This window comes from Leopardus geoffroyi, chromosome B1 (genome assembly GCF_018350155.1).
Source record: "Leopardus geoffroyi isolate Oge1 chromosome B1, O.geoffroyi_Oge1_pat1.0, whole genome shotgun sequence".
Classification (NCBI taxonomy): Eukaryota; Metazoa; Chordata; class Mammalia; order Carnivora; family Felidae; genus Leopardus; species Leopardus geoffroyi.
In genome coordinates this window covers 71,750,189-71,894,367 of record NC_059327.1, presented here as the reverse complement: position 1 = coordinate 71,894,367, position 144,179 = coordinate 71,750,189, and the positions used below count along the sequence as shown (strand labels likewise).

General features: G+C 38.5%; 1 protein-coding gene and 1 pseudogene across 7 annotated transcripts; one reads left to right on the top strand and one right to left on the bottom strand.

Annotated features, from left to right (window-relative positions):
- Window positions 1-35,514: 35,514 nt before the first annotated feature.
- LOC123582908 lies at window positions 35,515-35,920 on the bottom strand (annotated as a pseudogene).
- A 13,713-nt stretch (window positions 35,921-49,633) lies between these two features.
- Window positions 49,634-111,314, top strand: GUCY1A1 (guanylate cyclase 1 soluble subunit alpha 1). Of its 7 annotated transcripts, none has more exons than XM_045464788.1 (11): window positions 49,634-49,749; window positions 50,125-50,198; window positions 78,951-79,103; window positions 80,546-80,914; window positions 84,528-84,589; window positions 88,030-88,088; window positions 89,391-90,100; window positions 91,506-91,991; window positions 95,833-95,976; window positions 99,998-100,152; window positions 110,418-111,314. In XM_045464788.1, the coding sequence occupies exons 4-11, from the start codon at window positions 80,660-80,662 to the stop codon at window positions 110,617-110,619; spliced, it is 2,073 nt and encodes a 690-aa protein (XP_045320744.1). In that variant the 5' UTR covers window positions 49,634-49,749; window positions 50,125-50,198; window positions 78,951-79,103; window positions 80,546-80,659; the 3' UTR covers window positions 110,620-111,314. The 7 variants fall into 7 exon arrangements, with proteins under 7 accessions (XP_045320744.1, XP_045320754.1, XP_045320734.1 ...); XM_045464798.1 differs by lacking the exon at window positions 49,634-49,749 and adding an exon at window positions 49,866-49,978; XM_045464778.1 differs by lacking the exon at window positions 49,634-49,749 and adding an exon at window positions 49,908-50,024.
- Window positions 111,315-144,179: the final 32,865 nt, after the last annotated feature.

The window sequence follows — 144,179 nt, the reverse complement described above, 5'->3', positions numbered from 1 at the left end:
ACATAATTGTAAGCCATAGTTTGTGGTTATTTAATTTTCTGTGTTATCCCTATATTCTAAAGATCCGTATTGTGGCTGGAAATGAGCAATCTCAATACTAGTCACTAAAAAAATCCATTTTTTTTTGTTGCTGTTGAGGAAGAGCAGGAGAACCATATTTAAATTTCTTTCTACACTTAACATCATGACTTGGATACATAGTCATTTAATGATGTTGTTAACATTGTATTCATGTCAAAGTCAGGAGAGTCCTCTCTGTCATTACTGAAAGATAGTAGGAAGGTACACAGCATAAAATTAAGATGTTTATAAGAAAATAGGGTGCATATAACATGTATTCATTTAGCAGACAGGAGTCATGTGTATTAGTCACTAATTTGTTTCTTCATTAATGGTATGACTGTGGTACCAAGTTAATTAATATTTCAGAAAACTGTAACATTTTATTTCTAGACCAGAGATGATATCTTTCTCATCTTATGACATATGGCTTTGTCGAAATTTCATCATGACGAACCACATTTTGAAAAAATGCAAGTTGCTATATTTCTTTGAGATAGTATCAAATCATAGCTCTTCAACAAGCTCTTCAACAGCACTTTTTTCTTTTCCTCCTCTTGACTCAGTTTGATCAAATAATAGCACAATTTCAAGAATATTCAATTCTCAGAAAAGTAAATGCTTTAAAAAAAAAAAGAATTTGTTCAGTCTTAAAAGTCTTCCAACTTGTTCCTATATGTGTAGTGTCTTGGGTCATGAAATAATAATTGCCATATACAAAAGAAAATTTACTATTATAAAAATTAGACTATTCCTAAGTGATCAAAATAAAATGCTCAGTTTTATTAACTTATTATATCCAGAGCACTATAAGACTTTTCAACAAGGTTTTTTAGCTTCATGTATTTTTTAAATTTTGCATGACTATATATATTATCGATATATTAAATATAATATATACTTTATCACTACAGATATGGATAAACTATAGATAGAGATGTAAATACATATAGATATAGATTTATCAGTTAAAGCTAATTTCATGCCAAAAGCCTCCCACTGAAAGGTGAGCTTTCCAAGCCATATGCATGGATTTTTAATGCTTGCTTATTTATTTATTTATTTTTAATTTATTATTATTTTTTTATTTTTTTAGAGAACACATGCGAGCAGGGGGAAAGGCAGAGAGAGAGGAGAGAAGGAATCCCAAGTAGGCTCCCTGCTGTCAGTGCAGAGCCCCGTGCAGATCTCTATCCCACGAACTCAGGAGATCATGACCTGAGCAGAAACCAACAGTTGGTAGCTTAACGGACTGAGCTATCCAGGTGCCCCCAGATGCAGGAATTTTTAACATTAGCCTGTTTGGTATGCTTCAACTTTCACAGTTTTGTAGAGATACAGAGATTACTACTTGTTCCCTCCTTGGCTTTTTGGATACTGAGTGGCTATTATAGAAACCAGTTACGTATAAGTCATTTAATCAAGGTATTTCCCATAAGTATCATTCATCCACCCGTTCATTCACTAATTCACCAGTGTTTATTGCATACTTACCATGTGCTGAGCTCAGTGCCAGGTGCTAAGAGCAGAATGGTGAATAGGCATACTAGTGGCTCCATGGAGTCTACTCTATGTATATATCCAACATGTTGATGTTTTCTGTCAAGAAATTAACCAAAAGAATCAATGGTTCTTTTTAGTGTTTGCTTTTTTTTTTTTTAATGTTTATTTTTACTATTTTTGAGAGAGAAAGAGAGACAGAGCATGAGCCAGGGAGGGGCAGAGAGCAAGAGGGAGACACAAAATCTGAAACAGGCTCCAGGCTCTGAGCTGTCAGCACCCAGCCAGATGTGGGGCTTGAACTCACCAACCATGAGCCAAAGTCAGACACTGAACCGACTGAGCCACCCAGGTGCCCCTAGTGTTTGCTTTTTTTTAAGATTCTACAATTTAATAACATTAAAAAATTCTTCTTTGGACTTTAAAATTTCTTTACTTCAGATTAACCCAAAATATATTTGAAACATAAAAGAAAGAAAATTTTTTATGAAATTACTAAATGTAATGTTTTATAAATTTGTTGACAACTGTGAAATTTGCTAATCATCCCCACACACACAATATGGCTCATCTATCTGCAGTAACAGTGGAGGGAAAAAAATAAAGCTATTCTATATTTAATCATACTTCCTCTAAAGCTCTGTATGACCAAAACATGATTTCTCATGGAAAAATAAATGTGACTGACTAATGTATGTTAAGAGAACTAATTAGTACATCAACAGTGAATTTTCATACACTAGATGGGTATATTTCCCCAATCCCATGTAAAAGGTTTCAGGTGTCAAAAATGTTTCATAATTTAGGATATATGGAACAATTGGGGGAAAATGCCTTCCTAGCCAATAATCATGAACCTACTTTCATTGGTGCTTGAGTTTATGTCAATAATAGTGATGATCAAGTAGGTTAATGGTAGCAATTTATTGACTGTTTTTTCTTAGTGTAATATAATTCATCTCAATTGTGATATTGGTATAAATAAAGATTATAATAGTGAAATCCCATCACATTAGCATTTAATATGCAGAAATAATTCTATTCACTTCCGTGGCTATAATGCCATGTCACCTCACCCTCACCAACACATCTAGTTACATGTTTGGTTGATCTACCCTAAGTGTGCTATGTTTGATTTTGTCACATTTATCCTCATGACATTTGTACCGCCCCTGCCATACATCCATATCCTATCCACAAATAGATTTGAAGATTCATAATAATTCCAAATTGCCTGAACTTTTTTGTACTTATGGCCTCTTTTAAATCACCAGTTCCTCATTCCCTGCGTAATGATTCCCTACATGGCAACATCTAACCTTCCACAGGCTATTAAACTTGACCCCTTTAAGATCACCGATGAATTCTTCAACATTAAATATAGCTCATTCTTAGTCCTTGCCATTCCCAGTCCTACTTGCAGAAATCAATACTTCTCTAGGCTCCCAGAAATAATATGATGACACCCAGTGTGTCAGAAATGGTGCTTTGCAACAAAAAACAAAAATTGGTGCTGGCCATCTGAAATAAGAAAGAATTTTGAGCAGAATCAGGGACTTCATGATCAATGGGAAGCTGAGGACCTGCTCAGGAAATCTGGCAAGAACAAAGAGGCCACAGGATTTGCTGGCTGCCCAGTTCCCGTGGCTAAAGCAGTCTGTTTTTCTCACACACCAAGAACCTTGCTTATTTTAGTCTCCAAGCTTCTTTGTGTAAGAGTCCAAGTTCACTTCTTCAAGGAAGAGTCAACAGTCCTAGAGAAAGCATCTGAGGGACAAGCCAAACACATCATCATGCTTCCTCCTACCTGTAGTCTTAACTGTTTCCACAGAATCTTTCCACTCTTGGTTTCTAGGAAACTATATCACTATTATTTAGAGAAGGATAACACCTCTGGCTGCATTTTCTCTGCTTCCTTTGCTTTCCTTTCCTCTGCTTTCTCTGCTTTCTTTGCTTTCCTTTACTCATTGTAGGCATAGCCTCCCCTCTCTTGCCTGTCTCTAAATTTCCTCTTCAGAGGCACACTCAACATTTAAAGAACACCTCTCCTGGTCAACATCTTTCATCAGCCTTGACTTCTCTTGACTTCTCTTCTACTCCCCACTTCTCCTCTCTCTCCTTCTCCTCCTCCTCCCCCTCTGCCTTCTTCGTCTTCTCCTTCTCCTTCTTCTTTCTTCTTCTTCTCCTTCTTCTTCTTCATCCCTACTGCCTGCTGGATATTTCCAGCAGGGTAAATCATTGTCACTTCAAATTCAATATATTTAAACCTAAACTTGTAATCTTCTTTCTCTTTTCTCCTAAAAAAAAACCTTAATAGCACATTATCCCAACCATATACATCGTGTCAGCCTTCTACCTTAAGTTATTCCTAATACTTAGAAAACCACTGCTCTAATTTCTTATGTTCTCTTCCAACTCGTTCATCTGAGATATCAGTTTATTTAGTTTACTATTGATTGGTCACCCCATGTGCAAAATGCCTGAGTTTTGCAACAGGTCCTCTGAAGGGCTTCTTTTGAAATGTCAACAGTAAGTCAAATGAGGTTCAGAAACTACTTGAGAAATAGGCACTGTTTTTAAGATTGGTTTAAATTCTAGTTAGTTAACATACAGTGTAATATTAGTTTCAGGTGTACAATGTAGTTATTCAACACTTCCATAACACCTGGTGGTCATCACAAGTGTCCTCTTTAATCCTCATCATCTATTTCACCCATCCCCCCATCCACCTCCCCTCTGGTAACCATCAGTTTGTTCACTATACTTAAGAGTCTATTTCTTGGTTTGTCTCTCTTTCTCTCTTTTTTCCCCTTTGCTCATTTGTTTTGTTTCTTAAATTCTACATATGAGTGAAATCTTATGATGTTTGTCTTTCTCTGACTGACTTACTTTGCTTAACGTTATACACTCTAGCTCCATTCATGTTGCAAATAGCAAGATTTCATTCTTTTTATGGATGAGTAATATTCCATTGTATATATATTTTCCTTATCCAGTCACCAGTTTACGAGCATTTGGACTCTTTCCATAATTTGGCTATTGTAAATAATGCTGCTATAAATGTAGGGGGCTATATGTATCCCTTTGAATTAGTATTTTGTATTTTTGGGGTAAATACCGGGGAGTAAATTTGCTGGATCATAAGGTAGTTCTATCTTTAGAACTCCTCCATACTGTTTTCCACAGTAGCTGCACCAATTTGCAGTCCCATAAACAATGCAAGAGGGTTCCTTATTCTCTACATCCTCACCAACGCTAGTTGTTTCTTGTGTTGTTGATTTTAGTTATTTGGACAGTTGTGAGGTGGTATCTCTTCTTCCTTTTTTTTTTTTTTCCTGATCATCAGTGATATTGGGCATCTTTTCATGTGTCTGTTGGCCATCTGTATGTCTTCTTTGTAGAAATGTCTGTTCATGTCTCCTGCTCATTTTTTAACTGGATTATTCATTTTTTGTGTGTTGAGTTGTCTAAGTTCTTTGTAGATTTTGGATACTAATCTTTTATTAGATATGTCATTTGCAAATATCTTCTCCCATTCCATAGGCTGCCTTTTAGCTTTGTTGATGGTTTCCTTTGCTGTGCAGAAGCTTTTTATTTTGATACAGTTCCAATAGTTCATTTTTCCTTTTGTTTCTTTTGCCTCAGGAGACATATCTAGAAGGAAGTTGCTATGACTTATGTTAAAAAGGTTACTGCCTATGTTCTTCTCTAGGATTTTTATGGTTTCAGTTCTCACATTTAGGTCTGTAATCCATTTTGAATTTATTTTTGTGGTTGGAGTAAGAAAATTGTTAAAAAAGGAAAGAAGAAGAAGGGAAGAAGGAAAAAGAAAGAAATAAAGAAAGAAAGAAAGAAAGAAAGAAAGAAAGAAAGAAAAAAGGGAGGGGGAAAGGAAAAAGAAAAAAGATGCTGTAAATAGGGGCGCCTGGGTGGCTCAGTTGGTTAAGCTTCTGACCTCAGCTCAGGTCATGATCTTGTGGTTTGTGAGTTCGAGCCCCGTGTCAGGCTCTGTGCTGACAGCTCAGAGCCTGGAGTCTGCTTCAGATTCTGTGTCTCCATCTCTCTCTGCCTCTAACCCACTCGCATTCTGTCTCTGTCTCTCTCAAAAATAAAATAAACATTAAAAAAATTAAAAAAGAAAAGACGCTGTAAATAAAAAAGTACTCAATAAAGCTTTAGGAGATCCAGGTTCTACTTCTGTACTTCCCACTAATTAGTGCTAGTAAACCATTAAACATCCCCTGGCTTTCAATGTCTTCATCTATGAGATGAGGCATAGGGTGTGTGGCATAAAGTCTCTTCTAGTTCTAACACTTTATGACTTTTCTTCAGATGTTCCTGTTTTCCAGATGGTGTCATTAAAGCTAAATTATCAGAGCCCTAGATTTAAGGAGAGTTCTCAACAAGCACCCCCCTTCCCAGGTGGTGCTCAACATTACTGAAGGGGAGTAAAAGAGCCTGTGATTCTCTAATTTCCCCTTCCTAAGTAATCAGGATCTGAAATTTTGAGCAAGAGTTGGGGTACAGTATTTGGGAGTCTGGGTAAATTATAGGATAGGCATCTCTCACCCATGAGGTACAATATGTAGCACAAAATAATAATTTAAGATATCATCTTAGGAAGAATCTGAATCCAAAGCCAATTATACTACCCGAGAAAATCAACAATCTAAAAGAATTAGGCAGAAGGGAGAAAAACACAAATGAAGTGGAGAAATGTTCTAGGAAATTTCTCTAAGAAGAATTTTGTCACAGAATCATCATGATCCAAGCTAAAATCTTTTACCTGGCTGGTGTGTGTGTGTGTGTGTGTGTGTGTGTGTGTGTGTGATGGTAAAAACTAAAACGCAATGGGCTAAAATGTAAATAAAATGTTAGAAAATGAAGGTGAAAATACATAAATTATTCTTTAAATGCTTTCAAGGCATCTAATAGTGAAGGGAAAAAAGTACGTATTAGCAAGAGGTAGATTGGGAAAAATATTTATTAAAAACCTATTGCATGGGGGCATATGGGTTGCTCAGTTATGTAAGCATCTGACTGACTCTTGGTTTCAGCTCAGGTCATAATCTCACTGTTTGTGGGATCAAGTCCTGCATCAGGCTCTGCGCTGTTAGCGCTGGGGATTCTCTCCCTCCCTCTCTCTTTCTCTCTGTCTCCCTCTCTGCCCCTCTCCTGTTCATTCTTTCTCTCTCTCAAAGTAAATAAATAAGTAAACTAAAAGAAAAAAAAAGAAAAGAAAAACCTATTGCATGTATGACACTATTCTAGAGACTCAGCAACATATATCATAAACACGGACCTAAAACTATACTGTGATGTTAATGTAACTCTAAAATTATCATATTTCTAGATCAAAATTAGACTGCCAAACATTGTTTATAAAAATATACATCATAAAGAAGAAAGCAGATTAAGGAAGATGGTGATTTACCAAATCTTCATGTAAAACTTCTATAGGTCTGCCTGAAATAGGCTGGCCTTGCTGTCTCACATTTGTGACCCAAGGATAAATTGTCCTTTGTGACTGCTGAAATCATTAGGGGGCATGACTACCACGATGAAATTGAACACATTCAGGGGACTCATCTGACAAAAATGTAATCTAGGCTGCAGTTTATGACTAAAACTTTTCACAGAGTTCTGTAGTTTGAAAATGTGTGATTAACACAAAGTGGGACTGGTGCGCGTTATAGGTCAGTGGTAACGCTTTTCCTTTTAGAATCCCATCTGTCACCACAGCAGAGAAAATCTCGATGTAGCGTTGTCGCTCACACAATCTCCCCCAACACTTACGGATGTGAGAACTGCTTTGACTACTTTTCCTTCATTTATTTGTTTGTCATTCATTCATACAACATGGCCATGGTACTCAAGGTACTAAGAGACGAAAAAGAAAGAATGCCATGTCCTCCCAGAGTTGACCATCTAGTAGGGGATACATACAACCAAATAATCACAATGCAATGTGATGAGCACTATTATTACGGAGTGCTGTAGAAACACAAGAGTTGGTACCAGTCAAGAATTGAGAAATGGATTATGAACAGAATAAAATTTCAGCTGAAACAAGAGATAGGAGTTAGATGGGCAAAGAAGGAGAATACTCTTCCAGGCAGATGTATTAGTAAAAGTAGGTAGGCAAAGTTATGCTGAGATAACAAGATCTCCAAGTATCATGGTTTACAACTACGGAGGCTGATTTTGCTTCCATTCTGTGTGTCCATCAGAGATAGGTTGCAGCTTTTCTCCACATCTTCTTTTTTCCAGGATGCAAGTTGATGAATCATCCTCCAGTTGAGACATTGGCTGTGTGTGGCAGAAGACATATATCCTGTTTAAGCACACAATGGCTCTTAAAGCTGTCATCCAGAAGTGACAAGTGCCACTTCTGTTTACATTTCACTGGACAAAGCAAATCATGTGGCCAAATCCACAGGACAAGGATGTATAATCATCCAATGGGCAGGGAGGGGAGCCACATTGAGAACTGGATGTAACAGCAGAACAATTAAATCATCTATCAGCGGTATAAACAAAGGGACAGACCCAACACAGAATTTGGTATAGCCTAAGACTTAAAATGATTTCAATTTGTTAGAGCTTAGATGATGAAGCAGAAAAGTGACCAGGCATAAAGCTGGATTAGTGAGCATGAGCTGGATTAAGTAAACTCTACAGGGCAATTAAGAAGTGAGAACCTTATCATAAATGCTTTGGGTAGCCTTTGATGACTGACTGGAACATGGAAACTAGATTGGAGACAGGCCAGATCGAAGTAAGAGGGCCCAGTTTGAAAGTGTGGGTCTTAAGCCGGTTGAAAAATCATGAGACCCAAATAAAACCAGAAGGAATAGAAAAAGCCACTAAGATTTATGGAATGTTTGGAAAACTGACTCAGCAGTGGTTGGAGAATGCTTGGATATGAGAGGTTAACAGGAAAGGAAGTAAAGAAGCAACTCAAGGTTTTTGTTTGTTTGTTTGTTTTTTGATTTGGTAGAATGATATTAATCCCAATGCAGAAAGCACAGAGAAAGATCAGGTTTTGGAACAAGATGGGAAATCTGTTTGGGACATTTTGAGTGCGGCTCCCTGGAAGGCATTCCGCTGAAAGTATCCAGTAGACAGGCACTCATTTAGATCTAAAGTTATGGAAGAAGGAAAATCCAAGCCAGAGAGATATAAATACGGGAGTCATCAGGATACAGTTTGTGTAAACTAAGCTATAGAGTGACTGATGTCATCCAGGGTGATGGTATGAAAGGAGAGAGTATTAAAATTTAATGCAGCACAACATATTTTTCTTGTGCAGAGATTTTCTCCGGCCTTTATTGAAAGTGTACTCCCCATACTTTTATTAGTCTGCTGGTAGAGGAAGGGCCATCGTTCTCTGAGAAGGGCCCTACGTGCTTCCTCAGGATCGCCCCCAGCACTCATCTTAGTGTGGTCAGGCCAATTCACTAGTGAGTCGTGAGGTTTGCGTCTCAGTTCCCAGTTTTGCTCATAGCAACCATGTATTCTTGGAAAAACCTTTAATCAGCCCTGTCTTAATTCTCTCATTTGTGACACGTGGGTGCTAACACCCCTATTCCACACTGAGTGAGGTTGTCAGAACGGGCAAAGCTGAATAATATAGACGAAAGCTCTTTGGAAGCTGAAAAGTATCTTTTCAATACAAACTGGTATTATAATGTTCACTCTAGGAGGGGAAATTCCTAAATCTATTTCGAGGTCTCATAAAATACGCAGAAAATAGAAAGTTCTTTGCCAAACCTCATAAAAGAAAAATTGACAACATTTCTGACATGACTCATTCTTCCTTTGAAAACCAAGTATCAGATAAGGGTCAGCTCCTTTTAAATAGAAACTGAAGGAAAACAAAAGTTTTAGGAAGTCTTTTCCATGTGAGACTGCTGTTTTTCACATTGCTCGTTTTGGATGTGTCTATTACTTCTATATGTGTTGCCCTCTGGCCCTAACCCTAACCTTAATCTTTGTCTTTTCCCCCCTCAGGCAGATACGCTTGAATGGTGGATAAAATAGTTCCATTTTCCAATTACGTTACCAAATCTTTAGCAATCTTTCCTGTGGAGCTCTGTATGAACCAAAAACTTTGAACACCATCGTACTTACAAAAAAAATTAATTCCAGAAGACTTGTTTAGAGGCCAGAAACCAGGAGTTGAGGTTTGCACCCCCAATGGCCCAGTGAGTGTGTTTCCTATAACTTACATTTTCCAACAGTAATTACAACCTCCTTTTCAACAATTTTTATTTATTTAGATTAGGGCCAACCTTCACTATCATTGTTTATATGTTTTGTTATTGTCAACTCGAATGTAAAAACTCTTTAGTACCCACTATCCAAGCAGTTTATAAGAAAGTTTGGACTCTTGGTTGTATGTCAAGTGTTATTTTTTAAAGTGTTACTTTAAGTATTCTGTCAAGAGTAGGATTTATGCTTTCAGTTTACTGTAATCTCTTTGTTTTATTTTCACAAACCCAAATTGCCCCAAACCTGAAAGCAATCTGAAAGTTATTGTACACCACGGAAAGTATTAAGTGTGATTTAGAGAGAAAAAGGAATAAAACCTTCACTATACATGCAATTAAATTTGAGTTTTGAGGAATAAAATGCTAACTATATATTAAGGGATATATAATTAGAAATTTTGGTCTTTACGGTTCATTTCTAATGTAATTTAGCTCTAGAAATAATATATATTAAGTATATGGGTGATGACCCACCACCTCCACCCCCAAAGTCACTAACTTGTCATTATATATCTTCTCAAAGTGTCCTCAGAATCTCTCTCAACACAACACAACAGGCAGCCACTACCAATCACTTAGAATTGGCAAAGAAGAGAAACTGATTTGTCATTCTGAGACCAACAGTCTAGATAGTGATAAACACCGAAACATAAATGTATTTCATCCTATTGTATAGTAGATACATCTTGTATGTAGATACAATCTTTGAGTGTAAAAACAAATCTTTCTTGTAGCTTAAATTATGCTATAAGCGTGAAACTTCTATACAACTACTCTTTACAGGTATTAACACGACTTATGGAGTATTGAATTATTACTTTTGGCCAGTATCCTCTCTGTCACCCTTCACCACCATCCAAAAAGGATGAAGTGCTTGCTAATTGTTAATCATTAAATGCTCATCTAACAATTATCACTGCGCTCACTTCAAGTAAACTGTTATTTTAGAAATGGGAGAACATGTTGACTTAAAATCTTATGCAATTTATCACTTCCATGACTACAGCTTATTTTTTCATATTTCAGCTTATCTTTTCATTACTGTTTGTAAAGCAATAACAAAATGGACATTTATTATACACTAATGTGGAAAGTTATCATTATTCTTCTGGAATACATCCTTTTGCTTCTTATTGAGAGGCATTTTCCTCTTTTTTACATTATTTTAGGCTCTTTCAAGTGAAACTCCAGTAATTGCATTGTAAAGTCACATCAGGTAGCTTTTAAGATCATGCGGACGTGTGTTGACAAAATAGCTACTCCAAACTATGTACATTGCCTTGAAAAAAGTGTTTTAATGACTGGGAAATGAGATTTGTTAAAGAAAATGAGTTGACTGAAGATAAGCAGCTGTTTCTGTTTTAAATATTCCACCTGTTGAACCACATTTTATATCTGTCCCTTTTTCAAGTCAAATTTTCAACAGATTCATCTTTTAGTATTTATTTAACAATACATGTCTGATATTTATAGTTTATGATATGTATATCATAAAATATACGTATAGTTTATATATATGTATATGTATATATGTATATGTATATATAAACTATATATATAGTTTATAATATGTATATATCAAGCTGTGTGATGAGAGTTATACTGGACCTCTTGGCTGAGGGTGCTTGGAAACTTTATTACAGTGCACAGTTCTTGGTTGACAGCATGAAACAGATTTCCAACTGCCATGGAAAAATGCAATAATATCTCATTGTCCATAGCATCATAATGTGAGATCTTACCTAAATGTGAGGCAGGAAACCATCAAAATCCTAGAGCAAAACACAGGCAGCAACTTCTTTGATCTTGGCCAGAGCAACGTCTTACTAGACACGTATCGGAAGGCAAGGGAAACAAAAGCAAACCTGAACTATGAAGACTTCATCAAGATAAAATCCTCTGCATAACAAAGGAAACAATCAACAAAACTAAAGGGCAGCCTACAGAATGGGAGAAGATATTTGCAAATGACATATCTGATAAAAGGTTAGTATCCAAAATCTGTTAAGAACTTGTCAAACTCAACACCCAGAAAACAAATAACACAGTTAAGAAACGGGCAGAAGAGGGGTGCCTGGGTGGTTCAGTCGGTTGAGCATCTGACTTTGGCTCAGGTCATGGTCTTGCAGTCCTGGAGTTTGAGGCCTGTGTCGGGCTCTGGGCTGACAGCTTGGAGCCCGGAGCCTGCTTCAGATTCTGAGTCTCCCTCTCTCTCTGCCCCTCCCCTGCTCATGCTCTGTCTCTCTCTGTCTCAAAAATAAAAATAAACATTAAAAAAGATTTTAGAAAAAAGAAATGGGCAGAAGACATGAATAGACATTTTTCTAAAGAAGACAGCCAGATGGCCAACAGACACATGAAGAGATGCTCAACATCGCTCATCATCAGGGAAATACAAATCAAAACCATGATGAGATACCACCTCACACCTGTCAAAATGGCTGAAATTAACAACATAAAAAATAACAGGTGTTGGTGAGGATGTGGAGAAAAAAAGAACACTCTCACACTGTTGATGGGAATGCAAACTGGTGCAGCCCCCTGGGGAACAGTATGGAGGATCGTTAAGAAATTAAAAACAGAACTACCCTATGATCCAGCAATTGTACTTTTAGGCATTTACCCAAAAGATGCAAAAATATAGATTTGAAGGGGTACATGCACCACAATGTTTATAGCAGCATTATCAACAATAGCAATGTTTATAGCAACATTATCAAACTATGGAGCGACGCTAAATGTCCATCAACTGACGAACGGATAAAGAAGATGTGGTATATATATGCAATGGAGTATACTCAGCCATCAAAAAGAATGAAATCTTGTGATTTGCAATGATGTGAATGGAGCTAGAATATATTATGCTAAGTGAAACAACTCAATCAGAGAAAGACCAATACCATATGATTTCACTCATATTTGGAATTTAAGAAACAAAACAGATAAACATATGGGAAGGGGGCAGAAATAGAAAAGAGAGGGAAACAAATGACAAAAGACTCTTAGTGATAGAGAACAAACTATGGGTTGATGGAGGTGGGTGGGAGATTGGTTAGATGGGTGATGGGTGCTAAGGAGGGCACTTATTGTGATGAGCACTGGGTGTGATATATAAGCAATGAATCACTGAATTCTACTCTTAAAGCCAAAATTGCACTGTATGTTAACTAACTAAAATTTAAATTAAAAAAAAAATTTAACTAGCATGAGATCTTAGAAATGTAGTTCCTTAAAAACAAATCTTAGTGTATTGGCTTTGTAACAATACTTAATATATTTCTTTTTAGACAGTCCACATTTAAAACTCACTTTGAATCAACTTAATAAGTCCTTGCTATGAAAACCTTTTATGGCTACTTATCAAAGGATCTTTAGGTAAAAAATAATTATAATTGTCATAAATTGTTATTTGTTTATTTTTTTATTATGAATATTGTATGATTGTGGGAGTATAATCATTAAAACACATTCAGATCATGGGGCACCTGGGTGACTCAGTTGGTTGAGTGATTCTTGGTTTCAGCTCAGGTCATCATCCAAGTGCAAGGCCCATGCTGTGCTCTCTGCTGACATCACGGAGACTGCGTGGGATTCTCTCCCCCTCTCGTTGCCCCTCCCCTCCTCTCTTCTCAAAAATAAAATAAAATAAATATATGTAAGTTATTTATACAAATCACTACTTAAACATCTTAAATATTGGACTCATTCACTCAATATTAAGTGATTTTTTATTAGCAGTATTTCTTAAAAATACACATGCCTAGTCTCACATATAGCCAACACTTCAACCACCTAACATACACCTTTTCTTCCGCCAGATTTAGAGACACACAGATAATAAGACACAGTCCCTGTTTTTAAGGAGTTTATAATTTGGTGGAGCTTGAAGTCAAATAATCAGTCTGTTAAAAAAAAACAAAAACAAAACAAACAAAAACAAAAAAACAAAAAAACAAAACAAAAAAATCCTTGAGCAAGATTTATTCACCTACTTACCTTGTCTGTCGACAAAATTAATTGAACAAATCACCGAAAAGAAATTTTTTTTAACAAATCATCGGCTGTAGTTTGTTTGTCTTTAATAAATTATAGGAAACTAATCTGGTAAATGCACTTGGAACTGTCTGGAATGCTTTACTGGTACATCAGTGATCTTTAACTTGGTAATGACATATCACATAATACTCTGGGAAGGTCCACAGAGACTCCACGTGCAGCTACGATTTACATGAGTACAGGTGACTGGTACTCCCGGAGCTGTGCAGTATGCAATGTGTACAATCTTCACCTGTCCTGAGAGCCTGCAAGTGGCTTGGTATTAATGTTTTGATTAACAGGTTTGATGATTAATATGATTTTCACTTTTATGTCATGATTGGCCCTACATTTGCTAAGAGAAAATTTACTCTGTTCCATTCGGAGTGACTGTGTTAAACGAGACAGAAGTCTAAATTACGGTTTGTTAAGATTGAATTGTGAACTGCGTTCAAAACCTGACCGATTTTTAGCAAAATCCTCAGTAGATTCAAGGTTATCCCTACAATAGTGTCACTCTCATTTGCATCTCAAAGTGCTTTCTGGAGTAGCTGGTGAGGAATGACACCATAAGTGAGCACCTCTAGGACTGTCTAATCAGTGCCCCCTTCTGCCTGTACCACAGTCCCTACTAGAGGTGGACCCATGGGAATGGGGGGCACGATGTGTTGGGAAGACAAAAAAAGAGGAGGCCTGCTCTGAAAATGAGTTAGATTCACAAATACAGTCTAGTCAAGATGAAGTTCCGATCTTTAAGAATAGGGAAGTGAAAACAAACAAACAAACGAACAAACAACCTTGAGACCCAGAGTCATGGGCAGCAGATTTGCATTGGCAGCTGTTTCTGGCCCGACTCAATGCCCCCTGTGGCCATGGTTATTGCAAATGAAGACTTTCTGCTGACCAGGCCACTCGTCTTAGGTAAAGCCTAAAGGGAATGAATTCAGCGTCAAATTTCTAATTCTCTAGTAACTACATAAGCTTTATTTTACTCATCCATTCAACAAATATATATTAATTTCTAATGTATAGAAATTCTTTCTCAAACAGCTCATAGTCAAGTAATGCAGACTGTTGTAAACAAAATAGTGCAATATAACATCCTAAATCCTAAATCCATGTACGTGCAAAACAAAAAAGGAGTAGGCTCGATCTTTCTTTAGGGTTTGGGCATAGAGTGGGAGACTTTGCACGCGACAGGAAGTTAGAGCAACAAGGGGAGTAGGACCCATAAGAATGTCAGTGCCATGCTCGGCTTCTCTAATCTCTGGAATAGAAGAAGAAATCTCCATGGAAGAGTGTACAAGGGGCTGAGGTCGGGGCTTCTTCACAACAGAGCCAAATTCCCCTGCATCCTGCAGGTGGTAATGTTTTCTGAGAAGAAATACAAATTTATAAGAGAATAGAGTACAACATGGGTCCAAAGTGGACATGGAGATCAGAGAATGTGATCTCTGACTCCCCCCTGGACCACTGCGCTTTGAAACACAGATCAAAGTCAGAAGGTGTTCTTATACATTGCAAGGCCACCATGTCTTTCTCTCTGCCATTTCCATACCAGCTACCTACACTCATCTCCCTTTCAGTTCTTCCACCATGCTTTGTTTCCTATCCTCAGGGCTCTTGCATATACTGTTCCTTCTGTCAAAAGAACACCCTTCCTTCCCCAACACTCCATGAAATTCCCAAGCACAGATCACATCTCAGCTTCAACTTCACTTCCTCTGGGAGGTCCCTGACCACCTATCCACCTCCCATCTGAGAAAATCAGATCGCCCCTTTGTAAGTTCTCATTCTTCCCTGTTCTTTGTTTTTTTCATAGCACTTAGGCTGTTTTTAATTATATATTTGGCTATTGTTTCCCACCTCACTAAATATGGACAAAATATTAAACTGTTTGGCTCCCCACTGTATTTTGTTAACATGTATTTAGTCTAGACTTTAGTTAATAAATAAAATATATGCTTAAATATATTTGAAAAAGTTATCTTTGATATACTCCTTTGTTATGACTACTTCAGTGGTACCCTTCATTTCTGAATCTCAACATAGACTATTCAAATCAGATGTTTTATTTATTTTCCATTGCACCTTCTAGTATATAATCTCTAATTTTCGAAAAGGAAAATTATCTTTGCTTTTTCAAAAGTAAGGCTTAAGGGAAAAATCTTTACTGTCCACTTTTTCATTTTTGCTGTTCTTTTGATACATCTAACTTGGCAGTTATAAAAATTTTCTTCTGAGAAAGAAAAGACCTCTGAGCCACAGGCCCTTCTAAAGTGAAGCATAGGAAATTTCTGTTATAAACAGAGGAAGTTGGATGTTTCCTTTTCCATAACTTCTAAGAAAGTTATTATTGCTAACATCTATTCCCACCTAGGAATAAAAATAACTTAATAACAAATCCAAGAAATCCCTTGCACAGAAATTTACTTGCTCCTTCTAAAGAAATAGATATTAAACAACATTCTTATCAACTTGATGGGAATATTTGCTGTTTGTACCTAATATAGGTAAGTATATTTAGTTCTTGGCAAGTCTATACCATTTTCTGTGAATGCAGGATGATTTTATATTTATCAAATATTTGAATATGGTAATGACAACTAGATAATGAGTCATTGTAGATGAAACAGAATACATTATAGGCAAACACTTGCACAGGGTTCTGTAACTGTAGGTTCTCAAGTTTCCCCATACCATGTATAGTCCAATTCAAACACTTTTGAGATGGCAAGAGAATACTAACAGTAAAATTAAAATTATATAAATATAACTTTCAAAATGTTTAATTTTTTATGATAAGACACTTTTAGTATATTGTGGATATTTTTAAAAATATGTCTGTTTTCAAAAGTATTTTCTTCTTAAAAGTACCATATCTGGGGGCACCTGGGTGGCTCAGTTGGTTAAGCATCTGACTCTTGATTTCAGCTCAGGTCACGATTTCATGGTTGTGAGATCAATTGAGCCCCACGTTGAGCTCTGCACTGAGCATGGAGCCTGCTTGAGATTCTCTCTCCCTCTCTCTCTCTCTCTCCTTTTGCCTCTCTCTCCCACTGGTGCTCTCTCTCTCTCTCTCTAAAATAAAAAAGTAACATATCTATATAAATTAAATCAAAGTGATATTTTTAATCTTTTTTATACTGACTACTTTGAATGTAAGCTGAACTTTTAGCTTCAGCTCTGACATGTAAAGAGCTAAGAAGCTGTCACTCCCTGTTTTCACAAAAAGAAAAATTCCAATAAACAGAATATCAGCTATTGTTTTAAACCCACCAGAGAACTGAGGTGGCACGGCAAATCACAATCCCCAAATCTAAAGAGATAGGAGAATTGGGGGATGACATAAACTGGTAGAAACATTCACATGATCATTTTGATTAATCACCAGATGTTGAGAATGGTGTGGGATGAGAGTGAGAAACTCCTGAAGGCCACAGTCTAATAAGGGTCCCCATACATGTGGATTTTACCTCCAGGCATCTCTTCATGTTCTCATAGTGAGGATCTGGGAAAATAGTAGAGGGAAAGACAGACATAATTGTGAAATATGCCCACTGCCTCCTCCATGACAAAAACCTATTCTCTGGGGAAAAAGTTTTGCCAGAACCTTATCTTTTCTGGAGGAAGGCATTCCTCCCACTCGAACCTCCCCGTATTATCTAAGGGAGGGACAAATGCAACCACTGGAAAAACACTATCAATGTCACATCCTAGAGTCACAGGCCCACTGACAGACTGAGATTCAATCGTAAGATTATAGAACACTTTCTCATTTTCCACATCTCACCACCACACCGACAGAGCTCTTGCATAGCAGTAGTGTATCACAGCTGACATTGCCACAATATACAAACTTGGGGAAGCCCAGAGTCAAGAGGAGACATGAAAACAAAACAAAACAAAAAAAAAAAAAAAAACAAAACTAAAGGAATTTGAAGCCTCGGGCACCTAGAGCTAAAGCAAACATCAAGCACCCCAATGTCTTTCATAACATAAATTTTCACACTAAAGTCCTATTTTCTTCAATTTCTATTACACAGTGTAATATGTACAGCTCTCTCCAAAAATTACAAGTCATGCCAAAAAATGAAAGAAAACAACAATGATAAGAACAAGCAAACAAAAACCCCCACAGTCTAAAGAAACAAAGCAAGTTGGGGCACCTGGGTGGCTCAGTCAGTTAAGCATCTGACTTCGGCTCATGTCATGGCCTTGTTGTTTGTGGGTTCAAGCCCCCTGTCGGACTCTGTGCTGACAGCTCAGAGCCTGGAGCCTGCTTCGGATTCTGTGTCTCCCTCTCTCCCTCCCGCTCATGCTCTCTCTCTCTCTCTCAAAAATATATAAACATAAAAAAAAAAAATACAAAGCAAGCATCAGAAGCAGACTCAGGTGTGACACCAATGTTGGAATCATTAGACCAACTAATTTCAAAACAAAATTAGTATGTTGAGGGTGCTAATGAAAAAAGTGGACAACTTGCAAGAACAGATGGGTAATATAAGCAGAGAGATGAGAACTCTTAAGAATGAAAAGAAAACGGTAGAAATAAAAAATAGGATAATAGAAATGAAGAATGACTTGGACTGATTTATTATAAATAGGACTCAGCCAAGGAAAAAATCAAGAAACTTGAAGACAGTTTAATGGAATCTTTACAAACTGAAATTCAAAAACCAAATAAACAAACAAACAAAAAAACAAACAAACAGAATAGAACGTTCAAGGACAATGGGAAAATTTCAAAAGGTATCACATAATCGGATTACTAGAAGAAGATAGAACAAAAGAAACATTTGAAATAATAATGGCTGAGAACTTTCCAAAATGAAGGACAGCAAACCATAGATGCAGAAATTTTAGGGAACACCAAGCAGGATAAACACCAAAACAAGCAAGCAAACAAACAAACAAACAAACAAACAAAAAAAAACCACCTAGGCATACAATATTCAAGCTGCAAAACTACAAAGGCAAAAAGAAAATCTTCAAAAAAAATTGGAGAGTGGTTGGGAGGGAGGAAATACTAACTGTAGAAGAATGAAGAGAAGAATCATACTGGACTTCTCATCAGGAACACGCAAGAAGAAAGTAGAGTCAGATATTTAAAGTATTAAGTGAGGGGCACCTGACTGACTCTCAGAGGAGCACGTGACTCTTGATTGCCACTGAGATTGTGAGTTTGAGTCTCACGTTGGGGGTGAAGATTACTTAAATAAATTAAAAAAATAAATAAAGTATTAGGTGAAAAAAAATCCACCCACCAACTATTACATATCCAGCAAAATTAACCTTTATAAATGAAAGAGAAATAAAGACTTTCTCAGACAAACAAAAACTGAGGAGATTCATTGCCCACAACCAAGTAAGAAATGTATAAAGTTCTTCAAAGAGAAAGACCATGATATAGGTCAGAAGCTTGGATCCACAAAAATAACATGTTGGAGAAACAGTAAAAGTATTTTTTTCTTTTTCCTATTTAAGTTTATGTAAAAAAATGATTGTTCCTTTAAAGTAACAATAGTAAAAGTGTGTTGAGTGATTATAGCATATGCATAAGTGACATGAATGACATCAATGTCATAGGGATGGGAATAGGAATAGAGAATATTCTAAGTTACCTACACTACATAAGAAGCAGTCTAGCATTAGTTGAAGGATAACTTGTATTAGTTAAATATATATATATGTATTTATATATATGTGTGTATATATGTATTTATATTTATATGTGTATATACATATACATATATACACGTATGTATACGTATACATATTTATATGTGCTATACATATACATATATACACATATGTATACATATACATATTTATGTATATATATATACATATATACATACGTATATATCTTAGACTGCTTCATATGTAGTGTAGGTAACTTAGAATATTCTGTATTCCTGTTCCCATCCCTATGACACTATGTCATTCATGTCATTTATCCATATGCTATAATATATATATATATTTAGTTGTTCATATAATATTATGAACAACTTTATGCCTATATATATATATATATATATATATATAGGGGGGTGCCTGGGTGGCTCAGTTGGTTGAGCATCCAACTTTGGCTCATGTCATGATTTCATAGAGTGTGAGTTCAAGCCCCACATCATGCTCTGTGCTGCTAGCTCAGAGCCTGGCGCCTGCTTCAGATTCTGTGTTTCTCTCTCTCTCTGCTCTTCTCCCACTCATGCTCTGTCAATCTCTCTTTCAAAATAAGTGATATTCTATTATATATATATTAGAGAGTTTAGGGAAAACCCTAATTTTTTTTAAAACAAATATAACTGATATGCTAAGAAACAAGATAAAACAGAATCATGAAAATGCTCTTTAAAACCAGGAACAGAAAAGCAGGAAGGAAAAAGAAACAATGAACAAATGTAATGAATAGAAAAAAGTTGCAGGTGTGGTGGATATTAACTATACCAATAAATACCTTAAACTGTATACATACACTAATTAAAAAAAGATAATTGTATGAGTGGATTGTCTACAAGGAACCCACTTTAAATATAAATGGAGAGGCTAAAAGGAAAGCAGTAGAGAAAAACGTACAATACTAACACTAATCTAAAGCAAACTATAGTAGCTGTGTGACTCTCAGACCAAGTGGACTTCAGCAAAAAGAAAATTATCAGTATACAGAGTGGCTTTTGACAATAATAAGGTCAATTCTCCAATAAAGCATTACAGTCCTAACGGTGAATGTGCAAAACAACAGAGCATGCAAATAGGCAAAGCTGAACTGAAAGGATAGGTAAACAAATAAATCCACTACTATTGTTGAAGACGTCAACATCTCTCATTTAATAATTAATAGATTAAGCACGCAGAAAATTAATAAGGATAAAAATGACCTGAATAGCTCCACTAATTAATTTGATCTCATTGATATGTGTAGAATAATCCACCCAACAATAACAGATTACACATTCTTGTTAAGCCCATATGGACCATTTGCCAAGATAAACCACATTCTTGGCCGCAGAACTCACATTAACAATTTTAAAAGAATACAAATAACATTAACAGATTTAAAAGAATACAAATCATAGGACATATTTTCTCAGATCACAATAAAATTAAACTAGAAATCATTAGCAGACAGAGAGCTGGAAATTCCCCAAATATTTGGAAATTAAACAATGTATTTCCGAATACGATGGGTCAAAGAAGTCTCAAGTGAAATTTTAAAATATTTGAGCTAAATAAAAGTGAAAAGCAGTGAAAGATACTGAGAGGGAAATTTACAGTACTCAATTCATGTATTAAAAAAGAAGAGATGTAAAAATAAAATCTAAGCTTCTACCTTAGAAAACTAGTGAAAGAAGGTCAATGTAAGCCTAGATAAGCTGAAGAAAAGAAACAGCAAAAATTAGTGCAGATGGCAATGCACTTGAAAGTAGGAAACAAAAACTTGAAAGTCAACCCAAATGTTGATCGTTTAAAAAGATAAATAAAATTGATAAATCTCTTAGGTAAATGACAAAAAAAATAGAGAATACACAAATTACTAATACCAGAAATGAGAGAAGGGTTATCATTACTGATCGTATGGACATTAAAGAATGAAAAAGGAATATTATTAACAGCTTTATGCCCATAAATCTGATAACTTGGATGAAATGGACCAATTTCTTGAAAGACAGAAATTGCCAAAACTCACACAAGGAAAGATGAATAGTCCTATACCTACTAAAAAAATTGAGTAAAAAATTAATAACCTTCCAGAAAAGAAATCGCCGGACACAGATGGTTTCACTGGTGAATTTTACCAAAACCTAAAGGAATAAATGATAACAATTTCCAACAATCTTTTTCAGAAATAGAAGCAGAAGAAATATCTCCTAACTCATTCTATGAAGTGAGTATTACCCTAATATTAAAGCCAGAGAGACATCACAAGAAAGAAAACTACAGACCAGTGTATAGTATAGAAAGAGAGCATGCTCGATGGGATTCTGGAAAAAAAAAAAAAAAGTACACTATCTCATAAAAACTAAGGGAATATTATTAGTTAATAATAATTTATCATTATTGGTTTATTAATTATACCAAATGTACCATATTAATGTAAGATGTTAATAATAAGGGAACCGAATGTAAGGTATATGGGAACTCTGTAATTACTTCTGAAGTTTTCTATAAATATAAAACTTATCTTTTAAATAAAGTGCCTTTAAGAAATTGTGCTCTACAAAAGACACTATGAAAAGAATGAAAAGTTGCATCATAAACTAGAAGAAAATCTTTGCAAACCATGTATCTGATAAAAAATTATGCCCAACTATACAAGAACTCTTAATTAAGACTCAACAGTACAAAAGCAAATAAGCTAACTTTAATTTTTTTTTTTTAACATTTATTTATTTTTGAGACAGAGAGACAGAGCATGAACAGGGGAGGGTCAGAGAGAGGGAGACACAGAATCTGAAACAGGCTCCAGGCTCTGAGCTGTCAGCACAGAGCCCGATGCGGGGCTCGAACTCACGGACAGCGAGATCATAACCCGAGCCAAGTCAGCCACTTAACCGACTGAGCCGCCCAGGTGCCCCGCAAATAAGCCAATTTTAAAACGGGTAAAATATCTGAATAGGCAAAGAAGATATGCAGATAGCAAATAATCACACGAGCAAAAATGCTCCCATTATTTGTCATGAGGGCACTGCAAGTTAACACAAAATGATACTCTAACACACATTATAATGCCTAAAACCCCAAAATCTGACAATACCAGTTACTGGTGAGAATGAAGAGCAACATGACCTTTTATTAGCTGCTGGTTGGAATTCACAATGGTACGGCTACTTTTTTTTTTTTAAGTTTATTTATTTTGAGAGAGAGAGAGAGAAGGAGAGCACAAGCAGCGATGGGACAGAGAGAGGGAGAGAGAATCCCCAGCAGGCTCTGTACTGTCCGTGCAGAGCCTGAGGTGAGATCAGGACCTGAGCCAGAATCAAGAATCAGACGCTTAACCAACTGAACCAACCTGATGCCCCCAAATTTTAGTTCTTCCTGCTTTAAAATTTTTATTCCATTCTCAAAATAGCTGTTGGAAATTGACATGACACATTTTCAGATGTCAAACAAAAGAGTGGTAGTGATGGACCTCTTTAAATGGCTGTCTAATGATTTAAATGGTCTATCAAAGGCACAGCAAAGAGGCGGTGAAAATACCTGGCATGGTACGATAATACATGTCATAATACATGTGACCAAAGCCAAGAGTGAACCCTAGCAAAACTGTGAACTTTGCAGATGATGGGTAATGTTGGTTGATCAGTTATAACAAATGTATCGCTGGGCGGGGGGGGGGGGGGGGATGTTGATAATGGGGAAGCTATGCATGTATAGGCACAAAGGGTATGTGGAAAATCTCGGTAGCTTCCTTTCAACTTTGCTGTGAGCCTAAAATTGTTCTAAAAAAAGATAAATCTTTAAAAAATTAATTTAAAAAATTATCACATTCAAACTCTAAAATAATAAAATTTTTATAAAAGATCACAATGGTTAGCTAAACAAGTATAGATTATATAATGTTACTAAACATAAATGGCCTCTTAAAATTTTCAGTCAAAATTAAATATATGAGATAAAGGCATTTATTACTCTGAAAACAAAATTACTTATTTTTATTTTTATTTAAAAAAATTTTTTGTAATGTTTATTTATTTTTGACAGAGAGAGAGAGAGACACACAGCATGAGCGGGGGAGGGGCAGAGAGGGGGAGACACAGGATCCAAAGCGGGCTCCAGGCTCTGAGCTGTCAGCACAGAGCCTGAGTGGGGCTCGAACCCATGAACTGTGAGATCATGACCTGAGCTGAAGTTGGACACAATTGACTGAGCTACCCAGGTGTCCCAAAATTACTTATTTTTAAAGACTTAATTTTAATGGAAGATATTTTTTGGATCTAGTTACATATATAGTCTCTGAAGATATGTCTTTGCATATCTTCAGATATGTGATGTCCCCTTTACATCCAAAATACCAGTTTTTATATATAAATATGACTACCAATTTTTAGGGGATTTGTCCTAAGTCCATCTAAAATTCTTCCAATAGCATAAAACTAGTCAACTTTAGATTGTTTAAACCAACTAAACAATCTACTTGTAACAAAGTTTATTCCTGGAAAGTAAGTTACATATATAGTCTCTGAAGATATGTCTTTGCATATCTTCAGAAAGTGATGTCCCCTTTACATCCAAAATACCAGTTTTTATATATAAATATGACTACCAATTTTTAGGGGATTTGTCCTAAGTCCATCTAAAATTCTTCCAATAGCATAAAACTAGTCAACTTTAGATTGTTTAAACCAACTAAACAATCTACTTGTAACAAAGTTTATTCCTGGAAAGTAAGTTTTTTATGGGATTCATTTTTTTTTTCCATTTAAAATAAAACAATATTTTTTAATCTCATGGGGAAAATTATATTTTAGTAGTACAGATTTCTTGTACTTGATTACACAATAGCGTGTCGGCGAGGAAATGTGTACTGCAATTTAGCCAGACAACAAAATGTTAACATTCTCTTTTTGAGAACTGGTCCGCATGGAAGCTGCTTTCTAAAAAATCCCTTATTTGGAGTTCTCAAATTCACAAAATCATCTTTACCAGCATTATTTGATTTTCTTCTTGAAGCAATCCCTTTGAAGTACATGTATCCTGTTCTCCACTTTATATATGGAGAAACAGAGGCTCAAATGGTGACTAGTTCAAGTGCGGAATTAAGATGTCTGCAGTTTATTGTCCTCTACACCACATTTACTGAGCTCCAATGGTGTACTCATGTTGTGCCTCAGCTCTCGGAATAAACAAGGCATGCTATTGGACCCTTTCACGATCTATGGTCTCTCCATCCTGTAATTAAGGATGTTCTTTACATTGGGCTGAGGCAAAGCCCAGAGACAGCCCATTGGGCAGGTAGAAATAATACCAGCTTCTTTGGTGATAATCAGGTCAGGCTGCCAGAGCATGCTTGCTCCTTCACTCACCGCCCAGTGAGCTGGTGTTTGCAGTGCTGACATCGTGACCTTCTCGCGTCCACGTGGTCATCCTATTCTTGTGCCTTAGTCCTATGCCTGGGTCACATAAGCGCATGAATATTACAGGACGGCCTTTCTCCACCAGTATTCCATGAAAAGACTTAAGCCCTATTCTCCAATGAATGTTATATAACTAGTATCAGTCTAGATGTATATGAGAAAAGATAATTCATTACATAATATTTATTTATTTTTGAGAGAGAGAGAAAGAGAGAGAGAGAGAGAATGAGTGGGGAGGGGCAGAGATAGAGGGAGACAAAGAATCCTAAGCAGGCTCCGGACTCTGAGCTGTCAGCACAGAGCCCAGTGCAGGGCTCGAACTTACGAACTGTTAGATCACGACCTGAGCCGAGTCGGACACTTAACCAACTGAGTCATTCAGGCGCCCCACAAGATTACAAATGTTTAAAAAACTGGACACAATTTTGAAATGGCAAGGTTCATATGAATGAAATAAATACATCCAGAGAGTTTTACAAATCTGCTTTATTTCCTTTTTAGTTATCATATGTCATTCATCTTATTTTATAAGAGTTCCAAAAACATAGTGCAGACTATGTTTTATTCCAAGAATATTGAAACTCCCATAGACCTTGAACTTGTTCCAGTTTTTATATCCTCTGATGGCATATGCAGAAATACACTGCAGCATTTCACACAGCATGGATTCTGAACAACTATTTCTTGCCTTGGGTTTATTTCAAAAATTTTTCTAATTAATTATATGTTTATAATGGCAACACTATTATACCTGATAATTGTGCTTCAGTTTCCCTATGAGGATCGTTGCTAATGCTAGAAGAAATAGTTCTTTCATAAATGTGTAAGTTGTTTAAAAAACATCTATGGCTTGGGGCACCTGGGTCTGTTAAGCGTCCAACTCTTGGTTTCAGCTCAGGTCATGAGCTCACGGTTTGAGAGTTCAAGCCCTGCATTGGGCTCCATGCTGGCCGTACAGAGCCTGCTTGGGATTCTCTCTCATTCCCTCTCTGCCCCTCCTCAGCTAACACTCTCCCTCTCTCTCTCTCTCTCTCTCTGTCTCTCTCTCAAAATGAATAAACTTAAAAAAAACAAACAAACAAACATGGCTTAAAGGCAATAGTAATCTTTGACTCAGCAGTTAAATTTTGGGGAATTTATCCTTAGTAATTACCTATTAATGTTTAGAAATATTTAGAGTAATTAATAGCAAAGAGAATATAATGTCATTTTAAGAAAGAAAATATGATTTGATTTCTGACTTGAAGTTTAATGGTAGGCATATGAATGAATAAAATAATAAGAATATATCTGCCAAAATATTACAAAATGGTGAATGTTACATGAAATTTTAATTTTAATTGTTAAGTTTCTCTATAGTGATCATTTCTTTCTTCCACTAAATTTGTGTTGCATTATTATTAAATAAATAAATGAATGCTATATGAAATTCAAGGTTATATTGAAATGATGACGTAGCTAATCTCCATTATCACAGTTACAGAATCTCAGAGATGGAATGGGGTAAAGTAACATGTCACCTTCCCTAAGTATCTTCCCAGCACAACCCAGCAGCCCTGATAGAGGGTGAATCAGCATCTCTCGGTAATCCTTCCAGGGAAAAACTGTATGGCTCTGTGCTCTTGGGCTATGATTTTGGATTATAATTCACTATATGAGAGATTTTTCACTTCACTAGGAACCACTTTGTCTAGAGAGGTTCTTGAAAACAAATTATCCCAATATAAATAATTAGTACTTAAGTTAGAACGTTTTTGTATGTAACAAAAGATATTAAAACTAGCAAAAGCAGTTCAAGTCACCTGCTTTTTGGCTTTCCTAACAAATTTAATCTTTTATTGGCATATAAAAGTTGCTGTGTATTTAAAAGAGATAATGTAACTACTTAAAAGTTGAACAAGAGAAGTTTCAAAAATTCACTTTAACAGAAGTGACCAATTTACCACAACTCTGATTATAGAATCAACTGTTTGATCATGACTGCTATTTAAAGTGCAGAGAAAAATGCTAGGAGCCTAAAAGAAGGCAATATGAAAGAGATAAATCATTAGTCTGGCTCTCTGGTAATACACTGAGAGAATATGCTTTTAAACAAGAACTATTAAGAAAACTATTAGAAACTATTGTAACCAGGAAAAAAGTTAAAAGAATACTTCAAAGATAATTGCAGAAATATACTTTAAGAAATAAGTGACTAAAAACCATTCTGGCAAAGCTATAGTACAGTTTAACATTTTATTGGAGAAAATGTTAATTAGACACACAAACATATATATATATATATATATATGTATATACATTACATATATATGTACAAATATGATATAGATATGGAGTTATATATATTAATATACAAAGTTATATATATTACATATATTGAATTATATAATGTACGTTTAATATGTTTTATATAGAGTGTGTGTAGAGAGAGAGAGAGAGAGATAAACAGAGATGGAAAGAAAGACAGAGAAAGATAGAGACACACACACAGAGTGAGCTGTGAGTCCAAAAAGGGATTTATAACAAGTGGTTTGGAAATGAAATATCAGCCAGTCTATGGTGAATACAGTATCACTAGTTGATTTCTTTATACTATTTAAAAACTAGCAAATGTGGCAAAATATTTATTATATGTAAATATATAATAACAAATAATAAATATATAGATCTATCCTGATGCATGAAGAACATATCAATATAAGTGGAAGCCTAAGAATAAACCAAACTTTGTTGTAGACAAATTCTTGAATATGTATTTTTAATAAGAAATATATTTTAGGGGCACCTAGATGGCTTAGTTGGTTAAGCATCTGACTTCAGCTCAGATCATGATCTCACAGCTCATGGGTTTGAGCCCTGTTGGGCTCTGTGCTGACAGCTCAAAGCCTGGAGCCTGCTTCGGATTCTGTGTCTCTGTCTCTCTCTGCCCCTCCCCCACTTTCTCTCTCTCTCTCTCTCTCTCTCTCTCTCTCTCACTCTCTCTCTCTCTCTCAAAAATAAACATGTAAAATTTTCTTAAAGAAATATATTTTAATAATATGTTCATTTTAAGCAAAAATTGGTCTTTCACTCATTTTTAATTTTGTAACCCTTGTTGGAGGCTGATTGATTTCTTTAAAATTATGATACTCTGTGAGAGTATCTTTTAAAATGACATTGATCTTTCCAGTGGAAAAATAAACTAGATTCATTGAAAAGGAAAAGATAAAGAATAGATTTTATTTCCATTGTTTGGATACAGCACAAAATGAAGTGATAATTTTATAAGACCATCAATATTGCAAATGGCATAATGTAATCATTATCACAGTATCACAGTTACAGACTCTTAGAGATGGATGGGGTATAGTTGGAGATCGCCTTTCTTAAGTTCCTAATTTCTTGTGTTTATGACAAGATAGTCCTGAAATCCTTCACCGAAACTTCATGCAAACTAGAGTTTACATGAAAACTGTCCAGTTGTTAATAACTCAGTTGTAGTGGGTTGAATTGTGACCCCTGAAAGACAGGCCCATCTGCAACCTCAGAATGTGACCTTAATCAGAATAAGGGTCTTTGCAGATGGGATTAAGATACGGATCTCAAGATGAGATCTTCCTGGAGTAGGATGGGCCCTTAATCCAATGACAAGTGTCTTTATCAGAGACAGAAAAGGAGAAGACATGGAGACACAGAGGGGGAAGTCCTGAAGATAGAGACAGAGATGGAAGTGATGTAGCAACAAGCCAAGGAAGGCCAAGCATTGCTCCTTCTCAGCAAGGAGAAGCTCGGAGAGAGGCATGGAAGGGGTGCTCCCTCAGAGGCTCCCACCTTGGAGCCAAAACCTTGACTTCTGACTCTTGGCCTCCCAACCTGTGGGAGAAGATATGTCTGTTGTTATAAGCTACCAAGTTGTGATAACATGTTATGGCGGCCCTAAGAAATGAATTCATGTGGTGATTCTCAGAAGATGAATGAAGGGAAAGATGGTCTACCGATTCAGGGTTCTATAGCCCCGTCTTAGGTTACAGGAGTATGAGTATAGCTGAACAATAATAAAAGCATAGCATCAAGAACATTTAGTTTGTTCTCTTTTTTCAATATCTAAAACAAGAGTATGTTCTTAAGGAGATTTGGAATTATCTTAAGGCTAATGCTCATTAAATTTATTTATTTTGAAATTTAAAAAATAACTAATTCCAGAGGCGCTTGGGTGGCTCAGTTAGTTAAGCATCCGACTTCGGCTTGGGTCATGATTTTGTTGTTTATGATTTCGAGCCCGGCATCGGGCTCTGTGCTGACAGCTCAGAGCCTGGAGCCTGCTTCAGATTCTGTGTCTCCCTCTCTCTCTGTTCCTCCCTGCTCATGCTCTGTCTCTCTCTGAAAAATAAATAAATATAATAATAATAAAATAAATAATAAAAATTAAATAATTCCGGTATAGTTAATATATAGTGTTATATTTGTTTCAGGTGTACAGTATAATGATTTGACATTGATTAAATTTAGTTGAGTAAGATGAATGTTGGGAATCTGAGTGAATTGGTTTTGTTTTCTGGACAGGCTAAGCTTGTGGATAATTCTGATATCTTCCTTCTTGTGATGAATAAACTTTGCCTCTCAATATGGTGAAATTCATATCGTATCACCTAAAAAAAGAGCTAAAACATTCTGATAATTGTTTTATCACCACAAAAATATGCTCTTGTGCCAAGCACTCACCCAAACGTCCACAATAAAAATAGCCATTTATACAAATACATTTATGTTTTCACTATGAATTTCTGACAATAAGAGCAGAAAAAGGGGGTGCTGAAATGAAGAAGAAAACACTGGAAAAGCTGAGCTATTGTCTTTCCCAAAAATAACAAAAACCACTTTCTTTTCTTACAGAAGTTAAGACGTAAGTAGAAGACGAACTTTAGTGCTTTGTGTAACTATTCAATTTACCAGGAAATTTAAATAATTCTTGAGAGAATCCAGCTTACAAGACGTTACATTCACGAAGAAAGTTTCATTCCACGTAGTTATGGAATAAAATCAAGGCTAAATTAAGCAAGTTTTGAAAATAAAGTTTATGCTGAAAGAAAATAAAATTCAGACTAAATTAAGAGTCCAATTTTAATGTTTTACTAATTACAGGTAATAGTTCCTGCAGTTTTGCAATGTTACAGAAAGTGTAAAACACACTTCTTGAATTATTTAATGTCCATAGTAATCACTGTTACCTGAAGTGAGCTTTTCTCTCTGCAATAGAAGCATTAGAGAAAGTGTACAAAGTGTTATCCTGCACTGTTCAAAGAAAATCTGGTGGAAGAAGCATTACCTACACCTAAAAAAAAAATCGAATTATACAGCAAATTTTACTCCATCAACCTTAAGTGTGCCCCCAAACCATGCTTCCAAACTGTCATGGGAACTTGAAATCCCGTACTCTATTACAATATTCATCTAAGAGAGTCGCATTTATTTTTTTATGAAACTCCCTATTAGCAAGGAGAATTACGAAGTATTTCCCAGTTTTAAAGGACACCGCAATGTCTTTCTAGGTTGGTTAATTAAAAGGAGACCGACGGGTTAATAATCAGTATATTAATTGTCATAGAGACGGTGAGTAAAATTTCCTCCTGATGACAAACATGGTTTTATAACTAAGCGAGCAAGTAAAGTTTTCTACAAAAAATTTAATGTTCTCGGGGCGCCTGGGTGGCGCAGTCGGTTAAGCGTCCGACTTCAGCCAGGTCACGATCTCGCGGTCCGTGAGTTCGAGCCCCGCGTCAGGCTCTGGGCTGATGGCTCGGAGCCTGGAGCCTGTTTCCGATTCTGTGTCTCCCTCTCTCTCTGCCCCTCCCCCGTTCATGCTCTGTCTCTCTCTGTCCCAAAAATAAATAAACGTTGAAAAAAAAATTTTTTTTTTAATTTAATGTTCTCAAAATTGTATCTCAGTTGTGTATATTGAAACATATCCTTCATGGGGGCGCCTGGGTGGCGCAGTCGGTTAAGCGTCCGACTTCAGCCAGGTCACGATCTCGCGGTCCGTGAGTTCGAGCCCCGCGTCGGGCTCTGGGCTGATGGCTCAGAGCCTGGAGCCTGTTTCCGATTCTGTGTCTCCCTCTCTCTCTGCCCCTCCCCCATTCATGCTCTGTCTCTCTCTGTCCCAAAAATAAATAAACGTTGAAAAAAAAATTTTAATAAAAAAAAAAAAGAAACATATCCTTCATATAATAAGACCATTCTTTGCTTCTTTTAGGGAATACAATGAAAATGAAACAGCTTTTGGACATAAGATACACAAGAGGTATAAATTATACTTGTTATATGAACACAGGTGCACACATATTTTCTAGCTTAAAAAAGAAAAAAAAAAAGCATTGTTTACCCAACGCTTTGCTTCACGTGTTAAAGGACTAGCATCGCTAACTGTTCAACTTCTGTTAAAGGTGTTTGTTTTTGAAGCTTTATCTTTTCTTGTCAACCTAATTTTAACAAAGGTTAAATTACAGGTATTTAAACTTACAATGTTTATTTTCTACTGAATAGAAGATTTCTTCTTTAAATTTCTGCATGCCTATTTCCAACACATATAAAAGAAATGAAAAAGAATATACTTTTTCTGATTTTTATCCCAACCCTTTAAATGTCCTCACAATACTCATGTGATAAAAAGCTTGTAACCCAGGAGGGGCTATGGAGATGATTCAGCCTTACTCTCACCCCACCTCCAAAGGAAAGTGAAAAACACTGGGTGCTGGAAAGCTCATACTTTGCTAATAGTCTCGTTGCCAAATTGGTGTGCGTGCCCTAGGTCGAGTTACTCACCATGAAATAGTTATACATAAATGCTCACAAGAATAATTTAAAATTTTTGAGAAGTAACTGAGAAGGTCAGTGTAAAACACAGATAATTTACTGGAAATTAATGCGTATCTGAGAAGGGTTAATAGCCAGCAGCAGCCCAAATTACAGTAGTCTTTTTATTGAGGCAACAGAAGATAAAAATTACAATCAAATAAAATAAGTAAAATACTAACATTAATAATATGTTAACAGTTAATCTACTGCACTGTGATTTACCAAGACCAGAAGGAAGTCCAGATATCATGTTATAACATGATATAACATGTTATATCATGTTATAACGTTATAACATTATATCATGTTTCATTTGCATAACCACAAAGCCGTATCTGTTCTTCACTCTCTTTTTTATTGTTTTTCTGGTATCTTTAAAAATAACCTATATGGATACCTTTCCTTCCTTCATATTACACAAAAATCCAATCTCCTCTCTCTTTTCCTGACCCACAACTCTGACTTCAAACATAGAAAATCCTGTTCTCCAGAGACCATTGTTTTCTGTTCCTCCATCTACCATTTCCTCAGATCCCTTTACCACAAAGCCCCATATCTCTGTGAGCCACATTTATGTAGTACATGTAGCTGCTGCTAACTTGCTTACTGCATCTGACAGGAGAAACCATAGGCAAGAATAATGTGGCCAACCGGTCCATCATGACTTGGACATTGTAGGGTTAGGGGAAGACGTCCTGAGTAAGATGGGTGATGAAAGAACCCTTCCTGATAAGACTGGAGAGATGGCAAACTAAGAAAGGATTCCAAATTTGCAGCATCTGACAGTCTAGAAGAGAATATGGGTGGTGGGAACAGAGGATTTGTGTTCAGTAAAATGTATTACCTTACAATCCTACCACACTGTAGGGGGTAGGAGGCGGGGCGCCTAAGAGTGTTGATGGGGAAAGAGATAGAGACAATTTGCCCAGGGGAAATTCTTGTTTTATGTCCATTATCCCAACGTAATAATTGCTCTTATCTGTTTCATTCTCATAGATGGCTCAGTTTAGATAAGTCATCCTTCCAACCTTCAGACCCATCACCAGTTCTGACTTTTGAATAATTTAATATAGCCAGGTCTTTTTATTTGCTCATTATAACTGCCTTGTTTTGCTCATTTTCCATACCAAAATGTCAGATAAAGTTGATTACTAAATATGTTAAATTATTTTGCATTATAAATTATTTCTGTATTTCAGCTGATGGTCTTAAAGTCCTTAAAAATAGTTCTATTACATGTACCAAATTAACTTTGTACAAAGAATGAAAAATTAAGCCATGGCAATTTTGCTACTCTTACTGTTTTTTCTATCTAGCCACAATTGTTCTTTAACATATCAAATTTCTAGGTACTTTAATTTACCCATTTTAATACCCAAAAGAGAAAGTTATTATTTGTAGAAGAAAAGCGTATAGGTAATAGGATAAAAATGCTGTTGCTGCTCCATTGTAGTTAAAATAATTAATTTACTTGATAACTCGTCAAAAGTGCCTGGACACTTGCTATTTACTTTCCATGGTCTCTAGGCTAAAATAATTGTTCTGTAAAAACAATACTCTGAGTTGGTTCTTATATTTTTGATCTCTAACTTAGATTACAAATTTACAGGAAAAACAGAAAGTATTTGGGAATTCTTAATAGCATTTGTTGAATTACATAAAGCCATAATTAAAATGTATGAATGTAGTTGTGAATTTTCTTGAGGGTTTCACTCGCCTTCTTGGTTTGCCTTGTTATGATCATCTAACGTAATTATGTAATAGGCCCTTTAAGCAGGTTCGATTTCTTTATTCTTTTTTTTTTATTACTGGTATTGTTTGGTAGGTTATTATCACAATAAGAATGTTGTCTTATTTCATTTTTTTAAGTTTATTTATTTATTTTTGAGAGAGACAGAGACAGAGACAGAGACGGAGCAAGTCCAGGAGGGGTAGAGAGAGAAAATCCCACATAGGCTCTGCACTGTCAGTGCTGAGCCTGAGGCAGGGCTCAAACTCACAAAACACGAGATCGTGACCTAAGCCTCAGTCAGAGGCCACACAGGTGCCCTGAATTTTGTCTTTTTTTTTAAAAAAAAAAGTACATCACGATTCTTTCAAAAAGAATCTGAAGCAAGCACTAAGCATTTTCTAAAATTTGAAAATATAAACCTTAGAAAACTTCAGTAAAGTCAGTAATACCCTCATCCCCATCGCTCTGGACACTAAATCACCCTTCACCCTTCCATCCATTCAATAAATATTCATATTAGGAGTCCCTGTTCTGTGACAGACACTATGCCCACTGTATGGCCTGACAAAGTTAGCCTTTCAATCTTCAAGTCTTGGTCTGTAAAATTGGAATAATAATTTATACTTCCACTTAGAAAATTACTAGCCAGCCCTGACATCTCAATTCAAACATCATCCGTTCTTCAAATTGTTCATGACCCTTCATGGAGTCCTAGAGCACTCTCTGAGTATTTCTATCAGAGCATTTGCATTTCTGCATTGCAATTATTTTTCAATTTTCCTTTCCATTTTTAAACTGTGAACTTCGGGAGGGCCATAATTAGATCACTTTTGTAAAAAAAAAAAAATCTCAACAGTTAGGTTAATAGGCAACTAATGACATATTATTGAATCAAGTGAAAGAATTAATTAATTAATTGAAGCATTATTATTAGTGGCATTAGTTTATCTCCTGAAATGGTAGACTGTTTCAATGTGTGAAATCAATGAATAAATCTGAAATATAGCTGATTGAATTAAATTTCATATTGCACTTCATGATTTAGATTTTCTTGATTTACCAAACAGCTCATAAAGGGCATGGATGGCAATAGAGCTGTCCTTTGCTGTCAGCCTTAACCCCATCTCCCCACAATGTTCTCTTCTGGCTTGCTCTTTTTCTCCTTTATTCTTCTTTCTTTTCTGTTCTGTTCTCCTTTTCTTCCTTCCTTCCTTCCTTCCTTCCTTCCTTCCTTCCTTCCTTCCTTCCTTTCTAGTGGTCGTACCAATTTTATTACTTTTACTAAGCCATTTTATCTTCCTCACATTCAATGCAAAGAAATAAAACAATATAAAGAAAAATGCGTCCTCGTTATTATTCACAATAAAAAGGGTCTGCTTCCATTCTGCAGTCCTGGGCATATTCTATAATAAGCAGCACTTAATGGCCCCTGTGGATCAAAGCACCATTTTGTTTTTTTTGTTTTTTTTTTTTTTAATTTTTTTTTTTCAACGTTTATTTATTTTTGGGACAGAGAGAGACAGAGCATGAACGGGGGAGGGGCAGAGAGAGAGGGAGACACAGAATCGGAAACAGGCTCCAGGCTCTGAGCCATCAGCCCAGAGCCCGACGCGGGGCTCGAACTCACGGACCGCGAGATCGTGACCTGGCTGAAGTCGGACGCTTAACCGACTGCGCCATCCAGGCGCCCCTCAAAGCACCATTTTGATTCTGACCCACTGAATAGAATCTCGTGCATATTTGGTGACTGGACTAACTTCATGGGAGTTGTGATGTATTGAACTATTTCTGTGGTATCCCCAGATCTCACTAAATAAGAAAAGACCCTACACACACACACACACACACACACACACACACACACACACACACATAATTAATCTGTCTATAAATTACATCTTTTGGCTCTTTTCTTTAGTGTAAGGTAGAAAAAGGGGCCCTTTCTTGAGTACATGAAATTCAAGTATTATTGTCGTCTAAAGATTGTTGGATTGCTATTGCGTCTCTTATGATGAAAACAGGGTGTACATCAAAACCACTGCCAGATTAAGAAACTTCCACAACTTGTCCCAATTCTTTGAATAACGGAGCAAGGTCCTTTTCTAAGCTGACAATTAGTTCTGTACTGGCATTGCTGCTGGCTATGAAAGTCACAACCAACTGTAAATGATCGAATTGAACCACCTGGTGACTGATACTTTTATTTTTTTGAAAGAAGTTTGCTCCTTTGGTCTGTTGCAAAGGCAAAGGTAGATAAGAAACCAAGGTCTCAAGGCATGCTCGGGAGCTTTATTTTTGGCCATTTAAATAACAGGAATTCCATCTCTATCTGACATAACAATTGCATGGAGTCCTTCAACACCTGGTAATTTTCTATACAGGAATTGCTTTAGGCCATCCGCCATGATGAACCCCTTTCTCTACAGGATCAATCTCCACACCTGGCTTTCTGGGCTGCCGTGTTCTCTCCACTGTGAATTCAGGAAGAGCTTCAAAGAGAGTCTCCCCTGAAAGCCGTGCTCACAGGATTTGTACCTCCTCTGTGCTCCAGGAAGCACTTCCTCTGCCTTTGAGGCCTGGTGACAGAGGCAACTGGGTCTTCTTCTAACACCATCTCTGTGCTCTGAACTTCTGGCTAATTAACTCAAAACTCGTGGGTTTATTTATACCTTGGATGAGCAAATTCAATGTCCCATAACAAAAATATTGCATAAGCTAATAGGACAAAAACACACTTATGCAGTTTTTGCAATAATAAACTTATTTCAAACTTTGCTGTTAAGCCAGTCTTGTAAACTGAACATCAGCCCTGCCCCTTCCTGTATTCTTGCAATGCAAGGATGCAAGCCGGAGCATGGAAACTACAGTTCCCAGAATCCCTCACCCACAGGATTTAGTTTGAATCGTGAGCTTCAGATGGCAGAGAAAAGGAGAAGTGCCATTTCCCTCTGGCAGCAGCAGGCACCTGCATTGACAAAGAGACTCTTGAGATTTGTATCAGCCACATGCATGCCACACGCAGCTAACATCCTCAGTGGTATCTTCCTCTGATCTGTACTTTCCTCCTCAGGGTCTTCCGGGAGTTCTCCTAACACCTCTTTCTGCTTGAAATGCATGATGATTTCTGCTTTCCTGAAGAAAAAGATTCTGGGGGCGCCTGGGTGGCGCAGTCGGTTAAGCGCCCGACTTCAGCCAGGTCACGATCTCGCGGTCTGTGAGTTCGAGCCCCGCATCAGGCTCTGGGCTGATGGCTCAGAGCCTGGAGCCTGTTTCCGATTCTGTGTCTCCCTCTCTCTCTGCCCCTCCCCCGTTCATGCTCTGTCTCTCTCTGTCCCAAAAATAAATAAACGTTGAAAAAAAAATTAAAAAAAAAAAAAAGAAAAAGATTCTGATATAGTGGTTATGCCAAAACTTAAATATTTGATAGCTGAGATTTTTTTTTTAAAAAACCTTCTTGGTTGAACAGTTGAACCTCTTCTTAGCACCTCACCTCCATCTTCCTTCTCTGCATGATTTTCCTCCATAGCACAAAATCACTGTCTGACACCCTGTATCTTTTACTTTTTAAACTTTTTAATTGCCTGTCATAGTAAAAGTGCCATGACGACAAGGACCCTTGTTTATCATACTGTTGAGTCCCCAGTTTCTAGAACAGTGCCTGTTACGTGATTGTTACTCAATACAAGTAGTTAAATAAATGCATGAATCTGAGGGAGTGCTTTTTCATTCTTCCTGAGTGTCAGTAAACAGAAAAAAAAAAAAAAAAGGAGAGGAGGCCCAACTAGGGTAAGAAGAAACAGAGCATGCATGTTTTAATTTCAAGCAAGTTCTTATCCTATTTGACTAGTCCTCCAGCCGTGTTCTTCCTTCATTGTCTACTATGGTCACCGTAAGTTTTAACTCACTTGAAAAGGGTAATAATCAGCCCAGCACTGAGTAGTGTTTTTCTCATGGTTTATCATTAAATTCCATTGTGATCTATAGTTGCTTATAATTTTAATCAAGAAGAATTCAATTTGGGGGTTGATAATTTTGATATTTCAGAAGAATATTCTAAGTGTATAAGCAGGTCCTTCACACGAATTAGGAAGAAAGCACTAACACCTCAACCAAGGGCAAAGGGCATACACTGACATTTCAAAAAACAAGAGATAATGATCATAATAATGACCACATAAGTATATAAATAAAGTATTTAAAATCGTTTATGAAACTAATACAATTTGAGATTCACTTTTCATGAAAATGTTTAACCTAAAATAAATGTCTAATTAAAATAATACCAAGCATGTGGAACATCCTTTGTGCAAAATTCGTATTATAAATTGATTAAAGCTTATGAAATCATTTGGCAAGTGGCATTAGTAACCATAAAATAACTCATTTTCTAGAACCTAAATCCCTGGGAATGAATAAAGGAAAATACAAGGCATGTGAACAAACGTACTTACTTACAAAATTGTTCATCCATTGTTAATTATGTGTTGTCAATAACTTCAATTTGTTTACATCTTGTCTCTTTAGTCTCTTTATAATGTCTTTGATGAAACTAGTCAGAGTTTAGCAATCAGTTCCTTTGTCTAAATTTATCTTAAACATATTAAATATTTCCTTTTTTTTTTTTTTTTTTTTTTACTACTCTTCTGCCTTGCTTTCCGATGGTCTGACTGGAGATACTGTTTTTTCTAAAAATGTTTCTAATAAAAATGGAGTATATCTTTAGACATTGTGTTATTAAGAATTTGATGGCTAGGGGCGCCTGGGTGGCGCAGTCGGTTAAGCGTCCGACTTCAGCCAGGTCACGATCTCGCGGTCCGTGAGTTCGAGCCCCGAGTCGGGCTCTGGGCTGATGGCTCAGAGCCTGGAGCCTGTTTCCGATTCTGTGTCTCCCTCTCTCTCTGCCCCTCCCCCGTTCATGCTCTGTCTCTCTCTGTCCCAAAAATAAATAAACGTTGAAAAAAAAAATTAAAAAAAAAAGAATTTGATGGCTATAAAATCACCATCCTCTCACCCTACCTGCCAAATCTTGCAAGTCAATTTTGTTGGGTAAACAGTTCTAAATTGACAGCTCTTTTTCTCTCAGCACTTTCTGGCACCGATAAGGTAATAGTGTATTTTCTTCTACCTTCAATCGTTTCTGTCTGGAAGTTAGGAAAATTGGCAGTCAACCTGTCATTCCATTGTAGATGATCTTAATTTTTTTTTTTTTTTTTTTGTCACGTTTAAAATCTATGTATCTTTGGTTGGGTCATTTCATCAAATGCTTTATAAGTGGATTTTTAAAAACTGCATCTATCCTTTTTGAAAATTGTTGGACTAACAAGAGGATAGGACGATGGGAATTAAATTCTGGAAAACTTTATCAATTGTCCCTTTTAATATCCTTTTAAATACCTTTAAATATCCTTTTAAATACCTTTCTACTAGATGTCTATTCCTTCTCAGTAGTATCTTCACCTGTCCTTTATACTTTTACCCAACTAATTATCTAAGTTGTGTATCTAATTGTGTATCTAATTATCTAAAATTATCTAGATCTATCTAGATCTATTTTCCAGTTTATTAGTATTCTCTTCACTTTAATCTGCTATTTAACTCTCCCAGCAGAAGAGTTATTTTCAATCATTATATATATATATATGTATATATATGTATATATATATATATACATATATATATATTTTTTTATGTGTTTTTGTTTTTGTTTTGAGAGAGACAGAGTGGGAGCAGGGGAGGAGCAGAGAGAGAGGGAGACACAGAATCCAAAGCAGGCTCCAGGCTCTGAGCTGTCAGCACAGAGCCCGATGTGGGGCTCGAACCCACAAACTGTGAGATCATGACCTGAGCCACAGTCAGATGCTTAACTGACTAGGCCACCCAGGCCCCCCTCAATCATTATATTTTTATTCCTGAGAGTTCCTTTTGGTTCTAGTTTCAGACTGGTCAAGTTTATATTCTGGTCTCTTTCTTACACAATGAATATATATTATTTTATAAAATATATTAAACATACTTATTTAATATTTTTTTGAATAATTTCTCTTTGTAGGTCTGACTTCTAATTTATTGAGTTTTTTCTATAATATGGTTGTCTTTTTCCTCATGGATTTGGTGACTTCCTTATTACAGGCTCAGTTTTCTTAGGACTATATCTGTAGAAATTATTTGAAGACTTTCTTTAAAATGGATCCCCCCCGGGGGGGATTTGTGTCTGCTTCTGCCAGGTTCCTTGTAGCATTCCCAATGCACGACCACTTTAAAATACAGGTTCTGCCTGCAGATTTTCAAGCCACTGAATTTGTATTAATTTCCAGTCCCAAACTGGCTTGGGATCAGGAATACTTAGGAGAGACTTGTTTTCCACCCACCCCCACCCCCCTCCATTCTGAGTCAATACCTTATGAGAGAGAGTTACCTTGTGAAAACATGGCCTCCAAGATTCCTAGTAAGTGTGCTGTCACTTCCTCTTTGCATTTGGTTTTGTCTTCTAGGTCACATGTTGTCCAACAACCCAAGCTCTGGCCCACGGTGGATAAGCACATGACCATTAAACAATTGCCAGCTACCCAGCTACGGTGCTTGCCTCCCAGGGAAGTCTTTCTTTCTCACTGTATCTAGCTTGGGCTTGTTGCACTTTCCGGACCTCCAGCCTGGTGAGACCTTAAAGTCATGTTTAATTTTTTATCCAGCATTGTCTAGTGTTGTGTCCCAGGCAGGGTTTCTCTGCACATCTGCCATAGTGTTGGAAAGGGAAGACCTGTTTTATTACTTGCATTACTTTCATAATCAGACCCAAATAGACTATTTTCACAAGTAAGAAGAGATTTGGTAAGGCACTATTTCCCTTAGGTACTATTGCCAACTATTTAAACACATTATTTTATAAATACAAAAGCAGCAGCTATAACTGTCATTTTCACAAAATGAGATTTCAACAAGTCTGCCTGTGCATAATTTGCCTATTTTTTTTTTTCAGTGTCAAAACAGAGTTAAAACAGAGTTACTCTGAAACTTGAATTCGTCCCTTTTTTTCATCTGTGGCACAGGATATGCCTTTTGGCCCCGTCTGGTGGGACTATCATTCAAGAGCATCTCAGTCTCCTTGGCTGCTTTTTCCAGTTTCGAGATCCACGTGCTCAGAAGGAGAAGCGTACAGAAAACACTCTTATAAGCGAAGCTCAAAGAAAACATCTTGGCTTTGGAAGTAAATTGCAAACCGAAAGCAAAATTGATCCCATTCAGCAGATGCTTCTGACACATTAGTAGAGCTCTCTATCTAGGTCATTAGTGGAACACATCACCAGTTGGTGAGTGTCCTGTGTTAGAATAACGAAAACTACTGGGGACATGGTCACACTGGGCTGCTTAGTGAGAGGCATATTATGCTTCTTATACCATATTTTGTGGCTTTGCATTATAATACGGTAATGCAGGAAGCAGCAAAGTTTTTATGTTACAACACTTAAAAGGAGAGAGGATACCTTTACTGACTAAAGCATACTTTTCATTTCATTTACCATTATTTAAAAAATTAAAAATATGTCTTTGCACACAGGTGGCTCTCTTTTCTATGGGTCAGTAGGTCATGTTGCCTTAGAATGTTTCTTTCAACACTGAAGGATAGATAGATGTTCACATATTTATATTCACATATAAAAATTCTCATTTTGATTAAATCCTCTCCTTTATAAGTAATATTCTATTAAGACAGTGATATTTTTAAACTGTATTTTAACCCAGCTATACGGGAACCCCTTGAGATAGTGTTGTCATCCTGTGGAGGAAGATTTCTTGGGAGTTTCACTTACAGGAGCTCTGGGGTTGTTTATACATATAGTGCCTAGAGATAAAAAGTGTTAGAGAATTTTCAACTCTCTGTATGGTGCATTCATTTAATCGATGATTATTATTTATTTATTTATTTATTTATTTATTTATTTTTCAGAGAGAGAGAGAGCCAGTGGGGGGGGTGACAGAGAGAGAGAGAGAGAGAGAGAGAGAGAGAGAGAGAGACCCCTAAGCAGACTATGCACTGTTACCACAGAGCCCAATGGGGGGTTTGAACTCGTGAGCAGTGAGATCATTACTTGAGCTGAAGTCGGACGCTTAACCAACTGAGCCACCTAGGTGCCCCAGTGATTACTTTTTAACATACCTTGCTTCAAGAGAAAACAAGAAGAAATCAACCTTTATGACATTTGAAGGATTGGGAGAAAATTACCCAAGTGTGTTTTCCTTAACAGTTTCTTCTGTGAGATGCTTTGTTTACCAATATACTCCCAATGCTTTGCCTACCTCTTCAGCAATCTTCCTAGCTCTGTTCTTCCCTTCCTTCATTCCTTCTCTCTCTGTTTCCCTTTTCTTTCTATAAATACATAATTCATAGAGAACATACTACCCTTATTTAATTAACCAGTCTATTAAAAAATAGAGCTATTGACTTTTGTTCCCCACTGCTTACTTGGTAGCTTAAAACTAATGTCAAGCAAAGATTTTAAGAGAATATATACACAGTTTGAAGTGCAAGTGTTGAAAATCCAAACCTATTGCATAATTGTGTCAGGAATATGTCCCTGTTCAAAGAATTCTCAACACTACCTTGAAATATTTGTTTCTGGGCATCATACTCAACCATCAAAATGATCCACAGGTGTTTGTTAAAAAGCAGGTTTCTGGGACCTACCAGTACCCAAAGAAACTGATTTTTTTTTTTAATTTTTAAATGTTTATTTATTTTTGAGAGACAGAGTGCGAGCGGGGAAGGGGCATAGAGGGAGAGGAGACACAGAATCTGAAGCAGGATCCAGGCTCTGAGCCGTCAGCACACAGACCGACTTGGGGCTCAAACTCAGAACAGTGAAATCAAGACCTTGAGCCAAAGCCAGACACTTGACCAATTGAGCCATTCAGGCGCCCCATCAAAGAATCTGATTTAATACATCTGAACTGGGGTTCTTTATTTTGCATAATTAAGAAGCTCTTTGCAACATAACCAGAGTAATTCACACCTCAGGATTATGAACCAGATGGCCTGAGTCTGAGTCCTGTTTCTGTCACTCGCTAGCTGTGTGCTTTTGGGAAAGTTACTTAATCTTCCTATACCTCAATTTGTCATGTGTGAAGCAAATATAATCATAGTGCTTACCTCAAAGGATTACTGGAAGAAAAGAATGACCTAATGCGTGTAGGGCTTTGAACTGTGTCTGGCACATATTTAATATCTTACCATGCCAACTATTACGATTCTTCTTGACAACTAAGATGTTCGAATCCCAGAAGTCATCCATTCTTCTTTTGCTAACTTTGGTTGTTGTTAATGTTTTCAAATCAACTTTATTAGATAAATGTACATACGATAAAATACACTCATTTTAAGTGTGTAGTCCGATAAGTTTTAATACATGTATATACCCTCAGAACCACCGCCACCATCATGACATAAAACATTTTCATCACCCAAAGAGTCACCTGTGCCCCTTTGCTGCCATCTTCCCACCCTGACCCCAGGCAACTACTAATCATCCCTCTGTCATTACAGATTAACTTTGCCCTTTCTAGAATCCCATACGAAGGCAATCATGTAGGACATGTATTCTTTTATGTCTTCCCCACTTCCCCCAGTGCAATGTTTTTGAGATCTATCTTTGTTATTCTTTGTATTAGTTGTTTCTTTTTTTTTTTTTTTTTCTATTGCTGAGTGGTATTCCATTATATGAATATATCATAATTTGCTCATCCACTTATCTGTTGCTGGACATTTGAGTTGTTTCCAGTTTGGGGCTATTATAAATAGTCCAGATAACCTTTGCTAGAAGCTGGCACTAGTTTTTCTATTTAAAAAAATAGTAAAATAAAAAGCTCAGAAAACAGAATCTGTCTTTATATGGTCAATTATTTTGGAAAATCTAGAAATCTTATAAAGGCACGGTAGGGAATGGGGACTTAGCTAGAGAAGAAATAGCAATATTGAAAAATAAGTGTGTTTTGAATTAAGTTAGAATGATAGCTTAACCATAGCTATGGACTTTTTGTTTTGTTTCCACAGACATCATATCTGTGTATGGCTGAGATGTTCCTTTTACATGTGTCAGTTTTTGCTTAAATGAAATATGTTTTACGAGGTGAAGAGTTACACTCAATAAATATCTTTGAGCAAGTGTCTCAAGTGTTTCCTTTGCAGTATTCATCAACCCATTCATCTTAAGGACTTCTACATCACTGTCTCCACTCTACATTTTCTTGTCAATTTTCTAAAGTCAACAGCAGTAAATATATGGAGGTCTGTAGGCTACGACGTTGGCCGCCTTTTGAAGGGCAATTCATGGAATACTACTGGTGCTACGTAACGATATTGGGGCTAAAAGAGTCAATGTGACTAGTACTTTAGGACATGAGCCTAGAATCTGGGGATCTGTTGTATCGGTATGTTCAGCAGATTTTTCAAATATGAGAATCGAGAAAGCCGCTCCATGGCACCAAAGTACAGGGACATTACACGGACCTAGAAAAGGGTGGAATGGCACCTGTTGCAGTCTCGATGAACTGAGGATGTCCGAAATCACCAATCCGGGTTCCGTTTTGCTTCATAGTTCCTCCTTTCAATTTCTCTGTCCTCTCACATTTGATAATAAGCAGCCAGAAAAGCCCAAGCCACGCCTTCAACGCTTTGCTTAGAAATCTCCGCTAAACATTCAAATTCATTCTTTCTGCAAACCTGCAGACTCCAGTTCAGCTAAGTGTCCTGCCAGTGTATAAGGATAAGCCTTTCCTCCAGTTTCCAGGAAAGGATTCGTCATCTCCATCTATGTCCTCACTGGCAGCGCTTTTAACATCATAATTCCACCAGTCAGATCACGACGTTAAGTGCTCTGTAGAATGCTATAGGCTTTCCCAATCATGCTTCTACTTCTCCACCACGTGGGGTCCTCACTAGCAGAGTTAACAGCCATGTTTTCACTGACAGCTCATTCAAAGCAACTCAGGCTTTCAAAAAATCATATTCAATAAAATTCTTGCAGGCTTTGCCGATGCCCCATTTCAAAGCCACTTCCCCATTTCTAGGTGTTACCACCGCAGTTCACTCTCCAGTACCAAAATCTGTATTAGTTGCCCACTGCTGCTGCAACAAATAATTGCAAACCTAGTTGCTTGAAACAAACAAACTGAGACTCTGAAATGAGTCTCATCAGATTAAAAATCAAAATATTGGCAGGGCTGCTTCTTTTATGGAGGACTTCAGGGAGAATAGGATTTCTTACCTTAATCCCGTTTCTAGAGGCTGCACACATCCCTTGGTAATAACCCCTTTGCATCTTCCAACCCAGCAATTGCTGGTCAGGTCTTTCTACACTGCATCACTCTGACTCTAACCCTGACTGTCTTGTCTCCATTTTTTCATTAAAAAAATATTTTTTTTTAATGTTTATTTATTTTTGAGAAAGAGAGAGACAGAGTGTGAGCAGGGGAGGGGCAGAGAGAGAAGAGAGGGAAACACAGAATCCGAAGCAGGCTCCAGGGTCCGAGCTGTCAACACAGAGCCCAACGCCAGGCTCAAACTCATGAGCCATGAGATCAGGACCTGAGCCAAAGTCGGATGCTTTACTGACTGAACCACCCAGGCTCCCCTCCAGTTTTCATTTATAAGGATCCTTGCGATTACAGTGTGTCATATGGATCATCTAAAATAATCTCCCCATCTCAAGGTCAGTTGATTAGCAACCTTTTTTTTAAATTTTTTTTCTTTTTCCTTTTAAAGTTTATTTATTTGAGAGACAGGGAGAGAGAGAGAGATACAGCAGGGAGAGGGGCAGAGGGAGAGAGACAGAATCCCAAGCAGGCTGCACGCTGTCAGCACAGGAGCCCCATGCATGGCTGGAACTCATGAACCGTGAGATCATGACTTAAGCCGAAATCGAGAGTCAGACGATCAACCAACTGAGCCACCCAGGCACCCCAAGCAATCTTAATTCTATGTGCAACCTAATTTCCCCTTGCCATATTGTAACATAGTCATAGTTTTCAGGGATGGCATGGGCATCTTTGGGCAAGGAGGGCACATTATTCTGCCTACCACCCTATTTACTGATAACAAACACCATCTGTTTGAGACAACATGGTGAACATTTCTGTCACCATTAGAATCTCTTGGAGTCCAGGGGCGCCTGGGTGGCGCAGTCGGTTAAGCGTCCGACTTCAGCCAGGTCACGATCTCGCGGTCCGTGAGTTCGAGCCCCGCGTCGGGCTCTGGGCTGATGGCTCAGAGCCAGGAGCCTGTTTCCGATTCTATGTCTCCCTCTCTCTCTGCCCCTCCCCCGTTCATGCTCTGTCTCTCTCTGTCCCAAAAATAACTAAACGTTGAAAAAAAAAAAAAAAAGAATCTCTTGGAGTCCAAACTGCTTCCTGAATGTCTATACCAGAGCTGGAAATTTAGGGACTCCAACCCTACATGGCCTTTTCCTAATTAATACTTCACATTCTAAAAGGGACATTTTGGAGTACTAACATGGCCTCCATAATTACAAGTTACTAATGTAAAGTCTGTCTAACTAGTTGTATTTCAAACAAATTGAAAGTAAATAAGCATAAATAAACATTTAAAAAATTTAGGAAGTAAATAATCTTAAGAAGGAAGAAAAAAAGTAATAAAGGGGAAAAAGATAATGAAGTTATCTTTCTTGTGTTTGACAAGTTATCCTGATTTGATAAACAGTACAATCAAGTAGTTTGTTTGCTAAAAAATAAAGTGAAGCTCTGCCTGTGACATATATTTAAAAAGGATATAATATACAAAAGTATACAATGTTTCTCATATCTTCCCTCCTGCCACATTGCGCCCCCCCCCCTCATTTCTCTCTCAATTCCCTTTGGTTTATGAAGTTGTGTTTGGTTCTTAAGTGGACCAAGAAGCCAGCAGAGATGACTTAATTAGTCCCATTACTTTATTTAAACTGACTTGGTAATAATATTCCAGAAAAAAAAAAAAAAGATGCTCGTTCTCAAAATTCCTAGATTTCAACAGATTCATGCAACCTGTTTCTAGGTCTAGCATGCTTAATGCATTGATATTAGATCAGGGCTTCTGAAACTTTAATATGCATAAGACTCACCTGAAGATGTTGTGAAATGAATATTCTGATTCAGTAGGTTTGGAGTGAGGTCCAAGGCTCTGTATTTCTGACAAGAAGACAGGTCATGCTGATATTGCTGATATCTTGAGTAGCAAGGCGTTAGATCACATGTCTGGTTGCCATTGTCATTTGTAAGTGTGCAAAGAATACACATTTAAATGCTTTTGTGCTATCATCAATTGTGGATACAGGAAAAACAAAGCATTTTGAGAAGAAAAACTTGAGCTTTTCTGCCAAAGCTGACAAGAATACCAAGGATTGCTTTCAACCAAATATTTGTCCTTGTTAACATTTTTATTAAGTTGTCATGACAACTTTCTGATTCTCAATAAAGTGGAGACAAGTAGGCTTTAACCTACACATTATCTATAAGACAAAAGAACAGACCTGGAAGATGATGAAACACTCATATATGCATTTAGCCACTCAATAATTATTTTAATGAATCCCTCTTAGGAACCGTATACATTGCTAGGCACTTGGCTACAAAGATTCCTTCCATAACAGCAAGGAACTCTTAACCTTTTGTCAGGGTGTATCAAACATTCAGATTAGAACATGTTTTTCACAATCACCCGGCACCCTAGATTGGTTGCTTTTCCCACACACCCCATTGCCTGGAAGTCATAAAAGATGGAAGAAGGAAAATACAAGCTGAGAGTCTACCCTTGGTAAAACTGGTTGCCCCCTGCAGAGAGGACTGAAGTTAAACGTACTATGGATTCTGGTGTGCTATGGGATACTAGGACGGTAAAGGCAGAGATGAATGGGTTAAGCAAGTCGTGTTCCAGGATGAAAGGAATATTGACAAGAGTAATGCCAGTAAAGGAACACAAAAACACAAACATTGCTTTTATACAAGTCTTCCTTGCAGCAACTAGAAGACAGGCCAATGAGATCATTTGGCCCCAACTGATGTTTCCACTTTATCTTCCTATACTTTTTTTTTTTTTCCCATTTGCTTGGCATTTCTACCTAATGGCATCACTCTCTGTTTCTTGAATATTGGTCTTGATGCCTTCCCACCTCCATGCCCTTGTTCACAAGTTTCCCTTGGCCCAAAAACAAAACAAAATGAACAAAAATTTCCTGTATTTCATCTTTTCTTAAAGATGACCAAACTTTTAAGGCCTAACTCTAATGCTGCTCTGTTAAGAAGTATTTCTCCTGTCAGAAGATAGCTGTTTCTCCTCTGAGCTTCCACATCATCAAATTTATTTTTTAACAGTTATAGTAAGGGCCCTCTTCTAATGATGGTGTCCACTGAAAGAAAGCCAACCCCACAGTAGGTTGTCTTACTGAGGACTATAGCCTGGGACATAGTATTTCAGATTGCTCCGAAGAATTACTTCAAAGCTTGTTAGCTACAGAGAATTATATCTACAAAAGGGAAAGGGGTACATGTGCTCACAAGTAGTTCTCCAGATACCTGTACATCATAAGGTATAATTCAGTTGTATAATGTAGTTATAAATGTAATATAGTTGTAAAAATTACGGTTTTGTGCTTTCTAGATAGACACAATGAAGATCCTTAGTCATCTCAATACAGTATGCATCTATCATATCTGGTTGTTTAAAAATATTGTTTGCCTGGGGCGCCTGGGTGGCGCAGTCGGTTAAGCATCCGACTTCAGCCAGGTCACGATCTCGCGGTCCGGGAGTTCGAGCCCCGCATCGGGCTCTGTGCTGACAGCTCAGAGCCTGGAGCCTGTTTCCGATTCTGTGTCTCCCTCTCTCTCTGCCCCTCCCCCGTTCATGCTCTGTCTCTCTCTCTGTCCCAAAAATAAATAAACGTTGAAAAAAAAAATAAAAAAAAAAAATATTGTTTGCCTGCCTCTACCTAACTGGTTTTCCTGTTCTTCCTGTTCTTGATTTCTCCTTGAGATCGCTTGAGACTATCACACAATGCTAACATAGTCACCTACTGCAGTTTTAGTGAACAATGCATTACTAGGTATTTATTTTTATTTTTTATTCTAGGTCTTAAATTCTAAGAGCACTGAAGACAAAAGCCCTACTGACTTAAGACATTTTCATGGGTTGGTTATAGGGGAAGAGAAGGTTTCAGATATGGTAGAACCAAAAAAATTCAAATTTATAGCTCTGAACTTTTTGCCTGATACTAAGGCAAAGTTTATTTAAATGCCTTTTTTTAAAAAAAAATTAAATGTCTTTTTTTCCCCTTCTTTGCTTATTCTGACTAATGTCTGCCATGAGGAGAGCATAGTCGACAAGGCTGGGAGAAAATTTTGCAAATGTGGTGAATCTAACATGAGACCAGATTATGTGGTGGGGTTTGGGAGAGATTTAAGAATTGTAGACAACCAAGAACAATGTTTCAGAGTTACTGAATTTGAAGAAGGATCACACGGTAATCATGATTAATTATGAATTCACAACGAAATAGCAAAATGACGTTTTTAAGTCAGAAAATTGACTCAAAATCAATATCAGAATTTATTTTTCTGTGCTGGGATACACACACACCCAGCAGAACTAAATGCACTGAACCAAGCTGTATCAGAACTCTATTGAGAAGATGGTATATACTGTGCAACCATAAGGTTGCATTTGCAAAGGCGTAGATTGTTTTTAAACCTGTAAACCAGGACAGGAAAACCATCTGTGCGGATATTAACTTCTCAGCAGAAATGTTGGAGGTTTTAACTACTGCTGAAAACGACAGATTTTCCGGAGCAATGCATGGTGGAGAAGATTTGGGGGGCGGAGTGGGGAGCAGATTTTCCTTGAGTTCCCTCCTTTTGTTTTTGTTTTGTTTCTCTTTCTTTGTCCCTGTCCCTTCGTCTCAGTCTCCACACATTAAGTGCTGGGATGGCGATGTGACGGCTGGAGAGGCCAGGACTCGGGTCCCCAGCCCTAGTCTGGGCGTAGTGGGTGGGACTCCCAACACTGAGCTGATTTTCCAAAGCAGGTTTTTTCGAAGCTTTCCGACAGTTTCGCTGCTCTAGATCCCAGGCAAAAAGCCGAGAGCAGCTGGGGAGCCGCCCTAGGCGACCCATACCTGCGGCAGGCTGGGTCGGGGGAGAGGGGGCGGGGAGCGTCACGAGCCTCGGCAGGACCCAGACCCTGAGTGACCTCACCATGGTGCGTTTCAGTCGCTACTTTCTTTTTCAGTCTTTCGGTGCAGAGAAGGGGAGGGATTCTGAAAAGAACTTGAATGCAGTAGGGAAAGGGATTATAAGGGATCCTTCGGGGTCAGCAGAGAGATACGGAGACAGGGAGGGACCACGGCCAGAACCGATTGAGTGTTTGGGAGCAGCGCGGGGAATACGGTTTGCAAGGCACGTCGCGTCCCGCCCAGCCTGTTGAGCAGGTAGACGGGAGTGAGCCCGAGCGTGAGTACCGCGGTCGCCTGTGCGGTAGGTGCACTCGAGCACGGACTGACAGGTGCCGCTGTAGGGTCCCCTCTCCTCTCACCCTCTCTGGTTCCTGACGCCCACTCTCTTTCTGCGTTGGCAGTGGGGATTTGCGAGGCGCGCCCTGGAGCTGCCGGAGATCCCGAAACGCAGCCGCGAGGTCTGGGAAGCCAGCGAGTAAGTGGTCTTTGCGTGCCCACGAGGGTCGGGGCTCCCCAGAGGGGAAGGCCATCTGCCGGGGCTCCAGGGCTGGGTTCATCCCCCTTCTCCTCCCTGGGGAGACTTCCATGCGCTCCCAGCTGCTCAGCCCCCGGGGGCCGGGGCGCGGTTCCCACGCTGGGGAGGAGCGAGGGAGCAGAGGAGACGGCGCCCGGGGGCCCGGCTCAGGGCCCGGGGGAGCTGCGGGGCCAGAGGGAAGAGGACTGAGGGGGTAGGCGCCGGGCCGCGCAGCGCCAGCGGCCGGGCTCGCACGGCCGGGGCGTGAGAACGCGCGGGGCGCGCTGGGGCCGCTGCTCTCCCACGGCCGGGGCGCCCGGGCCTCCGGCGCACGCGAGGTTCAGCTGCGGCAGAGCAAAGGGCGGCGGGGACCTCAGAGCCGGCCGGGGCTCGAGGCCGCGCCCCGGCTTTACCGCAACTTCACCCCGCCGGCTGCTGCGTGGGCGAGCCAATCGCCCTTCTGGAGAGCAAACCGCGAACGACTGCTGAATTGATTAGACAAAGCATCCAGCAAACTTCCAGCCGGGCTGCTCGGGGCTCGACCGAAGAGTAAGTGTGTGCGTGTGCGTGTGCGTGTGCCCGCGCGCGCGCGTGCTCGCGGTCTAATTTGGCAGTCTAATTTCTGTTTTCATTGTGACCGCCGCGCTTCGGGGTAATGGTAAGCAGGGGATCACAGCAGCCTCTGCGCGTCGGGTCTGTGGCTGCAGCCTGTAGTGGTGAGCTGAGCAGCTTCGCTGTGGCGGTCGGTCGTGCGAGGGGCTGCGGTGCATCGTGATCATGTGATTCAAGCTATGGATTTCGTGCGTCTTTCTTTTGCTCGCTTATTTTCATATGGTTCTTCCTTCATTTTGCACTTGATAAAACAGTTTGTGTCTTCTGAAATAAACCACAGTGAACCTCTCACTTAATGGTAACTGGTCAAAGGCACCTTGGTTTACAATATATTGAAAATCCGTCTGAGTTTTAAATAGAAGAGGAGCTCTCTCTCTCTCTAGATATCTATATACATATGGGTTTTTTTGAGCTTTTGTTTTGTATCAGTAGTGATTTTTTTCAGGCTCAGCCCTCCATTGTGATATCATTAAAGGTCTACCTACTAACTTGAACTAGTCTTGGTGGGAACGTCATTAACCCTCTGGTGACAGATACATAAACGTTGAAGCACTTAATGGTGGAGATTTTCATATCTTGGTTCATAGTGCAGAAGTAATCTGTTGCTTTTCCGAAAATGGCTATGTTTTCTTTTCAAGAGGGGTCATTTCAGGTGCTATGTTATGAAGAGTGGTAAAAATCAAGAGCAACAAAAATATCTCAACAGTATGAAAATCTAAAATTTCCAAGTAAACTTTAATTTGTCAAAAAGCCATATAAACTCTATTGCTTTTTTTGTGAGATGGTCTGTGTTCTGTTTAGTTATTAACCAACTCAAGTCTGTATATCTGCTTCAAAGGGTTATGCAGCCCCTGATACTGTATTTAAACATTTGAGTCGCTCTATTTTTAGGTGGTAGTCCAGAGGGATCTCTGACTCAACAGAAAAATAAGAACTACAAGGTTAAAATATATAAGCTTTACTTCTTGTCACAACAATAGGCTTTCTGCAGAAAGACTGCAGACATAAACTAGGAAAATTCTAGAATAATTAGCGTTGTAATATTTAAACATTTCATATAACACTTGCATGTTTTTAAATGTATCAGGCAACTTAGGTTGGTGAAGTTTGTTTAGTAGAAATTTGTGATGAATAGATAGGTACATTCCGTTTCTTCTTGTACTGGGAGATCTCCTTCTAGTGTATGACATAGAAAATAAAAATTATATTTTTCTCTATCTGGAACCCAACAAAAAGATAAAGTACTTCTACATGGTGTGGTGTTTCAAAGTATATGAATATAAATAATCTCTTAAAGGCCCTTCCAGGTATAATATATCTAAGATAGTTTTCTGTCATTTAGAGAATGTGAAAGAAACTGTAAAGGTATTTGACTTCTATCTGGCAACACCAAAGGGGAAAGAAATGTGGTAAACTTCAAAGCCTTAGTCCTTATATCTCTTATAACTATGGTTTATGAAACAATTTTGTTCTAAGGTGTCATTTTGAAAAACTGCTTTAATTAATATTGCACTGAAAGCTAAAGAAGTGATAAAATTAAACCATTATCATATGATTATGAATATGTCAATAAGATATTTTTGTGCCTAAATGTTAGCTGTTTGGTTGCAGACATTTTTCAAACAAAAAAGCCTAAAATCTTTAGTTAATATCATTTTTTTAAATAAATTAAGATTAGATAACCTTGAATTTTGTCAGAAACCATGTCAGGGAAATTAAATCTTATATTTACATTTATACATTACATTTGCTAACAATTCATAATGACTCTAGAGGGGATAATACTGATTTTTTTTTTACAAGTTAGTTTAAAACAATATAGATACCCAAAATGTCTGTAGTTAGTATTTTTTCAAAAATAGAAAAAAATTCAAATTAGCCTTAATGAATTTTTCCAGGTAAAGAGAAGTGGAAAGCTAAAGCAGTATTTGAATAAACCAAAAAGCATGTTATTGATGGGAAAGTATTTTGGAGGAAATTAGTTATTCAGAATATTTTCTATATGTCACATTTGCCAGGAAGTTGCTTAGCTTTTCTCTTTCATTTGCTAGGATATATAACTTTTATGGCACTAATGTTTACACCATTTGATTATAAATATTCATCCAAGCAACTGTTCTTAAACAACACTACTTACTATTTGTCTGCATATTTGCAGAAAGATATTTTCTTTGTAAAATATTAATAATTGCAATAGTTTTTAGTCTCTAGAACATCTAGATTTATTCAATAAGTATTTATTAGGTGTTTATCCAATAAGTTTGTTTTGAGTATCTCTATCTTGACCTGATACAATAAGAACTTTGGGCAACTTTTAGGACTTTCTATGAACAAATTTAGTTGTTCATAGGCTAGTTGACTTATTTGGGGTTGGGATAAGTTTTTGGCTATCCTGAATCATATTTGCTTATTTTATTTCTTTCAAACAGTTTGGAAGCGTCTGACCTATTTCATATTTTTTTTTCTCTTTCCTGGGTTCAGGCCAACAGATTTTATCTTCCTATAGCCATGAGGGTTATTGAGTATGAATAGTTATTTGCAAGGAGTGAAGATAGGCCAGCTCCTTCCTCAGCCTACAGTAGAAGAGAACGATTATCTTATAAAATCTGAGGGTCTCTGGTCATGATTCCCCCTTGCTACAAAATTGTGATTTTAACTGCTTGTAGTTACTCATGTCAATGACCTGAAATGCTTTCTGGCAATTCATACTTTTTTGTAAAATGTACTCTCCCTTTCAGAAAATCAAAGGCAGATCAAATTAATTAACTCACAGACCACCTCCTCCTACTCACTGTAGTAGGAATTAGCAAGAAGCCAACAGAAGACGATGGCTTTGAGAGGGAGCACCCTGGGGAAAGGAAGTTGGGCGAAGAAAAACTTCTTAATCCTGAAATTTTTTCCAGGTCTGACCTGTCTACATATATATCTCCTTTGTCTGCACCACACTGCATTAAAAATTCCTGTTAAGATGTCTGTATTGCCTACCAAACTCCCATCTCTTTCAGGATATTCAACCGTTGGATCCACAGTGCCTGGTACATAGTAGGTGTCTAATAAGATTAATTATGTTGTCTTTGTAATGATTGAATTAAGGTTTTTTTATGTCTTGATGCTATAAGTTATTTTGTTTAAGAATATAATTTGAAAAAAATATATATTTGTTTTCCACTGACCTTCTGTGGAATATTATGGTCTTCATTATCCAGAGACACTTCTGTGCTTTTCTCTCATGGCATGCAGTCTGTTCAGAACTGTGTGTAAACTGTTACTTCTTTTATCATCATCCAGTTACCCTTTATCTTTTTTTTTTTTTTAAGTTTATTTATTTTTGAGAGAGAGAGACAGAAAGCAGGGGAGGGGCAGAGACAGAGGGAGACAGAGAATCAATCCCAAGCAGGCTCTGTGCTGTCAGCCCAGACCCCAACATGGGGCTCAAACCCACAGACTGTGAGATCATGACCTGAGCTGAAACCAAGTGTCAGACACTTAACTGTGTGAGCCACCCAGGTGCCTCTACCCTCTATCTTTTTAAATTTACATCCTTCACTCATGTTACCCTCGCCCCATTACCGGTGCTTTTTGATATCCTGAACATTCTCCTTTCCTCAGGAAATCTAAAATAATGAAGGGTTTTCATCAGCTGTCATTGTCCAGAAACTCATTCAACATCTACGCATCTGGCTTTCACAGCACCTTGGCCTGTTCTACTTCTGCTGGTCTCCTGGAGTTTGCTAGTATTTACCCATCTGGGTCTTCTCGTCACTCAGGATTGCCCCAGCTGAACAGAAAGCTAAGAATTTCATGTCCTTTCTTCCACAGCCTCTTATCCTTCTGATCCTTCCACTCACGCACAACTACCCAACATCCTTCTCTCCCGTTATTGTTCATTGGCCACGCCCAATTTGCTCATGTTTTCCTCTCTTTATTCACCACACTCATCTTGGACAATGTCAACTCTGCTGCAGACTTCAGATCTCTAGCCACTGTACCTACCGGAATCTGGTTCGTTCTGACTTCAGCTTAAGGGATGATTAACAGTGCTAGGAAGTTCTTTTATCCTCTCTTGGATAATTCCGTATCAAATTCTCCTTTGTGCTTGTTCTCGATGTTTCCAGGTTTTCCAGCCCACCCACATTATCTTGATTTTTTTCATTCTTAGTGGATGACCTTATGTCCAGATTCACAGAGAATATTAAGATCAGTCTAGGCAAACTATTTGTCATGAATTATCTGGAACTTAGGAGGCATTTCTTTATTTGACCCATGCTAAGCATAAGAACTATTTTATTTTTGTTTTATTTTTAATTTTTTAATGTTTCTATTTATTTTTGAGAGAGAGAGAGAGAGAGAGGAAGAGAGAGAGACAGAGCATGAGCAGGGGAGGGGCAGAGAGAGAGGGAGACACAGACTCTGAAGCAGGCTCCAGGCTCTGAGCTGTCAGCACAGAGCCCAGTGCGGGGCTCAAACTCGTGAACCGTAAGATCATGACCTGAGCCGAAGTCAGACACTTAACTGACTGAGCCACCCAGGTGCCCCAAGAATTCTTTTCTTGTGTTGAATGAAACTATTTAACACTGCAATATTCGTATCCTGATTTTTACCTCTTAGAGCACTTATACAAAATGCTTTTTTATATGACAACTCCTGTGTCTCTATGGTAATATCTGGTTCATTCAACTCATCCTTAATTGACACGGTTTGTAAGTCTTGTCATCAGGGAATTTCTCTTTTGGATGCATTGGTGTTTTTCTTAAAATGTGGTGCCCGGAGCTGAACATGGATGAGTGGATGGATATCATTGGATATATCCAATTATCTCCTCTGGATACCATATAGTAAATCATCCTAAAAATCGAATCTGTTTTTCCCCCACTTTTTTTTTACATCCACACTGTACTGTTTAATTATACATCCTTTTATCCATACTCTTCTGAAGATACACTTCTCCTCAGTTATACATTTGGCCACTTAAGTTGGGACTTTTAAAGATGCTGCAATTAAATTTAATTTTTACCGTAGTTAGCCTGTTGTTCCAGAAGGTCAAGGTATTTTTGGAGTCTGATTCCTTGATGAAGATTAGCCATTCTTCCCAGTTCAGAGGCCGTAACAGATTTGATTATGATACAGTTAATGTCTTCATCCAAGTAACTGTTGAAAATGCTAACTGGAAGGACATCTGTCATCATCCTAGATACCTTCCTCTTCTTTCCATGAGTCCATGAGTTAGTAGTCCTCTTTACATGGATGTCCAACCAGTTACATCATCAAGTAACTCTCTTTCTTTGGAGTTTGCATTCCTTCGTGTGGCCCAGGAGTGACAGGTGATAGACTTGGTCAAACTTCTTTCTAAAATGCATTTCCACTTTCTGCAGAATAGATCCTAAGTACCCTTATTAAGAACAAAAGGAAGGGGCGCCTGGGTGGCTCAGTCGGTCGGTTAAGCGTCCGACTTCGGCTCAGGTCATGATCTCACGGTCCGTGAGTTCGAGCCCCACATCGGGCTCTGTGCTGACAGCTCAGAGCCGGGAGCCTGTTTCCGATTCTGTGTCTCCCTCTCTCTCTGACCCTCCCCCATTCATGCTCTGTCTCTCTCTGTCTCAAAAATAAATAAACATTAAAAAAAAAAAAAAGGAAATCATACTAGATCAATTTAGAATGATATGCTCCTTGCGACACTTCACTAGTTTGTAGGTAACAACACCTCACATTTTGAGTTGCCATACCATACCGTAGATTTAAGAATCTCTTGGGAATCGTGCCTGGAATGAAATGTCAAGCTCTCTAGGCTGCAGTTGGTGGAATTCACCTTCTCTTTTTTGAAAATTGAGACAATGACTGGATTCTTTGTTCTCTATCAACACTTTTCTTCATTGTAATATTTTTAAAGGTGATTTTAACTCTCCCCTTCTTTCATCCGCAAATGCTTTTGGTACGTTGTAATGCGGTTTCTTCAAATGAATGGATTTAAATTCATTTAGAATATTTACCATCATTCCATATCTTGAACCTTAAATTTGTTATTTTGATTTTGGTCTTACTTTTGCCAGTACGAAAATTATTTTCTTGAGGAATGGGGATGAAATGAAAGTAGAGTAATTCTGCTGGACCAGTCATGTGCCATCATTTGAATTTTCTCACATCCCCCCCAGTCTTTGAACTCCTCATACACCTAATGCAAATGCCATCATCTCCACTTGATCTGGTAATAATAAAGAATTGAAAGAACTTTTTTTTTTTGAATTTGTAATTTTTGGAAGCTTTGGCTTATCTTATGTATTAACGATACTCTTCTCAGAGGCTCAGTCCCTTTTTTGTACTTCTCACAATAAAGTTTATTATGGATTATGGTTGTCACTGTGGGACATACAAGCACAGTTTATGACACAGCCCCCGACTTGAGGGAATTTAAAGTCTGCGCGTAGAGATAACAGAACCCAGAAATAGTCTCAGAATTACACACGTCAGCACTTAACAATGAGCTTAATATTTGTGGTGCCTTTTTTTTTTTTTAATTTTTTTTTTCAACGTTTATTTATTTTTGGGACAGAGAGAGACAGAGCATGAACGGGGGAGGGGCAGAGAGAGAGGGAGACACAGAATCGGAAACAGGCTCCAGGCTCTGAGCCATCAGCCCAGAGCCCGACGCGGGGCTCGAACTCACGGACCGCGAGATCGTGACCTGGCTGAAGTCGGACGCTTAACCGACTGCGCCACCCAGGCGCCCCTGTGGTGCCTTTTTAATAAGTTCTGAAGAACTTGAAAGAGAAAGCGCTTTGCAGGATGGAAACATTGAAGGCTTTCTAGAGAGGATCTGGCTCTTAGCTGAGATTTTAAAAGAGGACCCGTAGGACTTAAATATAGAGAAGCGTGGGAAGAGTGTTCTGGGCAGAGGAAAAGAGAGGCGCGGTGCCGGAAGCAGGTGAGGGGGATGAGTGCGGGGTGCAGGTGTGCGTGCGGGTCCACGTCCACGTGGAACCGGGGTGTGAAGGGGGAAAGGGCACACCGAGACTTCTCAAGCACAACTTGGCAGTATTCCTTTGTGGAAAACCCTTCTACTCCTCCCTCCGCTTCTAGATCCCTTTTCCCTCTGCTCGGTTATCCAGAGGCCCATACCTACTCATCCTTCAAACCTCAAACTAGGCTCTACTTTCTCAGAAACTTTCCCCGACCTTCTGAGTCTCCGTGGAGTGTTTTGTTATGTTTTCCTTCAAGGCCCTGCACTTGCCCGTCGTATGATTGTATTGTCCTGTAATTGCTTGCCGAATTGTCCGTTTTCACCATTACACTCCTTCCTGTTCGGTGGCCAGAGGCGCCATTGCTGTTCAGTTCTCATTCTGTTCACAGACACCTAATAGAAGTGTCCCATGGATCATAAGCACTCAGTAAAAATGTGTGATGTGAGAGGGGCCTGCTTGGAGGGATGAGGCTATGCGGGGACTTATTTATAAAAAGATTTAAGGTAGAGAGAGGTTACATTACAAAAGGCCAGGATGTCAGGCAGAGTTTTCACTTTATTAGGTAATGTAGAACCATTTTGTTTTTTGAGTCTGGGGACAGGATACGGCATATTCCTGACTTTTAATTAGACCTTCATAAATCAATTCAAACTATTCAAAGCTTGATATGCATTTCTGGCTTTAACGAGGGATTATTTGGCTCCTTACCTTGCATCAGGTGTTTCCATCTGTGAGGTCGGGAAACCCTGTGACTTTAATGCCGTGTGTTTTATTAGAGAAGTTTTGTTATTTTACTAGTCTAATTTTGTTTGTAGGAACTGAAATTATTAGCTGCTAATTGTGCTCAATTTTCAATCATTTTGCAGCTTCAGATACTTACTATTATAAGTAGTCAAATGTTCTTTGGTTTATATTGTTAACACACAGGACAAGGGATTTCAGTGTTCCACTGACATAATATAAACATTTAAGTTGTGTATTTGTGAACCTAGAGTTTAATTGATATAGCACAATGGGCGATTACAACTGTAGCATGGAAGAGATTTGGGTAAACACATTAACATTGTCAGTACTTGAAATGTAGTATTTAAAACAAGATATTCTTACACCAGATTAACATTCATTTGTAAATGTGATTAGCAAAGGCACTTTTCTCAGTGAAGATTCTTTGGGTAAAATTCCATTTTTTAAATGTTTTAAAATATTCACAGTCACTAATTGTAAGTAACATTCGTCTTTCTCCACTTCTACCCCAAATAATAATTTAATATGCCATGCATCTATTTCTGGTTCTTTTTTTTTGTAGTGACTGATTTACAAGTAATTCTTAAGCTCATGTTGTGTTGTCTTATGCTTAAAAACATGTATATCAGCAATAGTATATAGAAAAGTTGTGATATTTCTTGCTAGAATCTGTTCCTTGGGTTAGATACTAAATTATACCCCGTAGAATTTGCTATCTTTCCCCCTCTCTTTCTTCCCCATCCTTGGAAGCTATAAGAATTTATCTTGACTTAGACTGGGTTACCACGTGCAACTCACCTGATGGCTTGGCCAAGGGCAAGAAGGTTGTGTAAGAGGTATGTATATAAGGGGTATCATAAGACCATCTACCACAAAAGTTTTTCTTCCACTTGTCCGATACTAGGGACAACTCCTTTGGATCGATGTAGTCCTTTGGATTTTATTTCTAAGAACCCTAGAATAACTTTGTTACTCAGAAGAGGAGTATAAACTTGTTTGCCCAATACCAAAAGTCACATTTATTATGTTGCCTTCTACCGTCAATCAAGAGCATGGTTTCGTTGATGTAGACGTTTAAATATAAGAGAAAAAGAAAATTGAAAGATGTAGCATGCATGACATAAATAAGAAAGGCAGATACAAGTAGGGTACATTGGGTGGCAATATGGTGCTCAAACAGGAAGAGTAAGGTTAAAAAAAGTAAAGAAGGTCCTGAAAAGAGTTGTTTCTTCACACTTTTGTTTCCTGTCCAAACTGGGGGCGGTTAGAACATCTCCCTCACCAGCATGTTGTGGCCTTGGTTATCTACACAAATCAAACCAGAGTAATATTGGTTGAGTTATTTTTATCTTAACATTGGATCTGTTTCAGTACATAGTGGAAATGGGTAGTTGTATGTTGTCTTAGTCTATTTTACACACAGTGAAATGGTACTTGGCTATGTTTCTTTACATTAACTGTCCTCGATAAATAGTCATTGGTCATTGTATGAGTATTAAGAATTTGCTGCATGCCACGTGTTAAAAGCCATTGTAAGTGATGTAAAAACATGCAGTGTTCATAATTTCAAGCAGGTATTCTGAAAGCCTTACTTTTCTGTCTAACTCTGCTGTTCAGTGTTTGATTATTCTCTTACTTGAATTCTGTGTTATAGCCATATTGTCTTTGCTGTAACTGGACACCAAACTCTTTTTTTGTTTCTGTCTTTGTCTTTTGAACGTATTTTTCTACTCCTTGGAATACCTTTCTTGTTTTCTGTGCCTTATTATTTCTTACTTATTCTAGAAGACTCAACTCTTTTTTTTTTTTTTTTTTGACAAAGCATTTACGAATGTACCATGTCAGATTTAGATGCAGATTTTCTGGGTCCCCATCACTTGTCACATGAGATCACCCTTTAATTGAATTTGTGTGTTTTTATTCTGTCCACACCCCAATCCCTACATGACACATTCCTTAAGGATCTAGTGGTGTTTTGTTTTTGTTTCGAATTCTTGAAACCTCATGTCTTAGAATGCAATGATAGAGGTGCTTAATAAATATTTCTAGGATATATGAACACATAAATGAATGGTTGGATGGATGAATGGATACATTGAGGGATTCTAGTAGAAGAAAGAGTAAAGATTTTAAGAGAAGATGAGGTAATTATAAAGAATTACCCTGGAGAAAACATGTTGCTTTAGAGTCTAGAGCCATGCATAGACTTTGAAGAGGAAAGACATTGTCTTGTCCAGTATCACAGGGAAGGATCCACTGGATATAGAATTAGTGTCACGTTAAGGTACAGCCTGTGGAAGAGTAAAGTGGTGTCACCCAACAGATTTGTGAGATATAAACCGAAAGTATATTATTTGTAAGCACTAACTGTGCATTTGGTATAAGAACCCACAATAATTATATAATTGTCTGAAATAAAAAATAATATTTTCTTAATATTAAAACAAAATATATAATTTATTATATTAAAACATATTAAAATATATTAAAATATAAAACAAAATCAGGTTTTTTGAAGTATATGAAAAAATTCCAGCCTTACTCTGGTACACAGTTGAAAAGGGAGGAGTGATTTAATAGTGTTTTCAGATAATTGTGGGGGGAGCCTGAGTGGCTCAGTCAGTTAAGCATCCAACTTTGGCTCAGGTCATGATCTCACAGTGTGTGAGTTCAAGCCCCACATCTGCGCTGACAGCTCAGAGCCTGGAGCCTGCTTCAGATGCTGTGTCTCCCTCTCTCTCTACTCCTTCCCTGTTCATGCTCTCTCTCCCTCTCTCAAAAAATAAATCAAGATTTAAAAAAATTTTTTTTAAAGATAATTGTAGATTTTTCTGGTGTAAAACATTTCAAAATTTGAAATGATCGTAACTTAAAGGTTACTTGCAATATGGGACATGAAACCACTAAAATCTGTGTTCTGTGAACGGATCCTTTATTAATATATGATTTTGTAACATCGTGGTCATTGGAAAATACGGGTTCACTGAGCTTTTCAGATCTTCCAAATGTTGACACCCTTTGCATTTTATCAAAAAACCACATTTGTTAATATCGCCGTGGCTATCATCTGGAAAGAGTTTTAAGTATTGGGAGGATGTCAAGTCCGCCGTGGCAGGCGTAGATGGTACAGCTGTGGCCTGAGAAAGTCTTCCAGTGTCATCTTTTCAAGCCAAGAGTGCATCCTTAAATATATGAAAGATACAAACACATTTCCCTTTAAATTGAAATAAATATTATCAACTTCTAAACTAACAGCTGAGTGAAAATTTAAAATTTAGAAAACTTTAACATAATTTAATATTACTACGAAACAAAACAGCAGAGTTTAGTTGCTTTTTGTGTATACATGTAGGTGTAAGGAAGACTCGGGAATTTTAAAATAATAACACTGCACAATGATGAGGTTGCAGAGATAATAGCGAGTCTAACCAGTGATTGCTGAGAAGAGCACAGTGCAAGTTCTAAGAACAAACTGAGTTAATCCCTGAACACACATATATTTGTACACTAAATCCGCTACCTTAGAGAGTTCTTCACAAGCACACATTCCATTAGCTGGGAGAATGAGGACATTGTTAGATGTTGCATAGTTTGTGGAAAGCTGCACTGTGTGCCTTTGAGAGAATGAGAATGAAAAGCACACGTAATACCTCAGTACTGTAATGAAAACAGCTCCGATCTTGCACACCCTTCAAAGGGTCTCGGGGGCATCCCCAAGAAGTTACAGACAACACTTTGAGAACTAGTGTGCTGCTGCCTTAGATCAACCAAGCCTTGAACAATGTAGCAGAGAGGTGCCAGACTAATTTTGTACCTAATTTCAGAAAATAGGAGTCAACATTTTATTAAGCACATACTATATTCTAAGCACTGTTAAAACTGAATTAAAATGAAAACTTTACCGAGCCCCTTGAGAAATGTCCTACCTTATCACTTAATGTCCAGGTGATGAAATGGAGTCAAGAGCGGAAAAGTAATTTGCCTTAATGTCATACCTTCAGTTAGTGGTGGAACCAGTGTTTGTAGCTAAGCAGCGTCCATCCTCTTAAATACTATGCTTAACCATCTTTCCTGGATATATATAAGTTTTTCTGGTGGTTTGTAAATGATTTTGCATATGATCAATAGCATATTTGCTTTTACAGGGTCAAATGAGACTCTAGAGTTAGGTTTCAAAGACCTGTGAACTTCCAAATTAATGCATGAAACAGAAAATTAATGCATTTGAAAGAATTTTGATAGAAGTTCAGTCAAATTAAAATAAAGTATCTTTAAGTTTTCCATCAGTCTAAAGTTATGATTGCAATAGTCAGGCAACTCTTTTCTTCACATATATTAACTCTTGAAGAATATTTTGTTGGATGTATAATTTAAGGGAAACAGGTTTGTTTTTTGTTTGTTTCCTTTCCTCAGTCCTTAATTTTTTTGTTTCATTATTTGCTAGTTTCCATGATTCTTTCACTGTTTTTTTTTTCTTTTTATCTTTGAATTACGGAAGTTTGGTAACAATATGCTTAGGTGTGATTTTCTTTGTATTTATCGTGCATGAGGATTTGCTGAACTTCTTGGATCTGTGAGTTAGTGCTTTATCAAACATGGACTATTTCTAGCCATTTCAAATATTTCTTCTTGTATCCCCACTCTCTCCACTGCCTGCCCCCCCCCCCCGGGAGTCTAAATACATGTATGGCAGACCTTTTGACATTGTTCTATAGATGTCAGGTGCTCTTCTGTATTTTTGCTGTTTATTCCGTTCCTTTGTGATTCTGTTGGAGTTGCTTCTATCAACCTGACTTCAAGTCCACTGATCCTCTCTTCTGATGTTAAGCCAATTAAATGGAATTCTTTGTTGCAGATTGTGTATTTTTCATTTTTAGCACATTTCCAATTATTTCATTTTCTTTGCTTTCTGTTTCTCAGTGGATACTCTATTTACTTATGCACACGTGTACATTAAGCTGCAAGTGCAGAAGACTGAGTCATTATAAATTGTGGGGCTTCTCCGGATTCTAATCTGTCATACGGCAGTTAAAAGTTTGATAAACAATTAACCAACTTTTCTTGACCCCTGCCTGGGGGAGATTCTGTAACCTTCCACTGCTTCATCTGGGTTGAAAATAGCCCCTCATCTCTCCTAGACCTTTTATTTACGTACTTATTTATTTAGGAATATAGTTCATTGAGGTGTATCTGAGTCCTTGACTTTAAAAAAAAAAAAAAAAAAACTTAACCAATGTATAACTTACATACAATAAATCCCACATATATAAAATACCCAACTGGACTCTGTTTGATAGATGTATACACCTGTGAAACTACCTCCAAACTCAACATAAAAAAAAGATTCCCATCACCCCTTAAACGTTTTCTTGTGTCTTTTTCCAATCGATTCCTCCCTCTTCCTCTGTCCCCAGACAATCACTGATCTGCTTTCTGTACTTACAGGTTTGTTTGCAGTATCTAGATTTTATGTGAAAATGAGATATTCCTGTATGTGTGGTCCCATTCACACAACATAATGATTTGGAGATTTAGCTACGTTGTCGCATGTATCTGCTGACTAATTAATAGCTCTTTACATGTACGGCTCTACGACATCTTGCTTTATTTGTTCACATGAACAAAGACATTTAAATTGTTTCCAGGTGTTGGCTATTACAAATAAAACTGCTGTAAATGTTTGCATACAAGTCTTTGTTTGAATATATCTTTACCTTTCTTTTGGGTAAATGCTTAGCGATGGAATAGCTGGGTGGTATGAGAAGGCATGTTTAACGTCTTAAGAAACCACCGAACTGTTTTCCACAGTGGTTGTTCCTTTTTACATTCCCACCAGCGACATATCAAAAAAAATGCCAGGTATCTCACATCATCACTAAGTCTTGACATTGGCAAACTTTCAAATTTTAGACATTCCACTGGGGTTTTCCCTCATAATTAATATTATTGAACATAGAAACATATTTATGGGCTATTCTTATATCATTTTTAGTGAAATATCTGCTCAGATCTCTTGCCCATTTTTAATTGAATTGTTTGCTCTCTTATTTAGTGGTAAAACTTTATATATTCTGGATTTAATTACTTTGCTGATATATATGTGGCGAATGTTTTCTCCCAGTGTGTGACTTGTCTTTCTGTTTATTTAATGGTATCTTTTGAAGAGTAAAATATTTAAAATTTTGATGAACTCTAATTTATCATTTTCTTTGATGTTTCATGATTTGTTTTTTCTATTTAACCATCTTTGCTTTGGGGCACCGGGGGTGGCTCAGTCAGTTAAGAGTTCAACTCCGGCTTAGGTCATGATCTCATGGTTCATGAATTTGAGCCCCACGTCGGGCTCAGTGCTGACAGCTCAGAGCCTGGAAACTGCTTCAGATTCTGTGTTTCCCTCTCTCTCTGCTCCTCCCCCGCTTGTTCCCTCTCTCTCTCCCTCTCAAAAATAAATAAACTTTAAAAAATAAATAAAAAATAAACATCTTTGCTTCATACAAGGTAAAGATTTTCTCCTATTTTCTTCTACAAGTATTACCATTTTAACATCGACACTTATGGCTGTGATCCATACAGAATTAATTTTTGTATGTGGTGTGAAATATGGGTCAATGTTCATTTTTTCCATATGTATATCCAACATCATATGTTGCTCCAACATCATTTATTGAAAAAATTTTTTCCTCATTGAATTGCCTTGATATGTTGGTTGTATAATTGAACATCCAAATCTGGATCTGTTTTTGGACTCTCTAAGAGTCCATTGATCTCTGTGTTACTCTTTCAAACCAATATCCAACTCTCTTGATTATGTTAGCTTTATAATAATTTTAAAAATAAAGTATATAAATCTTCCCGTGTTGCTTTTCTTCTCTAGTATTGATGTAGCTATTCTGTGTCTTTCATTACCTCTCAGTATCATTTTGTCAATATCTACCAAAATGATTCCTGGGATTGCATTGAATCTGTAGACTGTTTATGAAAAATGGATACATTAACAGTATTAAGCATGATATACCTCTCCATTTCTTTGCCTTCCTTATTTTATCTTACCAGTGTTTGTGGTTTTCAGTATAGAGGTCTTGCAAACCTTTGGTTTAGATTTCTTTCTTTCTTTTTTTTATTAAATATAATTTGTCAAATTGGTTTCCATACGACACCCAGTGCTCATCCGAACAGGTGCCCTCCTCAACGCCCATCACCCACTTTCCCATTAACCTCCCATTAACCCTCAGTTCATTCTCAGTATTTGAGAGTCTCTTATGGTTTGCCTTCCTCCCTGTCTGTAACTTTTTCCCCCTTCTCCTCCCCCATGGTCTTCTGGTAAGTTTCTTAGGACCCACATATGAATGAAAACATATGGTAACATATGTCTTTCTCTGCCTGACATATTTCACTTAGCATAATACCCTCCAGTTCCATCCACGTTGCTACAAATGGCCAGATTTCATTCTTTGTCATTGCCAAGTAGTATTCCATTGTATATATAAACCACATCTTCTTTATCCATTCATCAGTTGATGGACATTTAGGCTCTTTCTATTATTTGGCTATTGTTGAGAGTGCTGCTATAAACATTGGGGTACAAGTGCCCCTATGCATCAGTACTCCTGTATCCCTTGGGTCAATTCCTAGTAGTGCTATTGCTGGGTCATAGAGTAGTTCTATTTTTAATTTTTTGATGAACCTCTACACTGTTTTCCAGAGCGGCTGCCCCAGTTTGCATTCCCAACAGTGCAAGAGGATTCCTACTTCTTCACATCCTCTCCAGCATCTATAGTCTCCTGATGTGCTCATTGTAGCCACTCTGACCAGTCTGAGGTGGTATCTCAGTGTGGTTTTGATTTGTATTTCCCTGATGAAATGTGACATTGAGCATCTTTTCATGTGTCTGTTGGCCATCTGGATGTCTTCTTTGGAAAAGTGTCTATTCATGTCTTCTGCCCATTTCTTCACTGGATTATTTGGTTTTTGGTGTGGACTTTGGTGAGTTCTTTATAGATTTTGGATACTAGGATGGTTGGATTTATTTCTCAGTACTTTATATTTATTTATATTATTACATATAGGTTTTTAAAAATGTTATTTCCCAGTTATTTACTATGAGTACAGAAATTACAATGGAGTTTTGTAGATTAGCATACATAAGTACATAGGTATAACTACAACCTTGCTAAACTCACTTCTTAATCATAGTTGTTACAGACATACCTCATTTTGTGTTTCACTTTATTGTGCTTCACAGATCCTGTGTTTTTACAAATTAAAAGTTTGTAGCAACCCTGAATCTAGCAAGTCTACTGATGCCATGTTTCCAACATTTGCTCACTTTGTATCTCTGTGTCACATTTTGGTATTTATCATGATATTTCAAGCTTTTTCATTATTGTATTTGTTATGGTTATCTGTGGTCAGTGATTACAACTCACTGAAAGCTCAGATGATGGTTAGCATTTCTAAGCAATGAAGTACTTTTCAATTAAGGTATGTACAGAGACATAATACACATTTAATGTACACTTAATGGACTACAGTATAGTGTAAATACAACTTTTACTTTTATTTGTACTGGGAAACCAGAAAAATAATTCGACTCACTTTATTGCAATTTTACTTTATTGCCATTGTCTGGAAATAAACTTGCAATGTCTCTGAGACATGCCTGTATTTGGTAGATCCCTTGGGAATTCCTATGTGAACAGTTATATATACATATAGCAAACGGGGACAGTTTCACTTCTTTTTTTTTTTCTTTTATTATTAATTTTGAGAGGGAGAGAGACAGAGTGTGAAGGAGGGAGGGGCAGCACAGAGCCCGACATAGGGCTCGAACTCACGAATCATGAGATCGTGACCCAAGTGGAAGTTGGGCCACCCAACTGAGCCACCCAGGTGCCCCTTCACTTCTCTCTTTCTAATCTTTCTGTCTTTTATTTCTTTTTCTTAACTTATTACAATGGCTAGGATCTAACTTCAATGCAATTGATTAGATGTGGTGAGAGGAGGTATCCCTGCATAAGTGTTAAATCTTTCACTTGGGGTATGACTTTAACTGTAGTTTTTTTAGATACCCTCTGATAGTTTTTTTTTTTTTTTCTAAAACGTTTATTTATTTTTGAGACAGAGAGAGACAGAGCATGAACGGGGGAGGGTCAGAGAGAGAGGAAGACACAGAATCTGAAACAGGCTCCAGGCTCTGAGCTGTCAGCACAGAGCCCGACGCAGGGCTCGAACTCACGTACTGTGAGATCATGACCTGAGCCGAAGTTGGCCGCTTAACCGACTGAGCCACCCAAGGGCCCTCTGATAGGTTTTTTAAAACTATGATTACGTAGTATATCGAGTTAGTTCTCATCATTGGGGCTTGAGTGGGAGTCTCTTGTGATTTTCTACAACCTAATCAGAAGTGAAGTCTCTGTACTGTGACTTTGAACTAACTTGATACAGTCTGTAGTTAGTTAAGTATTTCTGTTTACAGAAAACTACCAATAAACATAAACAAAGAACAAAAGATTTCATATTCTCAAAATCCTTCTTTCAAACCTGCTGTTTTTCAGTGTAATCTGCAATCAGTTACACTGTAGTATTTCCTCATCATAACTCATTGTTTTCTTTACTTTTACCCTACTATTCTTATTGAAATTTGTCTCATAAAAATTATAAATTTTTTTTAATCTAAAAGTCAGATGATATTTTCTCAGTCCTCCTGGTGTGGACTGAATTGTGTCCCCACCAAAGTTCCTATGTTGAAGCTCTTAAAAATCCCCAACGTATTTGCAAGTGGGGCCTTTGGGCGATAATGAGGCATAGATGAAGTCATGAAGGTGAGACCCTCATGATGGAATTAATGCCCTTATAAGACGAGGCAGCTTGCTCTTCGACCATGCTGGCACCTGACCTTGGACTTCCAGCTTCTAGAACTATGAGAAATAAATGCCTATTGTTTAAGCCACCCAGTCTGTGGTATTTTGTTGTGTGTGTCAGACTGAGCTGACTAATACACCCCCTTCCCCTCTTCAGACTTGCAAAATGCACACTTGTTTTTGAACATGTGTTCTCTTTTGTTTCCATTCTCATCATAGTTTTCGTAATTTTTTTTTAATGTTTATTTATTTTTGAGAGAGAGAACGAATGGAGGAGGGGCAGAAAGAGAAAGACATACAGAATCTGAAGCAGGCTCCAGGTTCTGAGCTGTCAGCACAGAGCCCAACATGGGGCTCAAACCCACGAACCACAAGATCATGACCTGAGCTGAAGTCATGCTTAACCCCCTGAGCCACCCAGGTGCCCCTTTTGTCATAGTTTTCTGGTTGCTCCTTCTCCATCTTAGTCATAACGTCCTTCTCCAACTCTTAAATAATGAATGTTCCCCCAGAGTAATGAGTTTGGCTATTTTCCCTCTCCAGTTGCATCCTTTTGACAATGAACAGTTTGAATTAAAGTCGACTTTAATAGCTTCCTCAGTGTGGCAGACCACACACTCCTATCTCTAATCCTTAATTAAATATTCCAGTTTTCAAATGCATCTCTGCATAGATGCCCTGCCAGCAGTTCAAGATGTGTACAAAACAAAATTCAGCATCCCTTCTCTCAAGCCTACTTCTGTTACATCTTTCTATTAATGGCACCATTATCTTTCCAGATAAAACCTCAGTCATCTTGTTCTTCAGACCTAGTCATTGGCCATGTGACGCCAACTTTAATTTTATAATATCTCTATCACCCATGCTTTCCTGCCCTTTCCCACAACTTCCTTCACTCACATTCACTTATACTGTTCTCCCTCTCTGGCATGAGTTTTTACTAATGACTTTGTGCCCAAACCCTAGTCATTTTCAAAACTAAGCTCAAATTTCCTGCATTCCAAGAAGTTTTCCCTGATCACCGTTTTGCTGCTGTTGCCTAAAAGCAATGTTTTTTATAAACATCATTAATTTTCTATCTCTACCTATTCTCCACCTTTTATTTTAGCCATTTAAGAAAATGTATATCACCCATACTAGACTTTGAAAGAAATAGTTTTATCTTTTTCAGAAACTTAGTGAATATTGATTGAATAAGGTTGATTTATTAATAGCTCATAAAACTTGTTTTCAAGAGGCAACACATTTTATATGTTCCAATGTAGCCTCATTTTACTTCTATTTTATACTTTCTTGTCTGTGTTTTGTCCTTTATATTGGTTATAATTAATAGCCTGATAATAGCGCATTTTATTGATGAAAGAGTCCATATTTATTGAATACCAGATAATACGTGATACTGTGCTCAGTGCTTCTGGTAAAGCAGCGAGGTATTGGACACATGTATGGTTTTTCACTTAGCTAACTTAACAGAGAAGGGGTGAAAGAGCATAGGCTCTTGACCAACCCCCCGCCCCATCGTGTCCCCAGGAGCTTCCAGAGAAACATCTTTCTTGGGGTCTTCAGGGTGGAAGTTTTGAGGGAATTGTAGAAGATGGAGGTCTTTTTCAAAATACAGCCATTACATGCCCTCCCCAGGGATGCTATCCACCTAGCACCTCCATGCATTCAGCATCTAAGAAGCTCTCCAAAAGTCTGTTGGTTAGGAATTTTCATGGAGACTTCATTAGGTAGGAATGATTAACGAAATCATTGACTGTTAATGATTAATTCAATCTTCGGACTCTGTCTTCTCTCCAGATACCACCGTGGGATGGAGAGTTCCAAGCCTCTAATCACTTGGTTGGTTCCCCTGGCAACCAGGCCCCATCCTGAAGCTATCCAAGGAGACTTATCACTCTGGAGATTCCTTGAGTTTTAGTAGTTGTGTGCCAGGAAACAACAGGCAGAAACCAAATATATATCCCTTATTCTGTCACAGCACGGCTGTGTTCCAATGAAACTTTATTTATGGACACTGAAATTTGAATCTCATATAGTGTTCGAGTATCGTGAAATATTCTTCTTTTGATTTTTTCAAACGTTTAGTGATGTAAAGACCATTCTTAGCTCTAGGGCTGGACAAGAAAGGCAGCAGGTTAGATTTGGATCACAGGCCATTTTATGCCAGAGTCTGCTTTAAAGGGTCCGAAAGGTCCAGTGTGTTCCTGAGTGGTGGTTTGGCTTTATCTGCCCTTGCCAGCCCTGGCCCAGTATGGGCATCTCCTTCACTGCCTGAGCCTTTACTATTGGTATATCTGTTCCTGTTCTTGTGTTTTCTCTCTTTGTTGAGAGAAAAGTGCTGTATTTCTATGGCTTTATTAGTTTGTGGCCCTTTTTCTCAAGGATTTTGAGAAAAGTTTCAAGGGCTGGAGTAGAAGAATCATGAGGGTCATTATTGTGTCTTCTTACAGAATTTTCTCTCCAAATACGACAAATTAAAGCCCAGATAATTGCACTTTTGTCTACCATAGGGTGAATTCTGTGCTGCACGGATTACCCTTTTATTCCCTTCAAGGATGAGACCACTTTGATATCTCCTCATTGTTGAAATGTTAATTCAATTGCTCTGCGTGTATGACCGTGAAAACCAGAATCCACTTTATTTACTCTTGCTAGAAACCCTGTCATTTTTCTATTTTAATCAGACTTTGGGTGACTTACCTAGATTTCACAAATATCCTAAAATTAACATTGCTGGTTAGTGTTTCATATCTTCCTGCCCATCTCTTAAGCCTTTATACAAAATAAGTAAATATTGAGGAGATAAGTACATAAAAGAGTTAACACTGAATCAATATGGAGAACAGTTGGCTTATAAAAGCCACGATTGGAGGCAAGAGTGTTTGTGTAACAATACTAATCATTTGTCAATCTAACATTCTAGGAAAAGAAAATCAGATACCACAGAATTTCTGTTTAAGCTCGGTTGTTATGGGTTTATTTTGTTTAAAAATGTTTCCACATTAGAAATAGTGTGGATTTATGGAAAATACTATGTACTCCACTGATGTCAGGCTTGCCTGATTTATTTAACAGGTTTGGTTTCATGAGTGGAAAAAGAGATTTAAAATCTAGCATCGTCCTTCAATTTTTATTCTAATATCATATTAAAGAAATTTGACATGCAACTTATTAGCTAATGGAATTATATAAGATAAAACCAAATTAGAATCTTACTAATCTGGGCTGTGCTGTAAACTCTATTATTTTGTAATTCAATAAAAAAAAACCCTAAGTATTGACATAGATGTTATTTTTCCCCGGTATGTATTAATGTATTTCAAGGGGAGAATGTTTTCCAAATTTGTAGAGTACCAAGCACCTGCCATATATTAGTTTCCTGAAACTGGTTTTGACAAGTTATAGGAAAGGTGTCATAGATATAAAACATTACTGGATCTTTCTGAGAAAATAGAATAAATTTGTCATTCTTCTATTTAGTGACTTCCTTTAGCATGCTTTACATCTTGCATCTTGTACAGTGCCTTTGCATAGATTTTTTTCTAATCCTTCCCACATCTCTATTTAATCTTTTTTTTTTTTTTTTTCCATTTTACACTCGTGGTAACAGAAGCTCAGTGAAGTTAAGAAACCTGCCCACGGGGCGCCTGGGTGGCTCAGTCGGTTAAGCGGCCGACTTTGGCTCAGGTCATGATCTCGAGGTCTGTGAGTTCGAGCCCCGCGTCGGGCTCTGTGCTGACCGCTCAGAGCCTGGAGCCTGTTTCAGGTTCTGTGTCTCCCTCTCTCTCTGACCCTCCCCTGGTTCATGCTCTGACTCTCTCTGTCTCAAAAATAAATAAACATTAAAAAAAAAAAAAGAGAGAAACCTGCCCACCCGCCCTCCTGCTAAATAGCAATTGCGATAGTCAACATTAATCATTACATGTTGGGTACAGGTGCTTATTCTAAGTCCTTTACTCTTATCCGTTTGTTTACTTTCACAACACATTTATGAGATAGTGGCTGTTCACGTCCCTATTCTCCCGATGGAGAAAGTTGAGGTGCAGTTACGAATTTAACTAAGGTCACAGAGGCTAGTGGATGGTAGAGGCAGGGAGCAGACACAGACCATCTGGTCCTTGGTCCTGGAGCCTGAGCTCATCACTGCTGCACTAACTCCACTACCTCAGGGTACACCTGTGCGTGGAACCAACATTCGTGTGAACTGATCTTTCCAACCACCAAGTCTCTATCACACTAAGTATCTTCACAGTGATACAGATAATGAGTAAACATAGAGTCTCAGACACTAAAAACAACCCACCATTGCACGAGAGGGAAAATAGGTGTTTCTGTGCGTGTATGCAGGTTTATCAAGTCGAACATGTGCTTCCGGGTCTTCCTGACTGACCAACGTTAAAAAGAAAAGAAAAGCGAGAAGTAATGACGTTAAGATAGTCAGGAGTTTTGTTATGCTACTTAAACGAAATGTACCAATCAGCCCAATTGTTTCATCATCATGGACTTGTTTTCATTTTAAAAGTTTCATCCAGTTGTAGTACCTAGATCATAATGGAATCTATAGCGTCCTCAAGAATGTGGCCTCATTGGGTATGTTTTCCAAGTAGTTATGTCCGCTTTTCACCTTGCAAACTGAAATCAAACATTGTCGAGAGCACAGGCATTTCTGAAACAACACATTACATATGTTCCTGAAAAACCTCGCATGCTGCAGAACCACACTAAAAATAAAAGGACTTGTGGGAAGAAAATGCGTTAGGGTAAAAACCAGCCGACACCCTGAGCACCAACGAAAGCAGTAACAATCATAAAAACTGTATAAGCTTGTTAAGGAGACCAGTTGAATTCTGAGGAAAGCTGAATTCTGCACGAAAGCAATTATAAGCCTGACATTAGGGAAAAGGGTGAAAGTAGTTTGATGGGAAGGGGCTATAAGAAAGTCCTGAGCCTGCTGAGTGTCTGAGACAGGGAAAGAAATAGAGGACAACCGTAGTAAGTACTTCTGAGATAGGACACATGGTCAGACAGAGCTAGGAGGAAGACCATGGGGTAGATGGAGACCCACCATGACTACTCCTCTAGACCGACTTTGTTCACCTCTTTATGACTGTGTCTGAGCCAGTTCACATCACAGAAATACACAGTATTTATCTGAAAACAGATAAAAAACCAAAATGGCTTTTTATGGGGTAAGGAGGAATTCCATTTCTCATTTCACTCCTTTCACAATAATTGTTATATTTTCAGTAAATATATTTTTAAAGGACCAAGTCTCTAAGGAACTATTTTAGTAAAAAACAAAACAAAACAAAAAAAACCCCAAAAAAACTATGATGGCAATTACAGAAATAGCTGCAGGAAATTGTTTTATATATCACAGGAACAAAAGATTGAAATGGTTATCTGATTTCCTCATGACTGACATGACCTGCCATCAGTGGTAATGATATTGAAGACATACTAACTGCGTGTATTCAAGTTTCGGTGATAATCACACTAGAGAGTTTTAAACATAGAGATTTAGGATTTATAGTCCCCAAACTTTTGCTGTATAAAGTATGCTGTAAGCATTTTGCTATAAAAACTGAGAATCCCATAATGCTAATTCTCAGGGATAAAATCTCCCTACTAGAGTATACTAAACTCTGCTATCACTTCAAAGATGTCAGAGAATTGCTCCCTATTCCAATGAAAAAAGATTGTGAATCACATCCCTATTATTCTTAATAAAGAATTAATACAGTTTGTTAAACTGTAATTATCAGTATTAAATACCATTGTGGCAATTATTATTAAACATAATTTGAATCGGTACCGTGGCTCTGACGAGGTAGTTGCTATCAGGTGAAGGGGGATTTCTGGCATTTTGGGCCCTAGCATTGACATGGCCATTGCCTTTAGAGTTGATTTCTTTGTGTTTGTGCTGCTGAAGCGAGCCCTGTAGTTGACTTCTTTGTTGTGGGAAGATTAACAGTATGGGCTCTCTAGTTACAAAAATTCAAGGTAAGTATCCCCTACTCTTCATCCACATAGAAGATGCACCTTACACTTGCATGTAAATGCAGTCATGGAAGGTGAACGCTCTGTGCTGTGACATAAACTGGAGTCAGCTTTCCCACGTCTGGGCTTCTGAAGCAGGAGAAATTACTTTCCAAAAGGAGATTTTTAGCAAGAGAGTTGGAGCATTCTGACTCCCACAAGGTGTTATGTAATAGTGAGAACCCAAAATCTGGGCTCGGTTATGATTGAATAACCAATGTTGTGGGAAATGGATTATGGACTCTTGATTGCTCCCCATGGGGCCTAGAATCTTTCCTGGGCTGTGGTATTGAGAAGTGAGATCAGAGGAGTATGTCCTCACTGTCCTTCAGACCCCATATGCAGTCAGTAGCCAAGGGCTGTAGATTTTTCTATCTGAAATACTTCTGGAATTGATCCACTTTTTCATCTTCAGGGTCACTATTTTAGTCCAACCCAGATCAGCCACCTGTCCAACTCTGCCACATTTCTCATTCCCTGTTCCAAATAATCTTTAAAAAATACAACCTAATACGTTCACATCCTTACCTCTTAGATTTCAGTTAGTTGCCCTTGGAATAGAGTTTTCCTTTGTTTAGCAAGGTTTGGAGAGCCCTCCACAATTGTGACCTCTCACTGTCTCAGCTCCCTCCACCGTCACCCTGCTCTCCCTGACCCCATGCTCTAGCCATTCTGGAATTATTTCAGTTCCTAGAACATGGCTAGGTCTGTCTCGACCTCCAAGAATGCTGTTCTTTCTGGAACTCTCTTCACCTGCTTCAGGGTCATAGCTCAGCTCAGATGTCTCTTCCTCCTGGGACTGGGTTTGGATCCCTGATTTGCACTCCTAGAGCACTATGCACTTCCCCTTTCATTAGCACGCATCACACATGGAACTGATGTGTCAGAAATGGTTCTCCTGCTGGATTGTAGACTCCACGAGGGCAGGCGATGTCCTTCATTCACTGCTCTGTCCCTGCGTCTGTAAGAATTCCCGACACACAGTAGGTCATCCATAAATACCTGTTGAATAGAATGAAAAGTGAATGCAGTAGAAGGTAATCCGGTGTATCAAAGAATCTGTGGGAGTGGAGATTATAAAAAAGAAAATGCAAGTAGCATTGGAGAACTCAAGTATGTTACAAGCCAAAAGGTTCATGAGCTTTAACTTTTCAGAGGTCGTCGTTGACTTGAGCAAGGCACATGGCAGTAACCCAGTGGAAGCAAAGGCCAGGGAGTTGTAGACTTAGGAATTACTATTTTGTAAGGAAGTGAACCCAGCACATAAGGCCTGATCTTTCCAGAAGTGTGACCATAATGAGCAGAGACAATGGCGAGGCGAAGGAGGCATGGTGAGATGAGAGAGTCTGACATTTGCTTGCTTTTTTTGTTTTTTTTTCAAACTTAGTCCTGGAGTAACTTGGACATTCTCAACCAGTTTTTCTAGTACTTTGTCCTGCTTTCCTGATATATCACAGAGGAATGTCCTATAAATATTTCCTACTGCAAAATGAAAAGAAACACATTTTGGAAGTTTGGCTTACGGAGTTTTAATTTTTTTCAATTTTCGAAGAATAAAAACTGCAGATTGTCAGCCTACCTGCAAAATAAGCTCTTTCCTTGACATCGGTTTATGAACGTCGTGATTAGTTTGTGCTGCTGTGTGCAGACTCTACCCTTACCAGGGCACTTTGTGTTTCGAGCCTCTCTTCTCCCTTCAGCTAAACTTAAAATTTTGGACTTTGGAATTTGATCTTAAAACACTTATATCTCTTTAACCCCGGATTTTGGCACGGCTAGGTCCTCGGCCTGATATTGGACACTCGACGTAACTACTGACTTCTACTAAGGAGACTTCAATTCTTAGGCGCCCCCTTCCGAAATTTCTAATTTGAAACCTGCTCTTTACGACCTGCTGTTCTATTTAAGTTGCTGCAAAAGGGGCTTTCTGTGTCAGAGCCCTTACTGTGAGTGTTTTCCCTCAGGTCTTTGATAGGGAGAAAACAAGATTCTTGTGTATAACTCTGGAGTTTAAATGATGGACAGGCCCCTTACCCGAACAATAATGCATCCAGGTTATTAATATGAGGCCAGTAGCTGAGTCCTTTTTCTCACTATAGAAGAGTTAATCACTTACTAGCTAGAGGGAGAGAGCATTCAATATGTTCAGAGGCTGTTTAATCATTAACCTTGGGGATAGCAAATAACATCTCTGGGTTTCTGAGAACATATATCCCACTGCTTGCCAAGGCCTTGTCACCAAGCTTATTATTTTAATTAATTTGTTTTTCCCTTACTGTGTTACCCTCATTTCTATAACCAGCTGTGGACTGAGTTCAGCCATTGACCAAACCACTTCCGAAGTCACTGCTAATGTTACACATCAATATCACCACTCATTTAGTCGAAGAACATATTCTGTATTCCTAGCAGGCAAACACAAGACAAACATAGGTTTCCAAGGTATCGGCACTGAGAGCATCTGTTTCATAATGTAATTTCATTGGTTGAACAGATGAAGAATGCTAATTAGTTTGTTTATACATATGTGATTTAATGAGACTAAACACTTAACTGAACTTAAAGTAAGCACAACTTGTTTCCTGTTGCTGTTTTTTCTTAATAAAAAACAGCGTTAGACACATTTTCTGGAAATTATAGTGATGTGCAATACAGGAGAAGAAAGAATTTCAAGGTTGACTGGTCTGTTTTATCCTTCTGCAATGAGATTTAACAGGAAACTGAGAGTCAAAATGTTGGGTTCAGGGACAAGTGTTGAAATCCAACATTAATGAGAAGGTTAAACTTAATGGGAGACTTCAGGGCACCCGGGTGGCTCAGCCGGTTAAGTGTATGACATCAGCTCAGGTCATGATCTCAGGATTCCTGAGTTCGAGCCCCACATCAGGCTCTCTGCTGTCAGCACAGAGCCCACTTTTGATCCTCTGTCCCCCTCTCTCTCTTAACCCCCCTCAAGAATAAAAAAAAAATAAACATTAAAAAGAAACTTAATGGGAGACTTTATCATAAACTCTTTTATGTCAAACTCCTAAATCCCAAACTAAAATTCTAATATGTACCAGAATTACTTATTTGAGAGAGAACTTCTATACCTTCATCAGATCCAACCTAAAATCTTCAAATTTTTTTGGCTTTTTTTCTTTTTTTGTGTGTACTCTCTTCTTCTAGCTATATTTTGATATGACTAAAATCATGGCATTCAGTTAATATAGCTCTTCTTCCTGAAAATTAACATAAAGTAATGTATTATAATTTTTATTGTTATTTAATATTATCTTCTACACTGTCTTTTTTACTTACAAGTTATACTAAACTAGATTCACATGGGCTACTATATTTTGGGAGTGGAGTGGGTAGAGGAGATGAGGAAGTGACTCTGGTCCCGTAGTCCAAATTATATCTGGATTAAAATGCTTCAGTTAACCTGCTCAGCTTTTTACAACCAGGGGTCAGCAAGCCATGGCCTGATCCAAATCAATAAGGCCATTCTGAGGGCCAAATCCACAGCCTGTTTTTGCAAATAAAGTTTTATTGGAACACATGCATACCATTCCTTTGTGTATCAGCTGTGGTTGCATTCATGATGTAATGGCAGGAGTTAAGTCACTGATAGAAACTTGCAAAGTTGAAGTTATCTACTCTCTGGCCCTTCACAGAAAAGTTTGCTGTCCACTGATCTAAAGCATGTATGAGGACGGGAGTGAGTGAAGAGTAATAGTTATGTTCGGATGCATTAAAGACTGAGAAACATATATTTGTGGAATTGAATCAAGATAAGTGTGCTTGAGAGCCTTGGAGTTTTAGGTCTTTCAAAATCAAAGTAACCATTCACTCTCTTACCAAATTACCTTTGGGTCATTCTAGCCTGCTGAGATAGCTGCTGCTTTTATTCTGGCAGGAAATGGCCTTTGCTTGTGAATATATAGGATCTTCCTTGTGTCTTCTTGAAGATTCATAAATTACATGTGATCACAGATTTGGGGGATTTTAAGTAACAGAGAGTAGCACCCGCTTCTTCTGGCCTGTCAGCATCCATAATCTTCGCCCATACCTAATACCTCATGACGCTCCCGAGGGCTATCACGTGGTGAATTTAGCTTCCTTATTTGCCCCAGTTCAGAAAATGAATTGCCCATTGTTCTAAACTTACTAGAGAACATATCTGTGTCAAATTACAATCTGTTGCTGGTATACATGAAGAACATATTAAGAGCATTAAGGCACACAGAAAAGAAAAAAAATAAGTAATTGAACTCCAGTTCTAAAGACTGAAATATAAGGTTTTATCCCGGAAGATTCAACTACCACCAACCAATGAGCAGGAGAATTATGTTTTTGTTTGCTTTTTCATATAAACTTGCAAACCATATCTTTACTCCTAGTTTATGAACTAAGCCTGATTATTTAGAAACTGGCCTAGGAGTTTGGGTTGATAGAAAACACATTGGTTCTGGTGTCAGAGGGACCTACATGTGAACCCTAGCTCTGTCACTTTCCAGCACATCAAATGAAAGAAAATAGCCTAAACTTTTGAGCCTCTGGATCGTTGGGGATTGTGTCGTCTGGCTGTTGGGAGGATCGATGGAACAGTTCCCGTGAGGCTTGACTGTAAATACAGAATCCCCAGCACCGTGCCAGGCACATCGTAGGAAGTAAGTAAGCTTGGGCTCTTTTGCACTCTTTTTGTGTTTTTGCTTTTCTTTTTTTTTTTTTTTAATTTTTTTTCAACGTTTTTTTATTTATTTTTGGGACAGAGAGAGACAGACCATGAACGGGGGAGGGGCAGAGAGAGAGGGAGACACAGAATCGGAAACAGGCTCCAGGCTCTGAGCCATCAGCCCAGAGCCTGACGCGGGGCTCGAACTCACGGACCGCGAGATCGTGACCTGGCTGAAGTCGGACGCTTAACCGACTGCGCCACCCAGGCGCCCTGTGTTTTTGCTTTTCAAAGAATGAAGATGGTCGGTGGACCCAGTTACTAAAGACTGTTAGTATTGCTGACAGTTCATGAGACCATTTGAGCGACAAATAACTAATTATAAATGGGTTGTAAACTGTGGGTGGGAGGATCTACAGTCACGCATCGGCAAAAACAAAAGTACGAAGGGAACATGCTGAAATAGCCACGTATATGATTCCCGTGGGCCCCTGAGAGGTTTACTCCAGTGTCCTCTAGATTTGGATCCAGAGACCCCTGCAAATCCAGTGGCATGTGCTTAGGGATCAAGAGTTCTTGGAAAAAAATATTACTTTCTTACATTTTGATAATATTTTTAAATTATTTTGCTATTTATAGAAACAAGTGTCTTCTTTTGCAGTAATCATTTTTAAAAATTTTTTTTAACGTTTATTTATTTCTGAGACAGAGAGAGAGACAGAGCATGAGCAGGGGAGGGGCAGAGAGAGAGGGAGACAGAATCGGAAACAGGCTCCAGGCTCTGAGCTGTCTGCACAGAGCCTGACGCGGGGCTCGAACTCACGGACCACGAGATCATGACCTGAGCCGAAGTCGGACGCTTAACCGACTGAGCCACCCAGGTGCCCCTGCAGTAATCATTTCAATTAATTTTGTTTTCCTCTAAAACTCAGTATTTCAGCCAAAAACATATATTTGAGCATCATCACATACTTTTTTTTTTTTTTTTAAGTATCGGAGACACTAGTTTCTGCTATTCTGATTTTTCAGGAAGGGAAACATAATGAGAATGTAGTAGGACTTAGCACTAAGACACAGATTTATACTTGGCTTCTGTCATGAAACCATAAAGTTCCACTCTCGTGAAATCAAACTTAACGAAGTGGGCTCTCTATAAAAATGGAAATCAGTAGTTTGCGGTAAGGACATTTTGGAGAAGACTATATTCCATTTGAAGAATACACAACCCGAGTATTTAGTACACTAAAATGCACACCTGTTAAAGTCTTTACCAAATGTTTCATCCATATAGTAGCTGACATGTCCACCAGAATTTTCTTTTTACTTGAAAATGGCACGTGGGCATGTGGTCTTTGCCTTTTTTACACCTGTCTTTTCCGGTTTACACAAGTACACGTCCTCACTTCCCTTTCTCTTCTGACTCTCCATTACCCGTAGACACCGCAGTCACCAGGACCTTTGATCTGATAGTGGCTTCTGTTTGTCAGTCCCGCATAAAAAGAAGAGCTCATCGGGAGGCTATCCACGGCAGGGCGAGAGGCTACCAACACCATGTTCTGCACGAAGCTGAAAGATCTCAAGATCACAGGAGAGTGCCCTTTGTCCTTACTGGCACCGGGGCAGGCTCCCAAAGAGCCCGCAGAAGAGGTAGCAGGAAGCTCAGAGAGTGGCAAAACAACTCTGCCCATCTGTCAGGATGTTCCTGAGAAGAATGTACCAAGAAGTCTTCCTCAAAGAAAGACCAGTAGGAGCCGCGTCTACCTTCACACATTAGCAGAGAGCATTTGCAAACTGATTTTCCCAGAGGTGAGTGCTTGCTCTTTTGAGATTTTCCTGATATTTTGAATATTGTAGAAGAGCATTTTTTAAGGGGAATGTAAACATTTGCTTTCTCACTTTCAAGGATATACGTATATAATAGATGTAGAGTATTTCCTAGAAACATCTAAAAACACTTCTTGAAAGCAAACATGTTCTTTTTTAAAAAATATTTTTTCTTAATGTTTGTTTATTTTTGAGAGAGTGAGAGTGAGCAGGGAAGGGGGAAGAGAGAGAGACAGAGAATCCAAAGCAGGCTCTGTGCCAACAGCAGAGAGCCCAATGCAGGGCTCGAACTTGCAGACTGTGAAAGTTGACCTGATTTCGGTCAGACACTTAACTGACCGAGCCACGCAGGCGCCCCAAGCAATCCTATTCTTCAATTGTGTTTATTCTTAAATGTTTAAGATTTTGAATTCTTTTCTAAAGGATCCTGCCTCAGTGGCCTTTATGACTCTGAGCAAGTGCTTAAGCCCTCTTATCCTCAGCTTCCTTATCTATAGTACCTACTGCCTAGAGTTTCAATGAGCATGAAGTGAAATAATCCATAGCTTTTGCCATACCTTAAGTGCCTGGTAGTTGTTAGCTATTATTTTTAAATTAAATTTCTTGAAGAATAACTTATTTTTCTGCCAGTTTTCTTCTAATTCCAAAGAGCATCGTAGGTTCCCTGCCAACTTGTTGAGGTGGGAAAATCTCCCCTTTCCTCCTCTGGCTCTGAGTGTGACCCAGAAGTCTCTGTTCAAGCCAGAGTCCTTGAGCCAGAGTCATGGCCCTGTGCTTGCAAATTACCTCTGACACTTCTCAGTATAGCTCTGTGAGCTGTGTAGCCTAATGCCTCTTCAAGAGCTGAAGCACCTTCTGTTAATCCACCTATAGGAGAACCTTGGGGCCAGGGCAAATATCTAATGAAGTCACATATTAGGAATCACAGAGTATATGGAGAGCTCCTCTCCCCCTGTGGGGCTAAAGAGAAGAGCAGCTGAAAAAGCCTTCATGATGTCTTTCTTCTTCTGGCAGTGTTTACAGTTCTATGTAAACTCACTTCATCTGGGAGATTGGACATTGATATAATCTGACTCCAGCTATAATAATCCGTTGAAAATGTTTAATTGACCCAGCACCAACCCTCTGCTTTGTGTAGAGCACTGAAGAACCACAGATTGCTGACTTTTAGAACTTACTGGAACTTTGGAAGTGATTTTGTCTTACTCCCAGGAAGGATTAGAGAGGTTAAGTGACTTGACTAAAGTCACCCAACTTTTGCAGGGGTAGAGCAATTACTGCTGTCAACAGTATGCCTAGAGTGACTGTGAAAGAAGAGACTAGCACTGTCGCTTGAAGATGGAGAAAGCAGAAAGATGGAGAAGATGAATCAGCAGAAAGTTGAGGGAACTTACTTCAAATACAGTATTAGCACAATCGCGCCTTGGTTAATGGCCTTTGAAATGGGAATATTTCATTATTCTCACCCCACCCAAGTCACTAGACAGCCAGTTTTGGCTGGGATGAGCGATGTCGCCTTTCTCAGGGTGCTGGTTGGCATCATAGTCCGGGAAGTGATTGAGACTCTTATTTCCAAGAACTGAGTGAGATACACAGAGATGAACAGATGGTGATGATGGGGATGCTGGAGAGCTTCCATGCTCTCCTTGGGTCCTGTCATTACCATCCTGGCTTCATTATTTTGTTTGATAAATTTTGAATTCCTGCCATAGAAGTCAGACACATTTTGGAATCTCTTTTAAAAACATTCTGAATACCAAATATAAATGATATTTTACTTTTTTTTTCTTTTTTCTTTTTCTAGAATAATCTGTGTTGTTTGTGAACTCATAGGAACAAACATCAAAATTTGACTGTAGCATCATGTAGCAAGGAAGGCAAAGCTGTAGGAACTCTAGAGGGTAAAAGAGGTACATTTGGCATTAGCAACTAGAACTCTGACAACTCAGGCCATTTTGCCTTATAACAATAAATGTCCCAGTGCTGGATGCATTTGGACTGTCTGGTGATCGGTGTAGATTACTCCATCAGCCATCCAAATGTCAGCATGTCTTTAATCAAATACAGCATTTTTTTTGCTTTTGTTTTTACTGATTCTTTTTTGAGTGGACAGATTTAATGCTTAGCCTACTGTTTAGTTTCAGTTCTATCAGGAACCCAAAAGAGAGACTCAAAACAGCATTTGACAACATTACAGCTCCTGCTTTTTAGATAATCCGATTTAACTCCACAATCATGGTTTTTGTTTGTTTGTTTGTTTGTTTGTTTTGGCAGAGGGTGGGACACAGATCCATAGCAAATTTAGAGTGGGGAGGTGTCATTCCAGAATAGTAGAATAGAAGGGCCTGGAAAGGTGCTATTGCTCATCCAATGCAGACTTTTCATTTCTGGTTTGTTTGTTTTTTCCAATAAATTCTAGATTTGTTTCTAAGCTCTTTATGCATTTTAAAACTGAAAGTCCTTTTCATAACTCATTTTATTGAAACATAAGCTTGCTCTATTTTGCTTAACAGTGCTGCCTCACTTGACCAGTGGAAACTCTAAGCGTGATATAAATAGTTCTTAAGGAAAAAGGAATTTCCTAACTTGGAACGTAACCAGAAAATCTTTCACTTTCCTCTGGGCAAACTACAGAAAGAGTCAACAATGATATATACACATATAGATACATATGGTTTTTATATGAAATGCAAAACAAACAAACAAAAAAATTGGCAGTGCTGCTATCCAATGTTGTAGTTGCCACTTACGACCTAGTTAAAACAAGCTGTTAAGAGAGATTAATTGATAGGCAGGTATTTACAAAGTATGGAGACTTACAGAAAAATAACTTGCCATGTAGGGAAACTCATGAAATACTCAGAAATCTAAGAGAGTAAAAGGGTAAGTATTTGATGAAAATTATTAGTTCTAAGAAGGGAACTTAGTACACGTTAAGGTAAATCCGAGATTTGTTTCAAATCAGTGACCAACTGACCTTGGTGAAAGCTTGGATTTAAGGGATTAGAGAATTAGAGAAGTGGGGGGTGGGGGGCGGTGCAGGGATAGCTTCAGAGTTTTCTAGGCCAAGACATGTAAATGAAATAGGCAACATAAATTCCCCTTTGTAGTTGAGGGCGGGGCAAAACAGTGGGGTGGCTGGGTGTAGGGTTTGCGAAGAGAACAGAAATTTGCTTGGCGAGAGCCATACTGAGATTGAAGTGTTGGCAGCACATCCAAGAGGATTTCCTGACCCAGAGGAAGTGATCTACAATTTCTACTTGGAAGACCCGGCATTACCAAACTGGAGTCTGCTGTTTGGATTTCGGTTCAACTTGACCTTGTGTTGTGGCTGTCAGGGAGACCACCCACAGAGGGCAGAGCCCGTGAGCCACAGCCCACATCCAAACTCAAATTAGTCTGGGCTCATGGGTTCTTCTAGGCTTGAGAAACTTCTAGAAAATCAGGCTCTGTTTCCAAAGCGTAAATTCGCCACACTTACCAGTAATCGTGTTTTTGCTTGAGAAGAAGCTTACAGTACAAATTTGTAAAATCTGTGTCTTCAATTAAACTATTATTTAAGAGAATGTTTAAAAGCTTTCTTTTCAATTTTTAGTTGGAGCGGCTGAACCTTGCACTTCAGAGAACATTGGCAAAACACAAAATAAAAGAAAGCAGGTAAATTGAACGGCTTACTTTAGTTGTGTGAACTCCCCATTGCAATCACTGATACCATTGCCAATGGCCATCACTTAGTAAATGCATCACCGTGTTTCGAATCACTGCCAGAAACTGGATTAGGTGTTTTAGCTGCTACTAATGTGAAAGGAAGTGTCTTAATTTTTCACAGTTGATACATCTAAGCTCAGATTTATGTGAAATGTTTAGGATTTTACAGCCGTTTCGGAAAAGGCAGATCTGAGTTGCAAGCTTGGGTTTTTCAGAGCCTGTGGCTTTAACCATGTTGCCATATACCACTGCTTTTGACAAGTCATTAAACCTGTTCTTTCCTACTAAGAGGTAATCATCCCCACAGTACTTAACATGGAAGGCATGGATCCCGGATGCTCAATACAGACTCTGTGCCTGAAGGATACTGCCAAAAGGTAGAGCAGGGTCCCAGTGGCCCTTGCCTCCCACGGGTTCAACTTTCAGCTGCTGCATCAGGAGGAGATTCAAGAAGAATCAAAGTTGGGAGGCTGTTTAAAGGGAGGGGTTGCCTCAGGGGGGTTAACAGCAGCGACAATTTATCAATCCTTAGGGAGGTGTTTCCATATTTTCATAACCAGTTGGGTTATATTTGTGTGCACTGGCTGAGTGTCCGTTCCTTTTATACCTTTTTCTTGTAGTCTGAAAATTTTTTAAAGAATGCTTTTTCTGTAAAGGCTTAATATATAACGTGATTTTTTTTTTTTTTTAGAAACCTGCTTTATATAGTTGATTTTTCAAATATATCTTGGCACATCCACTACTGGTGGACAATTTGATTGGCTTTTTTTATTTTTTGATTCCATGCAATCTCAAGGATTATTCCTTTTGCAAATAATGGAATAAGTACTCGTATTCAAATTTGCAGAATTGAACATTGCAGCTTTGCAAACCAGCACCATTGTTGGGAATGTTTTATAAATTCATTCATCCGTCTATTTCTCATGAGTGGATTATCTGCCCATAATTTTCCTTGTTGACTAACTGGTCCCAAACTGCAGGCAGCAGGCAAGCCAAGAAGGGGTCATGAGGGGTCCAGAAGGAGAGAGTGTGAATCTGTGTGTCTGACAGAAGCTTTGTTTACACGAGTGATAGGAAAAGCATTCCAGAATGCCTCTGACCTTAATTCTCAGTCAAGCTGATAAGATAGCCACAAGTCATTGTAGCTATGCTACTGTGTCTGTCTCCTTAAGACTTTGGCAGCCAGTTTGCTCAGAATTTATTCTCAGGGCTTTGTGTTCTGAAATGTTCCTAAACTAGATGCAGGGGTTCAGTTAGGATGTACTCCCAGCGTTCTATCTCTTTAAAAATTAAAGAACTTAAAACAAAGTCATTTTCTTTGGAAATCTTGAAAAATTTTTTATCCCTGCCGTTATTTCTTCAAGAGCTGATCATACTTTTAAACTGCCCTAATGATAATTACTCAGTGGTTGAAATAAAATAACAAACCTTTTTTCTCATGACTGCCTGCTGATATGCTAAATGGCTTCTCTCTGCTTTGCTTTTTTAGTTTTTGGATTTGGTTTTTGTTCCTGTTTCTCCCCCATCTTCATTTTGGAAAGTCAGCTGCCATTTCTACTGTTCTCAGCTTGCCTGACCATAAGTTAACTCTTTTTTTGTGGAACGTTCAGTATCTTGTGTGATTTGAAAAGCAAAGAATAAATATATTAAAGAATAAACTGTCTCTAAATGCAAGACTGGAGCTCCCTGTACCCCACCTTTTAAGTAAATGAATTTTAGTGCAGTCATTGTGATATGTCTCTCGGTTGGTTTCACAGAGAGCTTTTGCTTTGTTTCTTTCCCTGGGATCTTTTGACCACATCATCATATCTGTGCATGGCTGGTGTGTGTGTGTGTGTGTGTGTGTGTGCGTGTGTGTGTGTGTGTACAAGCACACACACATTTGCTGGTACATATGCAAGCTTACTCCTTTTTTTTTTGTTAAGTTAAAGGTAGCGAACTTATTTTTAATTGCGTTATGTGCTATTTGTTTTTTTTTTTAATTTTTTTTTCAACGTTTATTTATTTTTGGGACAGAGAGAGACAGAGCATGAATGGGGGGAGGGGCAGAGAGAGAGGGAGACACAGAATAGGAAGCAAGCTCCAGGCTCCGAGCCGTCAGCCCAGAGCCTGACGCGGGGCTCGAACTCATGGACCGCGAGATCGTGACCTGGCTGAAGTCGGACGCTTAACCGACTGCGCCACCCAGGCGCCCCAACGTTATGTGCTATTTGAACTAAGTTTTGCTCACATCGCATATCATGGATGCTCGGAATTGGCAGCATTAGAGTCCCCTGAGCAGAAATGCTCTCATTCTTTAGGAGAAAGAAAAGAAAAAATAGAAATTGCTTAAATGATAAAAATAAGCAAATCTGAAGAGTGATGAATATAAAATAATATATAACAAGAGGTTATAAAATTATGTGAACTAAATAGAAAATTAGATAGTGACCCTCAACCAGTTTAGATAAGAAAGTGTTTCTCCATAACATTTTAAACAGTTAAAAGCAATGTACCTTTATGTGATAAAGTAGTGGACTGAGCAGTTTTCCTTCTTGAAAATATATCCTTTGGAAACTTTTCTGCATGTTTTGTGTTTTATTGGAATCTGTCTAATATTTAGATTTTTGCCTGTCTGTAAACTTGGCTTATCTAATGGCAAATTGAAGTACAAATAGAACTTTGGGTGTCTTTTAAAATTTGTTAGTAGTTTGGCCAACTTGGTCAGAAATCAGTCACTATCAGAAATCACAAAAAAACAATTAGGCAAACATAAATCAATAAGTTATCCAGTTGAAATTGCCAAAACTTTTTGTCATTCAAAATGTATGCTATGATATTATCAACCTCTGTGTGATAAAACTGAATGAAGTAATTGAATGAAGAATAGATTTCTTTAGTTACTAATTTTTATATGTGGATAGTTAAATGTAATAATGCCTGAGAGTTAAATGTATAGAACCTTAAACTCAGAAGCAAGACATGCTACGTATTTGCTTTGGGAAAAAGATGGTGACACTTAAAAAGTGAAATGCATCAGTAGGTAACTTTATCTTTTTGGTTGTGTTATCAGACAACCCCTTGGCTGATTTATTACCATCCCCTACTTGGCCACTTCATACTTCTGGTTGGTTCCCTGCCAGTGTAAACACCCACAGTATTAGCCTAGGTAAAGTTAACTTAAAAGGTAAATATGCTTCAGAAGATGATGAAACACTTCAAATCAGGTATAGTTTGGGGTTTTCCAACATTGTTTGGGTTGGCTCCTTTCCTGTAAATTCAACAGTCACGATTCACCTCTGCAGAAAAGGTAGTTTAAATTATTTCCCATCGTCATGTTTGTGTGTTATAATCTGAAGTTGTAACATCCAGTTTTCAGTTTATAATTTAAGATGTTGACATATTTTCAGGAAATCTTTGGAAAGAGAAGACTTTGAAAAAATAATTACAGACCAAGCAATTGCAGCAGGTAATAGAATTGTTTAAGTATATGTAATGAAGGAGTAATTATACGTACAGAACTAATATTTTACCTATAAACTAATACTTTCTATTAGTAGACAATATTTACCTGTAGAACTAATATTTTCACCTGAAAGGTGATTTCCAGTATGAAGTGTTCAATATTAGGTATTGTGTTAACTTAAAGAATAATTGTGTATTTTTGTTTGACCTAAAACGTTTCCTCTTCTTTATGTGTGTCTGCTGAGAAGGAGATAAGGCTGCATGGGAAGCTGACTCATAGACATTTACATGCTTTGGCCTTGAACTTAAACTAAGTATTCCTCATTTATGCATGAGAAATTTTACTCAACAAACTAAAATAAAGAATTTTGTTTAAAGGTTGGAAACAATCGTGGGAAAAAGGATTAACAGAGTTCTCGTCTTAATGAGTTTGAGGAAAACAAGTAGATGAGTAACTTTGTCATACTGGCCTTTTCAAAATTGGAGTGCATGGAGTAACGGGTTAAATCTTTCTGAAGGTACAAGGTATTAAGAATTTAAGGACAATGATGGTGATGGCAAACATCCTGAGCCCTTCCTGGGAGCCAGGCAGTATTCTAAACACAGTCCCGACACATCACAACGGTGCTGTGAAAGGGCATTATTGTCTTTGCAGTTACAGAAGAGGAAAAAAAAAAAAATGACACACAGAATTTAAAAAATAAGAGATTGCGGAAGGAGAAGTTACAGGAAGTAAATATATTCCAAACAAATACTCTTCCAGGTAACACTAAACAACAAGAATGCTGTTTTGCTAAAAAACAAAATAAAACAAAACAATTACTTTCTGTCATATCTAGAGAAAAACGACAAATTGAGTTTCATGAGCAGTGATTTTAAATTCCTCTCTGACGTTCCTACTTCTGGGGGCCCTCCAGGTGGGACAGTACCCCCTTCATCAAGACATACTGTTTTTGCCATTAACAGAAAGGTGGGAGAGCTTTTTCTGAAATGAACCTGATTCTGTAAATTCTAGGTGTCCTTTTGTAAGAACCATCTCTTAAGGGAGATTAAAAATTATGTGTTAGACTTAACTGATCATTCTTGTATAATTGACTGAGTGGGAAGTTTTTATTTGGAGCTACCAGGATTTTAGAAACTAATCCATGTAGATAATTTGAATATAGGTGGTTAATTTTGGTTGGAACTCTTGTTACCAGACTTAAAGGGAACTAAATCATCAAACAATGTTAAAAACAGTAGTAATGGTACAGCTCTTCCAAGAGGATCTGTTTGATATGGCAAAAAATGTATTATTTACTTTCAGGAGTTCCAGCAGAAATCATCAAAGAATCTCTCGGTGAAGAGCTTTTCAAAATATGTTATGAGGAAGACGAACACATCTTAGGTGTGGTTGGAGGAACCCTCAAAGATTTTTTAAATAGCTTCAGCACCCTTCTGAAACAGAGCAGCCACTGCCAAGAGGCAGAAAAGAGAGGCAGGTTCGAGGACGCTTCCATTCTATGCCTGGATAAAGATCACAATTTCTTAAATGTTTACTATTTTTTCCCTAAGAGAATCACGTCTCTGATTCTTCCTGGCATCATTAAGGCAGCTGCTCACATTTTGTACGAAACCGAAGTGGATGTGTCACTGATGCCTCCCTGCTTCCGTACTGAAGGCAGCGAGTTCGTTAATCAGCCCTATTTGTTATACTCGCTTCACGTCAAAAGCACCAAGCCATCCCTGTCCCCGGGCAAGCCCCAGTCCTCGCTGGTGATTCCTGCTTCCCTCTTCTGCAAGACCTTTCCTTTTCATTTCATGTTCGACAAAGACATGACAATTCTGCAGTTTGGCAATGGCATTAGAAGGCTGATGAACAGGAGAGACTTTCAAGGAAAGCCTAATTTTGAAGAGTACTTTGAAATTCTGACTCCAAAAATCAAGCAAACGTTCAGTGGAATCCTGACCATGTTGAACATGCAGTTTGTGGTCCGAGTGAGGAGGTGGGACAACTCTGTAAAGAAATCTTCCAGGGTAAGGAGAACGGAATAGTGTTTTGAATATGAAATAAGTCACTTCTTGTTTAAGGACTAGAATCAAAAAGGTAAAAACATATGCATCACTTCAAATGTATTGATAAAACATTTATGTTTAAGGCAAGTCTGACATAATTTTAAGGCTGAGATCAATTTAAAGCAAAATCCTTTTTGCAATCATTGGCTTGCTTACTTGATTTATTACTTCACAAACATTTATTGAATGCAGTGTACCTTTTAAAATCCTTTCAGAGTATTTTATAAACCACACTAGATAAATATGTATTTAAACATATGTTTTCAGTTATCACCAAATAGCTGACAATTTGGAGTAATAGGAAGCATTATTCTACAACAAACACACAAAAACTACTTGTTTCTAATTGGAGGTGACTAAATGGGTTTTTTAGTCAATATTTAATAGACATGGAGAATCACTAACTTTTTTAATTGTTAGAGGAATGTTGGGAGGGTTGTTCTGATGGTAGAGAACTTTGGTAAACATTTAGTCTAAGGAAAGAGTTTGCAAAATCATAGTTGAGGGTACGTAAGTAAAGCCAACAGTCAGGCTTATGATAGATATCACTTTGAAACATGCATAATTCCAGGAGTTGTGCATTTTTTTCCCCAAAGTGAAAACAGTTTTACTACTTTTTATCATAAAAAATAATGCCGGTAGATGTTCAAAATAGGTAATACTTAAAGATGTTCATTGCAGCAAAAAAAAAAAATCAAAGACGTTAATTATATACATTTTCGGGATAGATCAAAACAAAATCCTACTTGCCACTTCCTTTTTCTCACTAAACAATATTTGGGGCATTCTTCCATGTCAGGAGGTATTGGTCTATTTCACTTTCACAACGGCCACATAGAATCCCATTGTATGGTTATCCTCTACTTTATTTAGCCAGTCCTATCGGAGGACGTTTGTGTTGATTTGGACTCTTTGCTGCAGTGAACACACATACACATATTTGTTCACCCTCATAAAGTAAATCTGGTGTCCCAGGATGATCACCTAAAGCCTCAGCTCTCTCAAGGCTTCCTTGGTACAATCCTTCACACAATCTGCTACGATCAAAGGAATATAATAGCAAAAGCATCAGCATTCCCCCTAGTGAGAACGCCTTGAGGCAAGAATTTTTTTGCACTGCTTATTGGAAATCATGATCTCTGTATAGAGTTTCTCCAGTCTATCTGTTCTTCAAATGTCTGCATGCATTTTAGGTTGCACAGTAAATGAGAACTATAGAAAGCATATTGTTCCTTCTCTGCAAGTGGTAGCAATCAAGTTTAAATGCAAAGGGAGTGTCGCTGTATCTAATGCCTTTCCTTTTGTCTCAGAAAGGTGTTGAAAACTTGGATAAACCATGAGAGTTGGCTTTGCCTTTGCTTCACAGGTGATGGACCTCAAAGGCCAGATGATCTACATTGTTGAATCCAGTGCAGTCTTGTTCTTGGGCTCACCCTGTGTGGACCGATTAGAAGATTTTACGGGACGAGGGCTCTACCTCTCAGACATCCCGATTCACAATGCACTGAGGGACGTGGTGCTGATAGGGGAGCAGGCCAGGGCACAGGACGGCCTGAAGAAGAGGCTGGGCAAGCTGAAGGCCACCCTTGAGCAGGCCCACCAAGCCCTGGAGGAGGAGAAGAAGAAGACCGTGGATCTCCTGTGCTCCATATTTCCCTGCGAGGTTGCACAGCAGCTGTGGCAAGGGCAAGTCGTGCAAGCCAAGAAGTTCAGTGATGTCACCATGCTCTTCTCAGACATCGTTGGGTTCACCGCCATCTGCTCCCAGTGCTCTCCGCTGCAGGTTATCACCATGCTCAATGCACTCTACACTCGCTTTGACCGGCAGTGCGGAGAGCTGGATGTCTACAAGGTAGGGGTGGAGGAGCGCAAGGCCCGTTTTACAGGCAAAAGTCACTGAAAAAAAAGCTCTGCAACCAGGTCTCGAGTTACAAGGCAGACACGAAGGGCTTTCTCTGCAGGGCTACACAAGCCGCACCCTGGGAGCCGGCATTGTGCATTAATCATGTGGGTGTTCTCCAGCCAGAAATAGCTCTGAATCTGCTCAGAAACAGAGATCGTTATTCCACGAAAGGACTGACACATTGTCTTCTCAGATAAGCGGCACAGAATGTAGGGGTGATTGACTGAGTGGAGGATGGGGTATAGGACCCCTGAGCAGGTACAGTTTAAGAATCAGTGAACCTGGGGGTGCCTGGGTGGCTCAGTCGGTTAAGCGGCTGACTTCGGCTCAGGTCATGATCTCACGGTCCGTGAGTGCGAGCCCCGCGTCGGGCTCTGTGCTGACAGCTCAGAGCCTGGAGCCTGTTTCTGATTCTGTGTCTCCCTCTCTCTGACCCTCCCCCGTTCATGCTTTGTCTCTCTCTGTCTCAAAAATAAATACACGTTAAAAAAAAAAAAAATTAAAAAAAAAAAAAGAATCAGTGAACCTGGTACTAGACTGTGGCAACTGAGTTATTAGGTGAGAGATGATTCTTAAATATGACTTGTATGGGGAAGATTTATCCTTTATAAAAAAAAAAGTATAGAAGAAACATGAATATTATATCATCTTTAAATAGATTAACTCACCCCACTTCGGACTCTATCCTAACGGCACAGAGCCTGCTTGGGATTCTCTCTCTACCTCTCTCTCTACCCCTCCCCCACTGTGCATGCTCTCCCCCCCTCCAACCTTTTTCTTTCTCAAAATAAATACGTAAACTTAAAGAAATAAATAGATTAACTAAATACAGAGTTAACATGTAGTTTGCATGGCTGACTAGGAGGGGAAAAAAAACCCTACTTAAGGCATTATTGAAGAGACCAAGGGCAGAGATGTCTGAAGAAGAGAGTCTGTCTTCAAATCTTGTTCTCTACTTGCTTTGTAAGCTGGGAAAGTCAAGTAGCCTTTCCCATTTCTTACACAGAGAAAGTGATATCCGCCTACAGAGTTTATACGCATGAATAGCATACATTATGTCCCATTATCTTCATGAACAAGACTGTTCTAAAGATTATGGAAAATAACATCGGTTATCCACGATGCAGCAGGATTTCTTGAGTGCTTACCACGCATCACTCTAGGCACAGGGAGGCACAGTAATTATCCCTAATGGGTAATAAACTTTTTAAAATGTAACTTTATTAGCAATAAGAGAACTAATAAAGTGATTTGGGGTTCCGTGTTTTTAGAATTAAAACATATTTTTACTAATTTAAAGTATTTTGCATTATTTTAGCTATTGGCATTAAGAATCTTCCTTCCCGTTTGTGTGGCTTGACTCACCTTTTAGTTTCCCGCGTAACAACCTGGCATTTCAGAGCTTTGCCCGACAAGACATAAATACAATTATTGAGGAGAAAACAAATACCATTTGTGGGAATACATAAGCTTCTGCTTTGTTCCAATCTAGATGCAAGAAGCCTTCCTTTTTAAAATATCTAGCAGGAAATTCCAGACTGAACCATGATTCCCTTGGGAAAAAAAGAGGTCCATGTATAATTACAGATAAAATAATTGGCTTCAGTTAGGTTAAGCTTGACGGCCTCTTGTGGAATTGACTGTATTTGTTTGTAGACAGTTTCTATCTTGATATTGTCTCCTCTCGAAACTGTGAGAAGACATTCTTGGTCTCCTTTGCAACTGCTGTGATTGCTTGCAGGAGTAGCAGCCCTTTTCTACAGATTTCGAACTGGGGAAACTGAAACACTGTGGTTATTCCAATCAAGTTTTCAGGGTCTGTGCTCCTTGCTCCAAGAATAGTAGCCACAGAGTTCCCTGGCTAATCCAACCACAACCCAAGCTAGATAGGGAACCATCTGCTCTGCCCTCATTTCCACCTTCTCTTCACTTCTGATTTTGCATGAAAATATCTGAAGGCAGCGGTGAAGACATCAGGAAGGGTCTTAACCATGAGATAAATGTAAGATATACAGAATGTATCATCACACGCTCACCTGTGCGTGTGATGGCTTCCAAGGAATAGTTGAACTTTTCTTTTCCAGGACCTGTTTGTTTCAGGACTTTATTTAATTTCATTCGCTTGTGTCCATTTTTCAGTTGATTCAGTATTCATTTGTTGGTTGTTTTAGCAAATATTTCCTGTCATCCAGCATTGGCCAGCATGAGTGAGAATATCTCATATGTGGAAGGAAAGGAGGGTGGGGCTGACCGATGCCCGATCTCTATGACCTGGTGAATGCCCGAACCCAAACACACGTGGACAAGGTGCTATAATAGCACAGAGAGTAGGCATCGAACACCAAGGAGTGAGGGCACCGCTTCTTCTGATTAGTGACACGTACTGAGCACCGGAGATATGTTAGACATTATTTTAGGCACTTCTTATGTATTCACTGAGGAAAATCTTATAAGAGGCACTACTGCCTGGTTCATTCATTAGCAGATATCTGGGTGCTGGTAATTCACGAGTTAATAAAACGGACAAACTCAGAGAGCTAATATTCTGCGGGGGGAAGGACAGAAAATAAACAAATGAGTACATTTTATAGTATTCCAATTGGTGTAATATTCTGGATAAAGTTAAAGGAGGAGAAGTGCAGAAGGTAAGGGGTGATTGCTACTTTATAGAAGGCAGTTGGGATAGGCATTTCTCAGATGGTGATCGTTTAGCAGGCACTGAAGGAAATGAGGGACATGCCAAGTGAGTATCTGCAGGCAAAGGAATAGCAAGCAGGAACATGTTTGGTTTGTTTGAGGATAACATGAGGCCAATGGCACTGAGACAAAGTGAGCAAGGGAGAGGATTAGGAAATAAAGTCAGAGATTCGCAGAAAAGTTAGAAGAACTTTGGAGGTGTTATAACAGTTTCAACATTCATTCTGAGGAGATGGAGAATCACTGAAGATTAGTCTCCCTTTTTTTTTTTTTTTTTCTCATCTCCATCCCTCCGTATTGGAGGGTTTGGAGAAGAGGAATGATATGATCTGATAAGCTATCATAAATATTTAGAGGAGAAAATGCAGTGATTAAAATTGGGTGGATTGTTTGTAGATTTAAATTAACCGGTAGCTTTGTCATCAGCATCACAGACATAAAAATCACTTCTTACAACAACAGCAATGACAATGATAATACTCGGAATTTATCAAATGGCTTAATTTTCAGTAGCCTTCCAAGCACCGTTATTTGACATCTTTCTCGGTTTCTATACTTTGTGATTAATATTCATGTAGACACTTAGAGTTGCTATGAGAACCTCCAAATCCTTTAGAAGAGCTAAAATGTCTCAGTTTTATGTCACACATTCTTACTAAATTCATATGACATTGATTGAGTGGTGACTGTTCAAAATACTTCAGGCTAAAAGGATATAAAATCAGCAAGTGATTCCAGTGATCTTTATCTCTGTTATAACCCAAAATATCACTTACATAGCATCACTTGCCTCTAAAGAGCCATTTTACATGGTGAGGGGGAAAAAGGTGAGTTGATGGATGTATTGACTCAGCAGCAAGTCTGGAAGTAGAAGCCACCTCCTAACGTTGGGCTCGCAGGACCCCACTGCCCTTCGGAGCATGCCTGATATAAGGCATCTAAACTTTATGAATTTCCCGAAAGGGAAAGCCATTGCTGAGTGTATCCGATTTACTCTGATTTCCTATAGGACCCAAACACTGAGATTTTCTGCTCTCTGATGTGCACTCTAACTCTTTCTGAACTCGTAATATGGAATATCTGTTCTGTGTAGGTGGAGACCATTGGCGATGCATATTGTGTGGCTGGGGGATTACACAAAGAAAGTGATACCCATGCTGTTCAGATAGCACTGATGGCCCTGAAGATGATGGAGCTGTCTGATGAAGTTATGTCTCCCCATGGAGAACCTATCAAGGTAAGGCAGATAGATATTGTCCGGGAAGTGTCACAGAGAGTGAATGCTTTTTAGTTACCCAAAGAATAGTGCATCCCTCAGGGTTGACGGAGAGCAAAATCTCTAACTTGTGGAAGCGAGAAGGAATGTACTCGGGGGTATCGAGTGGCTTACAGAACTATCGAGAGAGCTAAAGAAGCCATCTATACATTCAACCTTCACAAAATGGCTCCCGAAGTGGCACTTCAGAAACTATTGTTTTTCCCAGGATCAAGAACCTGGCTCCAGCACCATACCTCCACAGCCACAGTCAGGAAACTGCTGTGTTCAGAAAGCTGCTGCCTCCATTATTGGCTGCAGAACAAAACTGCACTTACTATAATTTGAATCAGTAACGTGGAAATTCTGCATCATGACCCTCACAGAATGAATGACGTCCACAGAATAAAGACGTCCACAGTTGTGCTTGCACTTGGAGGCCGTCGCAGCAGAAATTCTGGCTTCCAGACCTCTTGTGAGTGTATCAGATTCACCAAACCTCTGTGCGCCTAGAAAATGCAAGGGCGTTGGGAAAGTGTAATTTTTGGTTTTCCAGTCCCTGCAGGGGAGGCCATTACACTACAACGAAAATCGACCGCTAATCCACCAATATTTTCCAAAGCCCGTGACACTCTGAAATTTCTAAATTATCTCAGAATAATGTCCTACTGCAGATGAGAACCTAAAATTACCATGCTAGGCATTGGTTTAATAGAACACAAGAAGATTACCTTTATTTGTCCTACTTACATTGAATCTGCCACTTAATTTTTATTGGACGGTCCTTAACTAATGACCTTCAGAATGGGCCTTTGAAATAATACAGAATCCTATCTGGCATGCTATAAGATATAGAGAAAAGAAAGAAAAATGCAAAATACAAAAACATAGTCTTGGTGCTCTTCGTAATAGAAGCCATATGTCTGAGCCCAGCCCTTTTCTCCTCCTTGCCCTGCCACCCCATGGATTGGAATCAGAGTGAAAGAATAGGAAATATTTCCTTTTTTCCCCTCAAGCTCTATGTGCTTCTCCAACATGCCATGTGTATAAATCCTCTATCGCTGTTGATTTCCTTACTGACACCCCTCAACTCTGGCTTAGAAAACTGCAGGTGGAGTGTTGATAGAAGCCAGAGCGCTGAATGTGGCAGGGAAAGTCAGTGGGTGCAAAGTGAACATGGAAACGGACTCCTGTTAGCCCCCTTCCTGTTCGCAGATGTCCATGATGGGACATGAGCTGCATCAAAAGTGGTCCCCAAATGGAAGATGCCCCCAACAGGTTTCCAGTCAGGGCTTGATACGCATCTTAAATTTGGGATCATTTACTTGTGAATTTGAAATGAATTTGTGAATTTGCTTGTGAATTTGAAAAGTTCTCTGATAAGAAAGCTGTGGAGTTAAGAGTGAAATTCAGAACTGGAGAAGGGGAGAGGGGGAGGGAGAACAGCATGGGAGGAACTGGGTATTTATCCAAAGGATACAAAAATGCTGATTCGAAGGGGCACATGAACCCCAATGTTTATAGCAGCACTTTCAACAATAGCCAAATTAGGGAAGGAGCCCAAGTGTCCATTGACTGACGAATGGATAAAGAAGATGTGCTGTACATACACGATGGAATATTACTCAGGCATCAAAAAGAATGAAACCTTGCCATTTGCAACAATGTGGATGGAACTAGTGGGTATTATGCTAAGCGAAACAAGTCAGTCAGAGAAAGATAAATAGCATATGATTTCACTCATATGTGGAATTTAAGAAACAAAGCAGATGAACATAGGGGAAGGGAAGGAAAAATAAGAGAAAAACAGAAGGAGGCAAACCATAAGAGACTCTCAAATACAGAGAACAAACTGAGGGTTGCTAGAGGGGTGTTGGTTGGGGGTATGGGCTAAATGGGTGATGGGCATTAAGAAGGGCACTTATTGGAATGAGCAGTGGGTGTTATAAGTAAGTGATGAATCATTACATTCTGCTCTTAAAATCATTACTACGCTATATGTTAATTGGCTTGGATTTAAATAAAATCTGTGAAAAAAATGTTTAAAGAAGAAACTAGAATAATTAAGTACACAGAGAGAAACTGGTTTAACCAGAAGAGTGCCCAAAAAGAGCAGAAACTTCTTGATTGAAATGTGCTAAAATTGTGTTTGACATTTATACACAGAAAATAGCTTTTTGTTCATATTGATCAGTTGGTAGATGTGTAAAACCATATTGTCCATAAAGAAGAAAATGCTAGAGGTAACATGTCTAAGTTTTGCTGATTAAAATGAGACTGACAAAGAAGGGACTGTAAAACTAATTCAATCCTCTATTTTATGGATAAGGAAATAATAAGAGGGAGATAAAGAGACTTACAGAAAGACCATCAGTTATTAGCAAAGTTTGGTTGAGAATGCAGATCTCCTGATTTATAATTTGGTGCTTTGTTTGAAAATTTTGCAGAATTCATGTTTGACACCTTCTGAACAAATGATTCTAGAACGTTGTTAGCAAATACCAAAAATTTGTTGCAAAACTAGGCAAAACTGGAGTCTCCTTGAATAGCATCTAAATTGTTGAGTACTTGGCCTTTGTTTAAAATTCATATATAATGTAACTTTTTTTTTAAATGGTCAACTAAACATAGGACTTGAAAATAATGAACACGGTGTCTGATTGTGATATAAAACATCCCCACTTGAACTTGCTGAGTTGTAGCAGCAATTTAAGAATTTGTGCATCCTCTAAGATCATCAAGAATTCAGATCTTCTGGAAGATGCAAGTTTAAGATACTGTTTTAATTGTTCTCCAAATCACTGGTAACCTTCAGAATTCCTAAACTTTTATGCCAACATTTCCCGGACTGCACCTCATATCTAGATATGGCACAACTCTGGTTTTCTGTGCGTCCAGGTGTGTTTAACAACAGTGTTGATATAGTCACTGTGATGCGGACCTAAGCAGCTCCCGCTCTGCTTCCCCTGTCATTTTCTATGAAAACATCACAGTGCCTTTCTTCTTTCCTGTTAGTCATTTGAACAGTAGGGTAGTGTTTGTCTTAAAGTTCTTTTTATTCTTTCTTTTCTAAGAGCTGGCTTCTCTTGCCCTTCTCTGACAGCGCATTGGAAACAACACCTGGGGTCCAGGAATTATGTCTGTCTCACCTGATGGACAGAACAGGTTCACGTAAACTGCCCATAGACCCTTTGTCTTGTCACTCTGGTGACTGTGATGGGTATGTGTGGAAATATGTTTCAGACATTGAAGGCAGGTGCAAGATGCCTTGTTTAGACGTAGGTGCTTAATGGAGAAGAGTTGAGAAGTGTGATTGATTTTGCACTAGTAATTTTTTTTTTATTTTTTTAAACGTTATTTTTGAGAGAGAGAAAGAGACAGGGGGAGAGAGAGAGAGAGAGAGAGAGAGAGAGAGAGAGAGAGAGAGAAAGGGAGAGAAAAGGAGAGTGGGGGAGGGGCAGAGAGAGGCTCCGAAGCAGCTCCACACTGTGAGCACAGAGCCTGATGTGGGGCTCAAACTCAAGAACCTTGAGATCATGACCTGAACCGAAATCAAGAGTTGGCCGCTTAACTGGCTGAGCCACCCAGGCGCCCCTGCACTGGTAATTGGATGCGAAAAGAAGGAAGTTGGCAGGAGGTGTTGCCGAGGGAGGAATGGTGTAGCGACAGCAAAAGGCAAAATCATTCAAACAGCGTTTGGGGCACCTGGGTGGCTCAGTCAATGGAGTTGAGTGTCTGACTCTTGATTTTGGCTCAGGTCGTGATCTCATGGGTTTATGAGATCGAGCCCCATGTCAGGCTCTGTACTGACAGCAAGGAGCCTGCTTGGGATTCTTTCTCTCCCTCTCTCTCTCTCTGCCCCTACCCTGAGTTCTCATGTGTTTTCTCTCAAGATAAATAAACATTAAAAAATAAATAAATAAATAAACAGCATTCGTACAATACCGACTAGCAGGAAACGTTTTACCGACGGTGAGGACCCCGTGTTACTTTTTGCCTTCAGATGCGGATTGGACTACATTCTGGGTCAGTTTTTGCTGGAGTCGTCGGCGTTAAAATGCCTCGTTACTGTCTTTTTGGAAACAACGTCACCTTGGCAAACAAATTTGAGTCCTGTAGCGTACCACGGAAAATCAACGTCAGCCCGACAACGTACAGGTACTGTTTGCACTGAATGCCTGAAATCTATTATTTTTATTGATTCAAAGTTGTTGTATTTTTCCCATTGGTTTCCTTCATCCTCCATGACATTTTCTTGCTTAGATAATCTTTCGAGGAAAAGGAACGCAATGACTTTATCATCCTCACTTTTTCTAAAATTACCCATTAGCATCATGAGAACAACTCTCCTGAGATATTTGTAGCCCAGCTGTAATCCTTGATGCACATCCTGTTTTCCCTCGCTATTCTTTCCGAAGCATGTGTTAATGCTCTCCGTGCTTTGACGGCTAATCTGACCAGTACAGTAGCTAACTGCCAGAGTTAGCATGGTCCCCACAAGTTATAGGGCACGGTCCTCAACATATCCTTAAATTCTGGTGTCAGGCAGGGATATGTTTCATCTCATTTTAAGAATCCAATCATAGGGCGCCTGGGTGACTCAGTCAGTTAAGCGTCCAACTTTGGCTCAGGTCACGAGCTCACAGTTCATGAGTTCGAGCCCTGCATCCGGCTCTTTGCTGACAGTTCAGGGCCTGGAGCCTGCTTCAGATTCTGTGTCTCCCTCTCTCTCTGCCCCTCACCTGCTCATACTCTTTCTCTCTCAAAACAAATAAACGTTAAAAAAAAAAAAACAAAAGAATCCGATCATAATGAAAATGCTTGATAACAAAACGCTTTCCAGATATGTGTGGTAGCTGATTTATCAAACTACACCAAGCGAGTTGTCTTTTCTATTCTCAGAGACAAATATTTTATAGTATCTTCTTTCTCCTTAAAACTCCACAACCTTTCCTTTCTGGCCCTAATTCTAAGTTCATAACTTCACTTCATATTTCACAGGAAAAGAAAAAAAAATGCAGTCAGGTAAGCACTGCACCACCTTCCCGGGCAGATCCCATCAGCTTAGCTATCCTGGTACCCTGGTCTTAGGACTTCATTCCGGTGGCCAGTGACTGCGTACCAGCTACCCAGCTCCTTTACAGATGATCCCTCCAGGTTTGCTCTGAGTGCCGCTGCCTCTCATCTTCTCCAAAACTTGCCTTCTGAAAATACCTGCTTTCCCTCTATGATTAAATTCTCGGGTGAAACGATTATTCCCATCAGAATATAGACATATCTTACTATTAAAACTCTTAAAATAGTTGCTTCCTTGTTTCCCAGTGTATCTCAGCTACTCCCCTATATCTCTGCCCCCTTTTCCAACAAAATTCCTTGCGAGAGCTGTCTATGTTCACGTGTCTACATTTTTACCTCCCGTTCGCCCTTCTACTCACTCCGATCAGTGTTTGTCCCTTGCACCCCACTGGAATGGTTCTTATCAAGGCCGTCAGTGCTGCTTGCTAAAATCGTGGTCGATTCTCTCCCCTTATGTTCCTCAACATCTCTGGCAACTGAAGAGCTTGAGAACTCCCTCCTTTAAACATTTTCTTCCTTAGGCTGTGACACCACACTTAACCTGGTTTTCTTATTACCCCGTGGCTGCACCTTCTTAGTGTCTCGTGTCGGTACTCTTTCCCTACCGAACCTTCGAATGTTGTAGCGCCCAAAAGCTCTGTCCCTATTCTCTTCTTTGTCTGAACTTTCTTGACTCACCCTTTCTCTTCTCTCTAGCCCATCCCACAATTCTCCACCGAGCTACAGATTCATGTATCATATTTTATATTTCTACTTGGATGACTAGTCCACACACTAAAATTAACATGATAGTCTTAGAACAAGTGATTTCCCACACACTCCAATCTGATGAAATGAATCCACTTCCCACCCCGCTTTATCAATGTCCTTAAAATGGCACCACCGTCGATTGTGTTACCTAGACTATAAACCTCAGAGTGATCGTTGCTTTCTCCCCCTTACAGCTCACCACCTCCGCCTACAATTAAATACCCCGAATACATCTTTTTTTGACTTCCTTCAGTACTACACCCGAAGGCAAGCCTCCTTCATCTGTTCCACCTCAGCCAACCAAGGATCATCCTCACCGGCTCGCTTTCTTGCTCACCTCCTCCCCGCAGTTCATCCTGCACACAGTAGCCAGACTATCTTCCTGAAGTACAAGTCAGATATCATCATTCCCGTGTTAAAAACTCTCTAATGGCTTCCCATGGCAGCCGGAATGAAATTTAAATTTGTCACCACAGACTAAAATGTCCTCTTTGATCAACATCCTGCCAGCCTGTGTCACTTGATTTTCTTCCATTTTTTCCTTCACTCTCTGATACCCGGCCACCCTGGCCTTACTTTTATTTATCAGACTTCCTAAACCCTTTCCTGAATCGAAGATACTGGCTATTCCTCTGCTTCCCACTCCTTTCCTAGATCATCGTATGTATTCTTCTTTCTCGTAATTAGACCTAAGTCAAATATCCCCTCTTCAAAGAGACACTCCTGGGGTGCCTCAGTGGCTCAGTCGGTTGAGCGTCGGACTCTTGATTTCGGCTCAGATCGTGATGCCAGGGTCATGAGCCCACGTTGGGCTCCATGCTGAGTGTGGAGTGCTTATGATTCTCTTTCTCTCTGCCCCTCCCCTGCTCATGCGCACCCCCCCCCCAAAAAACAAAAGACACTCCTTGACTGTTATACTTAGAGAAACAACTTTCACCTCACACACCTCACGTTATCTTATTTTTTTCATCTTCTCAGTTCATATCTGTGTCTGAAACGTTGTTTTCTTTATGTGTTTATTGCCTACCTCCCCTTGTAGAGTGTCAGCCTCCTGTGGTAGACATTTTCTCTCCCTAGTTCCCAGATCAATGCCTGGCACACAGTTGTAGGAAAGTAGTGAGTATTTATTGATTGACTGTCCATGCTTTGATACAAAAGTGAGTCATTATCCATGAGAATTGGAAAACTTCCTAGGGATTATTGTAATGGTAATAGACCTGTAGGCTTCCCGGGTAAACCAGGAAGGGATGAGAACTCCTGTCCTCAGGATTTGACTTTGCTTTCTTTGGAGGATTGGAGAGTAAGAATCCTGTGATCACATGACTAGTTGCTAGTCCAGTCACTGCTGGTGAGTGTTCAATAGCGTCATACATGTGCACGTGCACGTTGAGGAGTCCGTGTGTGTGTGTCTATCCTTAAAACCAAACCTTTTCATATAGAAAAAGTGATTTTCTGTTTCTTCTGATTGTTTTTAAGCAGCATAAAAGAAAATCTTCCTTCGTTTCGTATCTCAAAGTCTGGTTGTCTTGAATCTTGATAGGAAACATTGATATCAGCTACTCATTTTACTCCCAAAACGTAATACAGGATCTCTTGTCTTCCAACAGAGGATCATGACATTTTGATATACATATTCGGCAACAGGATAAGGTCCATAGCTTCAATCCTTAGATTCACCATGTTGGCCATGTTACTAGACTTACTAGATGTGCAAAAACAGGATTTTACACTACAGTGTTACCTTTTATTAATAAAATATCTTGTATTGTAATAGTAACTTATGCTTATTTTAGAAAATTTTTTTCTAAAAAATTTATATTTTTATATATTTGCATATATATGCATATTTGCATATCAGACAGTTATATTTGCATATCAGAAGTTATATTTGCATATCAGAAAGCTATATATTTGCATATCAGAAAGTTATACGTAAATAAAAATAACTCATAATTTCAGTATCCAGAGACAGTATTCACTTTTTTGTTTTTTTAAATTATTTCTTAGTATGTGTTTATATGCACATATATAAATGATAATGAAAACTTAATCGATACTGAGCATCAATGCATTTGCTATTTTTATTTCTGTTATAAACAAATATGGTATGTTTTTTTTCCTTTTTTTTGTTTCAAATTTTTATTTAAATTCTAGTTAGTGTATAGTGTAATATTAGTTTCAGGAGTAGAATTTAATGACTTATCACTTACCTGTAACACCCAGTGTTCATCACAAGTGCCCCCTCCCTTTTGGTTTTTAAGTTTATTTATTTATTTTGAGAGAGAGACAGCATGAGTAGGGGAGGGGCAGAGAGAGAGGGAAAGAGAGAGAGAAAACCCCAAGCAGACTCTGCATTGCGAGCACAGAGCCCAATGCCAGGATCAGACTCATGAAACCGCGAGATCATGACCTGAGCCGAAAACGAGAGTCAGATGCTTAACCGACAGCCACCAAGGCACTCCAGAAGTGCCCCCCACCTTAATACCCATCGCCCATTTAACCCATCCCCTGCCCACCTTTCTTCCAGCAGCCCTCAGTTTGTTCTCTATAGTTAAGAGCCGCTTGTGCTTTGCCTCCCTCTCTGTTTTATCTTATTTTTATTTTTCCTTCCCTTCCCCTATGTGTATCCGGGTTTTTTTCTTAAATTCCACATATGAGTGAAGTCATGTACTATTTGTCTTCCTCTAACTGACTTATTTCATTTAGCATCTACTTTCTTGCAAATGGCAAGATTTCATTCTTTTTGATGGCTGAGTAATATTCATATATATATACACACATATATATATGTGTGTGTATATATTTGTGTATATATATGCATATGTATATATATATATTTATCCATTCATCAGTCGATGGACATTTGGGCTCTTTCTATAATTTGGCTATTGTTGATAGTGCTGCTACAAACATTGGGGTGCATGTGCCACTATTTTTCCTTTTTCAATTTACTTACCTCTCTTATATAGGAAATATTTATGTCTTACGTAAAGGGCGAGTGGCAGTTAAAATGCTTTATGTAGGAAACAAAGAAATATTTAACATGAAATACCTCTAATAGCATTTTAAAATGCTTTCTTTTAAAAATAGTTTATTTTTTTCCAAATGATAGAAAAACTTAAAAAAAGAGTAATTTAAATTTCAATAAAAAGTCCATGCTTTGTGAAATTTAATAAGTGGATTATAAAACAGAGACATAATTTCAGTTCCATCAAAGTTGGGGACAAATAGTAGAAGCTATTAGAAGTTGTACAGGGGTGCCTGAGGGGCTCAGTTGGTTGAGTGTCTGACTTTGGCTCACTTGGATTCAAGCCCCGTGTTGGGCTCTGTGCTGACAGCTCAGAGCCTGGAGCCTGCTTCATATTCTGTGTTTCCCTCTCTCTCTGCCCTTCCCCTGCTCGTGCTCTGTCTCTCTCTCTTTCAAAAATAAATAAACATTAAAAAAATTAAAAAGAAGTTGTACAAATATAGGGGTGCCTGGGTTGCTCAGTCGGTTAAGCCTCCAATTTCAGCTCAGGTCATGATCTCACGGTTTGTGAGTTCAAACCCTGCATTGGGGTTCTGTGCTGACAGCTCTTGGAGCCTGGAGCCTGCTTCGGATTCTGTGTCTCCCTCTCTCTCTGCCCCTTCCCCACTCATGCACCGTATCTCTCTCTCTCTCTCTCTCTCTCTCTCTCAAAAATAAATAAACATTAAAAAATTTTTAAAAAGTTATACAAATATAAAACCTATTTAGTTCCTTGGGAGAACTTTATTGGTAATGCATTGAATTTTAGGGTGACATTTGTCAAAAAATAAAATAATATCAGATGTAGCTTCCTTGATATATTTATGAAACACTTATACATTTAAGACACAGAGTACACACCCACATGCACAAAAAACCCTTAACCTCAAATCCTTATCTTTCATTTCCAGTTCTAATCAGTAATTTAGAATGTTGCTGTGTAATGACCGTTATACATTCCTTTATTCTAAATGTCATGAGGAGTTTATTATTGGGGACAGTTTTCTGCTTTCCTGTTAGCTGTTACTGAAGTGCAGAAAACAGAAATATTGTCCAAGTTTCAGGTCAGTGGATTAATGAGATAGGTTTATGCGGTGGTGAGGGATCATTAAAGACAAACATGGCAGGTGGGGAATATAAATGGATACTGCCCAGTATAGGCAGGTAGTAGACCTCGGAACTCTTATTTGCAAGAGAGCTGGGAACTGATAGCAGGGAAACAGGACTTGAATTCTATAAGGGGAAAGAACAAAGAGAAGAAAGAGAATGTGGGAGAGATGACAGAAAATAGGATAGTTGATGCAGCATTTTGAGGCAACTGCTATCTGGTCAAGAAGGAGTAAGGAAAACTCCCATGACCTGCCTGAGCCTGTTACTGCTTTTCATGTGCCTTAATTCCATCAAGCTTTCATTTAAATGATTTTATTTTTTCCACCTGTTTTCCTTAAAAAATTCTGATCTTTTCTTAAAGGTGATTTAATGAACATTCTAACTCCATAACATTCTAATTGTGTTTATCTGTAAGTTTCTTTTAAAAACTAAAACTTGGGGGCACCTGGGTGGCTCAGTCAGTTGAGCGTCCGACTTCAGCTCAGGTCATGATCTCGCAGTCTGTTGAGTTTGAGCCCTGCGTTGGGCTCTATGCTGACGGCTCGGAGCCTGGAGCCTGCTTCAGATTCTGTGTCTCCCTCTCCCTGTGCCCCTCCCCTGCTCATTCTCTGTCCCTCTCTGTCTCAAAAATAAATAAAAACATTAAAAAAAAATTTAAAAGAAACGTAAAACTTGTATCCAGAAGACACGCCATACAGCCCCAAACACAGAGCTTTCCAGATATCTCATCTTGAGCAAGGCACTTAGTAAATTCTAATGATATACTTTAAAGCCACTTCTAAATGCTGAATATTTTATATAAATTTACATATAAAGTTATGATTATAATTACCATATTTAAGGGGTGCCTGGGTGGCTCAGTCGGTTGCGTGTCTGACTTCGGCTCAGGTCATGATCTCACGGTTCATGGGTTCGAGCCCCGCGTCAGGCTCCGTGCTGACAGCTCAGAGCCTGGAGCCTGCTTTGGATTCTGGGTCTCCCTCTCTCTCTGCCCCTTCCCCACTCCTGCTCTGTCTCTCTCTGTCTCTCAAAGGTGAATAAACGTTAAGAAAAAATAATTAATTACCATATTTAACAGGAAATGTTGGGATAATGTGGACAGAAAAAAAGAAAGCCCTTAATCACTTACAATTTTATGTTTTTATTTATCAAACCTTTATAGTTTCAGGCATTTTTATAATTATTTTTTAAATATTTCAAGCATACAGAAAAAAATCAAAGAAAATATGATACCCATGTGGCCAAAGCTAATATTTAATAAATGTCAGCATTTTGCCATATTTCTTTTGAGATCCCTGTTTTATTAAAAAATTAAAATATTCTAGGCCCCAGCCCCTGCTGTCTGACGTGCTGGACTCTGTGCCCCTTAGGGTTTGCAGGAGTTGCCGAGAACATGTATTTCCTATAGACGGACAGGCTCCCAGAGAGAGAGGCAGGAAGGCACTGAGAGGAGCATGTTCAGCAGCTTCTCCCAAACTCACCAATAAGACACGTTGCTTCTAATTACCAGGAAAGAAAGTGGACAGAGAGAGGCCAGGAGGCTAAACTCTCATTTAGGTACCTGCAGGTAGAAAAGCAAAACCAGAGAAAAACTGATTCCCATTCAACCTGCCCCTATCCTTTCACGACTTGCCTTAAATCTGTTATATACTATGTTTTTGAGATTTTTTTTTTTGATGAAATGTAAATCTAGTTCATTTATTTAAACTATTCCTAATGCAGTGGTGCGCTGGTAAACCAGCACTGGGGCCGGTGGGGTGGGAGGGTGGGGTGGGGTGGGGTAAAGTGGAGAATCTCTACCTTTTTAGCATTTACCAATTTCTGTGGTGTACCTACTGCTACCATAGCAAGTTTCAGGCTACAGATGGTTTCATTGGCTCATAAAATTCCTGAATGTTTAACAGTTGGTCCTCATAAACCAGCATGAGCTAGATCTAGCATGGCACTATATGTGCATGTGATATATATTCTAGAGTATGAATAGGCCATGTACAGCTATAACATACCTATAAATGGTATTCCCAGATCATACGCCATATCTAGTTCAGCTTTGCTGAGCATCCATTAGCTGTCCAAATTGGTCTTGTCGATTTATATTCCACCAGTGGTATATGAAGGTTTCTATTCCCAAAATGTTACCAGTATGAATGTTGAGTGATAGCTAATTGATGCTTAACCAATCCTGTTTAATCTGTTTATTTGATCTTCACAACTGTCCTAAGAGACCTGTACTATTATTTCTTTTCACAGGCTAGAAAGTAGACACCTTTGCTGCTATTCAAACTTAGGTCTACCAGACTTTGAAGCCTATATGTTTAATACTATGGAATTCTGTAACTTTTCATTATATATTACCAAATATTATGCTTTATAAATAATACACACTTAAATATTTCTGGATCATGACTAAAGCATCATTTCATTAATTATTTTTCAGATTGCATATTTATTGATGACTTTCCAAAAATGAGCTAACTGAATACTCACATGTTCTTTTCTGCTGGAAGACTGTCATTTGTGACACCTAGGTTTCTATTCAGTTTTTTTTTTCCTTCATTGCATAGAACGGTGTCACAGTACCAAATCTAATGCAGCACCATCATCCAATTGCATTAGGACATGACATCACAAACTAATGAGTAGGAGGCCATGGTCTGGTTTAGGGCCCAGAACTGACAACATTTTTTCATCCATTGCCTGAATAATAGATTAGAAAGACACTTATTAAGTTTGCATTTGACAGAAAGCTAGGGAAGCAAGTAGAAAGAGGAGCCAGTAACTTCATCAGTAGGATTGGAATTTAAAATGAATTGAACTCATATGTGGAAGAAACAAAACAAATGAGCACAGGGAAAACAGAGAGAGGGGCTGGGAACCAAGAAACAGACACTTGGGGCACCTGAGTAGCTCAGTCAGTTAAGCATTCAACTCTTGATTTGGGCTCAGGACCTGATTTCATAGTTCACGAGATCAAGTCTCTCATCGTGCTCCATGCTGTCAGCAGATTCATGGTCTCTCTGTGTCTCTGTCTCTCTCTTTCAAAATAAATAAATAAACTTAAAAAAAAAAAGATACAGATGCTTCACCATAGAGAACAAACTGATGGTTACCAGTGGGGAGGTGGGCAGGGGGATGGGTGAAATAGATGATGGGGATTAGGGAGGGCACTTGTGATGAGCACCGGGTGCTGTATGGAAGTGTTGAGTCACTATGATGTATGCCTGAAACTAATATAACATTATTTGTAATATAAACTGTATGTTAACTAACTGGAATAGAAATGAAAACGTTAAAACAAATTAAAAATAAATAACTAAAATGACTTTACTGTACTGGACAAATAGTAGTAAATAATAAAATTTGGTAGATAGACAGAAGAAGAAATATTTCAAATACCAGATAGTTAAGAAGAGTGTCGATTTGTACAATTAAATCTCCTTTTAGTCCTACTAACCTAGAATTCATATAAATTCTATTGAGATTCAAATGTTATTCTTACATTATTGGCATGTATCTTATATAGAATTTTTCTTCTATAATTTATTGCCCTTGATTGCTTGTCAATAGTATTTACAAAAGGAATGAATTGCTAAAGGGACAATGTTATTTCTCTTTCAACTTAGGAAGCCTTATTCTATAACATTATGTTTCTGCATGGGCTTGGGGTTTTCTTGCTATTATTAGACTTTTGGGTTATTTTGCATTTTCTCCCAGTACTGTGAATTCATGGTTAAATGAGTTATTGATTATATCTTTACAAAAATATTTTATAATTACTTTTCCTAATAAGAGTGAATATATTATTTAGTAGAATTGTTTTAGTTCTTGTGAACTGATTCTTCATTGTTCTTCTGTGAAGATGTTTGTTAACATCATTAAGATCTGTCAATCATACTGAAAATGGCTGCTTTATTAATACAGACAGTCCTCAGCTTTCAATGATACAACTTAACGAATTTTCAACTTTACCATGGTACAAAACCTACATGCATTTAGCACAAACCGTAGTTTGAATTTTGAATTTTGATCTTTTCTCTGGTTTACCAGTATGCCACATGACCCACGTTCGCAAACAGGGCTATAAACAACCCATGCACTTACAACCATTCTGCACTCACACAATCATTGTTTGTCACTTCCAATAAAATATTTGATAAATTACATGAGATAATAAACGCTTATTCTAAAACAGGCTGTGTGTTAGAGGATTTTGCAAACTGCAGGCTAATGTAAGTGTTCTGAGGACATTAAGGCAGGCGAGGCTAAGCTATGATGTTCTGTATATTATGTGTACTAAATGCATTTTCAACTTACGATATTTTCAGTTCATGATATTTTCAATTTATTAAGATGTAACCCATCATAAGTCAAGGAAGATCTGTCTTTTCAGGAATATTCATTTTTAGGTTGTCTTTTCTTGTGTAGACAGTTATATCGGTAGTAGATTTTAATATTGATATTTTTATCTTAATCTTTTCAGATTACTCAAAGACTGTCCTGGTTTTGTGTTTACCCCTCGATCAAGGGAGGAACTCCCACCAAACTTCCCCAGTGAAATTCCTGGAATCTGTCATTTTCTGGAAGCTTATCAACAAGGAACAAATTCAAAACCATGGTTCCAAACGAAAGATGTTGAAGATGGCAATGCCAATTTTTTAGGCAAAGCCTCAGGAATAGATTAGCAAAATGTAAACCCGGTTATTAGGCTTGGGTTTTGACTCCTACGAGCATGTGTGGAATCTCTGAAAGCACTTTAAGATTGCAGATGACTAAGAACAATATTCAGATTTCAGGAGCTAAGTCACCATCTACTTTTTCTTCCATTTAACATGACAAAAATGTATTCACTTCAATACTTCAAGTCTTCAGAGGAAAAAAAAAAAAGGAAAGAAGCCTCAAAAATGACATTTGGGGGATATTTCTGTTACTATAACAAACACTTATTACCTGTACTCAAAACTCAGCACCTTGTACATATATCCGGTAATTGTAGTGACCTGACTTGCACACACTGATGGGGTTACCTGCAGTCTGTGCCCTAGTGGAATGGTTGTTAAAGTGTATTTGTGATAGTGTTGCCTTAAAAAAGCTTTCTGAATAGAAATGATAGTCTTTGATACCATAAGCTCTTTGAACCTTTCAAGTCTGCCTTTTCTTACATTTCTTCATTTAACTGTTGGCATAGATAACAAAATAGGTTGAGTATTTTTTCTGTTGCACTGTTTCTTCTCCATTTTTTAAGAAGATAAGCAATTATGGGTTAGATGCAATATGAATATAAAATAGTTCATCTATAAATATCAAAGACTGTTTTATAAAAATATCTGCCATAACATAATGTGTCATATCAATAAATATCGACTTTTGTTTGACATTATTCTGCACTTTGGTAAAGGCTATTTTCATTCATATTAGCAATTTAATTCCTATTAATTCATTTTATGTCATAATATCCAGGATACAAGAGGCTTATAGCCAATATAAAAATGCAGTAATATAATTCTAATTTAATTAGAAGTAACATGGGAGTAATGTAAGGATCAGAGAATATACCATGAAGTACAGAAGTAAAACATTTAAACACACACACACACACACACACACACACACACACACACACGTAGAGTGATTTGGATCTATTTCAGCAGCCATTCTGCATTGCCATGTTGAGTTCTATAAAGTTCCAGTGAGAAATTTAAGTTCAGAAGTGGGAAATGAGACTTGTTCTTTTTGCTAATAGCTTATTTTTTAAGTATGTGTGTTGGACACTTTGGTGTGTATGTATATCCTAAGAATCATCAAGTTTTTTTGTCTAATCAAGTACACATCTGTGAATTTTTCTATTCTATTTGAGATATCGCAATGTTATTTTTTAAAGAGAATGTTACTATTGATGAAAATGATGCTGCGACTTCATTATGGAAATTCCTAAACATTTTTCTGGAGCCGGAACTTTTATTTTTAATGACATTAGCCTAAGCTCTCTGAAGAAGAGAGTAACCTACAGAGTTTGGTTTTGGATAAGGATTTGATTTTTTTTTTTTTTAACGTTTATTTATTTTTGGGACAGAGAGAGACAGAGCATGAACGGGGGAGGGGCAGAGAGAGAGGGAGACACAGAATCGGAAACAGGCTCCAGGCTCTGAGCCATCAGCCCAGAGCCCGACGCGGGGCTCGAACTCACGGACGGCGAGATCGTGACCTGGCTGAAGTTGGACGCTTAACCGACTGCGCCACCCAGGCGCCCCAGGATTTGATTTTTAAAAGAGCTCAGTTTCAAAGCAGGAGAAAGATGAACATTGCAATCTTTAAATCAGTATTAGCAGTCATTGATACACTAGCCTGGTGACCTCAGGAATAAAAAGTCACCATTCACTGACCTCTAGCATCCCCAGTTTTCTACTACAGATATGGCAATGATTATCATTTATTAAATGATATCCCAACATCTTGAAGCACTGATTATATCTCACTAAATACCAATCCTATTATTGGAAAGTATCACAGGTCTTGGGAAAACAGAATTTTGGAATGAACCCTTATTATAGCGAAATAATAAGAATTAAGGGATTAAAGGAAATTAAAAAGCATAGGATAAAATGTTTTCTTTATCAAATTTTTAAACACACCCCAATCTTTTAATAATTCATGTTCTAAGTTTGTAAGTTAATTAAAATTCAAAAGTATTTTCTTGGTATACACACACACAGAACCAATGGAAGAAAATGTAACCAATGTGAGTAACAGCTATATGGGAATTCCTTGGACTATTCCTGTAACTACTCCATAAGTTTGACATTTTACCCAAATAAAAAGTTATCAGAAATGTATCTTCATGGAGAAATGAAATCATCTGTGATAGATACCCAGCCCAGCCTACAAAAGCACATTAATTACAAAAGATTACCTTGTGGATTATAAGTAAGAGGAACATACATTTCCATGATAGAGTGTGTTCCAAATTCACAGCGTGGATGGCAAGCACATTAAGGAGTCCCTTTTGTCTCTCTTTCTTACCCATTTTGGAGGGTAGTGGTTATGGAGACATTTTCAGATCCAGACCACTGATGGAAACCAGAGACCCAAGAAAGTAAGTTTTCAAGGAAAGTAAGGGATCAAACTAGCACCTCTGAGGTTAGGAGTGGAACTAAGGATGAAGGAAAAAATGGACAGAGAGGGCCTATGACGGGGTTGGGGGCTAACGCTTCTGAATATTGTTGCCAGTTCAACTATTCTAAAAAGGAACGTGGGTCCCAAGAGGGCTTCCCAGTCAGCCTGCTTCTCCTAACTCCAGGAACGCCAGGAACTGTTCCTTCAGTTCTGGTTTTACTGTCTCCATATGTGGCTTCTTATTCCTTCTGTATCTCAAAAGATACCTTTTCCAGGGTGTGTACACGTAGTTATGAACTGGTGCGTCAGGCATTGGAATTTCATATTACTCTAAAGGCCATTAGTCCTTCAGAACCTTTGGTGGAAAGGAAGGAAAAGTTACTTCAACATTTTTTAACCTTTTCTCCAAATTACTTATCCCTCATATTGCCTGTCATGCCAAGGCCGACCTTTCCAGTCTTGTCCTATGGTTAAGTTAAAAGCAGTCCTAGGATGGAACAGGATGTTCTCTGGTGGGCCCAGCAAGCTGAAGAAGTGAACGAAGGGGAGTGTTTACTCCACATAGTGTCTGGGGTATAGACATGGCTCCCTGAGACTCCCCAGCTGGGAAAGTGCCAAACTGGAGTTTTACATGCAAAGCCCCAATGAAGTCTAGGGCTATACAATGCTTTAAAGCAATTTTCAAATCCCTGTTAAAGCAAGAGTTAGTAGTCCCAAAAAGAATAAGTTAATGAATTATTGTAGTAGTTTTAAGCACGTGGATTTTACCTGGATAAATCACTATTAAAAAGTGAAAAGAAGAGGTGCCTGCGTGCTCAGTCAGCTAAACATATGACTCTTGATTTCAGCTCAGGTCATCATCTCAAGGTTGTGAGATCCAGCCCCACACTGGGCTCCATGCTGGGCAAGGAGCCTGTTTAAGGCTCTCTCTCTCTCCCTCTCCATCTTCCCCTCTCTTGCTCATGCATTCTTTTTCTCTCTCTCAAAAAAAAAAAAAAAGTGAAAAGGAATCTCTCATACACATTCATTGGGGTGGCTTGAGAGGTCATTATCTTTCACTGAACAATACAACATAAAACGTGTTTTGCCTGATTGTGCACTTTGGTGGTTTTTCACTCATTAGATGGCTGTACATGGAAAGTTACACGATGGCTGTACATGGAAAGTTACACAAAGGCAGATTTGAAAGGTGGAGGGATTGGGGGATACGGCCCGGCCCTGGGGGTGGGAGGGCAGTACTGGAAGGAGCTAGGCAAAAGGTGTTGCAATTCCTTTGTTGAAGGACTTACCATCTTCTGCAGTGCAAGAACTGAGTGCTACAGAGACCCTAGATAAGTTCAATTCTCTTGTCTAAATACAGGCTAAAAGCAGGGACAGCTTGCTTTATTGAGCAGAGAACACCAAAATGTAATTTTTAATCAAAGTTTACAGTGTTAAAAATGTACATTTGCGGTTAGGATTCTTCCGAAAGCCCGGGAAATCTTCGCGTCCTCTAGTGAGAAGGGGAAGCATCACTCTTGTCCCGAAAAGCATAAGCTTATGGAAGTAATTAGTCCTTGGGAGTCTTTGTTGCACTCAGCCTTCTGCTCTTAGCCACCACTGCTTCCAGGTTTTACATAAAGTGCAAACTTCCTTTTAAGTGCTTCTTTTATTGTGTTGTTGATATGCACTCATTTGGTATTGTTACTTTAAAGCACCTCAAACATTTTACATTTTGTTGCCATCTATACATTTCCTGTGAAGCAGCTTTGCTCTGAACCTGTCACACCTACATCTGTTTTGACTAACTCATACAATCTACACAGTTTTTCATTCAAAGCTCTTCCCCTACCTACTCCCATTTCTTCTATTCAATGCTTGAAAAAACAAAACAAAAACAAAAAACAAACAAAAAAAAACATAGGTTTTATAAATGCATAGACTCTGATTTAAAAAAAAAATAAAAACAAACTAAGCAAAAGGAGAAAAATGGTGATATTCTAAAAGCCAGGCTTCTTTTATCATCAGTACAGATTCTTTTTCATCATAGTGAATTTACATTTCAGGAAAGTGTTAATAATTTAGATTTAAATACCCGGGTAGAAATCAGGACAAAATTTAAATGGCAGATCTAGGACTTTTCAGATATTCTGGTAGAAGATTTTGGATAAAGTTGTGCTGCTTTTCCTTTTTTTTTTTTAGTATTTAATGTCAAAATATTACATTGCAAATAAACCTTACAGATTGTGAAGAAATTTGCTTGGCAGAAAAATGACTTTGCATAATGTCTAAACCTTAAAGTAGCTGCTAAGATATTTGTTACATCTGAAATGTTGCCAAATCCATTTGTATTGAAGAAAGAACTCTGAGGTAGTCTCAGAGAAAATTAAAGCAAAGCGAAACAAACATACAGTTACCGGAGTTGGACAAGCCCACATAATACATTGCAGAATGGAAGGGGCAAAACTGAACTGGTCGAGAAAGTTATAGTGATAATGGTCATGGAATTCTGTGCCTTCAGAGAGAGTGATGACCAGTGAAGCAGGGATATGCAGCATCTAGGCACAGTTCGGTTACAATAAACCGACTTTTTCCCCAAACAAATTGTGTCTTGGAAATTTGAAGTGAATAAAAATATATTAGTATTTGAGAATATACTGTTCCTTTACCTCCTCCCACATGTTAATTAAAGATGCCTTGCAAAATCTTATGACAACTTAACATTCACTAATCTAGAGCAGTGTTCTTCAATCTTTGGAGTCCTGTACAATACTAGTAAGATATTTTGGTACATGGACAGTATATTATCAATACATAAGCATAAATGTAAATATTATAAAGATTAATGATTTATAAACATAATATGCTACCCTCAATCTGATATACTATGGTATAGTGGTAAAGCTTATTTTATTTTTTGAATGAGCATGAATATAAATAAAAATTCTAATATTTTCTTCACTTAACCCGAGTGAATCAATCATCTTTATATTTTACTTTGGAAACTGCTGCAATAGGCTAGTGGGTCTTCATTTTCACTGAGTCCTGTATCACTATGAGAACTAGATAAAAGATGATAGATACAGACCATCATCCTTCCAAAAATGTGTATATGACCTTATACCCTAAGACTTAACCTGTATTTCCAGAGGGCTCCCTGGATTCTATTCCTAGGCCACTCTTGTTAGGTAGCATAACCCTCAAACTGAGACTTATTAGAAGAGAGGAAAAAATAGTAAATAATGTTTGAAATGAGAAGTGTACAACCAGGAGAAATCAGTGACTTTTGGTTTAGATGAAACCACTTTTGATTTTTGAGGAATAAAGGGAATTAGTTTATTTGGTACTATTCTGTAGAATAATTCATGGGGCTTCACATATAGGCAACTAAAGTTTCTTTTCAGCCAATATTTAACATATCTCTCGACCTATTTTTCTCTAGTTTTTGGTAAATGTGTATGCTAGAGGTATCCCAATTTTTTTTTTTTTCTAATTTAAGTACTTCTTTTCACTTCTCCTCTATGTGAAATAGAATCACTGTTGGACCTTGCATTGAAAACCTTGATACTAACAACACTCCTTTTATTATTACTTTCACAGGTGATATTTTAAATAACACATTTATTTTGAGTTCTGCCTCTGGCAGAGTTGCAAAGTCTATCAAAAAGTTATCCTGTGTCTCAGAAGCTTGTTTGTGCTGCCACATAAATATTGTAACAAGTGTTAAATAAAAACCTTTTTAAAATTTAAAACTAGTGCTGTCTAAAAAGAAAAATGAACTGTTGAATCAAGTGAAAGCAATGCTGTTTCAAGTAGCACAAACACATTTGTTCTCATGTAGGTCTTGCTGCTACAGATAGAGGGAACCTCCAACGCAAGAGTGTGGAAAAACAGGACTGACAGCTATTATCCCTTTTCAAAAAGTTACAGTTAATGATGGTACTAATGTAACCAAGATACATTTCATTAGGTATGTAATGCTTTTATTTTCAACAGAACTCACATCCAAGTTTTTCAAGTCACCCATAATATCAAATTATTTTTTAAACCTGAACTTAAGAATAAAACTGTGCTCTGACTACCCAAGTGTAATGGTTAGTAGCATAAGCTCTGGGGACAATTTGTTTTAGCTACAATCTGCTAAAAAAACAAACAAACAAACAAAAAAAAGCTTTCCATCACTGCCTTTATATTTTGTAGAGAAACAGGAGTACAGATTGCCTTTGTTCTACACTATATTTTCAGGATGCTTGTATAAGAAGTCATCTTAGAAAATAGAGATGATGTTTCCCTTGAGCAAAAAGACAGGCATATTTAGTGGCCATTATAAAAATTTCTGTTCCTAAGCTCAGGGCTTCTTTTTTATAATGCAACTCGCTGTGTGTACAGGGGTTCTCTCCACTTTGTCCTGTGGAAATTGGGACCCAGGGAACCAGTGCAAGATAAAGCTGATGTTCTCTGTCTGCTATCATAGTTGTGAGAAATGAAGTCTTTAATCTCTGACCCAGGAATCTTGTGTCTTCTGGCTGCATCCACATAACTGTGGCATTTTAACTTGTTAATTTGCAAATGGTGTAAAATCTCACTCCTCATAGTTATCAACAGTTTTGACAAAGAGGATGAATGTTGACAGAGACATGGCTTCCTGGAAGAGAGGGTATGAGGGTCTTATGGGCTGATTTAACAAGGTTTGAGGGATGAGTCTGTAGGAATCAGGGGCAAGGATGGTGACCAAATTGTATGTTCGGCAGGGTAATAAATGGTCCTCCATTTTGTTGTCTGCTAGGGAGGAAGAATTAGAGAGGAATTTGCATGTCAAGTATCAGAAAGAAGGTTCAAAGCCAGTTGCCTGAACAGCAGCTTGATTGTTGCTTACACTCCCCTGGGGGAGAAGACTTCCTCTCCAGTCAGGCTGCCAGCCCCAAGTCTACCTCAATATCATAAATGGTAGAAAGAACGATCCCAGGTTAAAAGAAGTTTCCTACCCTTTTCAGACAATAGTTACTGAGATATACATTTACACTCAAAGCAAAGGAAGGAAATCTGCATAAACCAGGTGAATTATTAAAATTTCAGATTGCTCACTTGGGAGAGGAGCATGCTGGATGCACAATGCTCGTGAAGGAAGGATGGCAGTAGCGGGAAGTCTTAAGGCTTAACCCTTCCTGCAATCTTTCATGCTAACCTTAGATCTCTTCAGAGATGACAGTTAAAGTTCTTGATGTTCTTTTCAATAGTCCTGGCTGCCATAGGGGAGCTTGTTTCTTTTGGGGAGATTTCCCTGAAACAGACAAACTCCCATGGGAAACTATAGTAAGGCATTGTTATGGGTTGGATTGTATTACCCCAAACTCATATGTTGAAGTTCTAGTCCCACTACATCAGAATGTGACCTTATTTGGGAATGAGGTTGGAACAGATATAACTAGTTAAGATGAGGTCATACTAGAGCAGTTAGGCCCCTAACCCAATTTGACTGATAACCTTATAAAAAGGGGGAATTTAGACACAGACAACACAGGGAAAATGCCATATGAAGATTAAGGCAGAGATCAAGGTGATGACTCTACAAGTCCAAGGAAATGAATTATTGCCAAGAAAAACTAGAGGCTAGGTGAGAGGCATAGGACAGATTCTTTCCCACAGCCTCACAAGGAACCAACTCTTCTGACACCTTGATCTTGGACTTCTTGTCTTCTGTACTGGGAGACAATAAATTTGTAATGTTTAAGCCACCCAGATACTTGTTTCAGCAATCCTAGCAGCTAATACAGACATTGGCCTATATTTGGACTTTTAATGCTCTGAATTGGATTTACAATGCTGCTCAAAGTAACTCACTGGAGAACGAGAGACTGAAATAGATAAATTATTGAAGGCAGACCTGCAGCCTTGGAAAACTCCCCTAGACCTTACATTTAAATTGGGCAAGAATTTAAAGATATTTTCTTAGTAATGAGGCAATTTCCCCGGACTGAGGTGATCTCCTTAAGAAGTTGCTGTTGTCTAAGTCAATCACTTGTCAGCTAAAGCGAGCAAACCCCAAGCCCCCAGTTGGAATACAATGTTGCTGTGGCTGCTGAATCAAGGGATGTCCACCTGCTAGAGTGTTGTGCAGAGTCAAAGACTTTGGAAGTTCATTTTTTCAATCCATGAGCTACCACCATGTGCTCCAAACTAATAGTAGATGTTCCTTGCTTAGTGGATTAGAGCCACTCTTGGCCTCTATACCCCTTGACCTACCCTTTCTTCTCTACTCTGACCTCAATTGCATTAAGGAGAAAGACTATTATGGGTGGGCCAAGGAAAATCAAAGGTAATAAGCTCTTGCCTAAATATCTGGAGCTGGGAGGCCTTTGGGGAGGAGTAAGGAAGGAAATCAAATTGTATACCTCTGTTGTATACACATCATCATCCTAGCTGTCCTTGGTGGGATGGGGCAGTGAATTAAATTAATGGGATTTAGGCAGGAATCATAGTGGAGAAGGAAGGCAGACATACCTTGTGTTTGGGGCCTTTTAGATTAATTCAGTGCATTGTTGTCACATCAATATCTGAATGTGTATTAAGATTTGATGTGTTATATGCTTGTACTTCCTTTTTCCCTAAATGCCAGAAGGAATTCTGGAAGGAAAGAAGGAAGGAAGAAAGGAAGGAAGGAAGGAAGGGCAGCATGCTATTAGACTCTTGTCAAAACTGAATGCCTTACTCATAAGGGTCTTGTGACTGTCCAGTCTGATATTCCCATTTCAGGGTGGGTTGACTCAACCTCAATAATTAACAAGGTGGGAATGGTCCACAAGCTTCACTAGGTAAATAGAAACAGGATATTCAAGCAGGCAGCGAGCCTCACACAAGCAGCATCTCCGCTTTATAAGAAAAAGTGACAGCTGTCACTGTGGGGTAAACTTTATATCCTACTCTCCTGCTTAAAGGAAAGCTACTGGCTCAGTGGAGGCATTGGTGACAGAGGTTTCCCACCTCTCTGGGCCTGGTTCACTGATGGTTCAGCTAAGCTAAAACCCATTGGTGCCCTGTTATATTTTTACTTATTCTTGGGCTGTTGCTAATGTCCTGGCTCTTTGGACGGCTACATATTAGCAGACTAAAGACACCCCTCTCTGGGGCCATGAACACTCAAAACAAATGACAATTGCTGAATCATTCATGTAAATGCCTGCGATGAGGATCTGTTCTCTAACGATACGGGGTGGAATGCAGGGACTGAATGAAACTGCACCATTCAGATTTCCACCATCACTACCCTGGATCCATCACTGTAGCTAACATAGCAACACATTTGCCATCATAGGTCAGGCATAACAATGTGTTTCAGACCTTTGACCCTTTCTTGAAGCATTGTAGTCCTTGCACATAAGCTCTGTATTGTTTTAGGTTTCTTGGAACATTTGCAGTCTAACAATGCTGTAGTTTTTAGTGCAAAAGCCACTCACCAATGTGCTAAAACTCAAATTTTCTTAAAAAAAAATTTTTTTTAATGTTTATTTATTTTTGAGAAAGACAGAGACAGAATGCAAGTGGGCTGGGGCAGAGAGAGAGGGAGGCAAAGAATCTGAAGCAGGCTCCAGGCTCCAAGCTGTCAGCACAGAGCCTGACACGGGGCTCGAACTCATGAGCTGTGAGATCATGACCTGAGCTGAAGTCAGATGCTCAACCAACTGAGCCACCCAGGTGCCCCTGATACTCAAATTTTCACCTCCATACTTCCTACCATCCTCAAATACTTGTATCATTGACGACTAGAATGAGCTTCTCAAAAATTGACTACAATCTTTTGGACAGTATTCCCATCACCTTCCTTAATAAGAAAGTTTGATTACTGAATGCAGTTGTCTGAAGAAAGGAATCATCTTTTCTAGGCTGCTTCTTGGATAATGAACAGAATGAAAGGGATAAAGAGCTGTTAAGTAGACCGAATTTAAAAATTTGGGATTTTGCTCTGACTTTTCCTGGACATGATGCTTCTTTCTGTTCCTAACAGAAAATCCCAGGCCAGCATAGCTCTCCAGCCTCTAGGTTGGCACCCCACATACAATGGGACCTAGAAAATTCAGACTTAATTTGAGTTTAGCCACTTGGATTCCCTTGTTGTGTTAACATGGTCCTAAATCATAAGGATGACCTCTTGATTGACTGTAATTTTTATTGAGTCCCCAGATAGGCCAAAGTGGGGAACTCAATCCATTTTTCTAAATTTCATTAAAAAATGCCCTTGTCTTTCACCATCTAACCTTTCTAGATAAATGGTCTGGGTGCAATTAGAGAAAGATTTTAAAAAGATGAAGTCATAACTACTAAAATAAGACCCAGATTCATGGTGGTGAAGCAGGAGCAATAACCCTGGCACCCGGGGGGGCAAACACTTTGAACCCCAGGAGATGTGGCAGAGGGAAGAATATTGACGAGCTTTATCATTCAGAGCCACTCCTGGATCCTTTCTCATAAAAGAAAATGCTCTAATATGGCTCTAAACTGTTTTAAATGCCTTAACTTTTGCTGATTACTGGCCTGCCATTTCCTGTGAAACAACTCTGAACATGAATTAATTACTACTCCCTTAACTTTACTGAATCTATCAGACAGGAGATGGCTGTAGCACATGTGTATCCTACACAAACTACCTGTGTTCTCCACCCCATTCCTGTGACTGTTGCTCAGTCATTTCATGGACCCAATGAATACCATTGGCTGGTGGCATGGATCTACAGCACAGCTTGGGCCATCTGCCCCCAGTGCCTCCACGAACAAAGACTAGACTCATGTATTGAAACAGAACTGGGCACCCCAATGTCTACTAGCTTGCTGGGAAGCAGCAGACGAGGCATTATCAACCTATGTTCCCGAATAAAGCAGGATCCACTTGAGAGATCCCAGGAATGGTAAACAACGCCATTTCCTTTCTGGGGACACCACATGCGACCTGGGACCGTATTCCCTGTGTGGATGCACAGCATTAATTTTCCTTCATTCTGAAAACAAGTGATTTGTACTGTAGGGGTATGGAGGAATAAGGAAGGAATAGGAGACCTTCAAATGTTTAATGCAACACCCAGAGTAAACAACTGCACACAGCTACAGAGATCTCTCCAGAGTGGGGCCATCCTTGATTACTCAGGGAAGCTTCCTGGAGGAATAACTGACTGGTTATTTATGCATACACTGCAAGCAGTTTTTCCTGTGATGGGAGTCAAACAGTTAGAGTGGTGCAATTAAAATTTCCCCGCCTTTAGCTGAAGTCAAAGACACTACCTAGGCCCTCCAAGGCATTACACTCAGCCTCAACTGACTGGTCTGGGTGATTGTGAATGATGATAAAATTGCCCTAGACTTTCCCCTTGCAGAAAGTGGAGTCTATGCAATCTCTAACATAACCGAGTGGAGAGGTCACTACGAAAACTTGACAAGAAAGCCACCTGGCCTTCTAAATTAGACCTGGTGGTTTTGGGGGCTTGTTCAGCTATCTGGGACTCTGGGGCAAGGTTGAGGTCAGTACTTCATCATGGCCTCATTCTGTTGCCCAAGTGCTGTTGACACTAGCTATAATTAACTGTTGTATGAGCCAAATTGAATGGATTTGGACTCAGCTCTTTCAATTAGATTAATCAGGGTGCTATACTTATAAAATTCACCAGAATCCAGGATGGTGTAGAAACAAAGGATGAATATGGTTGGGAGATCATTTTCCATGGACCCCTCATATTTGTGTGGGTCTTATGACCAGAGGCTCTGACTGTCTTTTTCCACACTATCTTTTTCAAGGATGTTTGTATAGCAAACTACTTTGGAAGATACAGATAGTATCTCCCTCTGGAGCAAAGGGAGGCGCCCTTACAGTTCAGGATAAAGCACTTAGGTTCCCTAAGGTCAAGGCTCCTATCTTTTAACCCACTGCATACACAGGTGTCTCCTGGCCCACTTTGCATCACCCTGTGGGAATTGGGACTCAGGAAACTGGCTACCGCTATTGCTGTGAATAATACAGTCCTTAGTCACTCTCCTGAATCTGGAGTTTTCTGCCAGCATCGTTGGAACTGCCTCAGGCTGACTTGTTAGCTTGCAAGTAGGCAAAGGTAGGACAGAATGCCAAAATTCAAAAATTAGATTATTTTGCATAAAAATCTAGTTATAGATCTTGCTAAGGAATTTCAGTGTATTTGGCATTATTGGCCCACAATCCATCCTGTCGATGAAAGGCTGTCCCTGAGTAGCAGAGGCCTCACTGGGGCTGGAAAAATACTCACTAGTTCACTGCATTCCCCAACACTCTCTTTTATCTTAAATGTATCCAAACTGCCTCATCACTTTATATTACCTTCCCAAACCCAGTGGGCTTTAGAGACTGTGGCTCTTGCATATTTCACCAGGATAGCAAACCTGCTTTACGAAAATTATGAGAAGATGGAATGTTCACTGTGTCAAAAGAGTCTTTCCTTTATAACTCTTAGCTCATTTTAGGATTTCATTAAGTATCTACCCTTGGTACATCTAAATGTGATTTGATTTACGGTCTTAAGAACTGCATGTAGTTGTCAGGAATACAGCTTCTATAAAGTGAGATTTACTTTAATACTGTTCTCTCATCATTCTGCTACGAGAAAGCTGTATTTATTTTGTAGATGGCACAGGGTGGTAGGTTTGTGTTTTGGAGCTGGCCCAATAGTACAGACATTCACAGCTTGGGGTCCCTAGAGGATTGTTGTGTCAATAACTTGAATATTATGACTCATGCCAAACCTTCTGGCTGATGATTTTGAGACCAGATAAAGTCGCAGATTACACCTTTGCTTCCTGTTTACGGAAAAGTAATCCTCTTAACTGGAACCAAGTTCTTTTTTCAATTTTTTTTTTTTTTTAGTGTTTATTTATTTTTTAGAGAAAGAGACAGCATGAGTGGTGGAGGTGCAGAGAGAGAGGGACACACAGAATCTTAAGCAGGCTCCAAGCTGTCAGCACAGAGCCCAACATGGGGCTCAAACTCACAAACTGTGAGATTACGACCTGAGCCGAGGTCGGACACTTCATGGTCTGAGCCACCCAGGTGTCCTCTAACTGGAATCAAATTTGTAACACAAGGACAAGGCACAGTCCCACACTCATTTGGATGGACAGAATATACGGGAAACAATTTCCTCAAGTTCCTGTCCCGGGAAAGCTGTGTATGGTACCCTATTACCAGGGTGAGTAATCTACTCTGCAAGGCCCTCAGCTAGTCCTGTGTTATTTAAGGTAGGTGAACCCTCAAATAAATAAAACCCTGAATGTTTGTAGCCCACATGAGCTATTTATCTCTCACCAAACTAGGGATGGGGAAGAGTGGTGCTTCACCATTCATTCAGGGCCTGGGCAGACAAAACTTTCTCATCTTCAGCAACATCCTCAGCATGGATACCCGTTGGGCAGATGGGGAAAGAAAATGGGAATGTTTGTGTGGCAGGTTGTACTCATGTCCCTTTGGTTCACATTTTGTTAGCTTAAACGAAGTGACATGGCCAGCTTCACTGCAAGGAAGGGGAAGAAATTGATCACTTGGTTGATCAGTGCAGTTCCTGGCACAAAGATTTACGGAAGACGTACCTGGGATCAGGCAGTGCTTTGTACTTTGTGCCACAAATCATTTGGCAGTTCTACATACTCAGGAGACTGGACGCTTTTGGCCAGATCAGGCCCATCTTCAAGTCTGGAAGCCATGTAGCACTGAGAGTAGGTGACAATGAAGGAAGAATCTCCTTGTGGCAATGCATCTAAGCCTCTGTGGGGATAGCGTGATGTGCCCTTTTCCCTCTCCCAAATCAGGACAACCATTGATGGTGCTGTTTGGATTTTGCCCATCATTTGCTGAGCCTACTGGACAGGAGCCCAGAACCCTTTGTCTCCAGGGAAAGATGAAACACATGTGAGTTAAGAGCAAAAATCGCACTCCTTATTATAAACCTTGGTGGTTCCCAGGTGAGGGAACAGGGCACCCCTAAAAAGAAATAATGAGTCAAGGCAAGGAAATGTCTCTTACTTATAGATTGTTTATGTGGATGGTGGGTGCCACCACTCTTTGGCTATAGTATGAGCTATGAGGGTACTCTGGAAGCGTTCATTGGCCAGATGCTCTGACCAATCAGTTCTTACATGCTGGTTCTCTCCCCATCAGCACACTGACGGCAGTTTTTTTCAGGACAAGTTTTACACTAAGCGCAGGAGCCTTACAAAGCAAACGCTAATTGGAGCCAATCACTGCCAGAGCTGGAAATGGTCTGTATAGAATTTTCTTGTAGCTGATCCAACCTGTCTAAAAATGTATTATAGTTTTTTTACAGGGTGTTCCCTGCACATTGGATGTCATTCATTTTTCAACCTTGACAAGGAGTAAGAGGAGACCAAGAGTACCACACATTAGACTTCATCTGAGAACAAGACAGTGGAACCCTAAATGTGGGCCACTTGCTTTAGAATCATTGGAGGTGGGTGCCTGGGTAGCTCAGTCAGTTAAGCATCCAACTCTTGATTTTGGCTCAGGTTATGATCTCACCGTCCTTCGGAGCCCCACGTTGGGCTCTGGGCTAGCAGCACAAAGCCTGCTAGGGATTCTCTTTCCTTTCCTCTCTTCTCTCTCTGCCTCTCCCCTGTTTTCTCTCTCAAAGTAAATAAACATCAAAATAAAAGAATCATTGGAGGAATAGGATGCTTGTTAAACTTGCAGAATCCAGGGAAACAATCACAGACCTAACAGTTTAAATAGCAGGATTGGGGTCCAGAGATCTGTATTTTACACAAACTTCTCATGAGAATTTTATCAGCATTTTCAATCCCAATAACCTATTATAGCTCTTCCCAAAGTGTTGGAGTAACTGTTAAGGTTTTACCCAACAGGTGGAAAAACTTGCTAACAACTAATATTTCTCTAACTATGTAGATTGCTTGGTAAGCATTTCAATTCATAGTTCCCCTACTTTCTGGACCATGGTGGTATTTACAGAGGTAAGGAACATGCAGCTTCCTTGGATTCCTTCCATCTTGGTTATTTCTAGCTCTCCAAGGCTCAGTATGTTAGGCAGATGATATGTACAGTACAGTACACTGAGTCTAGAGTAAAAGGGACCTTAAAATGCTAGACCATACACCATCAGATTACATTTGGAACCAAGACTAAATGACAGATATTAAGAATCTGTGCCAAGGAGTAATAGGGAAGTCAGGAACCAGAAGATGAAATAGTAGAACTGAGACCTAAAAAAGCCAATCAATTGGTTTACAGGGGTTTCACTGCATTTTTTTCTCAAATACGTTATCAGAATCTTTAGCTAAACCCATGATTAATAGCCTTTTGATTTTTATTCTCACACTCATCACTGAAATGTGACTCATCTTCTGGGGATTTTTTCCCTACCCCCAAGATGATTAGTTTCATATGTTGCTCCCCTTTTCCTTTCCCAGCCTTCTAGTTTCACTGTTGGCATTTTCTCAAACCTTATGCTCAACTCTCAGGATGAACAACCTCCCTCTACATATTCCTGATGTTCAAGTGCAATTTAGAAAAAAGGAAAATTAATTAGTGTTGGGAAACAAACCAAATATTTTGATAATAGTGGAAGGGAGAGCTCTAAGAAAACAGGCAGGAAAAAAACTTCAGACCCTATAAGGCAGCTACCAGCACAAAGAGCAGAGATATATTTTTTAGTTCCCCAGATGAAAAACTATTAAATAAAACTATCTATCTTCTTGTAAAAAAGAAATGTCCCCAAATCTACATGTTTTTGTAATATATACAATACAGATGACTCAAATCAATATCTCTTGGATCACTCTTCATGCAGGAAATGAATAGAATTACACATAATTTATGTTTTTCCCACTATTTTTCCAGTCTTCCTTGTGATTCTGTGAATTACTCAGTATTCATATGTTTCCTTTTGTGTTTAAGTTAGCCACAGCTAATTTATGTTGCTTGCAATGCAGAACTTGGACTCATGGAAAGACTAACAATTTCTGTGACAATAATTCTGGGGAAAGATCATTCTTTCAAAGAAGGCTATGGTTAACCATGGGAAGGGGGTCCACCGGTGGTCCTACATTATATATCAGCTCTATCAGTATGATCCTTTTCTCAGTAAACACAGCATAGCCAATGGCAGAACAAGAGATCTATACACATAGTGATAGGATATGCATGGAATAGAGTGGAAGATGTGCTATTATTACCAACATCTCTGAAAGCTCAGTATAGAAATATAACTTGTAAGTCTGTCTTGGTCATCGTAGGCTATCATAACAAAATACCATAGACTGGGGTGGCTTAAATATCATACTTCTCACAGTTCTAGAAGCTAGGAAGTCTAAGATCAAGGTGTTGACAGATTTGGTTCCTGGTGAGGTCTCTCTTCTTGGCTTGCAGGTGTCTGTTTTCTTGTGTCTTCACATGGCTGACCTCTTCCTCTTCTTATAAGGACATTAATCCCCTCATAAGGACCCCACACTTATGGCCTCATCTAAACCTAATCACCTACCAAGGGCCCTAATCCCATCACATTGGGAATTAAGAAATGCTTCAACATATGGATTTTAGGGGATATAAACATTCAGTCCCTAACAAGGTCTTCAAGAGATCTCAGAATTTGGTTCAGAAAAGATACTGAAAAAACTGTATTAGTATTTTATTGCTGCTTTAACAAGTCACCAAAAATTCAGTGCCTTAAAACACAAAGTTATTTCCTTACAGTTCTGAAGGTCAGAAGTCCTAAAATCAAGGTGTCAGCAGTGTTGCATTCCTTCTAGGGGTTCCAGAGAAGAATCCATCTTCTTCCCTACCTAGGGCCACCTGCATTCCTTGGCTCATGGCTCTTGCCTCAAATCACTCCCGCCTCTGTCTCTCTCACCACATCTTCTCTGACTCTGATGCTCTTGTCCCTCTTTTATAAGAACCTTTGTGATTACATTAGACCTACTCAGAAAAATCCAAGAGACTCTCCCCAAATCAATCTCCTTAACTTACTCACATGTACAAAGTCCCTTTTGTCGTGTGAGAAAATAGCACAAAGGAGATAGGAGAGTGGGATATGTAAGACTGCTGGCATTTGGTTCTACTGTGGACCAGTTACTGAACTGTCTAAAGCTGTAAGATTTAAGGCAATTGTGGAGATGGAATATGATAATATATGTAAAGGACATATCACAGTGCTTGGTGCACAGTAAATACTCATCATATGTGAATTTACAATCCATTTAAGAAATGTGTTTATAAAAATGTACATAGTTTATTTTAACATGAGTTAAGAAAACACTCACGTTCACCATTCATATCATTCAAAGAATCATATAATAAAGAGAGCAAACACAACGTGCATTAATTGTACTGTATATAAAATGCATTTCTTTGTATTTACTCATCTGATCCCTACCAAAATCCTACATAAGGCATAAAAGTGACTATTTATAATGTCTTTGTTTTAAAGACAAGAAAAGTGAGGTTTATGTTAGTTCCTTCCAATTTACATAGCTCATTGCAGATAACTTCTCTTTTGATTTGATTTCTTTCTACTCTATTAGGCATTACAATAAACAAACACCAATTGTTGATTTCTCCAGACACATAAAGGAAAAGAATGATGCCATAAGGAAAGAGCTATGGGTTTGGAATCAATGATCTGCCAGGGATCAATGAGTAGAGCCATTGCCCTTATCATTGTATGAGTCCCTCACCCTTTTCGCCCTTGGATCTTCACATCTAAAATGAGCAAAACCATCTCCCTCATAGACAAGGGGATAATGTGCTTGCAAGTACTAGGTGAATGGCAAAGGCTATTTAGAGGCAAGATGTATTTAAAAAAAAAAAAACTAAATAGCATTAAAATCATTCTAGTAGAGCAAATGTTGTTTTGCACTCTAATTTTTTCAATAAGGTATTGATGCTTCTCAAGTGAAACATCACTGCCAGCTCTTTGAATCTAATTAAACCAGTTTAGGACTGTTTGTTTATTCATTCTAGTTTGATGTTCTTTGTTATGTGGGGAGCCATCATATGGAGACACCAGAAATCATAGTTAAAGAGCATTCAAAATTCATTCTAAATGATATTTTATTAAATACTTAGGTTTTGTAAACATACTTGTGATTACATTCAATGCAATTGTTTTGCTTTATATGTCAATTAAATGATTAATATTTTATCACATTTTAACCTTTTATGTTGCTGATAAAGTACTCATTCAGAAAAAAAAAGCTTATTCTCTGTGTAAATGGATCAGTGGACAATTTACTTTCGTTTCATTATTTTTACTCATGGTGTGTTTGTTAAAAAATGCATAACGTTATTGTATCATTCCATTATGTTTGGACTTTATTTTTAACAAAAAGCTAAAGAACAGCAAATATGAATGTCAAAGGTGGATGCCGCTGTTGGGGAGAAAGAATTTACTATGCCCTCAAGATCCTTCTAGCTGGACTAAGAATTGAACTGACATAAGACAGATTAATAGGAGAAAAATTGAATTTCACACATATGAGGAATCCACATAGACATGAAATCCCAAAGACTGTAAGGCAACATGAGGCTTATGTGAGAAGGAGAGGGCAGGAGTCCAAGGATATAAAGATGAGAAAGACCATTAGGAGGAAGTTGAGAGATGTTTGGAAAACAAAGGGTGCCCCTATTATACAAATAAGTATCTTAGATAAAGATGAATCTCTGTTAATAGCTCTCTTCCTAGTACCTGCAGGCAGTTGGGAACAGCTAAAAAGCTTTTTCTGAATCTGTTGGGTTTTGGGTTTTGTTTGTTCTCATACATATATATTTTTTTAAGTTTTATTTATTTTAAGAGAGAGAGAGAGAGTGTGTGTGGGTGCGGAGGAGGGGCAGAAAGAGAGGGAGAGAGTGAGAGAATCCCACTCGGCACTCTGCATTGAGGGCAAAGCCGAATGCGGGCCTCAAACTCACGAGATCATGACCTGAGCTGAAGTCAGACACTTAACCCACAGAACCCTCCAGGCGCCCCACGTTTCATTTGCTCTTTACTCAAAACAATGTTTATGCCAAAGTGGTCCATCTTGGGGCAGCCTGCCCTTGGCCTCTAACAAAGTCAAGAGATTGTCAGATTGTCACTTGTCACTGAGTGCTTCTTATGTGAGTCTTTGGCTTATTTAGTTACTAATTCCATACAATCAGTAACTCGGTGGTATAGCTCTTTAGGGTTTATGGAGAAGCCTTCAAACACGTCTCATTTGATTCTCCTTGAACCTTAGTTTAGGAAAGTGGGCCAGGCAATGTTATCACCATTGTAAAATGGGGAATTTGGAGCTCAGGTTAACCTGCCAAGCAGTAACTGACAAGGCTGGTTGAAATCTTCTAAATTGCCGTGTTCCAGCTTTTTTCGTCATGCGTGCAATGCCAGTGGACCTATGACATATCTGGGATGCAAGGAGTTGACTCATGTTAATGGTTGATTGTAAAAACCGCAATAACAGCAACAACTTCAAAAAGGGCATTAACTAATAGTTTCTTAGTACTTAAGGGTGCCACTCTTGTTTTAAGCAACACATTTGCATTAGCAATTTGCTATTCACAATAAACCTGCGAGGTAGGTAATATTATTAATATTCTATTTTTCCCATTTTAAAAGTGATGAAACTGAACTTCAAAAAATCAAGTACCTGTCCAATGTGACACCACTACTAAATGGTAGGGGCAAAAGCAGTCCGACTAAAGAATCTATGCAATTAACTATGACACTATATTGTCCTCATAGTTAATAACCGTGTTCTTTGTTGTTGTTTTTTTTTCCAACCAAAAAAAGATAATCAAACAAATATTCAAACAAATGAATTAGTGGCTCATTCTCTCCTGTTTCCTTTGATATCAGTAATAGTATATAACTGAACGTAGGCTAGAAAAGATCAGTGTTGTAATGTGATATCTAGAGGCTTTTAAGAATTGTGAACTGTTTTGGAATAGACACATGCAGCTCAAGTAATAGACTCCATCTACCACTAAATGAGACTATGGGAAAGTATATTTAGCTCTAATTTCATGGGAATCTTAAAATCTTTCAGGGCTTCTGAGGCCAATAACCTATTACTTTACTAATTACTGTTTTTTAGCTAAGGTTTTAATTTTTCATTGTTCCCCTAACAAAGCAAAGTACATAAAAGGTTTCCTGATATAGAAAAATAAAGTTTTACTAAATGGCCTTTAAATTATCTTTCACTGCTCAAAGTAGATGAAGCTTTGACAAAGTCATGGTAGACCTATTCTTATAAAAACATCTGATAATCTCTCCCAGTCATATATAAGTGCAGACTGTGGCCAGTAAGACTTGTTAGTTTTTTGTTTCTGTTTTTGTTTTTGAGACCAGTTAGTTTTTATTTTAATCAGTTTGGCTGAATTAGAGCTGAGTCTTGTTTTCATAAAGTTTTCTCAGAAATAAAACATGTTTTTATTTAATTGTATATATTCCAATATAAATATAGGTAATGGGTTGATTTACCCTAATGCTTCTAATTCTTAAGCCATCCATAGTAAGCATTATCCTTCATTCTTTTTTCATTTCTTTCCATTTATTTACAGAGTAAATAATTATATATATATATATATATATATATATATATATATATAGTGCTTGACTATATGTGTGTGGGTGTTTATGTGTGTGTGATTATTTTTGTTTATTTGTTTATTAATTCTGATGACAAGATAAACATTTAAACAAATCTGATACAGAAATGGTAACTTTTTATGTGACTACACTCATAATTGATTTGCAAATTCAAAGGAAATCTGAATGTCACCTCTTTAGGAATCTGAACTATTGAATTTTTTCCATTGATCCAATACTACTGATATGCCCCGATTCGAGAGCCCCCCCCCCTCCCCCGCCGAAAACAAACCACCAGAGTCCAGAGTCAAAGCCAAGTGTCAAGGGTCGTTTATTGCAGGTTCGAACACGGTCCTCCGCGCACTCATTGCCGGTGATGCTAAGAGGCCCCGAGCAAGGATCTTACAGCTTCTTTTATAGACAGGCACAAACAAGTTAGGGATTTTTTTGAGGCTACAGAGCTGTTATTGGTTGACATTTAAATTTGAACGCTCAGCAGAACTTGTTTGGTTCCCACCTTTATTTCAAACCACTCAGCAGAACTTGATTGGTTCCTGCCTTTAGGTCAGACTACAATCGGGCAGGCCCTGGCTGGTTTCGGGAATGGTGGTGGGGTGGAGGGGGGGGGCTTTTCTTTGCAGTTGTGAGTACACCTGATAATTTTTCTCTTAGTCTCTCAACTACATCATCTAATGGGTCATTTAGAACAGTTTTGGCTCATAAGCATTCTTCATTCCTGGCTTTGAAGTATTGAAGTGACTGTATTAGCAAAAATTACAGCAACAGCTGTGATTACTGACTACCCATCCAACACTAGGACCAGAAGCTCCATGAAGACACATTAATCGGGCTTTGAACCATGGAGATTAAGAAGCATACAAATACAAATCAAATCATTGTGTAAGGAATTATTGAACTTAAAGAACATGCTGTTCCATGAAATGATCCAAAAACAGAAGCTCTGATTCCATGGTAGAAAAAACTGGCAAAACATCAAAACCTTGAAAAACACATGCACAGACCTGAGAACACCTTCCAAAAATGTGTTCCTTTTTGTCACTAACCTAAGTGACACATCTTAGGTCAAGAGATATTTTCACATCTCTTGAAAAGCCTTGAAAGCAATAGTTAAAATACCTTTAATATTTAACTTACCTAACTAATTCATTTTTATTACCTGAAAATGTGAGTCATTTCAGCTGATATTTCTGAAGGCCACATATTGTCTTTTTATATATTTATTTTTCATGCATTGAACTGATCTACATAGTGTTAACTTTAGGGCTGGCTACGGAATTCCTCAAGATCTTCCTATTCCTACCTAAGGAATTCTTCTCAGCATGGGGTATACAGAGAAGAGGGTGTCAGGGAGCAAGAAATGCTGTCCCTTTAAGGATCCTTCTAGCTGGACCAAGAGTCAAATTGACATGAGACAGATGAACAGGAGATAGTCAAATTTAATAATGTACATACAGGGAATCCACACAGACATCGGGATTCCAAAGACAATCAGGAAAATGAGGCATATATGTCATCCTGAATTAGAGAAGAAGGTATTAGTCTAGGACTTAAGAGGAAAGGAATGCACTTCACAGGGTGATATAAAGAACAACAAATGTTTCATAACTAGATGTTTGCCCTGCCATGCAGATGGGCCACTGAGATAAAATTTATCTCTATTAACCCTTAGTCTGGAAAAAAAAATCCCCAATCTAGATTTTCCTATGTAGTAAAGGGAAGGGCAAAAATTCCTCATAAGACTACAGGGTCTCAACTGCCTTCAGGTCAAACAGTCTACATGCCAAATGGCTCATCTTGGGGCAGGCTGCCCTTGGCCCCTACAATTCCTTCCTCTGAAATTTCAGGGAAGTTGACCTGGTATATTGTTTCATCTCATTGAACTCGTCCCTTACTCCTGACAACAAGTCAATTCAGTTAAATTCATTTCAGGAGGCAGTGATACAATTGTGTTCTCAAAGTCAGGCCTATGGTTCCAGTATTCAGGTATTAAATGAGAGGTATTTCTTTAGAAACAAAAGCAAAATAACAGTTACTGATTGGATCAAATTATAAACCAGTTTCTGAGTTCTTAAAGGTAGCCAGTTAAGATTTCTAGATGTCAGGCTGCAAGCATTTTCAGATAGAGTGAGGACAGGCAGGGATAATCTGACAGATTGTCCTCATTTGTAGTTTAAATGTCTCTGGCCATCTTTTTGAGTGGACCACAGAGTAAAACACACAAACATCATCTATACATGAACATTGTGGCAATTTCTCTGACGTTTACATCAAGTTGTTTATAGTCAGTTTTCAGGGCTTTAGGAAAAAGAATAATTTTAGCTCTCAAATGATTCCAAGTTGAAAAGATGGGGAAAAAAATCAAATGTTGGTTTAGAGGTTGTAGCCAGGCATTGGAGGATGCTAGAATAAATAGGGATTTACTCCAGTTTCTAATGAATAGTATTAAAATCTAATATCTACAAAAGTGTGCTATTGAAACAAATTTTCTGTCTGTAATCACTCTCATTTCTACCAAAGATAGCCAAATTAACAATAATTTGCAAAACAAGTCTAGTTTCAAAAAACAAAAACAGAACAAAACTTGGCCCAATTATTTGCATAAGCGCTGTGAGAGTAGTGATGTACCATATAGACTCTTTAAAACCTACTTTACTGGAACTTTTCATTAGGAGTATCTAGACTGAACTTTTAACAGCCTCTCAAGGACAGAAGCCAAGCCAAATACTTGCCATCAGACAATGCCTGCAATATGTATACATTTCGGTGAATTCCTTCTTTCCAAGGGCCTCAAAATATTCTGTTTCCTGCACCTGCCAGGAAGTGACCTTCTTTACTCAACTGGTAAGGCTTTGGGAAGTCTGTAAACAAATTACCAGGCTGATATTTCCAAGGGGCTTAATTCCTTAAAGCTGGTCATAGCTGAGTCTACCCTAATTCCTTAAAGCTGGTCATATCTGAGTGTATGCATATATCTCTTTGACATTCCAGTCAAAGTTTTGGTAATATAACCTACGTTTTCAGTTGTGTCCTGTCATAAGAAATACGAGTTCTTATTGAACTTATGCAAATAAATATACTGCCATAAAAATATAAGAGTACTAACTGAGAGTTTCTGAGTTCTGGAGGGTTCAGGTAGGGAGAAAACAAATGTTTCAATTTGTTCACAAATGTATATTTTATCAAATTACTATCAGTTTGCTTAGAAGTTGCAACATTACAAACAAAAAGTTATAAAATTTATAGCTCCTTAGTTTATACAAGTCTCATGATATTAATTCTTGTTCTACTTGAATTCAGTTTTTCTGGTAGAACCAGAAATTTTTACCTAGTCAGTTTTATGATCTTAAAGCTATCAGAAACCTGTACTCAGAGTTCTTTCCATGAGTCTCGCTAAAGATGAAACACATCTGCAGGAAACTTTTACAAGAGCATCTGAGTAAAAGTATCACTGTAAATAATAAAAGACTTAAAAAATGGCCGTGATTAAAGAGCTGATTCAAGTTCATTACAATGCAATTGACAAGAAAATCTGGCTAGTTTGTGACACACACACTTCAAGATAATAGCATACCTGGTTATTATCACCAGCTTTCTGGGAACTTTACACAATTTTTAGAACACTTATTTTAATAACATATCTCTATGAATATAATCTAAGAAAGTTTAATATCACTTATCTGACAATGCTTCCCCTGTAACTTAACATACAAAATAAGCTTAATTAGCTTAATTTCTCACAATATTATTGTTTTGAAATGTTTCGGGGCCCACTGGAAATTTCAGTTAGACTGTGGTCAAAACTTTTCATTTTAGAATTTCATTTGGGGAAGTATGTCAAAAAATGTGAAAAGGTTTGAATATTTGATTAAACATGAACAGAAATCATTATGGAATAATATTGAAATATCCATTTAATGAAGTGACAATAAAAGATATCAAAGGCAAATAAAGAAGGTTACATAGTTGTGAGCAAAATTTAGCTCTTCTAGTATTAATATTACACTGTTTACATAAGTAATCAAGGACTATAATAATAAATTATCTGTAATAAACATAGCAAATTATTTTGGCAAAACAGAATCCTTTTTTTTTTTTTTTTTTCGGCAGATAACTTAAAAGGTAAAGAAACACTTCGTTTCTATTTTCATATTAAAAGCAGACTGGGGTGCCTAGGTGGCTCAGTCGGTTAAATGTCTGACTTTGGATTTCAGCTCAGATCCTGATCTCAAGCTTGGTGAGATCCAGCCCTGCGTTGGGCTCTGTGGTGACAGCTTGAAGCCTGCTTGGGATTCTTTCTCTCCCATTGTTTCTGCCCGTCCCCCTCTCACACGTGGGTGTGCAAGCTCTCCCTCTAAATAAATAAATGAACTTAAAAAAAAAAAAAAAAGAGCAGACCCATATTTGAGAAATATTTGTCCTTTTAACAAAGAGAAAACAAATATTTTACACTAGTGTACTTTTGATGTTAAAAGTCATTTGTTTACTTAAATTTATCTTAATCTTAGCAAGCGTCAACCACACATGTAACTCCTCCCTAAAGATTCCTCCTCCACAAATCTGCAACCTTTTTACATTTAGACTTTGTCCTAAGTCTTCCTAAGTCTTTGTCTCACTTTAGGACAAAACTGCTTTCTTTTCCCCCCAAAAACTTTACTCTCATTCTTCATACTTTTTCTTACTGAAATCACAAATCTTAGTTTCCTTGCATACGAAGTTGTTTCCCTTATGATTTCCAGTAGTCGTCATTACACTGGTCAGATTTTTTGATGCTTAGAAACCTTAATTTCTAGCAAAAGCTAAGTAGTAAGCAATTGTGAACTGTTTGCTACACAAGAGTTCTTTATTTTGGCAAATATATGACTGTATTGCATAGCTCTTAGAAACTCTTTCACAGCGATTTTTTTCAATAAAGCATATTTACAAAAAGACACAAATTTATCTTTACTTTTTCTGTAATAAGACAAAGCAGATACCTAGGTTTAGCACTTAGTGTTTCGTTATTTATCTAATTTGGAAATGACCTAGATATTCAATAAATTTAACTTAACTCATCATTTAACTTAGCAACACTGTAAAGTTTTAGATTACCAAAGATTTGGAGAGCTATTTAAAAGTGTATCCACAAAACTGTTCACTTATTTATATCTCTTTAATTTATTTGTTCTTAACAATTATGTTTATACTACAAATAAAACTTCATGAGGCACTAGACACAGACATTCTAAGCTTTTTTTTCTAAAAATAATTTGCAACAGAGATACCATGAACTTATTTGACTTTCAGTAAACACAAACACAATAAAAGTTTCATATTTAATGCTGATAATTCTAAAGACATGTATATCTTAATTAAACCAACAACATTAAATTTGCTTTAATACTGAATATTTTCCCAGATCATGTGAACTTGAAAAATTGAGTTAGTTCTTTTCTTTCTGAGTTTTAGAATGCCCAATCCTTACAAATACTTGCCTTCAAACCATTTAAATAGAGTCATTTTTCAGATTAATTTTAGTAACACCATCCAGAGACAGAAAAAAATACCACATTTACAACATACATGGAGATACATTTTAAAAAATACACAGATAATTGGGGTGCCTGAGTGGCGCAGTCGGTTAAGCGTCCGACTTCAACCAGGTCACGATCTTGCAGTCCGTGAGTTCGAGCCCCGCGTCAGGCTCTGGGCTGATGGCTCAGAGCCTGGATCCTGTTTCCGATTCTGTGTCTCCCTCTCTCTCTGCCCCCCCCCCCCCCCGTTCATGCTCTGTCTCTCTCTGTCCCCCCCAAAAAATAAATAAACGTTGAAAAAAAAATTAAAAATACACAGATAAGACTGTTTTTACTAATATCTGTGAAGAGGAAATTATAGGCTCAATTCTCAGTTACAGGCTCAGTTTTCAAATACCTTCCTCTGTTTTCTTTTTTTCTGATGAAAAATTTCTTCCTTAAAGTTTGTATTTCAAAGAATGGCTCTTAGTTCCTAAAGAATGTAGGGGTAGAAAATTTACATCACAAAGGCACACAGAGATTACCCAAGATTTTTCGAAGGTGGGTATTTGGAACATATCTGCCCATTATCAGAGGTGTTAGAACCTGCAGTTTTTATTTTTCATGTTTTAGTGTTTATTTTGAGAGAAAGCACGTAAACAGGTAAGGGACAGAGACAGAGAATGTCATGCAGGCTCCACACTGTTAGCACAGAGTCCACTGCAGGGCGGGATCTCACAGACCATGAAATCATGACCTGAGCAGAAACCAAGAGTCAAGACACTTAACCAACTGAGCCACCCAGGCGCCCCTGGAGTTTGTATTTTTAAAAAGGTCTCTTTCCCCTTCTGTTTTTTCTTTCTTCAGTCTCAGGCAACTGTGGGCTGTGTTTATATTTCAAAAAAAAAAAAAAAAATAGATTTATAACTTGAAGGGATAGAGAAAGAATGTAAAAAAAAAAAACAAAAAAAAAAAAACACCTATTTTTTCCCTAATGTCTCAGGGTAATTGCTATTTAAAACTTACCTTTTTTTTTTTAAGTACAGAACAATTTAGTTCCAATATCCTGATCTTTTATAATATCCACAAACATTTTGATAGGAATAGGTGAGGCTTAGAGATTAGTAAAGATAGGTGGGTTTTGACTTGTTTTTAGAGTTGCATTTCTGGTTTTGCGGAAATTTGTAAGACAAAAACAGTTGACTCTAATTCCCCAAAGAACTGGATTATAGCCTAAACACCAAGGGTCACACTTGTCTTTTTAACTAAATTTGCTTCTTTATATCAGGGAAAAAAATTAAATAACATAGGAACCAAAAGATTTATGCCTTTGTAAAGTCTGTGTAATGCATTTTAACACAAGCCTTTCTTCCCGCCCCCCCCCCAACCCCACCCCGGGTGCACCATTCAATCTTGGGTTCTTTCAGCCCCTGAATATTGGCCTTCCGCTGATTATTTGTAGGAGGACTTATGAAAAAATGTTGTCTTGTTTCCTCTGTGAAGGGAAGTTTGTGAATATAGTCAAATAATCTTTCTAGTTACTTTCTAAATTTGGTAGGATCTTTTCAAAGTAGGGGTAAAAGGTCTTTATAATTTAAAAGATGTGCTGTTGTCCAGGGGACACAATTTCTTTTGCAGTGGGTGTCTAGGATACACCTGTAAAGGATATTGCATGGTAATAATGTCTGAAGCTGGCAGAGCCTGATTCAAGAGCCCTGGAAGGTAGGAGTAAAGCAAGCCCTATTGTCAGTCTGGGTGCTTTTGTTACATTCATTTCTGGCTTTCAGCATTTACATGAGCAGCCTTTACACTTTGTACCTAGAGATTAGGCCTGAGTGATCTCTGTAAATCTTGTAGGGAAATGAGGCTGGACTTTAAGAAGGGGATTTTATATTGGGTGTGGATATTTATTTTTGTCTTAAGTCTAGTTTCTGTTCTTTTATCCTGCCGAGGGGGTCCCTGAGGCCAGCCGTTATACCACTAAGTCAATGGAGTGTTCTCTATTATATTTATATATAATATAAATATAAATTATAAATAATATTTATATGCAAATATAAATTTAGAAGGAGAGAAAAACGACTCTTACCACTCTTGCTTCATTGGACTCCACAGATTCCAAGGGACTGACATGGTTAAGACTGCCAACTGCATGTATGTGTGTGTGTGTGTGTATATATATATATATATATATATATCTCACAGCCAATTTTTTTTTTAAACTTTTTTTTTTTTTAACGTTTATTTATTTTTGGGACAGAGAGAGACAGAGCATGAACGGGGGAGGGGCAGAGAGAGAGGGAGACACAGAATCGGAAACAGGTTCCAGGCTCTGAGCCATCAGCCCAGAGCTTGACGCGGGGCTCAAACTCATGGACCGAGAGATCGTGACCTGGCTGAAGTCAGACGCTTAACTGACTGCGCCACCCAGGCGCCCCTCTCACAGCCAATTTTTAAAAATGTTTATTTATTTATTTTGCAAGAAAAAGAGTATGAATGGGGGAGAGGCAGAGAGAGAGAGGGAGAGAGAGAATCCTAAGCATACTCCATGCTCAGCACAGAGCCCCACGACCGTGAGATAATGACCTGAACTGAAATCAAGAGTCAGAGGCTTAACCAACTGAGCCACCTGCACACCCCCAGTCAATTTAAAGGATCCATTAGGCGGACATTAATGAGCAAGATCTATTACTACCCACTGAAACCAGTATGTTTTTCAATTGTTTAATGAAAGACACAAGAGGTGTCTAGAGAGGGTATAAATGATGCAACCCCCATGATCCAAAAGTTTACTCCTGAAATTAGTCTAAAACCTCAAAGGGCTTCCTTGCACAGGCAGTAAGAATGGTGTATGTCTGGTTTCCCATAAAAACATGAGATACCTCCAGTCACAGGCCCACAGTAACCAGGCTGTTGTTACTGAAATGGAAATTTCCAGCAGTAGCAAACGGTGAAGATTGAGACAACAAAGGTTCCTGTAGGCTCGTACCTCTCAGGACAAACTCCCCTAAGAGCTGACACAGCAGAACTGAGACAGCTGGAATTCTAGTCTATTTGGCCATCGAAATGCACCCTGGTAAGTGCACCGTCTGAAAGGTGGAGACCAAAGAGACTGTTCTCATTGGCCACAAAACCAAGCTCTCAGGACATAGAACAAGGTGAAAGGAAAAATCATATCTGGAATATGTACATTAACAGCTTTATCTAAGCTTTGGGTCTTCTCTTGGAGCCACACTAATACCTAGGAGAAATGTGCCATGGGGTTGGGGATCTTGTGCCATTTTATAGTGTATCTGATTGCACAGAAGTTTTCTTGAAGTTGGTGGGTAGCTTAGTGTCAATCTAACCCATTCTGTGACCAAGGTATCCTATCATGGGAGTCTCTGAGTTCAGTGGCAAGCCCTCTACCAGGTTTTATTTTTTTTTTATTTATTTTTTTTTTAAATTTTTTTTTTCAACGTTTATTTATTTTTGGGACAGAGAGAGACAGAGCATGAACGGGGGAGGGGCAGAGAGAGAGGGAGACACAGAATCGGAAACAGGCTCCAGGCTCTGAGCCATCAGCCCAGAGCCCGACGCGGGGCTCGAACTCACAGACTGTGAGATCGTGACCTGGCTGAAGTCGGACGCTTAACCGACTGCACCACCCAGGCGCCCCAACCCTCTACCAGGTTTTAAATGCTCGCCTCCTGTCCACCGGTTTTGCAGCTTTGGCTTCCAAGGTGTCCATCAGCAATAGCCTTTCCCTCATGTGTACATTCAAAGTCTGTTTGACAAACAACATGAAAGACACAGACAAAAGAAAACAAAGATCATCTCTGGGAGGAAAGGGATCAGTAACCAAAGAGTTGTTAAGCCCAAGGAACAACTTCCACACATATTTTCTTCTGCTAATCTAAATTTAGAAAAAGAGAAAAACGACTCTGGCCGCTCTTGCTCCATTGGACTTCCCAGATAGATTCCAGCAGGCTGACATGGTAAGAAATCCTACCTGGTGCCGGCTGTAAGTCAGATGTCCCAGGATCTCTCAGCTGCAGCTGTGTCCAGAGAAAGCAGTGTCCAGCAAGTTAAAGTGTCCTGCCAACTATGCCAACTGTCCCAGAGCAAGAATTCCTGTCTCCTTCAAGTGTTCTACCTGGAATAACATATTAACAGGAGATAATAAAATTTAATTGTGTACGCACAGACAATCCACAGACATGGAGATTACAAAGACTGTCAGGCAAAGTGAGGTATATATGTCATCCTGAGCTAAGGAGAAGGGGCTGCAGGTCTGGGACTTCAGAGGAACGCAGTAAAAAATAAACACAAGCCCCAAATGGTGTCACTTAGACAGAGTTCCCAAACTAGTGCTCGATACATAATCCAAATGCAGTTTAATATCCCACAGAAATGTAGTCTTTAACTATTCAGCCAGGATTTTTTCAATCTGTGACATTGATTTTGTCATCTGGATCCTCTCCATCCCCCAAAGAAAGATGAGGTATTCCGCTTGAGACACCTTGCTTTGCCTCCTAGAAACCACCATCACCTGAAACAATCCTTTTATTTTGCTAAAAACCTTCTTGCCTCCATCATTCTTCTATAAAAACCTTCCATTTTGAGCAACTCTTTAGTGAGCCTCTCTACTTGCTAGTTACAGTGCTGACAGATTCATGAATTAGTTAATAAAGCCAGTTAAATCTTCAAATTTACTTGGTTTAATTTTTTTTTTAACAGAAGAAATCCTATTCACAGGGCAGTAAGAAGAGCAGATATTTCATAATTAGATGTTTGTCTTGCCATACAGATGGGTCATTCAGATGAAATTTAATTGGTAACCCTTATTTTGCAAAAAAAAAAAAAAAAAAAAAAAAAAAGACCCTCAATTTACATTCTTCTATGTAGTTGAGGGAGGGGTAAAATTTCTCTTGAGCTTGCAGGGTCTCAATTGCCTTTAGCTCACAACAGTCTGCATCCCAGGGGCTCCTGGCTGACTCAGTCAGTAGAAGATACGACTTTTTTTTTTTAAACTTGTTTTAATGTTTATTTATTTTTGAGAAAGAGAGAGACAGAGAGACAGAGAGAGAGACAGTGTGAGTGGGGGAGGGGCGGAGAGAGAGGGACACACAGGATCCAAAGCAGTCTCCAGGCTCTGAGCAGTCAGCACAGAGCCTGACGTGAGGCTTGAACCCAAAAACCGTGAGATGATGACCTGAACCAAAGTTGGATGCTTAACCAACTGAGCCACCTAGGCACCCCAGTAGAACATGTGGCTCTTAATCTCAGGGTTGTGAGTTTGAGCCCCACATTGGGGATAGAGTTTACTTAAGAAAAATAGATAAAATAAAAAATTTTTAAAAACCCAGCCTTTAAAAAATAGTCTGCATGCCAAAGCGGTCCATCTTGAGGTGGTCTGCCCTTGGTCCCACAAGAGTAATATATTGTTTCTGCGAATGCCACTTAGTCTACTTGTGACTGTATTCCTATGTTTCCTTGTCAGCAGTGGCAGCAATGGATAGGGTGTTGCAGAAGTAGAGGGACCTCCTCTTGGGCTCCTCTATGACTTGTGGGCACTCCCTTCTCCCCGAACCTCATATCCTTTGCGGTGTCTTCTGGACCAAACAGAAACTGGCAAAGATTTAGTGGACAGAACTTCCTTTGGATTCAGAGTGAATATAAGACAATTAGAACACAGAACAGAAAATATATTAACAAATGCGGATAGGTGTTGGATAGAAGGGCAATTAGTGCAAAAAGTTATCAGACAGAGCAATGATGGGGGAAGTTTGAACTTCAGAGAGAGAAGAAAGTCGATAGGGATGCTCATCCTCCATTTCATCTCATATCTTTCTCCTGGTAGACTTTTGTCATTTTTCATAATTAGCAAGCAGTTTCCTTTCCCTATCTTTTACCTACAAAAAGTCTATGGTAGAGGACACCACAGCACACTCCAGACTGAGACGTAGCAGGGGTGTACTGCTGGTCAAAAGAGGATAGGTCGACGTAGGGCCAAAATTCTTTTTAACAGGTTAAAAAATTGTTACATCTTCATAGAAAAATATCAACGGGTACAGAAGGTCATAATACAAATTGCAAGAGTCGTGGTGTCTCCAGCCACTGGTTCCAATCGAAGAAAACAGACATATCGAAACCTTCCTGTGCACCTTCCCAAAGATTATGCTTATAGCAATGTATGTGTGTGTGTGTGTGTGTGTGTGTGTGTGTGTTTTCTTATTAACCAAATAGCATTTTATTCTATATAACCATTAAAAAAATTGAGGCTAATTACATTCATATGTCAGTTGTTTATTGAACAACATATTATTCTGTATTGTTATGTATCTTTTTCCAGAGTTGTACAGAGTAATAGGCTATTTCAATGGTTAAAAATCAATAGTTAATACTAAATAATGGCTTTGTATTTTAATTATGGTATAAAGTGTCCCATTGTATAAAAGACTCTAATTATTCTATCCTTTCATCATTGATAAAATCAGTGTTTTTATAAGTTATTTGTTGTTTTGTTAGTTTTCTATATAAGTATTTCTTTATCAATTACACTTCAACATAGGTCTCTGGGTACCAATCCCAGTACAGTTTTATTGCTTTGGCATTTTCTCTAATGGTATTGAGATTGTTCTCACAGTAAACTGTTCACATTATAGAATAGTATCCTGGCTTCTCAGGTCCACTTGAGACTGGTGACCTAGAAGCAATGCTTGCTTTTCCTTCCTCACTTTTGACCTAATACTAGTTAACCATATCCATGCACATCAGGCACAGAGTTTTAATCAACAGACAGTTCCTGTTCCTCTCATCTTTTCTCTGCGGTGGGGCTCAGAGCATTAACTAACCTGAGTGCCTGGTAGAATGTAGACTGGGAGATAGATTAATTCAAACATTGCTCATTTTGTACTGGGCTTTTTCCAGTTCATCTGCTACCTTTCAGAAAGAGGAGGAAAATTCAATTCTGGACGGTTAAAAACTCCCTGGAGTCATGGATACCGTCTATGGGGTGGGGTCAGGTGTCCCATCAGGATCAAACACAGAACACTGAATCTTGTA

Bases quoted from the DNA above. Each gene is read 5' to 3' on its own strand.
- GUCY1A1 (XM_045464788.1), top strand. From the start codon at position 80,660: ATGTTCTGCACGAAGCTGAAAGATCTCAAGATCACAGGAGAGTGCCCT. The intron at 80,915-84,527 runs GTGAGTGCTTGC...TTCAATTTTTAG, and splicing joins GCAAACTGATTTTCCCAGAG to TTGGAGCGGCTGAACCTTGC. The intron at 91,992-95,832 runs GTAGGGGTGGAG...TGTTCTGTGTAG, and splicing joins GAGAGCTGGATGTCTACAAG to GTGGAGACCATTGGCGATGC.